This window comes from Ylistrum balloti, unplaced genomic scaffold, assembly GCF_031769215.1.
Source record: "Ylistrum balloti isolate Yb309-2 unplaced genomic scaffold, AGI_CSIRO_Ybal_v1 Utg371130, whole genome shotgun sequence".
NCBI lineage: Eukaryota > Metazoa > Mollusca > Bivalvia > Pectinida > Pectinidae > Ylistrum > Ylistrum balloti.
The window spans coordinates 392,283-536,461 of NW_026782620.1; the positions used below are offsets into that span (position 1 = coordinate 392,283).

General features: G+C 34.7%; 11 protein-coding genes across 11 annotated transcripts in view; 4 read left to right on the top strand and 7 right to left on the bottom strand.

Moving 5' to 3' along the window:
• Positions 1-8,102, bottom strand: part of LOC132560908 (protein dispatched homolog 1-like) — a 13,223-nt gene extending 5,121 nt beyond the window's left edge. The window contains exons 1-5 of the mRNA XM_060225612.1: positions 7,829-8,102; positions 2,566-4,190; positions 2,224-2,451; positions 1,124-1,249; positions 852-1,004 (exon numbers count right to left, since the gene is read on the bottom strand). Coding sequence (XP_060081595.1) covers positions 852-1,004; positions 1,124-1,249; positions 2,224-2,451; positions 2,566-4,190; positions 7,829-8,102 — 2,406 coding nt within the window. The remainder of the gene's footprint in view (positions 1-851; positions 1,005-1,123; positions 1,250-2,223; positions 2,452-2,565; positions 4,191-7,828) is intronic.
• Positions 8,103-10,799: 2,697 nt separating this feature from the next.
• On the bottom strand, positions 10,800-15,988 carry LOC132560915 (photoreceptor outer segment membrane glycoprotein 2-like). The gene is made up of 4 exons (XM_060225620.1): positions 15,426-15,988; positions 14,802-15,030; positions 14,016-14,166; positions 10,800-11,209 (listed from the first exon to the last, which is right to left on the bottom strand). Exons 1-4 carry the CDS (start codon positions 15,986-15,988, stop codon positions 10,800-10,802), a joined length of 1,353 nt encoding a protein of 450 aa, XP_060081603.1.
• A 6,093-nt stretch (positions 15,989-22,081) lies between these two features.
• On the bottom strand, positions 22,082-27,923 carry LOC132560916 (GATA zinc finger domain-containing protein 14-like). The gene is made up of 2 exons (XM_060225621.1): positions 26,700-27,923; positions 22,082-22,432 (listed from the first exon to the last, which is right to left on the bottom strand). The coding sequence occupies exons 1-2, from the start codon at positions 27,921-27,923 to the stop codon at positions 22,082-22,084; spliced, it is 1,575 nt and encodes a 524-aa protein (XP_060081604.1).
• A 6,257-nt stretch (positions 27,924-34,180) lies between these two features.
• Positions 34,181-36,581, bottom strand: LOC132560900 (tubulin-specific chaperone C-like). The gene has a single exon (XM_060225604.1). The coding sequence runs from the start codon at positions 36,573-36,575 to the stop codon at positions 35,562-35,564; it is 1,014 nt and encodes a 337-aa protein (XP_060081587.1). The 5' UTR covers positions 36,576-36,581; the 3' UTR covers positions 34,181-35,561.
• A 6,535-nt stretch (positions 36,582-43,116) lies between these two features.
• On the bottom strand, positions 43,117-49,805 carry LOC132560918 (early endosome antigen 1-like; the record flags this gene model as incomplete). Its single annotated transcript, XM_060225622.1, has 11 exons — positions 43,117-43,328; positions 43,663-43,890; positions 44,318-44,395; positions 44,502-44,702; positions 45,879-46,079; positions 46,350-46,550; positions 46,649-46,849; positions 47,131-47,331; positions 47,542-47,730; positions 48,298-48,828; positions 49,436-49,805. Coding segments are annotated over 11 exons (2,613 nt in total), but the record flags the coding sequence as incomplete, so codon positions are not given.
• Positions 49,806-54,344: 4,539 nt separating this feature from the next.
• Positions 54,345-65,536, bottom strand: LOC132560919 (myosin-4-like). The gene is made up of 14 exons (XM_060225623.1): positions 65,483-65,536; positions 63,909-64,770; positions 63,099-63,236; positions 61,969-62,169; positions 61,164-61,364; positions 60,260-60,460; positions 59,351-59,488; positions 58,527-58,727; positions 58,216-58,260; positions 57,846-57,892; positions 56,781-56,993; positions 55,930-56,073; positions 55,540-55,729; positions 54,345-54,637 (listed from the first exon to the last, which is right to left on the bottom strand). Exons 1-14 carry the CDS (start codon positions 65,534-65,536, stop codon positions 54,345-54,347), a joined length of 2,928 nt encoding a protein of 975 aa, XP_060081606.1.
• Positions 65,537-72,867: 7,331 nt separating this feature from the next.
• On the top strand, positions 72,868-77,119 carry LOC132560920 (trichohyalin-like). The gene is made up of 8 exons (XM_060225624.1): positions 72,868-72,921; positions 73,316-74,015; positions 74,378-74,569; positions 74,831-75,070; positions 75,676-75,885; positions 76,070-76,144; positions 76,283-76,492; positions 76,908-77,119. Exons 1-8 carry the CDS (start codon positions 72,868-72,870, stop codon positions 77,117-77,119), a joined length of 1,893 nt encoding a protein of 630 aa, XP_060081607.1.
• Positions 77,120-84,464: 7,345 nt separating this feature from the next.
• On the top strand, positions 84,465-103,514 carry LOC132560921 (centromere-associated protein E-like). The gene is made up of 19 exons (XM_060225626.1): positions 84,465-84,533; positions 84,758-85,421; positions 85,684-85,809; positions 86,159-86,233; positions 86,733-86,960; positions 87,243-87,447; positions 93,748-93,832; positions 94,088-94,463; positions 95,150-95,377; positions 95,899-96,087; positions 96,256-96,360; positions 96,901-97,089; positions 97,258-97,362; positions 97,783-97,887; positions 98,424-98,612; positions 99,920-100,034; positions 101,450-101,541; positions 102,550-102,780; positions 103,303-103,514. Exons 1-19 carry the CDS (start codon positions 84,480-84,482, stop codon positions 103,512-103,514), a joined length of 3,573 nt encoding a protein of 1,190 aa, XP_060081609.1. The 5' UTR covers positions 84,465-84,479.
• A 1,411-nt stretch (positions 103,515-104,925) lies between these two features.
• Positions 104,926-111,830, bottom strand: LOC132560898 (interferon-induced protein 44-like). Its single transcript, XM_060225601.1, has 7 exons — positions 111,791-111,830; positions 108,884-109,426; positions 108,679-108,737; positions 108,314-108,526; positions 108,035-108,178; positions 107,475-107,664; positions 104,926-107,161 (listed from the first exon to the last, which is right to left on the bottom strand). The coding sequence occupies exons 2-7, from the start codon at positions 109,407-109,409 to the stop codon at positions 106,854-106,856; spliced, it is 1,440 nt and encodes a 479-aa protein (XP_060081584.1). The 5' UTR covers positions 109,410-109,426; positions 111,791-111,830; the 3' UTR covers positions 104,926-106,853.
• A 2,601-nt stretch (positions 111,831-114,431) lies between these two features.
• Positions 114,432-120,372, top strand: LOC132560922 (uncharacterized). Its single transcript, XM_060225627.1, has 9 exons — positions 114,432-114,494; positions 115,137-115,773; positions 116,138-116,326; positions 116,778-116,861; positions 117,696-117,884; positions 118,566-118,649; positions 118,841-118,915; positions 119,664-119,891; positions 120,152-120,372. Exons 1-9 carry the CDS (start codon positions 114,432-114,434, stop codon positions 120,370-120,372), a joined length of 1,770 nt encoding a protein of 589 aa, XP_060081610.1.
• Positions 120,373-125,877: 5,505 nt separating this feature from the next.
• Positions 125,878-142,815, top strand: LOC132560923 (myosin-J heavy chain-like). The gene is made up of 18 exons (XM_060225628.1): positions 125,878-125,928; positions 126,651-127,083; positions 127,972-128,076; positions 128,787-128,912; positions 130,421-130,570; positions 131,454-131,642; positions 132,589-132,756; positions 134,024-134,191; positions 135,459-135,626; positions 136,894-137,061; positions 138,309-138,476; positions 138,677-138,865; positions 139,972-140,151; positions 140,436-140,624; positions 141,081-141,269; positions 141,714-141,767; positions 142,185-142,412; positions 142,595-142,815. The coding sequence occupies exons 1-18, from the start codon at positions 125,878-125,880 to the stop codon at positions 142,813-142,815; spliced, it is 3,144 nt and encodes a 1,047-aa protein (XP_060081611.1).
• The last annotated feature ends 1,364 nt before the right edge of the window (positions 142,816-144,179 follow it).

Genomic DNA, 144,179 nt, shown 5'->3' on the forward strand with positions numbered 1-144,179 from the left:
AAGAAACCCTGTTCATGAATTCCAATCATATTACACATTGCTGTAAATCTGCGAAAAGGACTTCCGTTTTAGTGATTCTCGTCCGAAATCCAGATCAACTTTAACCGATTTTTCAGTAACGGTGTTTTAACGTTTACCCCATTATTGCTCTATTTGTGAGTAAGTTACAGATGTGTTCCAAAGGATCATGACTGTATTTGATTCATCCCTCATAAACTGAAGAATCTGTTGATAACCTTTAACTATTGTGGATCTTAAAGTTCATTATCACAATAAATTATCATTACACAGTTAAATACAATGTAAAACATATTTGCAGTTGTAAAGTGCCGATAAAAAAACTGCAAAAGAATATTGAAAGAATCGGTATAAACTGCGCGGTACTCACTTATCCCCATGTGGTGTTTTGATACCAATGAAGCGAAAAACTGTAGGTGCTCTACACTTATCCACATGTGGTGGTATAAATCCACAGTGTAAACATGTGGTAGTAGTATAACCTAGTAAAGCGTAAACAGCGGATGCGCTTCACTTACCCTCATGTGGTGGCTAAATCCTTACGTTCACTTCATTTACCCCCATGTGATGGTTTATAACTTATTGAAGTGTAAACAGCAGGTGCGCTACAATTACCACCAAGTGGTGGCATAACACCTAGTTTAAACAGTAGATGCACTAAACTTACTCCCGTGTGGTTGTATTAAACCTAATGTAAACAGTAGGTGCATTTTACTTACCCCTATGTGGTGGTTTAAAATCTTGTAAAGTGTAAACAGTAGGTGCGCTACACTAACCCCCATATGGTGGTTTATAACCTAGTGATGTGTAAACAGTAGGTGTGCTACACTTACCCCCATGTGGTGATCAAAATCACTGGGCAATAAAACACTGGGGTAGTATATAGACGATTGCGCATCCATGAAGGTTGAAACATTGCCGGCATTAATTGGCAGGTTCATAGATAGTCCTGCTGGAAACACGCTTCCGTTCGCGTCGATTTTATTCTATTTAAACGAAAGATATAAGAATTATTCAACCAATATTTGTTAATAAAATGTCTGAAATTTGTTTCACATCATACCGGATATTTGTTTTATAAAAATAAAACTTCAGAGAAAGATACCTGTAAATAAGTTTCATACGGGGAGGTGAAGCAGGCTATTTCTAATTTGTCCGTTATAGCGTTTCTTTTAATCCTCAGCGAATCTGCTTCTTCAGCACTCATTGTCTCCAACCGATTGCAAAGGTTCTGTAAAATAATGGAATCATCTGTCATTTTATAGCGCTACTAATACAATTGTCATTTATATCCCCCGCATGCCAAATTTGTGTTGCTGCTTGTGAATGAGATTGTTATGTCGCATGTATTTCAGACACATCTCGTCTGACGTTATGTCCATCATAACAAACTTGACATAAACACCGCATATCGTTATGGTCCCTAACGAATGAACTACTGACCAAATAAAGTATCCGTACCATTGTATCAATACAGTAGTCTTAGTTACATCTTACATACAGTAACGCAGTTCCTGTTAAACTGATCGATGTAATCAAATCTACCACCCATGTCAAGCATTTGATTCCAGCCCAATATAACGCCTACACTTTCCTAGGTAATTCCGAAATTCCGTATATAAATGCATTCATTCACTGCTCATTCAGACATTCAACTTCATCATCCATGAACCAATGTTATTTCCGTACACAGATTATTCTAAATAATGTTACGGGTTCTGCGTCAATACTGGTCACACAGGTTGAAAGAACACGTGAGAAATGTCTTATGTAGATGCCTAGTGCAGATGTCTGATAGGGCAAGGCTGATAAAGGTTCTTGTTGAATTCACGATTTTCATGTGTCTGTTACTATGAAACGTTGAAGTTAACAAACCTGCCCGGATGTCCCCATTGTAAGAATGATATATTTGTCTTTTCCTGTTTTTATATGTACATTATTAACTATTATAGAATTCCCTGGTGAAGAGGTGCACCTTATTGACATACAATTTCATAACATTTTGCGTTGGAGTATGCGATACGTTATATTAATCATATGTACGAACTATTGAAGACATCTTGAGGTTAGTTTTCATCGATGCAGACAAATATGAAATACTACCAACATGTATACGTTTGACCTATGGGTTGGGATGTATTCTTAAAGCTTGACACAGTGTAGAAATATAGCCAAATTTAAGACGATTTCTTAACAAACATGTACCTTAAGTGCGATCTGTGCTTCGGGTGTATTGGGATCGAATGTATCATCCCATCTTGCCACACCACCACAGAAGGTGGCGGATTTGAAATTACACGAGCTAAAGTCCTTTCGCTGAATACCCCAGGTGAGGTATACGCTTGAGTACTCCTCCTCGAAACTCCTCTCGAAACTATAGTAATGCATGCGCGACGCACGGGCGTAGTTGTGAGTCGCCTTGTAGATCTGCAGCTGTGAAAACAAAAAAAAAATAATTGAGTATGACTACATTTTTGTATGGCACCAACATATCATTGTCTTGATAAAGTGATTGATTTTGCGAAATTTAGATCAAAGTTTGATTACCTGTTGTGAATCTGGTTCCAATTTTGAGGCACTCCACATAAAGAAACTTGAAGCACCAAGGAATAACAGTGGTACTATTATTCTCACAGCACGATGTGTTATAAAATCGTAGAATCCATTTCTAAGGAAGAGAACTATTTTGCTACGATCTTCAAAATTAGACTTTGTCCTTGGGGTCATGGCTGTATTTAGAATATCAGAACGCAAAGAATTTCCAGACTCTGGACGATTAGCAAAAGGTGTGGACGGTTTTTTTCTGATGTCAATATCAAATTTTGATAAATTCATAGATATTGTGTCGTCTTGTTTTTCACTACTGGTTTTTGATTTCTTCTTTTTGCATTTCTGTATACATGGCCCACACATTTTGTCCCAAAATGGTTTAACCTTTTGTGAATACAGCATAATCACTGTAGGAAAGTAGAGTAGGTCACACAGGTAATTCACAAACACTAGAATACCAGAAAATATCCCAAACGAGCAAACCGGAAGCAAAGGTGAAAGACCGCTCACAAGAAATGCGGTCATGGTTGTGAGTGAAGTGACAAAAGTCGTTTTCGCTGCTTTCCTGTAACAATCAGACAGCCGGTGTGCCTTACTTGGATATATCGTGTGACCAGTCAGTCTCCACGTGTCGTAGAAGATAAACACATCATCCGCACCGATACCCAAGATTATGAACATAGAAATGACATGGAAAAATCCAAAGTATTCATAACCCAGCACACATCTATATATAAGGTTCGTCAATAGGAAGCTGGTAAGTATACTAAATATTCCTAAAAATGTTATCCAAAACGATGCAGTCTGAAACCACATGAAGACCAAAATAAACAGAAAACTTCCCACAGCAAGAAGCATGTCATTGAGAGCCTGAATAACGACATCGTATTCAAACAACACCGTGCTGATGTAGTATAATGACATCTTACCAGACATCAAATTGTCGCGAATGTTTTCCATTTCAGGTTTCACAGACGACACCAAGAAGTTTTCCAGCTTGCCGCTATCATCAGAACCGCGAAGTGGCCATCCTAGTTTGTAGAAAAATCTGGTTTTTGAGGATCTCAATATACCATCACAAAGATCAAGCCCTTGTTCTATGAAGTACTTCACGTAATCCTTTGTAGCATTATGCTCGGTCGCCTCACACAAAACACCGTGGATGTTGCTAAACGTCGGGTCATAGAACGTGGCACTAGAGGAATTAAAAGTTCCATCAAACAATCGGAGAACAGACGAAGGCTTATGACACTCGGTACCACTGGCAACATAGCAGAAGAAAATCTGATAGTATTGGATGTTGAACATTCTCTCCTCGGCATCTCGGATAAGCTGCAGATTTTCGCGACTGAAGATATCATAGTTGGGTACTTCCAAGAAAACCTCGACAAGGTCACCGACAAAGCCATTGTAGTAGGCTGGTTGTATGGCTCCAGTGACAGGTCTCCATAGTTTCCCGGAGTAGGAGTCCTTGCCTCTCCATGCGTAATCTTGGGTGCGGGTGTTGTCTTCATTTAGAATTAACGGCATCGTTTTGAACTCAATTGGGAACAAGTTATAACCAGTACAAACAAGACATACGGTCGCTATTATGATGGTAAGATGGAAGGACGAAGCCAGAACTGAAAAATAGGAAAAAAGTTTTTGTCAAAAATGTCATGTTTCTCTAAGTTTTCTTCTCAGAATAACCTATTTGTTAGTGTTTCTAACTAAACGTCGTTCATCAGCTCTGAATACTTACCGAACGCTGTTATCGGATATCGGGTTATAAACCTGCAATATCCAAGAATAGAAAATCGCATGGACATCCTCCCGGTTACCCGTGCTTATAAAAATATGTCCTTCAAGTCTGCAAGTCAAGCCACGCCATAAAAGTTTCATTATAAACTAAGTTTTTTTTTGAAAAAGTTTGACCTTGTGACTGTGACCAGTGTTTGGTATTACGACCAAGAGTTTACTAAGAGTGTATCAGAGGTGTGTGGTAAATTCTCCACCTCTATGTATGTAGTTGTTGTAACAGAATGGATTGTCATTCAGAGGAGATTTTAAGTCAACAATTGCTGTCTCTCTAAGATCACAGTATGGTGTTATATACTAACAGGTGTATTTACTACCGTGACCCGTACTTGAACTCTTACGTATTAAACACCAATAAGATCATCCTAACAAGAGAGCATACATTTCGTTACATCACTTCTGACCTGTTACACTACATTTACTTATCCACTCGGAAACTTAAACTATTGGTAGTACATTATTTCGGGTCTGTCCCAGTGTTCATTACCTTTTAAACTATTTTTCCTGAAAAAATACTAAATGAACACTAAATAAATATAGGATATTTACTTCTAATAATTTAGATTTTTCTTAAATATTTTATTGTAGACTGAGAGTTATTCTCTCAGTTTGTTTCTCAAAGCCAGCTTACATAATGTCAGGATTAGGACAGGCCCCACTTGTATAAAACATCTCAACTTGAGATTTCCTCAAGTCGAGATTTTCCTCAGCTGATATCTCCTCAAAAACGGCTTGTATAAAATTTTCTCAAGGAACAGGAGGAAGGCATCGGCTAGGATGTCCTGAAATTCCTTGAGGAATTTTCATACAAAATATTTTCAAGGAGATATCATCTGCTAAAAACAGCAAGTGCCTTAAATATTTCCTTGCTAAAATGAGTTTTTACTTGCTATGACAGTAAATCTTCAAATAATGTTTTTCTTCTACTTTTTGTGATTGATCATGTGTATCAATTTTCTTCATCCAATAATATCAATATTAGAATGTATGTAATGTCGAAATTATACTAAGAACTGATTTGTCCCAATATTTTCATTGAAATAAATTTATTGACAACAATAATCAAGCAACTTTCTGTCAGTAAATTTGAGTTATGTACTTATACATGTAGTAAGTTCAAATTAAATGTCAATATTTCAAGAAATATTCTACGATGATATGACAGTCCTAGCGGGCATTGATGACGAATCAATAATCAATTGACAATTTCTGAAAACAAAAAATCTTATGTTTCAGCCTACAATACATGTAGACTTAAAATCTTTACATAATTATCTTTCCTTTTGAATTTACTTGGAATTTCATTAAATGTTAAATTTAGAACTGCTCAATAAAAACTGTTAGCACCTTACAAATATTTACTAATTACTAATTATAAATTTGGTTGCTCAGCAAAAGGAAAGTTTAACACCAAAGTTATATTTCACTTGCTACATCAAAGACTTTGGTCCACTGATTTATCTTGTAGATCATATATATATATATGTATTTATGTTAAGTATTATACTGGCATTTTACTCATGCATTACACATGTATATTTGGTTATCCTTTTTTCATGTTGTTAATTTCCTTAAAAATGGTATACATATATTGATGATTTATTATTTCATTCAAGTTCTCACTGATTTATTGTAGTAAAAAGTATAATGAACTTTATCTCATTATCTAGAAACCGACAGAAAAAAACATCGACAATGCTAGCGCTATATAAAAAGATCGGTATTTTTTTTACACTTCACTCGCATCTCCTAGAAGACCCCCCTCCCAACGACCCAAAAAGACATCGGCGAGACTCATGCCTACAAGTGCTACTTTATAATATGATAAACGACAAATGCATTTTTTCCACGAACAGCACGTCTTTATTTATATGTTATGGAATTATTACTCAACTCTTTCGTTCGAAAAACGCCGGAAAAAAATAGGTAGTTGTGCCAAAAAAAGTGGCGGCCGCCAGATAAAATAGTTTTCAGAAGTGGCACTCCAGGGCTTCCGTATATTTACGTACTGAAAGTGGTGTGTTTAATGTGTATGTCGCTGGCAATATTTAAACGAAATGTACTACAAAACAAAAGAAAGTGGTGTGTTTAATGTGTATGTGCTGTATGTCGCTGGTAGTGCATATAAATAATCAAATCAACCGACACTGGTTGCTAGAATTAGTTTGTTTAAGTGGTATATAGGGGAAAAGGATACTATCATGATGTCAGTAGGAACTCCAGATAGGAAGCATAAGCAAGTAAAATTTGTTTTTTCATTTTTTCGGTATCAGTGCACTCTTGTACACTTTTTGTAGATCAGATTTAAGTTTTATCTGGTCACACTGGATTATGTTCTGTTGCCTAAAAGACGGTACCTGTCTCTGCTGTTTGTCTGAATTGCATTTGAAACCCCCATGTTTCAGTGAATATTGCTTCATGTGGTAACTTTGACAATCTGTAAAAAATCACACGACTCATTTCCAAGATTCCCCCACCCCATTTCATCGTTGGTAACGTTAAGGTTTCAGTTGGCATCCACAGACATATGAATGTCATCGGAATAAGGGCATAATCAAATTACATTTATCATTTTCAATTGTCATCTTGTTATAAGGGAGCTAGCTTCAATTTGTTTAAATTACTTTCGATATCCCTACGTCGTTGATAATTCTGGCTGGTATTACACATCTGTTAATGCGTACACTATAACAATGCCTTGTAATGGTAAATGTTTCTATGTACACTGTAACATTACGAAATCTTCAGTCTTTTCTTAGATGGTTGTTTTGATTTGCTTCTGTTGTGACCTTGTGAACATCCCCGTTTTGCCCCTGCAAGTTGTCCCTGCCCCACCATCCCCAAGAAAACATCGACGTTTTCCGAAATATTTAGAAATTCAATTATTTACACAGTTACATGAACCATGTACATGATTTTTCTACCATGTTTCTGAAATACAGAGATGGCTGGTTGGTGTTATACTTCATGGCGCCAATCACAACCATTTCTTATGATGGCTGGTTGGTGTTATACGTGTACCAATATTTGTCCTAGCAAACCACTGTCATATTCTCTGCGATCGATTTAATCCCGTAAGTACAACTACACGATTTTTAACTTGTGTGTTCGTCGTAATCGGACTAGCATAATTTTCCTATTTAAAATAAACCACTGTGTTAAATCATAAAGAGCCGAAGTGGTGAATAATACATTATATATGTACATACATTTAGCTATTTTATCCTTCATACGTGTTCAAGGCGCTAATTACGTTATATATGAAATAACATATATATATAGTTTATGAAAATCTATTCAAAAGTCTCCTGAAAAAGATACTGAGAGTGTGTTATGGTATTAGATTATACAATATTCAGATAACTTCTGAAGGAAAAAGATAAAGGGGATATGTAAAGAGAGATGGGAAAACCAATAGATCACTTTAACAATATAAAGAAATCAGAAAGATAATATTACTTACAGAATGCACACCACGGGTAGTTGGCTATAAACTTGCAATAAAGAAGTGGTGGTTTGTTTGCGTCTTTCTTCTCATTTCCAGTCGGCGTGCACTTCTTCGGCGACACTCCATCTGCCTTATGCTCGTTGTATTCCAGTACTCCAACTTTGGGCGAAGATTTCTTCAGTTTTTTAATTTTCTCCTTTTTCTTTTTGGTTTGGTTGGCACCAATCAAAGACTTTTCGGTGAAACTTTGATTGGATTCTAAATAGAGAAAAAAATCAGGTGATTCCATCACTCCAATCTATCGACTTGTTCGGCAGGATTTAGAAAACAAGTTCAAATATCTTCATCGAATTACTTTGAGGTTCCGACTCATTGTTACCAGCCATCGTACATCACTCGCAACATGAATTTGTAAAATGGTCAGTGACCGTTACGTAATGAGTTGGTAAACGGTTTCATTATACGATGGGCTGTGACGGCACCGAGTGTGCCCATCCAATGTTCATTGCAAAATAATCCGATTGACACAAATGCAATATAATCTTTACAAGTAACAAAGTGTGAGTTAAAATCAATGCTTCATTGGTTAGGTATTACAATAATCCGTAATTAATCGGTTTAAACACACTATTGTTTACCTGTCACGGTACTGCACTCCTTCGGCGACACTCCATCTGCCTCACTCTCGTTGTATCCCTGTACTCCAACTTTGGAGGAAGATAATTTCAGCTTTTTGAGTTTCTTCTTTTTCTTTTTGGTTTGGTTGGCACCAATCAAAGACTTTTCGGTGAAACTTTGATTGGATTCTAAATAGATAAAACAAGAGTTCTTCGGATCTGTATGTGTCGCCTGCATAAAGTGTCATGGTCACCCAGAAATCGAGCTAGATGTCAAAACTAATCTGTACCCTTCCAACAAGAAGTCATATACAAAATTTCATTTCAATAACTCAAAGCATAACCAAAGAAAGTCCAGAAAACAATATTCCCAGAGATTTTTCTAAGTTCAAAGGGGCATTACTCTGCCAAGTAGGGTTACAGACAGCCGGAAATCGAACTTAATCTGTACCCTTCCAACAAGAAGCCATATACTGAATTTCATTTTGAAGTGTGAGTTAAAATTAATGCTTCATTGGTTATGTATAACAATAATCAGTAATCAATCGGTTTAAACACACTATTGTTTACCTGTCACGGTACTGCACTCCTTCGGCGACACTCCATCTGCCTTATGCTCGTTGTATCCCTGTACTCCAACTTTGGATGAAGATATCCTCAGCTTTTTGAGTTTCTTCTTTTTCTTTTTGGTTTGGTTGGCACCAATCAAAGACTTTTCGGTGAAACTTTGATTGGATTCTAAACAGATAAAAAAATCACTCCAATCTTTCGACTTGTTCGGCAGGATTTAGAAAACAAGTTCAAATATCTTCATCGAATTACTTTGAGGTTCCGACTCATTGTTACCAGCCATCGTACATCACTCGCAACATGAATTTGTAAAATGGTCAGTGACCGTTACGTAATGAGTTGGTAAACGGTTTCATTATACGATGGGCTGTGACGGCACCGAGTGTGCCCATCCAATGTTCATTGCAAAATAATCCGATTGACACAAATGTAATATAATCTTTACAAGTAACAAAGTGTGAGTTAAAATCAATGCTTTATTGGTTAGGTATAACAATAATAAGTAATTAATTGGTTTAAACACACTATTGTTTACCTGTCACGGTACTGAACTGATTGTGGATAGGTGTTCTCCATAGGGTAAAGCATAAGATGATACTTTTACGTTATAAAATTACATCAACAAATGTACTTATACAAAAAATAGGACTGTAACATTCTTAATGTTATATACATTCAGTATGAACAATTAAACATACTTGTGTATAGATACTGTTGATTATACATCATAAACATGTCTTTATCAGATAAAGATACTGTTGATTATACATCATAAACATGTCTTTATCATATAAAGATACTGTTGATTATACATCATAAACATGTCTTTATCAGATAAAGATACTGTTGATTATACATCATAAACATGTCTTTATCAGATAAAGATACTGTTGATTATACATCATAAACATGTCTTTATCAGATAAAGATACTGTTGATTATACATCATAAACATGACTTTATCAGATAAAGATACTGTTGATTATACATCATAAACATGTCTTTATCAGATAAAGATACTGTTGATTATACATCATAAACATGTCTTTATCAGATAGATACTGTTGATTATACATCATAAACATGTCTTTATCCGATAAAGATACTGTTGATTATACATCATAAACATGTCTTTATCTGATAAAGATACTGTTGATTATACATCATAAACATGTCTTTATCAGATAAAGATACTGTTGATTATACATCATAAACATGTCTTTATCAGATAAAGATACTGTTGATTATACATCATAAACATGTTTTTATCTGATAAAGATATATATAATACAAAATAAACATGTTTTTATCAGATAAAGATTATACATATACATTTTAAACATGCTTTTATCAGTCAGAATTACCCAAGTTATTTTGCTTATGTACAACTGAATTCTAAAAAAATAATTTCGTGGCCAGTTTAATGTTTAGCCGTGTAAACGGTATTTGAACAAAAACGGTATTTTGAGCATTCATTCTTCTGATGGGTTTTGCTTATCGCCGAATTGTAAATATAATACAATATTACGAATCCATTATTTTTTGTCAGAGTGTGTGAAGAAAGATTTTAAGGATATGCTTATTACCGGGAACAATGATAGAACTTCTTATAAAAGGACACTATTATTTCTATCTTTACATTTAAATTTATCAATCTATACAACAATAACATAACATCGTAATGATAAAGTGATCAAACTACAACTTGCAATGTGAATGATTCCTTTCCATGAACATCACTTTCCAGTCTGTGTTGGTATGATTATGGTATGATTATATTGTTGCGTTCCCATGTCCATCTACCTTTTGCGTACTCTCATTTTCTTTGGTGACTTTGGTTTCTTCAGTGATTTTGGTGACGTTTTTCTGGGTGATTTCTTAATTTTAGGTGAAGATTTCTTAGTCTTAGTCTTAGCTTCACGAGCAGTTTTCTTTCCCGGAGACTTTTTCGATTTTGGCGAACCTTTCCCTCTGTTCGGTGACGTTTTAGATTTGCTCTTATGTTTGTCTTTGGATTTTTCCTTCACTTTTTTGTCTTTCTTGTCCTTTTTACTCCTTGTTTTGTTCTTGTCCTTTGTTTCCTTTGACTTGTCTCCACCTGGCCTTCTCTCAAAATCACGGCCAGGAGCACTTTCTCCAATTCCAGGGTCTGTGTTATTCCAAGCAGAGTCCATTCCATATTCGGCGTCATCACGAGCACGCTTCTTTCCTGTTCAGTTTGTAAGAAAGATGACACTTTATAACAATTACAGTTACAGTACATTTTAATAAAAGTGATAAAGAAAATTAGTGTTTTTTTTTTGTTACTTCAAGTGAACTACGAAAGAATTAGCATACACATAAAACGCTAATTGGTCTTATTAAAGAGAAATAAAACACAGTATTCCCTTAGAATGGTATTTCAAACTTTTTCCTTAGGGGGGAGTTAAACATCGTATTTCCCTAGGGGAGTTAAACATCGTATTTCCCTAGGGGAGTTCAACATCGTATTTCCCTAGAGGAGTTAAACATCGTATTTCCCTGGGGGAGTTCAGCATCGTATTTCCCTAGAGGACTTTAACATCGTATTTCCCTAACATCGTATTTCCCCACGGGGAGTGAAACATCATATTTCCCTAGGGGAGTTAAACATCGTATTACCCAACGGTGTTACACATCGTGTTAAACATCGTATTTCCCTAGAGGACTTTAACATCGTAATTTCCTAGGGGAGTGAAACATCGTATTTCCCTAGGAGAGTTAAGCATCGTATTTCCCTAGGGGAGTTAAACATCGTATTACCCAACGGTGTTAAACATCGTATTTCCCTAGGGGAGTTAAACATCGTATTTCCCTAAAGGACTTTAACATTGTATTTTCCTAGGGGAGTTAGACATCGTATTTCCCTAGGGGAGTCAAACATCGTATTTCCCTAGGGGAGTCAAACATCGTATTACCCAACGGTGTTAAACATCGTATTTCCCTAGGAGAGTTAAGCATCGTATTTCCCTAGGGGAGTTAAACATCGTATTTCCCTAGGGGAGTTAAACATCGTATTTCCCTTACATCGTATTTCCCTAGGGGAATTAAACTTCGTATTTCCCCAGGGGGAGTTAAACATCGTATTTCCCTAAGGGAGTTAAAACATCGTATTTCCCTAGGGGAGTTCAACATCGTGTTGCCCAACGGTGTTAAACATCGTATTTCCCTAGGGGAGTTAAGCATCGTATTTTCCTAGGGGAGTTAAACATCGTATTTCCCTATGAGAGTCAAACATGAGAGTCAAACATCGTATTTCCCTAGGGGAGTTAAACATCGTATTTCCCTAGGGGAGTTAAACATCGTATTTCCCTAGGGGAGTTAAACATCGTATTTCCCTTACATCGTATTTCCCTAGGGGAGTTAAACATCGTATTTCCCTAACATCGTATTTCCCTAGGGTAGTTAAACATCGTATTTCTCCACGGGGAGTGAAACATCGTATTTCCCTAGGGGAGTTAAACATCGTATTTCCCTAAGGGAGTTAAAACATCGTATTTCCCTAGGAGAGTTAAGCATCGTAATTTCCTATGGGAGTGAAACATCATATTTCCCTAGGGGAGTTAAACATCGTATTACCCAACGGTGTTAAACATCGTATTTCCCTAGGAGAGTTAAGCATCGTATTTTCCTAGGGGAGTTAAACATCGTATTTCCCCAGGGGGAGTTAAACATCGTATTTCCCTAAGGGAGTTAAAACATCGTATTTCCCTAGGGGAGTTAAACATCGTGTTACCCAACGGTGTTAAACATCGTATTTCCCTAGGGGAGTTAAACATCGTATTTCCCTAGAGGACTTTAACATCGTATTTTCCTAGGGGAGTTAAACATCGTATTTCCCTAGGGGAGTCAAACATCGTATTTCCCTAGGGGAGTCAAACATCGTATTACCCAACGGTGTTAAACATCGTAATTCCCCACGGGGAGTTAAACATCGTATTACCCAACGGTGTTAAACATCGTATTTCCCTAGGAGAGTTAAGCATCGTATTTCCCTAGGGGAGTTAAACATCGTATTTCCCTTACATCGTATTTCCCTAGGGGGAGTTAAACATCGTATTTCCCTAAGGGAGTTAAAACATCGTATTTCCCTAGGGGAGTTCAACATCGTGTTGCCCAACGGTGTTCAACATCGTATTTCCCTAGGAGAGTTAAACTTCGTATTTCCCCAGGGGGAGTTAAACATCGTATTTCCCTAGGGGAGTTAAACATCGTATTTCCCTAGGGGAGTTAAACATCGTATTTCCCTAGAGGACTTTAACATCGTATTTTCCTAGGGGAGTTAAACATCGTATTTCCCTAGGGGAGTCAAACATCGTATTACCCAACGGTGTTAAACATCGTATTTCCCTAGGAGAGTTAAACATCGTATTTCCCTAGGGGAGTTAAACATCGTATTTCCCTAGAGGACTTTAACATCGTATTTTCCTAGGGGTGTTAAACATCGTATTTCCCTAGGGGAGTCAAACATCGTATTTCCCTAGGGGAGTTAAACATCGTATTTCCCTAGAGGACTTTAACATCGTATTTCCCTAGGAGAGTTAAGCATCGTATTTCCCTAGGGGAGTTAAACATCGTATTACCCAACGGTGTTAAACATCGTATTGCCCAAGGTAAGATAAACATCGTATTTCCATAAAGTGTTAAACATCGTAATTTCTTTAGGAAATGAAACAAACTGGAACGGACGTCTCATGCCTCTATGTATTCCGAAGGATTCTGACTTTCTAAACACGATTCCAAGTTTTGTCTTGGTTGCGGTCGATAGTCAGAAGTTCCTTCCTCTTACAAAACAAGAAACTTGAACTGTCAGTGATCCTCGTACAAATTTGCCATATTATGCATTATGGTAACCAGTAGTCATTCTCCGCTGGGAGATATGTTTTTACCAGTCTGAATATGAATCCATGGTACCTGAATAAAAGTACCTATATCATGATTAATATATATATCTAAAAGGTAATATGATAACGTGAGGGTAATTTTAACATACTTACGTTTCATGTATTTCATGGGGTCCCCGGCGGAACAGCAGTCACATGGGCAGCCCGGGAGGCAGTACCCCGTTCCGTCACCCTCGGGATCCTCCATATCACGTGCGTTAGTTAGTGAGGTCTGTAGATAACGCATCAATACCACCGTAACAAACTGCAAACGTTGATCAGGGCGACAGATTTAATTGTCATCAAGAACCATATCGGACAGATGAACGAAATATAGACATATATAACGCTACCTAAAACGGAATACTTTTCAAACATTTCACGCAGAATATTTCACAATACAAGTAGATATTAACTCCTGTAGGCAAAATAAGATATTTATATATGTATTTATGGTAATTTTTATCAGCATATGTCTTTTATGTTGTTAATTATTTCTGTTTTAAAAAGTAAATTTTAAAAAGGTTCCGGGAAATTATGGAATGTGAACACATATACTCTATTACGTTCTTAAGCAAAGAAAATAATTATAGAAACAAATATCTTATCGACAAGTGAGTAAGATTAATGAGAAAGTAAGTGAACTTTTTACGAAGTTATGAAAAATAATCAAGGTATGTCAATTAGTTCTATGAAACTGGCATGCCTTCTGCTGACATATGACCAAAGCATGAAATGAAAGCAGAAGATATATGTGAAATATGAAGTAGGATACAGGATTAAAACACCCAGTTAAAACATTTTTACAATTTTCTTCAAAAAATTTTCCAATTTAGATACATAAAATAGAGTTATACATTACAAATGTAAGAATGAGAAAACTAAGTCAAGGTTTCAAACCTGTACACCGAAAGCAGCTAACACGGACCACCCTGTTGGTACAAGGATTTTATTTTCAAAGAAGTCCATCAGAACATTGGAACATCCTGATTTGTACAAGGTTACGCTTCCGTAATGTACGTGCATTGATTTATCCTTGACGGCATGATGAACACATGGACGAGGGGACGAAACATCACAACAACTGTAGGGAACATCGTCCGAGTAGAATAAACCACCTTTCAGTTTCCTACAGACAAAACAACAATTGATCTAGTCGTTGAAGAAAATGCTTTTTTGTATCAAATTCTATAGACTATACTTGCATATAACATTCATAGACTGAATTACCTGCCTTAGTTACAACTTTTCTCCGCTAGACAGCGCTCGTGAAATAAAGCCTGAACACTAAATGCAACCTATGACGTTAAAATTTCAAGTTTTATTCGGACTGTCGACAGCGACTATGTCAAAATATAAATCGTGGATACAATCAGAACATTTCGGACAAATGGACTATCTACAGTTAATTATAAATATGTACGACAAAATAACATCTCACAGATCGTTATTGATGAAACACAGACCAATAATCTTTGTTATTTGCCAGTCATGGACGAATCATTAACTAACCAACAAATTTACCTGATAATGTCCGGATGTTTGGTGTTCAAGAATTCCTCGTTGACCCAGTTGATATCAAACCAGTCGCTGTAGCCATTACTGCCACAGCAGAAATATTCCTGCTGTAGTTGATCTAAAGTCACCTTCACGAACATGTCCGTTTTGTACCGTTTCATCACAGAGCTGAGGCCGCTTTGTAAGGATTCTTCGATGACTGAACGATGAGTGAAACACATCAGACCCCCAGCCAGCAGGAACCAGACGAGAATAAATGATAATAAAACGGCAAAAAAGAGAAAGTTCACACATCGCCCACTTATCTCAGAAGACGAACAATCATACACAATCTTAAACGTCATAGCATGAAAAATAACTACTTTGATTCCAACAGCAAGGAGAAAATGCGGCAGAACTCCTGTATCATATCCGTCCAGCAGCATCATTCTGGATTCAATGCTTATCTTCATGTATAATGCCATGCCGATTAGTGCTATTCCAAACAAAGCGATACAACAATTAAACACACCGATCGTTATCGCAAGCTTCTCTCTTGCTTTCGACGATACGTTACAAGCGATGCACATGTTTTCTATTAAAAGGATGAAAATATAAGGAAAATCTCACCATTGATACAAAATAGTCGATTTACCACACGGAAGTGACGTCATAGTAGAAATAATGACGTGATGTTCGAAAACATTTGGCGCGAAATAGGAGGTGCATCAACAATATATACATGGTATACTGTCTAACATCAGCTATCCAGTGACTGTGTTAAACTACTCAATTGATGGGCGCCATAAAATATAGCAGGCCATCGTGTTTGTTATTTGCTTTTAATATTCTTAAAAACAACATAATTTAGACATTTATGTTCCTTTCTGTGTTGATACATCACAATCAAAATATGTACAAAAAATGTACATGTTTTGATTGCGATGTATCAACAAATGACAATTGTATTATTTCACTCAATATTAAGTTTAATTATATATATATAATATATATATATATACAACAGCATGAATATGTACATATATACGTGGTACTAGCTTCGAAACATCATCTTTAAAATTCCCGACTTTGTATTAGAAAGCTTCTTTTTACAGTTAGTTCACACGTATTAGTCGTTTATTCTACAAGACTTCCCCCGAAAGAAAATTCTATTAAGATTGCTTACATTAAAATCGGTTCAGTACGTCCATTTAAATTCCAAAGCTGGTATTGTGCCTTTGATTCTGAGTAAAGAATGTCTCTCAAACGTGACTGATAAACTTACACCATGTTGTAATAAACATACTATGGTCACATTAAATGAAACTACGTTGACTTTCCCGTAGATTTGAATTCGGCTGACATCTTGGAAATAATAGGGTTCTAGATACAGAGTGTCACCAAAGTAGGATGGGATCCTCGACGAGCGTCAGGAAAGTTGCGCAGCCTTTGAAAGAGAACAATGAACCTGTGAGCAGTCAAAGACCTGTTCGGATCGAAGAGGTTGAGGAAAGGTCTTCACGTGACACTAATAATAGTGACAAGAAACGTATGATAGAGGATGATGTGAATTCAGCTAAGGACCAGTCTCGACATAGTATACTAGCAAAGGACGACACAAAATATACTCCACTAACAAAACACGATACGAAATACACACAAAATGATAGCCAGTATAGCAGACACTCTAAGGATGACACTGCACGTGTGGAAGGTGGACGAAGACACGAAGCAGGCAGAAGGTATAGTCATTATGACACGAGGAACACTATGTACAGAACCTCGAAAGATTACCAATTGTATGAGGAAGATGACCGAGACCTTATGTACGAAAAACGATACGGAAAATTTTCACATAAAACGGACGCATTAAGAAATATTGGTAATAACAGCCCGGATGTTGGAGAAGATAGTGACGATACTGATGAGTTAAGGAGGCTGATAGAGAAGAGACACCAAAACCTAAGGTATTCCACTCCTACAAGGCATCGGCAACCTCCAGTAGGAGCCCCAATGCATCGAACACGCCCCGAAAGGATAGTTGGTAGGGAACCACGCGGTTTAAACTTTCAATTTTGGGGAACGGATGGGGTTACATTTTAAAATCTCGATAACATTGGAGTCATTATTTTGACGTTGGCTTGTTCATATCATTGTGACGTAACAGGTGCAATAACGTCACTAGACTTTGTTTCCTAGTGACGGTAATTAGTAGCAGGCACAGTGGATGAGATTGTGTTGGATTAAATACACGTAAGTTTGTAAAACTTTGATCATTTCATATAAATAATTCTGGACTGTCGATCTTGAAATCTATACAGACGTACATAGTGGATACATGTAGAAATGAAACAATGACGACATTGGTGCGCTTCTACCGGCACATATAAGTTTAACTTGATCCATACCATTGTATAAGTGGTATCAACACAGGAACACACAAGTGACTGACTTGACTGTATAGAGAGTCATTTGAATATATTTGAATATAAACAGATCTATACTCCGGAGAATCAAAGGCAGAGTAAACATGTAAGACGAGACCACGGGAGACATACTATGTTTCTTCAGAACACGAAATGTTCTTTAGAAAACCTCTGCCAATATAGATACTGTCCGAAGGTATTTAAAACGAAATGTGTATTTAATAAAAAGGAGCGCCCCGTGTGTGTCGAGCTTACTATGATGAACTCTCGCAGTTCTGAAGCAAACAGTTGAGTATACATGTACACTTTTTGTACATAAAGCTTTGACATCGAATCATCGCCGCTACATGTAGGACGAAATATTGGTCGTATGTACATACCCGTGGATCTATAGTGCATTGATGTGATTGACAAAACCACCACGGTATGTATGATTGTATCCTTAGTGACTAGAGTCGCTGTTTGACACATACATTTTACAACCTTCATTGTGTATACATTTTCACGCTGAGGTTTTGTGTAGTAGTTTCATTAACTGTTTGAAAATATAAAAAATATCCTATTCACGTAGGCCGAATTTTTCACTTCGTGATCATAAACAATGATTCGATTTATTTTTGGAGATTTTTGTCAGTACTATATAAAAAATGGTAATACGCATCACAACCCTTCAGTATAAGTTTTGATTGTCGTAGTTTTAGTCTCCAATTATTATACATGTATTCTTAATATATACTTATTTTACGGGGTTTACGTCCACTATCACGACCATTTGGCTTTTCAGCGAACGGGGAAAGATAGGAAAATAAATAGAGAGGAAGTAGTATTGAGTGATGGAAGAGAGTAGGGTACAGAGATGAGGTAGAGAGGGGCCGTCTGTACTATCAGACCTGTCCTTATACCATAATTTGAAGACGTCCTCTTTGGCCTAATCAAAGCTCTCAAACTAACTAGACGTGTCGCAGTCAGAGGACCAGTTAGGAAGTAGATCCTACACTTTATAAATTTCGATATGTATGTAATATTTTGTATGATATTAAGTCCGTCAAAATTACTTAATAAATAGTCCCTACTGCTTATCTAACCATAATATGTGGGCCAGCGTTATCACGCCTGCTCTTTTTCAAAGAACCTTCCTCGTGCGAGTTGGACACACGGGCCACCATTTAAAGTCCAATCCGATGGTCTGTATGCTAGAAGTGAATTGTTAGTAAAGTACAGGTACTGATAATTTTTGGTGTCCATGTATAAGTCTTCTTTCTATTGCTGTCTGCCACTCTGTAAACTATTAGCTTTGTCCATACTTTCTGTAATTCCACACTGTTCCTGACTCACGTAAATTGTTCGCCTTTCGATGCTAGGTTAATGTTAGGAGGGGTTGGAAGTATTAACATGGTTACTTGGTAGTTAATGGAAATAAGCTTGTCAAGATGTTTATTGTTCACCAGGGGAGTGTCCCTACGCTTATCATTCATATAATGTGCAAGTCCTAACTTAATCTTATGGCGTTTGTTGTATGTGTTTTATGGGATATTATATATCTTATGAAGAGGTGACGAAACCGTTAAATGCACACAAAGTCACGTTTTGTTTGAGTGTTAAGTTTAGTTTTCTTGTAACTTTTGTTTTCAAGTTTGTATGGTGTGTATGATTTACGTGATAATACAGTTCTTCACTTAAGATCTTAAATAAATGCATATGGAAAAATGTTTGTTAAAATGCGCACAAAGCCATGTTTGGACCTGTGTGGGTTTTTGATTGCTAGTTTCCCGGTTAAAAGACTGCTTTAAACTCTACAGTACCCCATGTTAAGGGCATGGTGTCCCGCCTGATGCCGTATTGGTGGTGTACAAAATACGTATGTAGATGTGCAAGTATTATGTCTAACTCCGATAATCAGAAATGGAGTCCTACTGCATCCCTTACAGCGCCTTAGGTATGAGTCCGAGTCTCCATCCTGTTATCCTTACCCGTGTTTGTATGTGATGTGGAATTTAATTGATAATTAATTCATGTATACAGTTTCAGTAGCGAGCATTCCGCTCGGAACCCCTGGGGGTATAACAGTTGCGTCCCCAAAGACAAGACATTTTAAAAGATGACTCTGTTTTACTGTTTAAATCTTGTCCCGTTGACCCCAGAAGGTGAGGATAACAAATTCGACAATTTAGATGCCCCTTTATGTATAGATAATAGTGACCAAATTTGGTTTGAATCGACCAAGAAGCTACAAATGCGAAAAGTTAACGAAAGGCGATAGCAAATAGGTCACAATGATTGTTTCGATATGATAAAGGTACTAACTCGTGCATGTTACATGTCTCTGATCAGTTTAACCAAGAATTTTCAGCGTACAAAATGTATCCCTGCTATCTTTACAGACTGAATGCACGATCATTTAAACACTGGTCGTTAAAAATGATTTTGTATTTTACAGGTGGATGATGGTATAGATATACTTCAATGGGGAAGTAACTCATGGGAAATGAACAGACCAAGGAAAAGAGAAAGTCCAATAACGGTGGAGCGCGTGGTGGAGCGCGTGTTACCATAGTTTCTCCGTCAGCTTCAGAGAATCTGGACCCTAATGGTAACACTCGCATAAAATTCAAAACAGACAAGCGCCATCATGTTACCTTCACCCAAAGACCCCAAATGGTTGAGATAGGACAGCTGCCGAAAGACCTCGCACATAACGGCAGAATTAAGTTCCAGCGAAGTCAAACCAGATCCGTGGGAATCTCAGACACTGGAGAGGACAAAGTAGACTCGATGACATCAGTAAATACCGTGACGTCATCGGCGCCAGGTGCTCCTATTATTGAAACTTATCGAAAACCAGAAGATGATTTCCAATGGGAAGAAAGACCTACACAACAAAAAGCGCTCACGGAAGTCCAGGATATATGAAAACGGCTTTATGGAATCTCGAGACAACTACTAACTGTGAAGTTAGAAAAAGACCAAACGTCAACATTTCATAGCTATACCTCAATTCATTATTGTCTGAAGTAATATCATCTCCTGATGTACTTATGCGTATTTAATTAAATTTCTTAATTTTGAAAAGTTTTCTCAGTTTCCTATGGAGTATTACTATTTTTCTCTACAAGATGATATTGACACATTCGTTAACAGGTAAGAAACATGATACGATGACCAAGTTTAACGTATCTACCAGACATAGTCCCTTTGAGATTTGGGGTAGAGAACCTGCTTTAGTAACATTTAGTACTAATATTGACAACAGTTCTGTTGTATGTAGTTTCATAAACATTCGCTTTAACTTTCTATAATATTAGTTTAACAGAAAAAACGTGTAAAACGATCCAGATTTCCCGAAGATTGACAAACCAATGTTGAGTTTAAGTAAATATTTTATAATATCGCAGCAGTATTTAAATGTTTAACATTACAATGTTCGAGTTCCGAGCCAGTGTAAAGCTTCAAATGAACAAAATCATGTTCTATCAATAAGACCCCTGCGTCTTAATTGCTGCGCCAAACGTGCCATACACAATGCCTCCTGTCCCTGATATATTAAAACCCAGTCGGTCTTCAGATAAGACCTGTGATATTTAACTTAATATAATTGTGGAAATCATCAACGGATTCATCTAGTATATCTCATGTACCAGTAAAAGTCTATTTATATATCGACGAATCTCCAGGATGTACAAATTGAATATATAATTGTAACCAAGTTCTCTTTTGGTTTATCGCCCCGTCAACAACCAGGGTCATCATCTTGTTTGGTGTCCTGTATAGTAAACTTACACTACGTGTAGGGCGTGTTACCATGTCATCAAGAAACCCTTCAAAACAGAGATCTTTATATATAGCTCTTACGTCGTGTACACAGATAAAATATACAATGTACATATATAATTCACTGTAGTTTAAATCTCAGCATAGCATTATTCAACCCATATATAACCTTCACAGCGTACGATGAGTACCAGGTCCTAAACGTTATATCTATTGTAACTACATACCTGACAAATCAGTCTTATATTGTACCTTTATCATATTTACCAACGAATTAGAAATTGTCGGCTTAAGCGCATCGTAACACAAGGAAAACGTTTCGATAATTCATTAGCCTATAACGTACATGTATAGTATGTTATCACCACTATAATCTGAAGACATGTAGACAGGTGTGCTGTAGTTATCGCCACTATAATCTGAAGACATGTCGACAGGTGTGTTGCAGTTATCGCCACTATAATCCGAAGACATGACGACAGATGTGTTTCAGTTATCGCCACTATAATCCGAAGACATGTCGACAGGTGTGTTGCAGTTATCGCCACTAAAATCCGAAGACATGTCGACAGGTGTGCTGCAGTTATCGCCACTACAATCTGAAGACATGTCGACAGGTGTGCTTTTGCTGTCCACAATGTTATAATTTGTAGACATATTGACAAGCGAACTGTTGTTGTCCTCACTGTTTGGACAAGCTGACATGTTGACAGATAGGGGAAAGTAGTGGTTATGGTTGGTTAAGGAGTTGTTGAATTTCTTGTCAAGGTGATTTGGCGCCGTAGATCGAGAGTTCGAGGCGCGGTAGGACGCGAGTTCAATATTGTTTTCCATCGTCAGCTGTGTCACAAAAATACTAGTCAATCAACAGAATGCATAATATACAGTAATGTATGTTAATCCGAAGGTTTCACATTTGAATTTCGCAACCGGTGAGCTGTCTGTAAAATATCTTGTCCCAAATCATAAAATGTAACAATATGATAAACTGTAATGATTATGTATCTCACCTTAAACCACCAGAATATCAAAGAATGTCAATTAGGACCACGCCATACTGTATCTTCATTGACCTCATTCACAGCTATTTGAAAAAAAAACCAAACTTAATGTGTTCTTATTCTCTTACTTTTTTATTATTGATAGGCATGGACATACCTAGGTACTTGAAAAACCATGGCCTGATGTTTCCTGCGACGAATTCACTATTTTCTACTTAAACATACAGAGTCTTAGAAATAAGTTTGATTCACTTTGAAAACATTGCAGACGAATTTCATCTAGTATGTATTACGGAATCTCACCTAGACAGCAGTATCTCTGATGACGAAAAATCACTTTGTGGTTTTATAAGTAATACTTTCGGGAAAGATCGTGAACACGTACAGGATGGAGGTCTTGTTGTTTATATATCAAATCTAATTGCCTCTCAGCGTCGTTTTGACTTAGAACTTCCGTCTGGTGAGGCGGTTTGGATTGAAATTCTTTCAATACCTGATACTTTGTACAGTATTTAGACCTAACGATTGCGTGTAAATACATTTTGGAGGTATTTCGGACCAAGACACGAGTATTGTTGAAATCAAATTAAATATATTCTTACTAACAAATTTAAACACATGATCTGGTGTTAGAAAGATGCTGATTATGACGAATGTATAAGTTTATAACTATGAAACCAAATGAAAAACCGTCGCTTGAATCAGAACGGGGGCGTGAAATTATAATCTAAAATAGGTTGTAGCAAAAAAAAAAAAAAAAAAAAAAAACAAAAAAAGAACCCCCCCCCCCCCCCCCCCCCCCCCCCCCCCCCCCCCAAAAAAAAAAAAAAAAAAACCAAAAAAAAACACCAAAAAAAAAAAAAAAAAAAAAAAAAAAAAAAAACAAAAAAAAAAAAAATAAATAAAAAAAATGACTGATGGTTGTAACTTTAAAAGGCAACGAAATCATGTCAACAACATCAATTGTTATACCTTACTATTTAATCTCTTTACGTTTTTATAGTGAATAAAATCTGAAATTCCAGATATTTGCCCCAGAACAATAGTTACCGATCAACGTCTTGATGTTTGACTTCTTACGTCACAACTCATTTCTGTTCGGTATTTCCCGGTTTTTACTCAACAACTTCCGCCATTAAGCAATTGTGACTACCCTCTTTCTAGGAAACGTTGCTGACTTCAGCTTCCGGACCGATGGCTACATGTCGTCTGCCATGATAGACAGATTTGCTGAATATACCTCTGAAGGCACATGAGACAGTGCAAACACCAAAATTACATCCGTGTCTTTAATTATTTGTTTTCTTAGATATAAACGGAAGAAAGTGTATCAAAACAGTTGTAGACTGGATTTTCGGTCAACATGAGTTATGTTGAACCTTCAGACGCAACAGTTTAGTACTCTGGTTTAACACATGTTGATATCAAACTCACTCAACAAAGGTATAATGTAAGACAAAAACCATTTTTGCTGATGTGAACGGACTTTTTAAGCAACTATGCTTATACTAACTAAAAGGATTTCTGGAAACTCGTTCGCAGATAAATAAAATCTTAAGATGTATCCAACATTGTATCTCCATTAACAGATTCGTATACCATTGCTCTAGATTACGAACAGAAATCTAATATTTTTAATGATTATTTCGTGTCTATCTCTACTATAGATGACACGGGTGTACCTCTACCATGTATCGATATAAGATCCCAAAGTCGTATCGATAATATGTATCTCACTCAGTCAGACATTGTTGAGATTCATTTATCCCTAAATCTCGGGAAAGCAGTAGGGCCTGGTAAAGTAAGTCACCAACAGCTTATAAACTGCTCATTCTGTCTCAGCTCTGTTATTTCTCATGCTTACAATGTTATCTTGACCAGGGAATGTATCCGAAGTCTGGGAGAAAAAGGCTTTAGTAATGTCTATCTTCAAGAAAAGTGATAAAGAGTGTCTAAATTATTACAGACCAATAGCTCCATTAAGTATAGCAGGAAATTGTTTTGAGAAAGCAGTTACCAGATATTACCAAAATGATCTACTAGATAATTCCTTGTTATACCAATCTGGGTTTCAGCCAGGTCACTCTACAGTGCATCAGTTCATTAAAATTTATCACAATGTATGTTCATGTAACAATCCAGAAAATCGAAATTACTATTGTCCTATCTTTTTGATCCAGTTTGGCATGCAGGTCTAGAACACAAACTGAAAAGTTGTGGAATTCATTGAAATATCTTAAGATAACTTTCTAATTATGTACGGAATCGCCATCTAGAAGTTTTCATACACAAAGTTACTTCAAGTAGTAAAACAACTAATGCTGGTGTACCCCAAGGTACTGTCCTAGGTTATCTTCTTTTTCTCTTGTACATTAATAATGTAACGGATATAATTGACAGCCTCTCACATTTATTTGCTGACGATACTTTCCTAACAACCTATTCTCCTTCTACTCATAAAAATATTACTAACAGAGATCTTGAAAAAAATAACAATTTGGCCAAGAACAGGCTTGTCAAGTTTAATCCCAATAAAACTGAGGTTTTATTGACCTCAAATACCAATTATGAACTGGTGTTAATATAGTTTTTAATAATGCTGATATTGATTTTGGTGAATAACACAAACATTTTGGTATTTTCCTGGATGCAAACTGTAGATGGGCTTATCATGTTGATAACATTTGTAAAATTGTCAATTACATGAGTCTGCTGGACAAAGCTTTATCATGAAAAGAACGTTAAGCAATTAAGTGATGTTTTAATTAGTGTTTGTTAATCAGTGTCTTATTTAGTAAAGGCTGGTTTGAATCTGGTATATCTATAAGAGTTAAGTTGTATACTTCCGTGTCACACAACACAGGTTGATAGATCGGGACCCCGAGCAGGATACTGGTCAGAACGCATTTATATATAAAGTACCTGTTGCATTCCGATCTTTTTGATAAATTGTTAATCGGAAGATGATAAAAGAATGTAATTAAAATGGTATAAAGGTTTGGAATATGAATTCAGACGTGATGTACTTAAATATTGGTATTTGGATCAAAACGTCGACTAGTTTACAGAAAGTTACTATACTTTCTTAGATTGAGTATTTCTAAACCCGTGATTGATGTAGGTAATCAAAGTAGATGAAAACACTATTCAGTGATGTCGACAATAAAATATTTGAATATACACGTATATCAATTAACGTAATGATACATATTGTTTTCGTTATATTTCATCATTATCTATAAATAATTAAAAACACAACTTAAAAATATGTTAAAAACTTCCTATGTGAACCAACTGTAAGTCAGATAATGAGGCCGGTGTATTACCTTGTGGCGATCTCAGTATACCCGTTTCTCGAAGCATTGTAGGTGTTGGCGCATTTACGCCGGTCGCTGCCTATGTTGTTTGCGCTGATTTGTGAACCTGGTGTTGATCACCAGGTTTTTGTGCCTGTATTTTCCGGTCTTTGATAGATTTGCATGTTGTATCCCGATCTATTAAGGAGTTATTTCATTGCAGAGTAAAGGCAGATATATGGTAAATGAGAACATAATTTTAATTAGTGACACGAGTTTAGACTTATAGGGCCCCTGTAATAATCTGACATACAAGTAAATACATGTAAAATGCTTAAACCTCAAGCGCAAAAAGCAAATAAAGGAAAATAACATAACTCATGAATCTTTATGTACGCGGAAATTGATGGAATTGATTTTTTAAAGATGTATTTATGTCCCCATCTTCAGTCTCATGACACACGATAAATAAAACACTCGGATGAGAATTGTTTGGTTAAGAATCAAATTTATTTTCATGTTCATGTTGTCAGAGATTTTACACATTATTGAAATGAGAAATACTGTCACAGTTCTAACACTGGTAGAGGTAGTTACGTAATAACTCTACCAGGGATTTTCTAAAGTAGGCGTGTAAACGACAATTATTTCCAGAGAGAGAAAAATAATGGCAATGTCCGGTTACGTTATATAAACAATTCGTTGATCTATTTCCAAATTAACAAGTACTGTCATTGTCCCCACTGTTATATTCTGATTGTTCCAACTATGATAACCTGTAGACATGTTGACAGGTGTACTGTTGCTGACCCCACTGTTATAATCTGTAGACATGTTGACAGGTGTACTGTTGCTGACCCCACTGTTATAATCTGTAGACATGTTGACAGGTGTACTGTTGCTGTCTTTATTGTTATAACATGTAGACATGTTGACAGGTGTACTGTTGCTGACCACACTGTTATAATCTGTAGACATGTTGACAGGTGTACTGTTGTTGTCCCCACTTTTATAATATGTAGAAATGTTGACAGGAGTACTTTTGTCGTCCCCACTGTTATATTCTGTAGATATGTTGACATGGGTACTTTTGTTGTCCCTACTGTTATAATCGGTAGACATATTGACAGGTGTACTGTTTTTGTCACCACTGTTATAATATGTATATATGTTGACAGGTGTACTTTTGTTGTCCCTACTGTTATAATCGGTAGACATATTGACAGGTGTACTGTTTTTGTCACCACTGTTATAATCTGTAGACATGTTGATAGATGTACTGTTGCTGTCCCTACTGTTATAATCTGTAGATATGTTGACAGGTGTACTTTTGTTGTCCCCATTGTTATATTCTGTAAACATGTTGACAGGTGTACGGTTGCTATCCACACTGTTATAATCTGTAGACATGATGACAGGTGTACTTTTGTTGTCCCCATTGTTATATTCTCTAGACATGTTGACAGTTGTACTGTTGTTGTCACCACTGTTATATTCTGTAGACATGGTGGCAGTTGTACTGTTGTTGTCACCACTGTTATAATCTGTAGACATGTTGACAAATGTACTGTTGTTGTCACCACTGTTATATTCTGTATATATGTTGACAGGTGTACTGTTGGTGTCCCTACTGTTATATTCTGTAAACATGTTGACAGGTGTACGGTTGCTATCCACACTGTTATAATCTGTAGACATGATGGCAGGTGTACTTTTGTTGTCCAAATTGTTATATTCTGTAGACATGTTGACAGATGTACTGTTGTTGTCACCACTGTTATATTCTGTATATATGTTGACAGGTGTACTGTTGTTGTCCCCACTGTTATAATCTGTAGACATGTTGACAGGTGTACTGATGCTGTCCCCACTGTTATAATCTGTAGACATGTTGACAGATGTACGGTTGCTGTCCCCACTGTTATAATCTGTAGATATGTTGACAGGTGTACTTTTGTTGTCACTACTGTAATAATATGTAGACATGTTGACAGGTGTACTGTTTTTGTCACCACTGTTATAATCGGTAGACATGTTGACAGGTGTACTGTTGTTGTCCCCACTGTTGTACTGATGCAGTCCCCACTGTTATAATCTGTAGACATGTTGACAGGTGTACTGTTGTTGTCACCACTGTTATAATCTGTAGACATGTTGACAGGTGTACTGCTGCTGTCCCCACTGTTATAATATGTAGACATGTTGACAGGTGTACTGTTGCTGCCCCCACTGTTATAATCTGTAGACATGTTGACAGGTGTACTGTTTTTGTCACCACTGTTATAATCTGTAGACATGATGACAGGTGTACTGATACTATTTCCTGCATTATTATCTGTATTGTGAGTTATCGCTGTAATCCTTTATTACTCCTTAGCAGCCTCGTTTCTGTCATTGGTAGTAATCCAATGCAAACACAAAGAGATGCACCTAAACTGGTCGTCTATCAAACTTGAGCTGATATTTAACTAAAACTACTATAATTCAGAAGATTCAAAGAATTCCTTTTGGAAGATACAGTTCATAAAACCCAAGCAGATAGATGATGAGGTTGGTAAGCAAACCTGAGGCTTTGCAAATGAGAACAAACGTTTTATTAAAATAGTACCAATGTATTTGCAATACCGTCTTCAACTTTTATCTTAAAGTGTACCCTGAAAGGTCAGCTATGTTGACCTTGAAAAATAGTTCTGCACATAAAATACACTATGCCGAAAACGCGAATGCCGTGGAATGTTCCGTTACTGAGAAATTGCGACTTTTCTGAAAAACACACCTTTGGCTGAGAGGCATTGACCTCGTTTTCGGACACCCAAACCTGTGACGTCATAAGTTCAACGCTTTTGTTGATGCAGCTATATTGTCTTTACTGTGCTACATGTGATTGTGATCTATTTTGGGATTTTCCGTTGTAATTTCTTTGTTTATTTACGTGAAAGTACTTCACATCTTCGCAATATCTAAGGTAGTGAACGAGGGGTCGGTGAATAAGCGCTTAAATCCGCTAAAATTGCTTCCTATCGAGGAGGGAAGCGGTGTGTATGGATGTCCTAACACTAACACGGATGGGGTGTCGATGCGTGACGTCGATAAATAAAACTGATTGTTGATTAAATAAAAGTATATTTGTTAGGTTGATATTTTGTTATTAATTCTACAACTAAACATTTTAAATTGATAGACTAGCCTATGACTTAGGCGGTCATAGGAATATTATTCCTTCGTAATCGTGAATGCCTAATACTCGGAAAAGGCCTAGTCGTGAATGGGTCACGGGAATTTTCACCCCGAGAATTTTCATACTACTATTATATAGTATAGAAAAGAATTATTAGAATTTATAGAATAGGTTATGTGTGTATGTTGTTTGTATAAGGTGTATTTGGTTTTTAGATCTTCCAGCAGACGATGTTGTTTAGTTATTAATTTTGCGATCGTAAAAATAACAATAAGATCACCAATCTTGATTTGAAAACACAGTTCACAGTGTAGAGATGTCATCTAAACTCATAATCACACCTGTGCCAGGTTAGGTAATTAGCACCTCTGTGGCTGGAAAAAACAATTGACACCTGTGAGGCGACACGCCTGTCGGCTAACAACAGACGCGTACCAGTGCTAGGGTAAAAACCAGTCAAATAATTGTTTAAACTTCTAAAACATCAAATTTTTATTATTAACACAGCGGAGGGTGTTATAATTGGTTGTTGACACCCTATCTATATATATATCCACAGTGCTACGAAAATTCCCTGGAAAGAAAAAATTCCCCTCGGACGAAACTTCTTCGGTAAGAAAATTCCCGACACCTCGTGAATGTATGCATAGTCTTGCACAAACGCGATTTCCCGACGTCAGAAATTGTTGATCGAGACTTGAAGATAGTAAAATTAGTCCAAAACCACACCCAATTTTATTTTGTTTCTTTGAAACGACGATTCACTGTTCGACTACTTTCACGACTACTGGTGAGACCCAGTGAAGTACGTGCCAATCTATGTTGCCCAAGCGATCGTCACTTTTCGAAGGGTCATTTTCCTCCTCACTGGATACATCGTCTTGTAATTCCAGTTCAAATTGGTAGGGCTGGGTTCCGTCTTCAGACATATCATTCACACCATAATCAGACTCCTCAAAACTCATGCTCAAATCGCTCTCAGTTGCCACTCTAAGTCATGTTGACTGCCATTTTTGTTGAACTTATGACGTCACGAGTAGAAGAGCCTCGATTCCGCGGAAATGACGATTCGGCTGATTAGGTCTGGGCGGACAGGTGAAAATCGACAACTTTGAGTTTTATTAACTCGACACTGAGGCGACGGATTTTGACGGGGTTTTCATTATTATTATTTTTACGGCATTCGTAACATTATATCTAAATATAAAATTACTCTCAGGGTACACTTTAATCAGGCAAATGCCTCATTTTTGACCAACCATGAGCCTCCATTATATTTCTGTAGTGAAATTATTGGAAAACCATTTTTTGTCAAATTATAGGCTTTGATAGACTACACAATCCATCAAAGTTGGAAGATTAGCTATTTGATATTACACAAGTACATGTGTATAGTGACCAGATCACCAAGGCAATAAAAAAAGGAAAGGAAAATACAAGTTTATTTACAAATATGGTCCATAATTTCTCTGTTGAGTTGAACTAAAATTGATTCTTAAGCTAAGGACGAGTCTGGAAAGGATCCCTCTAATCATAGGACTTATTGGATTACCATGGTAAGCAAATGACGTTGGATGCCTTGGAAAATAGTACCATAGTAGTAATTTATACAGATAAATTTTCTGCATGTTCAGACAATATCCTAAAGTTCATAGACTTCGATTAGTCACACCATATTACAAAGTTTTATAGAAATTGATCACAAGACTGAAGAGTATGGGTCATTAAACAAAAACACATAAAGTGACAATGGTACAACTATATGCAAATCAACACATCTTCCTTTGCAGTACTTGTCCACACAAGAGCCTGACCTGACACAGACAGATTGGCAAACAGGTGTTGGAAAACTAATACCATTAAAATCACCAAATTTTGTTATGGGGGTGGGGTGCTTTTGTTGGGACAAAAAAAAAACCTGGAGCTGGAGAAAAGATTGAAGAAATGAAAAGACTGGGTTTGTGGAAACAATGAGACTGAGGTTGCAGTGTACTTAGACAGGTGTTGTAGAGACAGTCAGACTGGTGTTGTAGAGACAGTACGACTGGTGTTATAGAGACAACAAGACTGGTGTTATAGAGACCGTACGACTGGTGTTGTAGAGACAATAAGACTGGTGTTGTAGAGACAATAAGACTGGTGTTATAGAGACAACAAGACTGGAGTTGTAGAGACAATACAACTGTTGTAGTTGAGACAGTAAGACTGGTGTTGTAGAGACAATAAGACTGGCGTTGTAGAGACAATAAGACTGGTGTTATAGAGACAACAAGACTGGAGTTGTAGAGACAGTACACTGGTGTTGTAGAGACAATAAGACTGGTGTTATAGAGACAACAAGACTGGAGTTGTAGAGACAGTACACTGGTGTTGTAGAGACAATAAGACCAGTGTTGTAGAGACAATACAATTGGTGTTGTAGAGACAATACAATTGGTGTAGTAGAGACAGTCAGACTGGTAATGTAGAGACAACAAGACTGGTGTTGTAGAGACAATAAGACTGGTGTTGTAGAGACAGTCAGACTGGTGTTGTAGAGACAATAAGACAGGTGTTGTAGAGACAATAAGACTGGTGTTGTAGAGGCAATAAGACTGGTGTTGTAGAGACAATAAGACTGGTGTTGTAGAGACAATAAGACTGGTGTTGTAGAGACAATAAGACTGGTGTTGTAGAGACAATAAGACTGGTGTTGTAGAGACAATAAGACTGGTGTTGCAGATACAATCATATTCTGGTGTTGTGGTTACAGTAGTACTTGTGTTGTGGTGACAGTAGTACTGGTGTTGTGGTGACAGTAGTACTTGTGTTGTGGTGACAGTAGTACTGGTGTTGTGGTGACAGTAGACTGGTTTTGTGGAGACAATGAGACTGGTGTTGTGGAATCCTTGATAGTCCAGTGATTGCCATCACTTTTGCTCTCTATACCTCTGGAACTCTGCAGTCTAGTGTTGGAGAGACAATAAGAGACTGGTAGATGCAATAATAGGGCAGATGTAGAAATAATATTGGGGTTTAATATAGAGACAACAAGAAGTACAAGAATTCCTCGGAACTGTATGTGTCGCCTGCATAAAGTGTCACAGTCACCCAGAAATTGAACTGGATGTGCAACGATCAACCATGAAGTTGTAATACCAAATTTCATTTCTATAACTTGGAGCATAAAGGGAAAACTGTGCAAAGCAATATTCCTGAGAAATTTTCCAAGTTCAAAGGGGCGAACCTTATGTGTAATGTTTGACCATGAAGCCATTTGTCATATTTCATTTCAAAAACTCAAAGCATAATCAAGCAAAAGTATGAAAAACAATATTCTAAAAGAGTTTTCTAAGAGGCATAACTCTGCAAAGAAGGGTCACAGACAGCCAAGAATCAAAACCAATCTGTACCCTTCCAACAAGAAGCCATATAGCAAATGTCATTTCTATAACTCAAAGCATAACCAAAGAAAGTCAAGAAAACAATATTCCCAGAGAATTTTCTAAGTTCAAAGTGGCATAACTCAGCCAAGAAGGGTCACAGACAGCCGGGAATCAAACTTAATCTGTACCCTTGCAACAAGGAGCCATATACCAAATGTCATTTTGATAACTCAAAGCATAAGCCAATAAAGTCCAGAAAACAATATTCAAAGGAAATTTTCTAAGTTGGAAGGGGCATAACTCTGCCAAAAAGGGTTGCAGACAGCCGGGAATCAAACTTAATCTGAACCCTTGCAACTAAAAGCTGTATGCCAAATTTCATTTTGATAACTCAAAGCATTATCGTAAAAAGTCTGGAAAACTTTTGTATGGACGACAACGATGACGGACAAAGTGATCCCTAAGTGTGCGCCAGCTCTGCAGGCAACACAATAAAACTGGTGTAATACATTTCAAATCATTCACAAAGTTCATATCAAATATGAACGGAAGTGAATATCAAAAAGTTCTTGCCTTTTCTGCACAATGCCTTATTTGCCAGATGGGACATACTTTTGCTTAAAAAATCTCAAAATTCTTTAATGCAAACTCATTCCAACTATTTTGATATGAAATGTTTGTAAGAAGTTTCATTTAAATCAGTCTATAAATAAAGGGAAGAGAGCACTAACAATGAAAAGTAAACAGACAGACAGCACAGGATACCCCAAAATATGACTTGTCATCGACAGGCATATGCAAATGTCTGAAACTTTCTACCCAAAAATAGAATTCATACATATGTACACTGGTTGTTGATTCCATTCTCCAGCTCCCCCACCCCCACCCCCCAGATTCCAGCAAATATGGCTAAAATTTATATACAATACATGTAATAAAATTGGAAACACTTTTCGATTTTGTTATTTTTCTGTATATGTACCAGATACTGCAAATTTAACATTCTAATATATATATATATCAAAATAATAAAAAAAAATCAAATTTTCCCCCAACAATTCGATATCACAGCATTAATGCAAAAACCTGAAAATTCTGCCTGAAAAGGAGTCAACAACATGTTCAAATAGCTATAACCAGTTTTCCATAAGATATACAAAAGAAATATATCACGAACAGAATTCAACAGGCACGTCTTAATAAAAAAGAAGTCCATTCCTAGATTTATACTGAATCATTCCACTATCTTTTTCTTTAAATGGCTATTAACAATTATCAATATTTCATCATTTCTTTTTGCAAATGGATGGCTTTCAAAAATTACCAATATATAAATATTGATATGATATCAATTCAAACAGAAAATACATAATAACCATGCAGGGTTTTCCACAAGAGCCGGTCGCCAGCCAATTTGACCGGCTACTTTGATCATTTGGCCGCCTACACCAATCCAGTTCCGTAATAATGTTCAATACACGACTACACGTACACGGCAGGCCAGTCTCTTACTTTCACTACACAGCCTACTACTAACAAAATTATGGAAAACCCTGACCATGTCTAGTACATAGTGACACAAACACATATATCCCTCACAAGATAATGTTTATTTTTGTTTAAATGACATTTCCATATTTCAATCTTGTACAAAAGTAAATTTGCAATGGATTCTACCTTTGTTCTTTATGAAAATGAATGTATATTTTCATAATTATGATGTACATATATGTTTTACATGTAATAAATATTAAAATCACAGCTCAATCAGTTATTTATATGATATAAAGCACTTTTCTCAACATATCATTCCAATTAGGTATATATAATGACATGTTATATATCAAAATGGACAGAGGTTAAACAACACTATATATATAATTCTTTAAATTTGAATTAACTCTGTATTTAATCCATTTTTCCTGGATAATTTTTCTTAAATGGTATCCATATCCATTGGCTGACACAGATCTAAATTCCTTGAGCACTTGAACATGTGTATTACATTTAACTCCTCATTCATGCCACTAGTACAGAAAACAGTATAATAAAAGTTCCAAATATAGCTTAACACTGATCCATCTATAATTTGACATTTTTTTTTTACTATCTACACAGCTAGAGGATATGTGCACTTTATTAAACACCATAAAAAGTTAACTACATTTAATTAAAATTTAAACTTTAGGGGGTCTACCAATACATAACAATAAACAGCCTTTTAATTCTATACCCAGCCAATAATAACTGATGACATCTTACAAGGTTAAAATATGTACATATTTTTTTCTGCATACAAATTGTGTTTTTCCCACTGATGTCCAGTATAGAGACATTAAATGTGGAAACTCTTCCCTCTACATTTTTTTTAGCACAACCCTTTTGTGTTACTGTAATTAAATAGTGCACAGAGCAGTTATCAGGTCAAATTTAGCACAACAGCTAGATGTCAATTTGTCAGGCAGTTCAACTTTGGAGATATAGAGAAACAAAAAAGAGAGAGCAATTTCAACAAATTTCATTTACACTTTCTAAGTGGCCATCCATTATCATTGGTAAATATGCCAATTATTAATCATTAAATGTATCAAACAGGTTGACAAACAGCTACAAAGTCCTCAGACTGGTTTTAAAACCTTTAAACTCATTAATTTTACCTTTCATGTAACGTTAAACCAACCTTTGAACAGGGGCCATAGTTAGAGCTATCCGATTTTTGTATTATATATCGGATAAAAATCTGATCTGAATCACTCTTAGTTATGTTATATCATTATGTAAAATCTAACAAAGATAAAAAAGTCTGAAAAAGATTATATAACCTTCAAACACAAATTATGACATACATGTAACTGAGCATATGATGTCTTTGATTTGAAGCTATTCTGCAAATACAAAATATCCACTGATTGGAAGATATATTTTATGCAAGACATATCTGAAAAGGTGTTAATGTACTTTAATCAACTAAAACACCAATCTATTTTTAATACCTTTTCTGTCTGCACATACCACGAGATAAATTCAGAATGTGAAACATATGTATTCTGAACATGCCCCATGTCAATACTTATGCTAAACAACACCATTTATTTTCTATGAAAAAATTAATGTTTTCTTTTTAATGTCTCATTCCTCCAAGAATTTCTTTCTTTTTTCCTCTTCCATGATAGCCCAGTTCGGGGAGCGCACATCACTGGCCAGCCAGTTGAAGTCATCCACATCATTCCAGTTATTACGGCTTTTATCAAGTCCTGATCTGTCAAAATGGTCATTTTGACCAGGGTAACTCAGACTGTACGGTGCAAAGTCCAGATTTTTACAGTCCTCAATAATGGCCCTACTTGTAACATGCAGGTATATACTGGAATTTTTGGTAGAGTGTGTTCTTAGCTGCTGACATGCTAGAACAAACACACATTCTTCACAGTCACTGATGAAGACTGAACTTGAAACTGGTCCACATAAAACAGTGCAATTTTTCAGATTTTTCATATGCACTGTAGATGGTGCCCCAAGTAACTTCAGCGTGCAGTCGTTGAGGTTGGTCACAGCTACATCTTTACCAGTAATGTCGTTGCTCTCTTTAACAAGAGTTGCCCCCTGGAATCCAACTATCTTGCATCCAGCAAGATCAATGCCTAGATTGTCGGTCTTTTCTATAATTTTATGGGCACCATTTGTCATAACGTGTGCGTCCTTGTCAACTTTCTTTCTAGAACTAAACGCGAACTTCTTCTTAGGTAACATTTGCTCCCTCTTTTCCTGGATTTGTGCTTGCATCTTGCTGAGCGTTTCTTGGGCCAACCGTAAATCGTAGGAAGGCAGAAACATAACAGAATCGGCAACAAATTTCTGTAGCTTCTGATACGATTGGGCAACGAAATCAAAACGCTCGCGCAATATGATTTTATCAGAACAATTCCCGTTACATGTTGCTAAGGCTCTTTCCACCGATTCTCTCTGAATGTTGAAATTATCGGAGAAGTACCTGGTGCTTTCCTTGGCATTAGATGAGTTATCCTTCTCTTCCTTTCGTTTTTGGATATCTTCTTGTCGTTCTAGCTCCCTTTTCTGAAGACGGTCAGTGACAATTGCCTTCTTATCTACCGAATTATCATGATGAAACCCGTTAACTTCCATCGTCGATTCTGGAATTAACTCTCTTATCGTAGCTGGTTTCTGTTATGTCGCTTAGAGCTGTAGAAAAATATTTTTTGCGCGGGCGTATTCTCAAACAATTCGATATACTGTCGTATGATATTGGATCTGATAATACAATAAATCATTCAGTTTACTGTATCGGCAACTTAAATGATGATATGCTTCAACAAGTTATCCGTAATATATTTTTAGAGATAGAAACGGCCTGTGACTCATGGAAGGGAAGCAACTCCTGTTGTCGGTATATGAGCAAACACTATTAATAGACAGACTAGAACAGTCTGTAGGTATATGTATCTGACTCACCTAAAAACAGATGAAAAAAATGTATAAAAATAAATTTGAATAGAAAATCAAATACTTAAATGTTCAAATATAATATTTAAATTAAATTGCATGCTTTATTAAATTAATATACGGTATTTTGTCGGGAAAGATGATACTGATAATCATAAAATTCATTCAAATGTGACGGATTGGGAAGCATTTCTGATCTAGGTTTTCTTTGTACATCGACAGCTCTGACGTCATTATCCTTGTTTGTTACACGTTCCCCACAAACCCCCTGTATATACTGTTGTTTTAATGTGTTGTCACGTGGGAAGTGGAGGGTAGGTCAGAAGTAGGGGGGTTTGAGGGCTAAGCGGATAGTTGGTTTGGGTGGAAAGTTGGTTAGAAGTCGGAGAGAGGGCTTAGCTGAGAGACGGAAAGATGTAAATATATTGGACGGATAAGCTGAGGATTGAATGGTTAGAACTGAGAGATTGTTCATCGGGACGTTTTACGGACTTTGAAAGTGAAAGTTTGATTAAATTGTTGTTTACATTTCTGGAGATGCATGTTGTCAATATGTGTCGATGGGAGACACATTAACCCCATAATTCAATAAACGTCTTATTTTTTTTATATTGGTTGGAAGTTGTAAGTGTCATTTACAATGTGTTTCTTGCATTATTTGCACAAGTAATATGCTGTAAATATCATGAAATACTCGGCTGTGTCATCGTACTGACATAGTAGTGACCCTGGGAGATCAGCATGGGTTTAAACAGGTCACCTATGGCTTTGCCGACTGATAGATGCTCCTCCCACCAGTCACACATGACTTTGTCAATGCACAGAAACGCCCTCCCTGATGTCCCTCCTTCTTGTCATCTTTGGCCTTGTCAACGCAGAGATGCCCCTTCCCTCGAGTCACCTATGACTCTGTCGACTTTGATGCCCCTCCCTCTGGTCACCTTTGGTTTATCGATGCACAACTGCTCCTTCTTCGAATCACTTACGTCTTTTTCAACGGAAAATGCCCCTTTCTCTTTTCACATCCGTCCACCTAATCACCTCTTGTGCCCGTCCATCTAGTCACCTATGGATTTGTCGACTCAGATGCCCGTCCATCTAATCACTTCTGGTTTTGTCGATCCAGATACCTGTCCATCTAGTCACCTTCGGGCTTTGTCGAGTCAGATGACCCTCCCTCTAAGTACCTCTGGCTTTGTCGACTCAAATGACCCTCCCTCTAGGTACCTATGGCTTTGTCGACTCAGATGCCCCTCTCTCTAGGTACCTATGGCTTTGTCGACTCAGATGACCCTCCCTCTAGGTACCTATGGCTTTGTCGACTCAGATGACCCTCCCTCTAGGTACCTATGGCTTTGTCGACTCAGATGACCCTCCCTCTAAGTACCTCTGGCTTTGTCGACTCAGATACCCATCCATCTAGTCACCTTCGGGCTTTGTCGACTCAGATGACCCTCCCTCTAGGTACCTCTGGCTTTGTCGACTCAGATGACCCTCCCTCTAGGTACCTCTGGCTTTGTCGACTCAGATGCCCCTCCCTCTAGGTACCTATGGCTTTGTCGACTCAGATGACCCTCCCTCTAAGTACCTCTGGCTTTGTCGACTCAGATGCCCCTCCCTCTAGGTACCTCTGGCTTTGTCGACTCAGATGTCCCTCCCTCTAGGTACCTATGGCTTTGTCGACTCAGATGACCCTCCCTCTAGGTACCTCTGGCTTTGTCGACTCAGATGACCCTCCCTCTAAGTACCTCTGGCTTTGTCTAGGTACCTCTGGCTTTGTCAGATACCCATCCATCTAGTCTCCCTCTAGGTACCTCTGGCTTTGTCGACTCAGATGACCCTCCCTCTAGGTACCTCTGGCTTTGTCGACTCAGATGACCCTCCCTCTAGGTACCTCTGGCTTTGTCGACTCAGATGCCCCTCCCTCTAGGTACTTATGGCTTTGTCGACTCAGATGTCTCTCCCTCTAAGTACCTCTGGCTTTGTCGACTCAGATACCCCTCCCTCTAGGTACCTCTGGCTTTGTCGACTCAGATGTCCCTCCCTCTAGGTACCTATGGCTTTGTCGACTCAGATGACCCTCCCTCTAAATACCTCTGGCTTTGTCGACTCAGATGACCCTCCCTCTAAGTACCTCTGGCTTTGTCGACTCAGATGCCCCTCCCTCTAGGTACCTATGGCTTTGTCGACTCAGATGCCCCTCCCTCTAGGTACCTCTGGCTTTGTCGACTCAGATGACCCTCCCTCTAGGTACCTCTGGCTTTGTCGACTCAGATGACCCTCCCTCTAGGTACCTCTGGCTTTGTCGACTCAGATGCTCCTACCTCTAGGTACCTCTAGATACATGCTATATGCAATCACTAGAACTTAATATTAAGGAGATTCCTTTGAACTTCTGAATCCTGTTTACGCCTTATTAAATTAGTGATATAAACATTTATACCACCAAATGTAATAAATAATGAAATACGGCACAAAACACAGTGTCACCAGTTTATGATGAAATGGCATCACTTACTTGTAAATATCCACTAAATCTATTTGCAATATTAGCACTAACACTTTTTTCTTATCAAACATGTGGGTCTGTCGAACATTCATTACTAGAATTAGTTCCTGCACAGAATTCGTGTCAATTTTCAAAGTATCTCCTAAAGAATGAGGGACTGCAGATCAAACTTGAGTAAATAAAATTGTATCTGAGTCAAACTCTTACGGATATGCATAAATGACAAATGGTCAAAAACAAATAAATAAACGTTTTGTTATCTTTATTTGCACTTTTTCCTCTATAAAATATAGATAAGATATATAAATAAAAGATTTTATAAGATAGAAGAACATAAGATTTCATATTTTTGAAACAGTTTTAGCCAATCCCGCTTATAAATATTGATAATGACTGTCTCCAATGATACTTATCAGAAAAAAAGAACACATATTGTTGTTCCCGTTTGAAACAAACATTAAGGAGGTTTGTTTTACCGATTCAATTGCAATCCATTAATTTATACTACACAGACAAAGATTGATGTAGTTACTTATTCCTGACTTACACTCGATAACTTTGCTCCTTATAGTACCACAAACTCAAACTCGATAACTATGTTTCTTTATAGCGACACTGATTCAAACTCGATTCACACTATTTCTTCATAGCTACACTGATTCAATTCACACTAGTTCTTTATAATGACACTGATTCAATCTCGATTCACACTATTTCTTCACAGCGACAGACTCAATATCATTTCACACTATTAATATTTCTTTTTAGCGACACTGATCAATTTCTGTTGTCTCTGTTTCTTTATATTACACTGTCCTTTATTTAACCAGCGGACGTCATTCTATCTATCTGTCACACATATTGCATCTATATTGACAAATTGTTTTTTTATTGTATGTTTACTTAACTGGAAAAGCTTTTTGAAATTCATAATCAGCTTAATGATTAACGTAAAGCTATAATACGTGTTATCTGAGGCGACGTGCAGAGCGTTAAAGTAACGTCGGTCAGAATGGCGCTAAAATGACGTCACGCTATTGTCATTTGATGCCGACTGTATCTATACACCTGTGAATACGATCCAGATGAACACCGAGTTAATGGGAGGACATCGTGCAAAAAAAAACTTAATAGCCACTGACTAACATCCGAGGACACTATTTCTTTACAGCGCCGCTGATTCAAACTAGATAACGTTATTTTATTTCATATCGGCACTGATTCAAATTCGAGTCACACTGTTTCTATAAAGCGCCTCTTTGTCTGCTTCTTTATAATATTGCTTCATAGTGCTACCGAATCAAGCTCAAAACCCACATTCATAAATGGCCTCTCTTTAAATTCCACACTAGGTTTTAACTTTCTGGCATCATAGGACAAACGACAGTATTTACTATGGTTTAAAAGCAGTTGATGCTAAACGTCTAATTATAGCCGTCATACATTTGTATGGATAGGGAAAGCAGGGTAAATACATGCATTATTCAAAATCGGAGGATACTTAAGTGAGATGATGTTTATCGGTACAGAGAGAGAATACCTGAAAAAAAAACGTCTAAAAAGCAGTATTTGGTAAAAATGGCTACCAGGAACTTGATAAATATCCTTCTGAATTCCCGTAAGTTGTCTTTCATGTATAATTATACAATCATAATGGACAGAGGGAATGACATTTACACATAGCACGGTGTATAGTGGGATAATAAACACCGTTCATTTATATATCACAAAATAATGCCCTGATGCACACCTGGCATATTTACAAACATTAAACACGCCACAAGCACAACTACATGGAATTACCATACGGAAGGAGGATCAAGATTTCTGTCACTGCATAAATTCTACATTAAACAATAGAACATATAGTTTGTAATTATAAAAAATATCTGTAATATACAGAGACTATGTTCATTGGTATAGGGAATGACATTTGTACTCATTTTAATGGTACTAAATGATGACGATAAAGTTTCATAATTACATTACTTTGTCCTGGCAAGTTTGTACTTTAAACCTTAAACAATGAACAAACAATTATCAGAAAATGCGGAATGTTCTAAGTTGTAAAAGATAAACGTTCAGCTGAAAGTTGTATTTATGTTTTGACACCCGAGCACCCCTGTGAAGACGTATTTCTACATACTTCTATATGTACGTTGCCATGAATCATTTTTTGAGAATATAAATTAAATTTTGATGTGATAAAAAAAACGTCTTAGTGTGATATTTTATGTTAAATACGATACCTCGCATGCTTATATATGATGATATGATAGTATCTTAGTCTTTAACAAGATACCTCGGGTAATATGGGAAATATGACACATGATTTCATTGAGAACAAGATTACCATTATTCCATGTATAAATCACAGTTACTCCTTTATCGATATCTCTAACGATTTATAATCGATCACAAGACGACGTAAGCATATTTTACATTCCATGTCAGGTGTAACTAAACCCAACAAAATATTTGTGATTCTCAATATATCTAAATATTCATGACATTCCTGAACAAAAAATGTTGATCATGTATTGGTCCCAATCAAATTGGATTAAACTGTGTATTGGTTGACTTCTTGAAAACATTTTATAGTATATTGTGTTATAAAATATTGGTTCAAACTAAGTAAATCTTGTGTAAGATCTCTATAGTAAACGAAAACATTAAGTCCTATGTAAGGCGCCACGGAATATTGTCTATACGACCAGCAGGCCGTATTATTACAAGAGAATCTTTATAGCCGATTGTATTTTCTCTCTCTGTCAGTCAGAGGTGGTTGATTCTAACTGTCAAAGTTATCACATACAACTGTTTGATCTGTTTTTCTTTAGTATTCAGATGGCACTGTGCTATGCTCTGAAGACATTGCTGACTTCCAAAATATGTAAATATGTTAGACTATTGAGAAGTGCCTATAAAGTGTTGGACTGTGAATGTAGATAAGACAAAGAACAGTGTAGTTAGTAACTGATCCTTACCAAATGTTTTACACGGAACAATATTATTGCACATAACGGAAACGCTTATTATCTTCTTAATTGTAAGGTCAAAATGATTATCCTGCATGGCAACACCATTTTTTTTTATCAAGAATTAAGAAATAGTTTTTTTTTTTTTTTTTTTCAAAGTGTATATCATATAAACAAATTATGCTGTGAAACCGTTTGGTACCCAATTCTAGTCATTGTTTTTAACAACCAAATAGTATTTCTATGCAAAGGTTGATCTATTATAATCTTACATGTTGTTGCATTCTGAATAAAATGAAATTGAAATTTATCACATTTTGTAAACAGAAAAGTAACTGAATGAATTAGAAAAAGTATTATATCTGAAATATCCTTCAAGCTATTTTCTAAAAGCATATAAAATATTTGCCTCTCAGAATTATGATTTTTACAATTAAAAACATACATGAACTGTACTGTTCATTTGCATTACAATAGATAATAAAACAACCAATAATAAAATTGTATAGCGTTAATATACAACCTTGGATTACAAAAGAAGCTTTGCGGGTTCGATATTTCCCCGAAACTAAGTGCACCTGAGAGTACATTGAGCTTAACGGAAAGATTACAAATTCTAACTGATTACATTACCAGCTTCCTTGCCCCAGATTTTTTAACAATAAATATAGTAACTTTCATTACTCGGTACTTTCTTTTTGCACTAGATCAACAGCTTGCATACATGTTCTGTAGCTTAGTACTTTTTCAGAATGGTTGCGAGCTTTTCCATAGCTGTGTCATTAAGTTTACACTCATAAAGTCCACTGTCGCTGCTGAACGCCATGTCAAGGATCCCGCCCAATTGCCGTAACTCACTTCCAGTCACGCGGAGACTGGTGGGAGTTAGCGAAGAGAGGTTATCTTTGCTGGTATGGTGCAGTACCAAGACGATCACGTCTTTGTTTGCTAAAATATACAGACAATATATATTTTCTCTGTATTATCAGTTTATGTAATTCATATTTATGTTTACCTCCTATATGAGCACTCTTAAAGCATGACGAGGCTCAGACAAAACGTATCGAATGTGTGGTTCTGTACCTTCGGTAAGAAGATATTTACACCTAGTTGTCTTGAACCCGATTGAAATACATTTAAGATTGCTGTAAACAGATCTCTACTTATAATATGATTTATATATTATATATGGTTTAAAACACGTGATTACATTTCCTGGAATCCACTTAATGATATTTGGATACACATTCGTTTAAAAAAACTAGTCACAGTTGTGTTTTACCTGTGATTCCCTTCAGTGCATCTTGGATATTAGTTCCAACCCTAGACATGTTGAGACACAGGACCACCACGGGTCCATACGGGGTACCTGCTGACGACTGGTAGGGTTGTATCGTTAAGTCCATACATGTTTTGTCCACTTTACCATCCAGACTCTTAGTTACTTCCCTGGTAACCATATCTACCATTGTTTTTCCCATTCCACTCCGCTCACTTCGTAGACTCAACACTGCAACATATCATACAAGGCTTTCTGTGGTATGTGTGGACCGATAAATAGATCAGATCACATAATTCATATTGGATATTATAAGAGAACATAGAATTAATTTGTATATTCTCAACTAAAAACAATATCCCGAACATTTTCTAGAGCGCTCGACACTTCATATTTTCCATGAAGAAAAAAAGTGTCGATACGAACTTAACCAACAATGAGTTCGTGTCGCTGCGCCATGTTAGCTTTCGCATTAGGGAATCTTGGATGCTATAACCTATCCATTTGCAATGTATATGTTACTTACAAGTGTGTATCTGGTAATGAGGATAGTTGTTGAAGAGAAACGAATTCGAGTTGATTGTTATAAGAAAACATTGTATTCCATAGACTTTTCATGTACATAGGCGTAGAGATACATAGTTGAAGATAAACATACCGATAGATTTCCTCTTCGCTCGTTCTGCTGCTTCTCTCATTTCTCGCTGGATGGTCTTCAGCTCATCGTCTTTTGCATCTGGTGAATAAACATGCCTTATTGAAATATTTCATACGGTGTACGCCAAGAACTATGTTACGTAGTGTTCGTTATATTTATAAATTAACAAGTTGTGTATCCTTACCAAATTTTTCCTGTATTGTTTCCTTTTCTTCTTTCAGCGCATCAATGTTTGATGTCAGTGTCGAATTCATGGCTCGAAGGTCATTTAGCTTGGCGCTCATATCACTATAGAGTTCTTGCTTCGCCTCACGTAATGTGGCAGCCTCTTTTTCAAGTGTCTCTTTCTCAACATTCAACACAAGGAGAGTGGCTTGAAGTGAACCTGTATATAGATACATGTCAGTATTAAATAATACATGTACGTGTTTTAATACATTGATGCGACCCATGCTCAATTAGTGTCCAGAAATTTCAATATTAAATCTTCAAACTGAAATTTACACCTTGTCAGAACTATCCTGGTCACACACTTAATTAACAGGTAAACCAGTCGCTACACTATCATAGTGTTTAACCATCATCAAAGACTGGTATGTTTCGGCCAGGGTTGAAATCTCCAGAAAGGTCAAAATCGAGACAGTGACGAGATAGATATTTGTAACAAGAAATAAATTTAGAAAAGAGAGTAAATATAAAGTTTCCAAGTTTAGTCAACTTTTATGATCATGCAATGGGAACAGGAAGTACAATTGATACACCCTACCAGCAGTGCAGTCACAAGTGCATATGGTGTGAAAATTACAGGAAACAGAAATCAATATCATGATTATCTGGACTGTATGTTTTATATTATATCTAATTTACTTTGACGCGTGTAGACTATTAACTGAACACGATAGGACAGTCGTTTTCCTTATGTCATAATGACGGACGTATATTTAAGTATGAAACACTACAATGCTTTGGCAAATCCGAACATATATATACATACAATTGTGTTACATACAGTGATCTGGTCAAGTTATACAACGTTGGTAGATGTATTCTAATCTATATGTACGGTACATGCAGTTTAATTAAATCTTACAAGACCATTACCAAAACACGTCATATTTAGTATGAGCTAAACAAGACGAGGAAATGCCATGTCCCTATGTTCTTACACTGAAGAATGTAGCTACTTAAAGTAACCTCGTGTACCTATGTACTGAAGTGTTTTGGTTTTGTTATTTTTGTTTATAACGAGTTTACTGTATCGCTTGATCAGACACATTCTACCATAAGTCTGATCGTACTCGAAAACGATAGAAGAAGCACAGACCTACTAGGCATGCTCTGTGCTCTAACGCCAGGTAGTTAGAAGGGAGTAATGCATGAAAATGATATTAATATAAATTTCTTGTTTTGACATATTTTATAATTTTAGTATTAATTCCTAATTCATTTACGATTAAGTAATACAGTTTTGTTTTTGATGTAAATTACATTTAGTATGTTCTATATAGAGTTATAATTATGTGCATCATTAACGTTTTGCTAGTTTTAATGCTAAACTGACCAATTTGTTTTTCCAGTGTTTGACGCTCTTTTTGTAATTCAGTAATTGTAGTGGACATTTTGCCTTTTTCTTCTGTGAGATTTTCGATCTGGCCTCTGCTGTGTTTTTCCATGTCTTCCTTTTCTCGTTGCAGACTTGTAGTCTGTGCTAATAACATGTCGGTATGTATTTCAGCATCTTGGAGTGCTGTACTTGTTTTGCCTGTAAAAGACGGATAGTGATGATACTTTATCCAAATCCTGGACGTATTAACGTTATATTTCGTAAAGAATCGTATTGGTCACATATCGAATAGGAGTATGTCAAAGTATCTAGATGTCATAAGTCATGTGTTATTGCCATGGTAATTATTTTGTCCTCGTCTTCGTTGCTTACAGAAAAAATGAAATAAACGCTGCACTGAGAGAGAATAGGTTAAAGTGGCTACATGGACATACTTTTACAATATGGTGGATTTTCAAATGAGCTTACTCAATTTCTCCTGCAATGTTTCCTTTTCCTTTTTCAGTACATCCATCTTCGAGACAAGATCAACATTTGCAGCTCTAAAGTCGTCCAGATTGGCTTGCATATCCTTCATAATTTTCTGTTTTTCATTTTGAAGAGCGCGGATTTCTTCCTCAAGTGACTCTTTCGTCCTAGTCAGTGTTTGTTGGGTTGCCCGCGCTGAACCTGTACATAAATATGCATGAAATAAGTCTTGGCGAAGTCGTCATTCAATCAGACGGATTTGACACAATTCAAGCAATTGGCTACTGTTTTTTACTTACCCATTTGTCTTTCTAGCTCGACGACATTCTGTTTTAAATTTTCAACAGTTGACGATATAGCAGTATTATCTTCCTTGAGTACCACAATCTGTTCCTCCAGGTCTGTACGAGTATTCAGATACTCCTGTCGTTCTGTTTCCAGGTCCTGTGTCAGTTGGTCTTTGTTTAACTGTACTGTCTTTAATTTGTTTTCATTGTCACCTGGTGATTATGGTTGACAGAAAAACAGATTCATCGGTTGTTAAATTATTTTAAATTGCGGTATTAATGTACGTATAGGTACACGTATCAATCAATTAAATTATTTTCGTTAAAACTATTCATTAAGATACTTTCAAAACAAAATTATCATTTTCTTAGAACGACACGTGTATTGTCTTTACTTCTACTTCTGACTTAAAATAAAAACTATACTTTATATTTCTATACAGATTCATATTCTATTGTTATCCACACTATAATAGCTCTAATGCTAAACTTACCCATTTGTTTTTCTAGTGTTTGGAGCTCTTTTCGTAATTCCGTAATTGTAAACGACATTTTTCTGGTTTCTTCCGTGAGTTTTTCAATCTGACCTCTCCTGATGTTTGCAATGTCTTCTTTTTCACTTTCCAGATTTGTCGTCTGTATTGATAACTTGTCTATGAGAGTTTCAGCATCTTGAATTGCTTTGCTCCTTTCGTCTGTAAAACATCGAGGTTTATAAGCCTGTACGTAATCAGAGGTCACGTGTCAATTTATTTCAGATGCTGTTCAGTATCAGATATCACCATTACCGGTAGACTATGAAGTAAATTTGGTCTCATAATAAGAGCAACACGATAGTTTCTTCCAAATTCTACACTAGAATTTCTCATCCCCTCCTCAGTTCCAAGTTTTTGATTGAAACTTACCAAGTTGTTGTGTTAACTGTTCCTTGTCTTCCAGCAGTGTCCCTATGGATGATGTTTTGCTGTTGTTGTCCTGTTGAAGTTTTAGGAGTTGACTATTGATATCCTCGTGCATCTGCTGATGACGTTCCAAATCCTTCATCATCTTTTCTTTCTCATAAACGAGTTCGCAGATCCTTTTCTCCTTATCATCTAAAAAACACCATTGTTATATATAAAATATCAATGTCATTATAGCATACCGGGTTTAGGTTATCCCTACTCAGAAGAGCGGAACCTTCATACAGAACCCGACATTTAGGTATGATGCATTTTATTGGTTTTAACACAATATCTATCAGTACAGATATCGGAGATAGAAACAAGGGTAATACGGAAGTGACCTGAACAGGTCAGCCAAGACGACACGGGCGTCTCACAAAGGTTAAACGAATGATTTAAGGTAAGCTTTGTTGACACTTTTTCTAACGATTATTTGTCTCTGAATTTATAGACAATAATGGTATTTTATCATTTTACATTCCCTATGGACATTGTGACACATTTATCGAAGGAAGGCAGTTTAGACTCGTGCCCTGTCCGGGCCTCGAACTCACGATCTACATTACCAAATCGCCTAGCAAACAAATTCCATACTGCCTAAACGTTACACCATCACGACATCTCCCCATATAATCAGTTATGATTAAACGGTTGCTATTCAATTTCAAATTACATAATTAAAACAGTGTATACAATTTCTAGCTATGTATTAATTACCTAGTTCTGACTGAAGTGCTTCCTCACGATTCTCGAGCGCTTTTATTTTTGAAGAAGCATTTTCAAGTTCTACGTTAAACAGCTCTTGTTGATGATTAAGGTTTGTTTGTGTGAGCTTGATCTCCTCTTGGAGTATTGGCAACTCTCCTTGGCCTGTGAAATGCATTTTGTCCTGTGATCTTGTGTCCTGTGGTACAGATCTTCTAAGTTTTTCGTGATCCCTTTGTTTGTCCTCTTGAAGTGTTTCCAAATCATGTTGTAGTTTCTGGACGTTGGCCTCATGAACTGTTCTTTCTTTAATGAGATTCTCCATTTCCTCTCGACTTTCTGTAAGCTGTCTCCGCAGTTTCTCATTATCTTGCTGTGTCGCTTGCCGAAGGTTAACCTCTTTATTCAATTTCTCACTGTCCAGTTGTCTTCCCTGTTGTAGTACAATAATTTTCTCTTTAAGTGTATCTATGCTACGTTGGGTTTCCTTTAACTTCTCAAGCTCTTTCTCTTGCGTTGACTGCTGTTGTTCGTCGTAGATTCCTAGTGTAAAGTAAGCACACATTTAAACTGATGTCCAACATATTTCCAAATAAATAGAATAAAAACAGCTTCACCCGAATTATTCAAACGTTTCGACTTCGAAATATCCCATGGAACACATTGGAGTTAAAACAAATACTAATATGATCGAGAATGCTTGCTGAATATAGCGAATAAATATATCATTAAAAATTCAGATGGAGATTAAGCTAGAATGCCTATGCTTTTCTTAAAGTAGTAACGATGTCCTACATCTTTACCCAACAACTCTGAAACTCAAACTTGTTGTATGATGCTTTGTAAGTGCAAGACTCTAATCGTAATCCCCGTCAGGAATGAAGCCGCCAGAGTGCTGAAAATCGTTGGTGTTACGTCTGTGTACTTACGTTCGGACGGATAAAATGGCATATTTTGGTGTTACGTCTTTATGCGTACCTATGGATAGACGCACTAAAAAGTGAGTGAATACTACCTAAATTGTGAAAATGCTAATTAACCTGTCAATGAGTTATAGGAATACTTTACTTCAAACACTTATGATAATTTTTAAGAAACTGATTCAATCACTTCGACGATATATTTCCTTCCGTAAGATATACATATTTACCACTTTGTTGTAAACCGCTCTTTGGCCTAGTTTCTTCTTCCAAAGTCCAGTTTTTAGTAAGGCTTTTCTGTTGATATTCCGTTTCTGGATCATGTTTGATGCTGTTTTCAATATCCCTAAGCTTCTTTTGTGTTGTTTTTAAATCCCATTCCAGATCTTCTATATTCTTCTCCCTTGTTTGTATGATTGAATGTAAACGCGTTACTTCATTCTTCCAGTAATCTTCCCCTGAACTGCTGGTAGAGTCTCTACTAATTGATTTAGGCTGACTCGTTATTGGCGCCAGTTGTTCGATTTCAAATATCCATGAATCCGGGAACATAGTTTTGTGATCACGAAATATATCCAAAAGAATCTGATAGTTCTCTTGTCCTACGTGATCTATATATTCCTGGAAGACCTCCTTTACAGCCTATAACGAAGATAAAATCAAACTGCTGTCAATGTTACTTTAATAAGATCGCGTTTGTTAATGATGTATATTGCAAATTCAGGATGCATTTCGTTTGATTTTTTCGAGTTACTTAGATTTCCTTAAAAATACTTTTAGGATGATATGAAATACGCTTTATAAGTGGATATATACAGATCAAAACATGGGTAACATGCATGTTCTTGTTTGTAAAGTGACATTACGCCTACTATTACAGTTAAGATCAGAATAAAAAATCCGAGGATCTTATCAGTAATGAAAGTACAGATATTTTAAAATTACCTAACTTCTAATACATATGGTAAGTAGGGTCAGTACACAGTAAATCTTCTACAGAAAGAAGACAGATCTAAATCTATCATATCATGTATCAACAGCAACAACAACAACAACAACCAACAAAAAAAAAAAAAAAAAACAATCTGTATGTTAGTATTTTAACCTACCTTTAGTTTCTGTTTCTTTTTTGATGAACACGAATTACCCATTCTGACCGAGTATTGTCGATCAGGAAACCACTAACCTGACAGTTGAAACGTTTTTTTAAACAGTATTCATGTTGTAATAATAATCCAAGGAAGTTATCTGACTGATAGACTGTTATCTTGTCCTAATAAGTCTTAATGGTGGCGAAAAGATTAACTTGTATCAAAACGTTCGATCATAAACAGTCGAGATACTGCAGAATGTAGAAAACGAAAGTAGGAAAATCCTTCTTTCGGTTTGCTGTAAGGAATCCATTATTATACTTTCGGTTCTGTTTATATGCGTTGTTCTTAAATCTACTTTCGGTTCTGCTTAAATCGTTACGCTACATCTACTGTATACACATAGGGATGATGAAAAGCCCGTCTAACTGTAAAGCCAACACTGCTTTGTATCTAAATTACTGTATTTCTGTTTTAATATTTTGTAGCTATTTATCATAGTTTGGAGTCTCTGTAGTATGTTTCATACTCTCGACATGGTCAAAGCTTCTGTTAGATCATCAGGATTAGGGTACACATGGCTATAAATCGTACAAAAAGTATTAGATATTAACAGCCGCAATCTCAGTCGTATGTAGGTTATCAGGTTTGTTTGCCGTTTTCTGCTTACATATCAATTTTACCCATTTACATTAAATTCCGTTGCAGTATGATTGAGCCGTGGCTATATTATGTCACACGGTATGACAAGCACAAGGATATTTATAACTTCTACCAGATGCTTATGATTTATGAGAACATATTCATTGATTCAATATACATTAAACAATAATCTCTTGTTATAAAACTGCTAGGGGTGATATCACGCCATTTCAATGACTTTATAAAAATTTTAGGTTAAGAATATGTTATCATGATATGACATTTTCACTTGTTTTGTGAGGAATAAATGTTAAACGGAATGTAAGCTTAAGGTGAATATTTATTAAAATCCTTTGTGTATATGACCCCAGACATTAAATTTAGCATGATTTAGCGTGGCTTTTATTTTGTTCTCCTTTATACCCCAGATACTTATGTTTATAGATATTCATTAATTCAATATACATTAAACAATAATCTATAAATATCTCAGTGATATCAACCATGATACCTGTATAAAAACTGTTGTAGGTTAAGATAGTACCATAATCTATGTTTACACCTGGTATTTGTGAATGTTGTTTTCTCGGAATGCATGATTTAGATAATTAAGAATCGTGTTTCAATCTTTTTTAATCTTGTTAAAACACGCAGTGTTTTAATAATGTGTCATGTTTGTTAGCGTTGTCATATTTTCAATTTTAAATACATCTTCTACTTAGTGTAGCCCCTATATTCAAGTATGAATTAATGATAAATATTTACTTCCAAGTGTAGCCCTTTTAACCGATTTTCAATTAATGACAAAATACAAACTATTAGGTGTAATCCCTATATTCGAGTATGCAGTCATGAAAAATATATACTACCGTATGTAGCCGTTGTATCTGAGTATCAATTCACGGAAAACATATACTTTGTGTAACTCCTATACCTGATTATCAATTCACGGAAAACATATACTTTGTGTAACTCCTATACCTGAGTATCAATTCACGGAAAACATATACTTTGTGTAACTCCTTTATCTGATTATCAATTCACGGAAAACATATACTTTGTGTAACTCCTATACCTGAGTATCAATTCACGGAAAACATATACTTTGTGTAACTCCTGATTATCAGTTAATGGAATTTGTGAGTGCCATCTAAAAGCAGGAGATCAGCTTTGTGCACCCCATCGCCATTAAGTTTTACTTTGAACATATCTGTTTGTTGGTGGCATTGCTAAATGGAGGATATTAGGAGTATAAGTATATTTAAGAAATAATAATAACACCCCCCCCCCCCCAAAAAAAAAAAAAAACCCACCTGAACTCTTGAAATCTGCATTCCTAAGATGCCCTAAGTTTTCAGCAACTATATTCCATTTCTTAAGCAATTGTATATTTGGTTAGAAAACCTACCTTTAATGGTTCCACAACAGGGTTACCTTCATTTCGTTTCGAGAGTGGACAGAGAAGCGCTCTCAAGGTACTTGTCATACCTGATCTGATGTATCCACACCGACCCCAAGTAAAACACCAGGTTAGTATACTTTACTAAGCAGATCTATGTTATATATTCAGTACTATAATAGCGATAACACGTCATTTCAGTCCATTTTAGTAGTTATGGTAATTCAAGTTTTCCAAAGATAAAACAGATTGAAATGTAGAGAACACAGGATCCTTAACATATCTACTTTCGTTTTAAAGGTGAAATTCCTTCTATCGGTTCACTATGGTGTGTATTATTTAGTGTTTTGTTGAGAAACAAAGAATACATACTTGCAATACACACACTCGTGTACATACCTATATATACGCATGACTACCCATGCTTCACTGTGCTGTCACGAATACAATTTACGTAAATCAGGACGATGTTTTCCAAGCCCACACATTGCCTTCTCGTTGCACTCGTGATTAGATAACAAGTTAATACAACATTTATACTATGCTATCGTAACTCATTTTATCTTATATTGACTAAATTATGTACAGACATGGCCATGGTTCAAAATCATCTTAATATAAATGTGACGCTGTCCAATGATCCCATTAAAGTACGAGGGAATACAGCAGCTGTACTTCGCTATTTTCCATGAACGTCTCTGTTGAACTGTATGTAGAGAGTAGGATACTGCAACGGACTCCACATTATCACTGGGGCTATCGACTACCACAAAACCAGTGCGAAATAATATCGCAAATATTTATTGAATATGTTCATCGTGTGTTTATATATATATACCAGAATTGGAAATCAATGACACAGGATAGATTCTTCGACATCAGCCGCCTATCTCATTTTTTCAACAACGAAACTAATATGCACATCTTTCCACAATGTTTTAGTATTATGATTCTGTCGATATGTTGGTCTAACAAGAACAAAAAATCATTTCAAAGTTATATTTCAAGTGATTTTTTATTCATAAACTTATTTTCTCATTTAATATTTTCTTTATTATAGATATGATATTTGTGGCATGAAAATATTACGTCCTACGATAACTATTGTGTCATAATGTTACAATCCTGAAAAAACTATTTGGATAACTATTGTGACATTACAATGTCACTTCCATGAATAACTATTGTTACATTACAATATCACTTCCGTGGATAACTATTTGACATTACAATGTCACTTCATTCGATAACTATTGTTACATTGCAATGTCACTTCCATGAATAACTATTGTGACATTACAATGTAACTTTAATGGATAACTATTGTGACATTACAATGTCACTTCCATGAATAACTATTGTTACATTACAATATCACTTCCGTGGATAACTATTTGACATTACAATGTCACTTCATTCGATAACTATTGTTACATTGCAATGTCACTTCCATGAATAACTATTGTGACATTACAATGTAACTTTAATGGATAACTATTGTGACATTACAATGTAACTTTAATGGATAACTATTGTGACATTACAATGTAACTTTAATGGATAACTATTGTTACAATCATTACAATGTCACTTCCTCGGAAAACAATTGTGACATGGTAATATTTTGTCCATGGATAACTTTTGTGAAATAATGTGACGTCCTTAGACAAGAGAAAACAAGATATCAACATACCAACATAATCATATGTTTTCATTAGCAGTATAAATAGTAGTGAACAATAATTAGATAGAGCCAAACAATAAAGGATTTGAAGGTTAAACCAATAACCACACAAAAACATATAGTTGTATTAAAGCATAAGTAGCCTAGCATCAAATATACTACTCTACACTGTTTCAGACCAACTAACACATCATGTTTTGTAAAGTGATCGATTCTTGTTAAATATTGTTACTTTTGGAGATGGAGATGTAAGAAACACTTATTAATGCAGAACGCCACAATCTTGATACGTAATTGGAGGTTTCCGTTTTCGTAGAATCACCCTATGCATGCTTCTCCTTGAGTTGATCGAGATGGTTGACACGGAGAAAAGAGTCGGCAGCTCTCAACATCTGGCGGATGTTATATAAGGCAAGAATGCTGATGTCATCCACGATAGACGTTTCCATAAAATAATTCTTCATTGGCAGCACTGTCATGGGAGGTACTCCGAGAAAACCAGCAGCATCTATACACCTTTGTCTGATAACGGGACTCCGGTATACCTGTGACGTACTATGTCTTGTCAATTCACAAACTGTGTCCACTTTGCTCAGTATAACCAGTTGAGGAATTCCTGCCATCAGTCAAGAACACAAATATTAGAAAAGAGACTGAACGAATACAAATGCAAAAAGAAAACCCACATAAATTCAAAGATAAAGTTCACTAAACAGAGGAACGATATGAAGAAAAGCAGGATTGACATGGACACCCTTGAACGTATAAAATGTTTTCGAAGCGTATGTGTCAATGATTCAAAACACCTATCATATAAACCTTGGTCAAACTAGGTATGTAATGTCTCAAGTGCGAAGCAGGTTTATAAAACACATGACATTAAAGAGAATTCAACAAATCTTTCCTCTTGTTGCACAAAGACATTTACTATTCCTAATAAGAACATGATGATACCTACAGATCCCATGTAGTCTTTATCAACCTACATCTCCTGAAACACGGAATTTTTAGACCATGTCCCATTTTTAACGTAAAATGGAAGTGAAATATATTAGTTTTTGGTTAGTGGTTTTGTACACCTCCCCCATTTGGAGTTTGTCATTTATTTCGAACAATTTTGATTTTTCCCCTTTCGCCTCTCAGATTGAAAAGCGTTATATTCACATATATATATACACACACGATACACAAAGTTTTTATCTTTTTAAATTATATATATATATTTAACTCAGATTTGAGAGTAGTATGGTATTAATTAACACATTTTAAAAGGGTTCCCAGGTCAATCCTTTGAATTGATATAAGATCAACCATTTTGTTATCTATACCTGCACGAAGGACACAATATCTTAAAACATTTGTTCTTGATGTAGCCACATTTAACATAAATGTCTGTCCGACTGCCTTATATTGTTACAATGTTTGTTGACGGCATTCTGTAAATTTACATATTTTCTTCATTTTACCTGATGAATTATACCAACTTTAATCTCAACCTCAAACAAACAGGTTATTCACCTTTCTTGTCAACAATATCTTGAATAGCCTTGATCGTCTCCTTAACAGGGTCCGTCATGAATGGTATACCAAGTTCTTGGGAGTATGAAGTGGCATCCAGCACATATACCACACAGTGGATTTCGTCCTCTAGTTTGGGATCGTGTTTGTATCCATACATTTGGGGTTTCATTGGGAACGAGGTATTGAACTGTCAGTAGATATCATACACAGTTACACATAGCAGCTTAAAAATTTAAAAAAAGTTAGTATGTTGAAGAAAGCAACTGATGATGCATTTTGAAAAAATAACTTTTGTCCAAAGCCGAATTGAGGATATTTTAAATAGTTATCGCAATATTTTGATTTGTTACATAACTGATTCAAAGGCAAGTATTGGTATGGTCTTACCCTGTAACTGTTAGGAATGTGTCCCTCTAAAATAGAACTGATATCTTTGCTGATGCTAGCTCTGTCCTCCAGACCTCTACAGTCACACAACCGGAACTTCATGGTGCGTTTGTTGTCTGTTGCTGACATTGCATACTCTTGATACTGTTGGATATTCCGTTATAGCAATTATCAGGACAATAACTCTACTCCTACTAAATGATATCATCTTTCATTACAATGTTGAGAATTGTTATCAAATGAACAAGATATGAACTAGGCATGGATGTTGTTGAGCAGGAAAACGACAATTACATTCCACTGCCATAGAGAATCAGCAGCTGTAATTATCAACTTCGTATTAACATTATGTTAAGAATATTGCTTTCCCTAAATTGATGCTGTTTAACATCTCATGAGATCTCCGATGCAGTGTTGTCAGTGTAACTTTCTTTGCTTACTTTATTGCCTAATTAACTGCCTGGATCACTTTGAGTCAGGGCCTCATTGTAATAGCAGGTGACTACCTCACTGAACATCATATGGCAGACATGTCGAATGTCCTCCATAGCAAATATTGCCTTGTTCAAACAGGCCACCTCGAAAGTTCAGGCTGCTTCATTTCCTAGCTCTCTGAGAAACACAACCTGCCACGAGTAGGCAGCGTCGAACTATGCAAATGGGACCATATCCCATTATATTTATTCGAATATGGGACAGAAAGTTGGTACCGAAGTTTCCATTGGATTTGTAATCGCTGGTCCACATATACGACAGTGAGTACTGGTTATTATGCCACCACAAGTTTTCATATATTGTTTATAATATCATGCTTTACTCTGTAATACTTACGGCTAAAATAAAGAACTTACCGCGGATGTTAAGCTCCTAGTTCTACTTCCGGCGCCAGCAGTCAATGTTACATAACCACGGAAAGCAGATTCTACTGAGTTGATAAAGCTCGACTTCCCGGCGCCAATGGGTCCAATGAAGAGGATATTAACTTGTTGTAGGGCTTCCTCGGACACACCCATGTTCCTCAGTGGCCAATAGTGTTCAATCTCATCCTTCAAGTTCTTTAGGTACTGCAACACACAAACTGAATCATGCATGTCTGTCATACTACAACATTATTATTTCTTCATTATTCATGTTGCTATATTTGAGCGACCGTGAAATCGGCAATATCCAATCTTCATCTCTTTGTGTACATGTGAAATTCAAGAAGATGCAATTAACTCTCACATAATCACGTTGTCTATACAATACTAATCAAGGTTAATTTGATCTTATCCTTTGATATTATCGTATACTGGAAATAGTTACAGGTTTCCATGACATTGTCGAATGTTTTTAGAGAATCGATTATTGATATTGATTATGTTGTTGTAGTGTTAAGGTGAATGTTGTTAGTGTTTCTGAGTGATGTATATCAGTGTTAGTGTAATCGACTGGTGTATGGCAATTGTAGTATGGCTAAGTCGTTTATGACAGTGTTGTGTCAATGAGTGTTATGTGGACAGACAAGTGTAAGTGGTATATGACAGCGGAAGTATAACTGAGTGGTATGTAACAGTGGTAGTGTAACTGAGTGATGTTAAAATGTGGAAATGTTAAAATAGTGAATTGTATGTGGTATTGGAAGTGTAGATGAGATTTATGATACAGTATTAGTGTCGCTGAGTGATGTTTGGATCGGTAAGTGTAGTTGAGTGTTATGTGTTAGGATAGCGGAGTGATGTTTGACAATAATAATGTAGATAAGTGATTTGTGAAAGGGCTTATGTGGCCGAGTGAGGTGAGGTGAGTGTTATGTGGGATGGTTAGTGTAACTGAGTGATGTGTTGGATGGTAGACACAATAAGTGTGCATTGCCACTCGATCAAAATTAAATTGATTTAAAAGAAATAATGATAGCTTAATTAACTTATACCAACCTGCTTATCGAATATAGGCTCGTTTCTCCAGTGTAGACCAATGGTATCTTGCAGGTTTATGAAAAGCAAGTTATATGTACATTTAAAATAATCCATCGGCAACTAACAAAAAAAAAAAAAAAAAAGGTCTCCAAACGTAAGAGAAAATTCGAAAATCTAAGTTTCGATAAGGAATGTTGTCAGGTGACATCTTTGTGATGACGACCGATAGTAAACTATGCATTATTAACGGAACTGCATTACTGTGCTTAAACATATATATAATAATAGCTGGACTTGAATATGTTTCCAGAGAGCGTAAGCATTTCACAGTAAGACAAGTGGCGAAGATAAAAAGTAAGAGTGTAGTAGGGTATAAATGTAATCTTACCGACAATCTGTCCATCTTCTGAATCAGACCTTTGGTAGTCTGCATCTGGTGCAAATGAGGTGTTATTAAAGTATCAGCAAGGGTAAGTAATTTTTGATACTCACGTAAATACAAATCGAATCTTCACATCGTTCACTCTTACTGAGTATAAAGGATCCAATTTTATGTCTATAGCAACATGTACTGGTTGAATTTCAGTGAGAATATTATGACATTTATCTGTTTTAATCTGCTTGTATTTTGTTGTTGTGTCGATGGTACTAAATACGGGCTATCAAACCTGATTGTGTTATACTAGTTAAGCTACTTACCGAGTTGCCTTTCCAGCATAGCAACATTTCGTTTTAAATTTCCGACTTCGGATGACATAGCAATCTTATCTCCCTTAAGAGACACAATCTGTTTCTCCAGTGAAGCACGGGTAATTTTATACTCCTGCCGTATTGTTTCTAGTTCATTAGCCAACTTTTCTTTGTCTGTCTGTATAGTGTTCAGGTTCCTTTTGCCGATATCTGAGGGTATATATCTTATCACAATTACCGTCATACAAATACATCTCGGTAAGCATACCGGTGTAAACTGTAAAACACATGATAGAACATTTCTATAGAAACGATCACATCATGCACAATAAGTTAAGAGCACCGTTTGTGGGTCTTACCTGATTTAACAAGTGATACTGCCGGCTATAATCAAGAACTGTGGATACCCAGCTTATTCAATGATACTGCTGGCTAATAAAGCCTTGATATCATTTAGTCAGTGATGTTGTTGGCTACAATAAGCAGCGTTAGATACACGCTTTTAAGTATTACTAACATTTAGTCTGTGATATTGCTGGCTGTAATAAGCGGCTTTGGAGCACGCTTGTAAGTGTAACTGCCATTTGGTCAGTGATATAACTGGCTTGGATTAGATGAAAGACTTACAAATCTTATCACCAAAAATTAGTGAAATTGTTGATTACAACAGTATTTTCATGGAAATAAGACTTCTTATCTGTCACCATTTTCATTATTACATACAACTTTCTAGATAATTTACAACACTATTATAACCTTTTAACGTAGGTGTCTTTTGTACAATATCGACTTGCCTTTCTTTTTTTTACGAGTAAAATAATTATACACCTCACCTAGTTGTGTTTCAAGCCCACCAATATGTTCCTTCAAGTCTGTACTAGTTTTGGAATATTCCTGTCGCACTGTTTCCAGGTTCTGTGTCAATTGTTCTTTGATTAAATGTAATGCCTGCTGATTGCCTTCACTCTCGCCTATTGAATAGTATCGAAGTTGTCGTATGTAATGAGTTATTATGAATGGTACGAAAATAGTTATATTGTGAACTCAAAACAACTTTGACATGTTAAAACATTACACAAGTTGACAACGATTTTTAAGATTGATATTTGTCCTTGAAAATAAATGTTCACTCCAATATGTTAGTAAAAGTAGCAGATTCTGAAATATGGCAAATTTATCCTTGAGCAAATGTTTATTCATAGACTGAACCACTGTCTTGGAGGATCATTCATTTGATAGTAACTACGGGTTGTGACCAACCAAGGAATGTCTGGACTCGTTTTTTCTATTTCCAACAAATGTTAATATGCTGTTTAATGATAAGTCATAATCGAAATAATAACCCCTGAGCATATTTTTTTCTGAATATATTTGAACTGAAAATCATTCATAATCATTCATTATGATGAAACCATTTATGGAGTTAGCTGTAAATATTGTCACCCACCATTTAATGAGTACTGCTTGTAATGTGCAGCTATAAGTACCGGCTTTTAAGGTTGCAATCGTTCGATTGGATATCACACATTGCGATCGGTATCCACTTAGCAATAGGTTCCTCCTGTGTGAAACCATATTTATACACCATACCAACATAACCGTGATCTAACCTAATGTAAAAAATATCATTTTAGAGAACCCTTTACATCCTTGAAAATAAAAAAAAAAAAAAATAGAAAATAAACAGTATTCCCTGGAATGCATTCTCCTTTCAATCACATTGTTTTGTTGATACACCTTACCTAGTTGTCTTTTCAGTTCAGAAACAGTTTGTTGTAATGTTTCAATTGTGGACGACAAAGCAGTCTTATCTCTCTCTCGAGACACATTCTGTTGCTCCAGGTTTGTATGTATTTTGTGATACTCCTGTCTTACTGTTTCCAGGTCCTGTGTCAGTTGGGTTTTGTTTATCTCCATACTCTTCACTTTTTCTTCACTGCGAGCTATTAAACAACATATATTGTACCTAGTGTCTTGTCACTTTGTAGGATAACAGAACATAAGTGATTATAATACATAGTCATAAACAACGCGTTCTAGTGACCCGTTGTTAATACTGTCAAGTTTACGTATTGTTGCTTTACGTTCAGCGTGCCAGGTTTGGATGGTGAAGGACAGTCAGACTGGAGAAAAACATCCTCACCGACTTTCAGCCAGTACAGGCCAACGTAGGCCTCGAACCCACGATTTAGAGGTGGAGGGCTAGTGAAAAAGGCGGGCAGACTCTCCTAAACAACTTTACCATCGAGGTCCCTGGTAAAATTTTAAACTTGTTAAGCAAGTATTAATGCTTTATTTGGTTACAAGTACAATAATTGTTTCATTTCGAATATTTCCTAAATGTCTTTGTTATAGATATAGTCAAATATTTGCAATGATGTGTGCTGCTATTGAGCGAAGTTTTCTATAAATGTCATTCTGTATGAAGTGAGGACTGTCAGTGGGTCATTCTGAAGAATGAGCGTAAGATAGAAAGAAATTAAAACAGATCAAGATTCGCTGTTATTCAAATGTGAGAAAAGATGGTTTATGATCTTTTATAAATTATTGAAACATAGATTTAAGATACTATTCACATAGTCTTTTTTCATTCTTTATAATGTAAACAATATATTGATATTATGTAATGTATTAAAAACAGCTCACCGAGTTGTTCTTTCAGAAAAGAATTCATTGTTTGGAAATGTTTGATTTTAGACGACATCATAGAGTTATCTCCCTTGAGTGACGCAATCTCCTCCTTCAGGTCTGTGCGAGTTTTTTGATACTCCTGTCGTACTGATCCAATGTCCTGCGTCAGTCGGTTTTTGTTCAAATCCACAGTCTTAAGCTCCTCTTCAGTATCACCTATTGATTATTTTAAACATGATGGTATTTAGTTAAAGTTTTGTTCTCCGCGGATATACGTAATAGCTAGAAAGTTGTTTTCCAATCATAAATCTTGAAATAAAATTAACATTCTCGTGGAAAATACCATCTGATCAGGAAATTCATCATAATTTCAGCAGGATCATATTTGTGATCGTGGGATGTAGACAGGAAAGTCTGATTTCATAAAAACGTTTGCATGTATTATCTAGATAATGCCAATGTTTTTAACAATGTACCCATATTTAATTTACCATCATTGTATCTTTCCTCCTAAATAGAAACGTGGAACTTTGAGTATGACAATATTGAATAAAGGTAGTATTTGAGAATGTATAAACAGTGCGTACTGCTGGTGCCATTGTCCTACTGTGAAGACATTACATGTTCGTGTGCTTATTCTGCTTTATTACCGGACAAATTGGTTTCAAACAAAATGGACAAAAGACATTCGATATGTGAGAGAATGGAAGACTGTCCCTATTAATTCTTTGTGGCTTGAGGTGAAATTTGGGTTATTTTCATTCATTCTTTTTCCTTTGAATCATACATCGTATATAAAATATGTCACTAAAAACCTCACCTAGTTTTCTTTTCAAAATAGAAGCATTTTGTTGTAATTTTTCGACTTTAGACGACAAAGCAGAGTTATCCCTCTTGAGTGAACCTATCTGTTCCTCCAGGTCAGAACAGGTTTCATGATACTCCTGCTGTGATGTTTCCAGGTCCAGCGACAGTTGATCTCTGCTTAACTTCATAGTCTTAAGTTCATCTTCACGTGCACCTGACGACCACGGAGAAAAATCGGAATTATTGCATCAGAAATTCATATACAGCCATAGGTCATTTGATCTAATCGAGCATTTAACACTCTATTTCATCGACTCTATATTCCTTAGTTATTTGTGTTTCGACTTTGTGATACTAAATAATCTTGAGTATTTGCTTGATGTCTTGTAGCTTTCTAAATCCGCATTAACGATACGTAATATCACTTTAAGTTCCGTAGCAATAAGCAGCTCGTACATCTAATTTAACATTGCACGAAAAATATTTCCCAACGAGATTATAACAGCGACTATAAGCAGCCCTAGTCCTCATCAATCTGCATCTCTAGAACCCATGTCATGTAAGTTTGTGTCAGTTGTCGACTTCTTTAACGGAAATCGTGAAACTGTCAATAATAAGGTCTACCTAGAAGTTGTAATTTGAACCAAATGGAATTCATCTGAAGTCCTGCTAATCAACCATAATTATAGAGAGCTGTTAAATTTCATTTACGGCTTAAAACGAGGTAAGTAGCTGATGTAGAACTCATTTTCAGTTCATTCTGATGGTTGTATCCGATTGATAAAATAAATAAATATCAATAAATCAATTTTATGAAAAGTTAATATCGTCAAGTTAGTCCGTTGAAGAATGAATTATCACAATAGTAATTCTTATGAGATTCTGATCTTAGACATCACGTACTCAGATGGCAAATATCTGGGCACGTAATTTATTAACAAATTCATGCTAAAGTAAATTCAATTATACGAATTTACACAAGAGAACCTCTACTCGAAAGACAAATGAAAAACTTACCATTTCTTAAAATCATGAATTCTATTTACTTTATCGAACCAAAGTTCATTTTAAAGTTCATCAAACGTTTCGTGATACTAATATTTCTCTAGTTATATTTCCTTGGAGGAAAGGTAATATTTTTACCAATTTCCTGTCTCAGTGCGTCATTTTCTTGCTGCATTTCCTTAAGTTTGGAAGAAATCTGAGCCATTTCCATCTCTCGAAACGTTGCCTGTTCCTCTGTGCCATGCAGAATGGATTGGTCCAGCTTATCTTTTGTGCCTATCAAGTGTTAATAAGTTTAAATCAATGCTTTGGATAAGATTTCAGGATATCTTTACACAAGGGACTACATTTGTATTAGCATTCCTATCATCAACATAAAGAATTGTTTTCTTAACACACACAAAAGCATACACACACATACACCATCACCTCCCCCACACATACACCCTCACCTCCCCCTACATACATCATACATCCACACCTCCCATACCAACCCCCACCCCAACACAAAATTTGTATTCTCACAGTAGTGTAGAAAAATGTACAATGAACTTTATTCTTGTACTAACATGTAAAGCGATTAACATCAAAACCTAATAATCTGCTTTCCACCTATACTATATATATATATTGTTACTTTATCATGGTTTTGTGCACATAGTGAGGGCCTGCTTCTGTTAATATAATTTGTCAATACTCAATTACCAATCGATTGTGACGTTCTACAATGTTTTGTATACCTACAATGAAACGAATGTGATAAAATAGTAAAGGAAGTGCATCACTCTTCCATACATCTTAAAATTTGTTTTGGCAGATTATTACATCGCTACAGAACTTCTCTTGTGGATTTCCACAATAAACCCATATAATCACTAATGCGGTATTGCCAAATACATACTTTATTGGTAATTGTTTGTGAGATTTCCCAAAAAAGACATCTTTTACATCGATTACGTTTTTTCCTTGGATCTCTTTTAACATGTTTTTCTACCTTACGCTGAACATACTTATGGTTGCTACTCTGTAATTTATCAGTTTCCTCAAAAGTTTTCGACAACAAACAGTTTCCCTTTCTATCGCATTCTGTTATTCCAGACATTGTATTTTTAAATGATTCTGAAACATTTTGCTTATTTTCTCTCTTTCTGACATCAGAAGTCTGTACTTGTGCACTTTCTTCTGCTGTGCTCTCGGAAGTCTGTGTCTGGACATTTTCTTTCCCCCTTTCTTCGAGTGTCAGGGTTTGCACACTTTTTGGTTTGAGACGGTAACAGTTCTCTGTTTGTATACTTCGCGAACACATAATTTTAACAAACATCTCATTCCGGAGACAATCAGTCCTGCTCTCAATTAGAGAATTATAAGAACTTGCTGACTGTTGTTCATGTCTCAAACGTTCTTCTGTGATACCTGTTGACTGAAGTTGGCTGCTTTTCTCTTCCATAATTTTTTTCGGGTGCTTTAAATGATCATCTTCAGGTAAATCTAATGTTGAAGGGACTAGCGCCATTTCTTGAAGTTGGATCCTCGAAGTTTGTTCCTCATTCTGTAATCGCCCTTTCTCGTCATCTCGATTGTTCTTCTGCTGCTGATGTCCTGTAGGAGACCTTTTACTCCCGTGTCTCTCATTATCTTTATTAACTTTATACCAATGCTCTACGTTTGAAACATATCGCACCCTCGGAGAAGAGGCCTTTGCCGTCCTCCTTTTCCATGAATCAGAAATGATTTCGTGGTGTTTTAAAAGATCGATTAAGGAAGAAAACACCTCTGGTTGTACAATATTGGAAATAGTGACGAGGATGTCCTGTAAAGAAAAGTGTTTTATCTGATTATGATTTCAGAAAACATATGATCGCTTTAATGACACAACGCCATCACGAAACGATTATATCAAAGTGGTGTAAAACAGAATAAACATCTAGACAAAAGCAGGAAGGTAATCGGGAGGGTGATATAGACAATGGCCATATACAAATGTCTATATCCCATAGGAATGTACCAGCTAGACGTCACTCACAGAAAATCTAACAGAAATTGGAATGAAATCTAGAAACACCACTGTCTTAACCTATCATAAATCTCCAAAATTAACAGAGTCGACACCTCATCTATTTCACTTAAAATGTTTTGTAAATATCATAAAATGACAATGATCCTAGAGAAATATGTCCAATCAACGGTTAAAGTAAGTTCAACTACTGAATATTTTGCAAATATAAACGTGACAAAAAGTTTCAAGCTTGGTATATCATAAAACTTTTTAAAACGAGAACATTCATTTCAGCATAAAAATTATATATTTTCATTGTATCTGCCTCCGCCTACATATACAAAACACATCAAAAGTTAAAATGTTTCGTTTCGTCATATTCGATAATTCAAATGTCATTGAAATCGATTAGACAGGTGTTAGATTTAAATGTTTTTATACAGTTACCAACCGGTTATCTTGTAGTTATTTCATAATATGGGTAATGACGCTTTGGGAAAAGTCTTTATTGAGATTATTGACCTACCGTAAGTTCGCTCTCTGGGGGTTCACGAACTCGTCCAGAGGAACAGGTCCCCATAACACCGTATCAGTTACTGTAACGCCTGGTATGATGGCAGTAGTTAAGTGTTTTGTTAGCTATTATTCGATATGGATATCATTTAGATTATTGTGATAGCTCACGTTCTTACAATGTAACACCTGATATTTCCTCCTTTCGGTTTAGACCGGATTTCCACTTTCTGTTTGGGTATACATGTGCATATCTGCCAAATGACCCGACCTGTCTGCAATAATACTAAACAACCGCGCGTTAAAACAGAGAGAGCTATCTATATATAGGGATTTTACCTGTTGATGAAATCTACCTATTTACATTTATGCAGATAAGGTGGACTCCATACCCTCGCCGTACAAAGTGATTATGCAGAGACAGTTTGAAATGGATATGGCATGTGTATCAAGCGTGTCAATAATGATTAAAGTTGGTAACTACACTAGGTATAGAAGCCATTATATAATTATTCATTCTAGTAAGTTGTTTGTATTTTTTGTTTTCTTAATTAGTATGATCATATGTAGATAATGAAATATTGACTCTGCATATCTCTGTTTTTGTGGCTTCTGCACCATCATCCGTTCATCGCCCGTGTCATGTTTCACAAGGTCGAGAAAGATAGACAGGACACGTTTTGAAACTATTTCACAAATGATGCTGGCGTAATGGAAAGTTTGCATAACAACTTGTACTCTGTTACTGTTTTTAAGTATGTGAGAATCAAAAATGGGTCTTTTCCGTGGACAAGACTATCTCGATCCTCGGCAAGCCTCGTGCTGACCAGACCTCTTTCGTTCTTACACATGCCCAGTTATCTGATTACAAAAGCAGTATACATAACAGGTCTTTGATAGAATGCTTTTCACCCATCTTAAACACTGAATAAAGAAATAAAGACATGCCAGTTGGCTCCATTTGAAGAGAAATACTAGCCATATGTAAAGTTATCTATTTAATGTACAGAGGTGATCACATGTATTGTTATCCATTATTGTAAAACCTGACCATATAACTTTACAATGTTTCCTAATAATCAAATAACTGAACAACATACAATGCTTTTCACCCATCTTAAACACTGAATAAAGAAATAAAGACATGCCAGTTGGCTCCATTTGAAGAGTACTAGCCGACGGTGATCACATGTATTGTTATCAATTATTGTAAAACCTGGTAGATGATCTAGCCAGTGTTGACACGCGTGACTGGGTTTTGTAATATAACAATCACAATAAACCACATAGTTTGTTCATAGATATATGGATGTATGTGATAATTTGATACATTTGTACCTACAACATATATAATATAAATCTGGAAGCTGGTCAAATGCTTTTCCCAAAAGTGGTTTCATATGCACGTATATAATTTTGAACTGACAGAACTCAACTAGTTGGATTCTCATCAAAAGAAATATATACATATAACAAAGGTAATGGTAGCCTTAAGTTTTCATTCTCATATAAACTTTATTTTATCTGTTAGCATGACTTTTCTATTGTAAAAGCAATTTCACAAAAGTTTTTCTCTTAGAAATAAAATAGATATGATTTAGTATGGACTTGTTTTATAGTTTCATTAGTTTCTTATCAATATAGTACATAGACAAATGCCTTAAGACTTGTTTGAAGCTAGTTGCGATTACATTGCCAATGTTTCCTTTTACAAACATGCACGTATGCATTAGTTATTTTTTTGTATGTAACAATTTCAGTATCAAGTTTTTAATCATGCGCACATACATAAGGTAATTGTACGTTCAGTTAAACTCGGTTTCGTATTTGCCCGCTCTAAGTTTGTCCAGACGGCTCCATGAAATAGTTTTTCATTTGCAGCACATTCAGTGGAGGAAAACCAAGGCAGTCAGCAGCATCTATACACCCTCTGTCTGATGACAGGACTATAGTACTGAATGCAACGTCTTGCTGATTCACTTACTCAATCCACTTTGTTCAGCAAATCAGCTGAGGAATACCTTCGAAAAACACATTTATATAAAGTACAGTGTAAACTTTGGATTCTTTTATGATTGTGTGTCTTTTCATTTTTAACTTTAATTAGCGAATACGTTACGATCAGGAGCATTGATAACAGTTCTAATATTTATGAATTAGTTGAGCGACAGACGGATAAATCAGAGGTCCAGGATACAATCGTTACTTGAGATAATGATACTTTATGGTCTTTTTCTACAGATTGTGTATCTTTCTGGCCTTTTCCATGATATTCATGATCTGGTTATGGACACTGTCTGTCATGAAGGGCTTATGGATGTCGGCCCTCTCGCTGTGTTTGTCAGCATCCATAACGTACACAGTGTATCTTGTCATCCAGTTTCGGCTGATGTTTGTATTCATGCATGTTAGATTTCAATGCAGAAGACGAGTTGATATAAAAATACCAAAATGGTGGAAAGAATTTAAGAACGTCACGCAATAATCTATACGTTTCCAATTTCTGAATGCATGTAGTGATTGAAACAAAAGACACATTCGTATGTACCATACCACCTAATTGTTCGACAGGTGTTCTTCTAAAATCGAGTCTTTGTCCTGTGAGATATCTACATCGTCTAGAAGTCCTCTACAATCGCACAGTTGGAACTTTACAAGCCGTTTGTTGTCTGAAGACGTAATAGGGTACCTCCGGAACTGTAAATAGAATAGATAATATCAAACTATCCATACACAAACTACAAGATTCATTCCTTTTTCTAGTATCTTATGCATGTTTTCTCTTTATGCCTGCCACATTCTGCTCCCGCTTCCAGCTGTCATTGTCACGTGACCACGGGAACTAGATTTTACCGAGTTTAGAAAGCTAGACTTCCCGACACCATTGGGTCCAACAAAAAAGATGTTTGCATATTGCAGTGCGTCCTCGACCACGCCCATGTCTCTCAGTGGCCAGTAGTGTTTAATCCAATCCTGCATGCTCTGTAGATACTGTCAACACAAGACAAGATGACACTTAGCTCTAGGTGTGTCGTCAGCCTAGGGAACGACGCATTGTTTTTAATACTTTTTCAAAGAAATGACGAAAAACAGTTGCGTCATATCCGTCATTCTTGGTACTGTACAGCTTGGTAAATGACTGTGGGCCATCGCCGGTCAGGTTCAAAAGAGTATGTTTATCTGTATCTGATAAATTCGTCATGATGCACTTACGCAGAAAAAATGAATTATGTATACAAAGTAATCACCTTTTGAGATTAAAATTAAAATTAATTAAAATATTGATTAGATAGATATGTTTTAATTCATTGGACTTTGATTTCTGGCTAGTGACGTGCACATGTACGTCAGTTAAACTTAGTTACATAAGTGGGTCAATAAATACACAATGCAGGCATCATAGCACTTTACGCGAACCGCCTGTTATTCCAATAGTCTTCAGGTAAACTACAGTTGTGGTATCGCATTATGTTACATGATGTACAATGTGCGCACGATGTATGCACGATTGGGAAATTGGACGAAATATGCTATCGCACATTGTGCGGTTCTATCGTGGTTTATATAAATTTAGAAATTACTTATAAATAAGTGTGCAATACGGTTTATTTATTTCTAAATATATAAGAATACAAGTAAGTATTTTCCGTAATTAAGCCATTAATATATAGGTTGGACAATTGTAGATGTATCAGATAAACACTAAATAGTTATATGCACTCATAATTTGCAGTGATTTGTTTACGATATCAAGGTTTTTTTTCTTTTATTGGCCAGATGTGTACTATGATCTATATGATATATCAAAGAGCCACACGTGACCAGCCTGAATGTGCGGACACACCGCCTTAGTTAGATCAAGGTTAGATTACGGGTGCCAGGTATATAATATAGCTAGTGACACAGTATTAAAACATCTAGATATAATACAACATATTAATATCAAAAACACCAACAGCAATAGTTTACTACATCGAAACAACATTAACACTTAGGTCGAGAAAACCTTAATATCACAGCCAAAATCATGGGGATTGTTAAACAAAGCAATACAAAATAGTGAAATACCTGTTACCAGCCGGTACGGATCCAGACCTGTCTTATATACACCCCTATACAGGTTAATTTTGTCGCTCGACCACTCGCCACTTTCTGAGGTGTGAAACTATATGTGATAAGACTAATTAATGCAGGTCCGTCCAGTGTTATTTAGAAAACTGTCGAATTAGAAATGACTTTTATAATTACCGCTCTGTTTTAAAGTTCATGCGATCGCTATTTAGCAATAACTAATAATGATAATGATGAATTTCCCTTTATTTTTCAATCCGTAATGTTAGATTTAAAAATGCGCCTGCATTTGTATTATTTTCAACAATTTTCGATTAAATCATGCCTAAAATTGCCCCACCTTCGGTATATTACACAAACTTCAAAAATGAAAGTAGGAAAATCCTATCTATCTTTAAGATTTCGCAATTTTCTTTGTTGAACCTTTTTATAGTCATTATAAACATTCCATCCTTTTATGGGAAACGAAAGTGAAAATCCGCTGTTGTAACACTTTACAAAAATGTATATGAGGTGGATTTTCTAACAAATACACTGATATCGTAGATAAAACACTTTAAAACGTCTTTGTCAATTATTACATGATATACAATACGATATGGTTTATTACAGTGTCATATATCACATTTAAATGTAAATACACGGTGTGTAAACTTTGTAACTTGGGTCAATGTTCGTAGAGCGTCATTATCAAGCGACGTGATTATGATAAAAACTAATCTTCATGGCAATCCAACATAAGATATTTATCTGAAAGATTCTATGCCTTTTTTTAAAAAACAATTTTCAAGTTTCTAGAATCAAGGTTTTTTTTCTTTATTTCTTTCTTTTTGGCCAGATGTGTACTATGATCTATATGATATAATTTTCAAAAATGATGATATTGTGTGAAATACACAAATTAATATTTAATCTTTCAGCTTTCAATTGATCACAATTTAAGGCAATACAAGTTGTGTACAAAGTAACATATACTTCTAGGTATATTTGTATATGTCTGTTTTACGACAGTCCTATTAACAAATTATATTTAGATGGTTTCTCTAGATGAGATAATGAGAATCATAAAAAATCCATTAAGTATGCAGAACATACCGTTGATAAAGTACAATACTTGTATAGCAGTGGTCTCCCCTCATAAGCGTTCACCTGGTGGCGTCACCTTTCAGCTAAACACACAACGACGATATCCTCTCTTCCCACGTAAACCAGGATATGCTGATCCAGTAAGTTAAGTATGCTATCTATAGCAGCAATGAAATAACGTACAGCTTGGATATAGTCACTTCTTTGTTTAATTACGCGTGACCTGTAAAAATCACACACGTACGTTGAAATAACTTAATTTAAGAAATATGCCAGTCTTTGTCATTAGATGTATTTACGGAATAACCTAATATGAACACCAATCAAATCACATTTTTTAATTGTTTATATGCATAGACCAAAGCAACACAGCGATAAACACATGGTATATAAAAAGAAACTATGATACGTGTTATTTCTTAATCTATAATCTATTGTATTAATCAATTTGCATGCAAGTCAGACGTACATGTTCTCGAACAATCTCCAGATATGTTTTTGCTTATTTCGATAAAGTAAGATGACACGTTCAGTATTTTTTTAAAATCATAACAAAAGCAATATTCCTGACTTATCAATGAGACGTTCTGGTCTTAATGTCTTACTGGGAAGCCATATTTTATTGAACAACAGTTGTGACACCACGACAGCGAAATGTGACACTCGGTTACTTGCCATTCAGTACGGGTTTAAACTTCAGTCTACTGTTGTCGTCTCTGTTATTAGTAACACTGTACGCCTTGGTACTGCTTTATGGTGCCATGCTCGAACGCACGCATTTATGATATATTGATTAGGGAACATTTGATAGAAAGATAGACTTTTTTTGTGCTGACAGGTCAAGGACGTTCTTGTCATTTTGTAATTCAATGATTCGTAGAATACTATACATAATTTAATAGTGTGTAGAGTTCATAGTATTGGTAAATGACTTGTATGAAAAGGATAGATGAATAATTCTGATACCACAAGAAAGTTACCTGTATTAATTAAATATTAATCTATATTTTGTACATATTATATCTAAACTCTAGATTTTAAGTCCAAACCTGAAGCCAGTGGCTACGTGTAAGTTTTGTTGTTGTGTACTGTACCAGAATGAACTTGTCGATGTTTGACACAGGGTTTCTGTAAACATGTAACCGATGTTGTATATATTCGTACAATATACATATGGCAGTTGCATGCGACATTTTAGAAAAGATATTGCGATAATAGATGCAACATGATTTTTACTTATTTGTAAACTTTTATTTCACGTATTTTTTAAGGTTAGTTCAATACTAACGTATACTGCGATATGTATCAGACCACATAGTCTACCAATGATAAAGCTGTTTTAGTCATCAGGTAACGTTAACGTATTATAGGCAATACTGCATTGGAAATAACATAATTCTGCACATATAAGTATCTCATAAATTATATTTATTTCATGTTCTAACATACAATTATAACAATATATATCCCTAATTAAAAGGTCGAACGTCAAACATGACAACTTTGAAAATTAAAGCTGATGATCCCCAAATAGAATCTTTTGTTAAGGCCAACTAGTCAAAGATCACACACATATTCCGGTTAAACGATTAAATGTATCATTTTCTGGCGGTTGAGGTTGTTAGTATAACTGAGACCTTTAAAATTAAGTTGATATTTACAACAGAGTTATCAACCTCATTAGAATTTGGTAGTCATACATAAGTTGAAATATAAAGCACTACACTTAGGAACTTTTGATAAGTGTACAAAAGACTCCATTACCCAACCGATAAAGTCTGGTAGATAATAATTTAAAAAATGGTAGTGAAAAAGTAATTTACGCACATACTTCAATGCTTGTTTGTATTCACTTGTAAAGTTTAAAGAGTCAGTGTCAGTAAAATGAAAAAAAAACTTCTTTTAACAAGACGGCTCTTTTAGTCTTCTACAGACTTGTTTGCTAGGGTCAACAAGTTAGGGGTTTAATGTTTTCGGAAAAGTATCATATGATCGTTTCATGAAAATTATTTTTGAACAGTTGTATATCGAATTGATAATGTATATTTTCTATGATAACCATAAACCACAACTATAAAGTTCAAACTTGTCATTTAAGATTCAAAATTGATTCTTTTTGTCCCAAAATTATCATATAATTGTATTATTATAGAATCCCATTTTGATTTTAAAGATTTATATAACATGTCCGGACTATTTCAGTACATAATCCAGAAGGCAAATTGTCTTGGAATCGGGAAAATGGATTTGTCTTGGTCGTCGGAACACAAAGCCGATGCTACCACCGTGTTACAGGTAATACAAACTTGTATACAAAAACTTTCTTCTTATAATCAATCGTTTTAATCATAGAATTTAAACAATTATTTAGATAACAGAAATGAACATGAGTGAAGTTCTATAACAAAAATATATTTGTTTTGATTGTTATGAAAAAACGGCTATATGTCAAAGGGTTGATGTCAATTAGGGCCGGTTTAAAGATACTTTAAGATCATTTGCATATATGCTTAACAAAATATCAGATTTTGTGTATGCTTTTAAAAACAATAATATAGCATAAACGTGGCCTGTGCGATTGACCTTAAATTATTTCCTGAAATTTGAAACTTATCCCTGAATAGATAAAGAAAGATCCAAATTGGCGCAATCCTCCTTTAACTATATAATTGTTTGTTTTATTCTACAGAACTTACAAAATGAAGTAAAGAAGAATATCAACGATTTGTCTACAAATGTACATCAACTTGACAGTGTCACTGCTGCATTAAATGAAGGCAAAACAACGTTTGAACAGATATTGTGTGATTCCTGCAAGACGGCTATAGATTCTAAATACAAAGAATTGCATTCAGGACAAGACGAATCTATCAAAAAGAAGAAATATTTGAAGTTACCACCAGAACGTCAGCGGATAGTGAATGAAATCACTAAAGTTTTCATGCAATTAGAACGCTCTCAAAATGCTAGCCAAGCCGATGAGGAGTACTGCACCCCGGAAGAATATCAAGCACAACAAAAGTTGGAATTGGAAAACACGCATAAAAAGGCATTACAGGAGAAACAAGCCGAAGTGCTTGATTTAAAGAAACAGATAAAGAAACTAACGACCGAAAGAGAGGAAAATATGAAAAAAATTAAATCATTGTCAAGCAAACTTTCATCAGCTGGAAAGTTCGAAAGCGAATTACGTAGATATGAAAATGAAACCAAACGACTACGAAACGATCTAGAATCAAGCGAGCGTCGCAACGAACAGCTGAGAAAAGACATTGATAGACACGAGGATGAAACTAGGAAACAACGTCAGTTATTAAATGAAGAGAGATCAAGAAGAGACACGACAGATTTAACAGACGGCAGTATAAGGCGTTTTCATGAAGATCCGTGTATGTGTCAACTCTATTCAATGCTGTCATCTATCTATACAAAAACCATAGTTATGTGAATTTCTTTTTGAGCCTTTAATAACAATTTGGTATCAATAAGCACATCAGAGTAATGTAAAAAATATATGTTTGTGATACCTTTACTCGAATTTTGTCATTGAGGAAAAATGTGTTACACTTTCCAGTTTTACTGTCTGACTTGCTGAATCAAAATTACTGATTTGAAATAATAGAAAGAGCTATATTGGAAAAATGAAATGTTATTCAATTTTGATCATATTAATCAATAATTAATGAAAAAACAGTAATTCATGTGTAATATAATGATAATATATTACTTATGCATATCTAACTTGACACAGACACAGCAAGTACCGAGGTACATGGGTCCGAAATTGAGAACGATGGTAACACTAGATCCCGGAAACAAATACAGATGACAGATCAGCAAACTGGACAGAACAAGACGGGACTAATACGTAGATCCAGTAGTGACATGGTATCGTCCAATCCAGGCCTTGAAAAGGAAACAGATTCAGGGAACATGGCAGGGAGTGTTGGTGAGATCTATTATTGTAATCATATCCGTATTATGAATAGCACGACAACAAAGAATCAGTTATATGTTCAGTGAAGTTATGTGACGAGAAGAAATTTTAAAGTATTATATCATTTGAGATATTCATATAAATTTGGACTTTAATTTAGTGGTATAGTTGTAGGTTGCATACCGTTATCGTGTTGTTTTCATTAAAATGAAGTTTTCTAGAATAATCATATATCGTAATAAATGCATTAATGTTTTTGATTTAAAGACCCAAATTCTGAAGAAACATTAGAAAGGTTTAAAAAGATAGAAAAAGGCGCTACCATTGTACAGAAGGAAAATGATGGGTATAGGAGAGATATAGCACAACTACATAGAGAGAGGAAATCACTTCAGGACAAGACAGATAATCTACAGAGGACCAACGAGGAGATGGCATCAGTCATGAGAGATCTACAACGGGACAACGAGAAACTGATACGAGAAATGGGTAAGATAGCAGGGCAAGGTGAGAATAATGCAAGAAATGGTAAGATAACGGGACTACGAGAGAGTGATTCGAGAATCGGGTTAGATAATCACACAAAGAGGAAGGTGATGAGGTAAATGGATAAAATAATGGGAAACGAGAAAGTACGAAAATTTAACTCTGGATCTGGTCAGAAAATGAAACAATGCGAATCTAATGAAAGAAAAAGTAAGATAACGGGACAATAAGAGAGTGAAGCAGGGTGGATACGATAAAAGAAAAGCGAAAAAGTGGTGCGATACAGTAAAGGATAACGAGAGGGTGATACGAGAAAGAGATAAGATAACGGGACGACCAAAGATTGATATAGGATGAATATGATAATCGAAAATCTAGAGAGTGATGTTGGAAATGGGTATGATAGTGGGGCAACAGAAAGTGATGAGAGAAATATGGCAACTGTAAGATTGAATGAAAATGAAACACAACACAAAACTACGAAAGATAACGAAACAGTGGTGAACTCATTAATTCAACAGATTAACTCTAGGAAACAATTGATGTTTGCTGACAGAGTACGCATTTCATCATTGTCGACGGGAAATATATCGTTGATACAATGTTTATTAATCTTCCGTCATAAGACAACTATAATTCGGATCTCGTCAAAGCACGTAAAGGAGAGAGATACGACAGTGACCAAAATGATGGCTACGAAAGAGAGATAGCACGGCTAAAAAGGGAGAGAAGAACACTCCGAGAAGAGATCGACTCTCTGCGGAGGAAACATCAGGATACGTCATCCGCCATGAGGGACCTACAACGAGATCATGATGGGCTGACAGAAGAATTTGGTAAGTGACGGTTATGCTCCGTGTGTTACATACATGACATCATAATGCAGCAGTAGAACTATAATGTTTTACGCTTTAGCAGAAAAGGTTCGTTTTTCTGCAAAAATGTATTAGAGAAATTATCACAGACCATCAACTAAATCTATTTCATATCAAACACTGAATTTTTACATCATTGTTGAAGGCATTAAAGAACAAGAAACTCACGAGATGAAAAAAGCCTTGGAAGAAGGTCAAAATCCGGAACGAAGATCATTAGGTATTTATCATCATATACTTATTGTTGTCTGAATGTCTTAACATAATTGAACAATAAAACTGACTTAAACAATACACGTAGTGTTTATAACGTATTTCTATTTAACAATATGAACATTTACTTTAATGTTGCCAACAGTTATGAGATTGCGACGCGGAAATCGTACAGGAATAGACAGAACTACGGGGGATATGTTTTTGAAGGATCTAACGAGGAACCTTAAAGAAAGATTAGATTCAGACAATATCGACTTTTCCATTAGTAATACGCCATCAAGCGCACGCAATGGACCTGTGTTTGTGCTGTGTTTAAATACAGACGTTCAGGTCGCCCAAGGAGGGATCAAAGGTAATCTCCATGCAGAGAAGGAATATGCTAATTAGAAAAATGTGTATCTATTGATGTACAGAAAGAGCATTCCCATATATATATACATTGAAATTCATGTGCCAATGACATGTATCTATTGCAGATTACACAGTCGGCATACATATGTCATAGATATGTAATATAATATAAACTTTATTTATTTTACAACAATTGCGAAACAAGTTATGTCAACTTATACTAATCACTCATAGATATGTAGAAATGTGTTCGATGTTGTAATCACTAAAAGGTGAAAGTAAACTCTTTTGTTTTATACCAACGCAAATAAATTGCAAATCAACAACGCACTACAATCATATGATATCATTGCTACTTAATCGCAGTATTGCCAAGAAAAATTATCAACTATTTTGCAATGAAATCCTTTTTGCAGGTAATAAAGACACGTACATCCTTGCACTTCATCACATCGACGAGGAAAATCTGTCGCTTCTTACACCAACGGGTGACAATATACCCGGAAATGATATAGAGAAGCTTGGTGGTATTCTGGATATGGCATTCAGCTGTGACAATATACTTTACGAGTGTGACCTCAATAACAGCGCTGCTGAGAAAATAATTACCATCCTGAAACAATACTGAATTGCTTACAAGCATACGACATCCTAAATAACGGTCTGTCAACAACCACAAAACATATCCGCGATATCTTTATTACCTATTAAATATGAAATGTCTTAGACAGCCCCAAGGTATGAGTGAAATAACTTCCACATAGGGAAGTCTCGTACACATTTACTCAATTGCAATAAAAACGTATATTTACAAGGATTTACACAAGTGGCGCTACACATTTAGCTGGTTACGACACCCAGTTCAGAGCAATCAGCTGTAGCTCCTATCTTATGAGATTTCATGTCTATGAATTCTGTGTTTGACGGGTTATCGTTAATATCGACTTTGTAAGAGAGAACGTAAATTCTTCTTTATCTACGGTTATCTTAAATGCTCATGGTCGTGATTCTCTATTTTTTGGTGCTTGTCAATGCTTACATGTATGTTTGGATGTCACCGAACTTTGACGATCATTTGTATTTTGGAATTCAGTTGACCCTTGGTTATGTAACGGATATGAGTTTAATGATTTTTACCTTATGTTCGTTTATGTTGCTGTTCGTTTATGCTTGAGGAGTGTGAGGTTTTAAATATGCTAGGGTCACTCTGCTGTGATGTTATGAATAACAACATTCTTCTATGATCTGATATGAATGTTGCTTTCCTTTGTGTGTTGGTCTGATGAATGATCATGTTAGCTTTCCACTGTGCTATGTTCTATGTTTTAGAAATATTCTTGGTAACATCTAACTATCCTATGTTTTGGTTTAAGGAATGTGCTTTTTAATGTTTATCTGTTAAATGACATGTTCATCTCTGCTTCATCATATGATTTGATCTTGCCATTCTTGTGAATCTGTACTATAAATTTCAATATTAACACTGCTTATGTTACAGCCATCTATGTAACACTCTAATGCCTGGAATATTCCTGTAAACGTCATTTATTCTATATTTTGAGGTTAGAAATGTTTATGTTAACCTCATTTAGTCTATATTCCGATTTAAGAAATGTTTATGTTAACGTCACCTTTGCTATGTTCTGATATAAGAAATGTTTATGTTAACGTCATTTATTCTATGTTCTAATGTAAGAAATGTTTATGTTAACGTCGCCTTGCTATGATCTGATGTAAGAAATGTTTATGTTAACGTCGCCTTGCTATGTTCTAATGTAAGAAATGTTTATGTTAACGTCGCCTTGCTACGTTCTGATGTAAGAAATGTTTATGTTAACGTCATTTATTCTATGTTATGTTAACGTCGCCTTGCTATGTTCTGATGTAAGAAATGTTTATGTTAACGTCATTTATTCTATTTTATGATGTAAGAAATGTTTTTATCAAATAGAAGACTAAATAAATAACCAAAACAGTTGATACAGATTATGTTCATATTTAGAGGGATGTAATATTTTATATAGATGACGAATATAGGCCAATGACTTCAACTGAATCAGCATAAGAATGGAGGAAACTGCGTACAGAAAATTCCTCCAAAAATAGCTGATGTTAGCTAGTAAGTGAGGCATTAATATTAAATTCAGGAAATAATAAGCAATCTGTTGTCAGAGTGAAAAAAACTGAGCCACTGCAAGGAGTGTAGTTGAAGTCTTGACAGATAGGTTCCTGATGTCCAGGTCACTGCAAGTCTTTACAGATAGGTTCCTGATGTCCAGGTCACTGCAAAGACACAAACAAAAAAGCACAGCAGAATTTGAAATGAAAACGGGAGGGGTGGGAGGGATATTTTTACACTAAAACGCCCACTGATCTCTTTGCTGCCTAAGCTTGACCTTGCAAAATGGCGAATGCACGGCTATGACGTAATGAACATCAAGGGAGTTAACTCTACAGATACAAGGGACATAACTCTAACGACTTTAACTTAAGTTGGAATAGCTGACCGTAAAGAGTGTGTGGTCTTCATATGATAAATTAAATTATTATAATGAAATAATTTTTAATGTTAACGTCTTTTAATCTATGTTCTGATGTAAGAAATGTTTATGTTAACGTCATTTATTCTATGTTCTGATGTAAGAAATGTGTATATTAACGTCGCCTTTGCTATGCTCTGATATAAGAAATGTTTATGTTAACGTCATTTATTCTATGTTATGATGTAAGAAATGTTTATGTTAACGTCGCCTTGCTATGTTCTGATGTAAGAAATGTTTATGTTAACGTCATTTATACTATGTTATGATGTAAGAAATGTTTATGTTAACGTCATTTATTCTATGTTATGAAGTAAGAAATGTTTATGTTAACGTCTTTTTTTCTATGTTCTGATGTAAGAAATGCTTATGTTAACGTCTTTTTTCTATGTTCTGATGTAAGAAATGTTTATGTTAACGTCATTTATTCTATGTTCTGTTGTAAAAAATGTTTATGTTAACGTCGCCTTGCTATGTTCTGATGTAAGAAATGTTTATGTTAACGTCATTTATTCTATGTTATGATGTAAGAAATGTTTATGTTAACGTCATTTATTCTATGTTATGATGTAAGAAATGTTTATGTTAACGTCATTTATTCTATGTTCTGATGTAAGAAATGTTTATGTTAACGTCATTTATTCTATGTTATGATGTAAGAAATGTTTATGTTAACGTCTTTTTTTCTTTTTTTCTATGTTCTGATGTAAGAAATGTTTATGTTAACGTCATTTATTTATTCTGATGTAAGAAATGTTTATGTTGTTATGTTCTGATGTAAGAAATGTTTATGTTAACGTCATTTATTCTATGTTATGATGTAAGAAATGTTTATGTTAACGTCATTTATTCTATGTTATGATGTAAGAAATGTTTATGTTTCATTTATTCTATGTTATGATGTAAGAAATGTTTATGTTAACGTCTTTTTTTCTATGTTCTGATGTAAGAAATGCTTATGTTAACGTCTTTTTTTCTATGTTCTGATGTAAGAAATGTTTATGTTAACGTCATTTATTCTATGTTCTGATGTAAGAAATGTTTATGTTAACGTCATTTATTCTATGTTCTGATGTAAGAAATGTTTATGTTAACGTCATTTATTCTATGTTATGATGTAAGAAATGTTTATGTTAACGTCATTTATTCTATGTTATGATGTAAGAAATGTTTATGTTAACGTCATTTATTCTATGTTATGATGTAAGAAATGTTTATGTTAACGTCATTTATTCTATGTTATGATGTAAGAAATGTTTATGTTAACGTCTTTTTTTCTATGTTCTGATGTAAGAAATGTTTATGTTAACGTCTTTTTTTCTATGTTCTGATGTAAGAAATGTTTATGTTAACGTCTTTTTTTCTATGTTCTGATGTAAGAAATGTTTATGTTAACGTCATTTATTCTATGTTCTGATGTAAAAAATGTTTATGTTAACGTCACCTTGCTATGTTCTGATGTAAGAAATGTTTATGTTAACGTCGCCTTTGCATAAGGCTGTACTTATCATCTCTAGATTGAGGATGTACTTTTGTTTCAATATCTACATCACTTTACTTTGCAGTGCATCACCTTAATATTTCGTCTTTATTTTTGAAGCTTTCGTTTGATTGTGTGTATTAAAAACAATGCCAGCTGTGAATTTCATGTAATTCCGGAAACATGACATGTGATGTTACAAACACATTTATAGATATTGAAAACAAGTATTATTGATGTATGTTATTGTAGGTAGTTAGATAAACTGATCGGTGTAATAGTATTATCAGAAGATGAGAGTGTTGTTTGGATTGTAAGGTCTCACTGAAACATTACCAATACATTAAGTACATTCCGAATGATTCACATGTAGAGGTATCAAATAGTGTTTCCAGAAATAACAAATATCCATAAGTGTGTCTAATATTTAATTATTTTTCACGCGTTCGCAGCAATCATGAAAGATAGACACACGAGTGAAATATATTTGTCATTACTTGAGACAATAAAATGTCCAATGTATTACATTTCCACCACCAAACTTTAGCCTGTATAAGGCAAAAATAAAAGCAAGAAGCTGACTATGCTTTTTGTGGACACTTTTCACCAAGTACAACTTTGTTTATATTTTGCCCTAGTTTAATTGGATTTGATATTATTTTATGATTACGTTCACTTGTTGATATTTTTGTTATTTCGCAGTAAGCGACAAACGGCATTTCATCAACGTGATATTTCTATATGTTTCACTGGCAAAAGTTTAAATAAGTACGTTGTTTGTTATTTCGCAGTAAGCGACAAACGGCATTTCATCAACGTGATATTTCTATATGTTTCACTGGCAAAAGTTTAAATAAGTACGTTGTTTGTTATTTCGCAGTAAGCGACAAACGGCATTTCATCAACGTGATATTTCTATATGTTTCATGGCAAAAGTTTACGTTGTTTGTTATTTCGCAGTAAGCGACAAACGGCATTTCATCAACGTGATAATATGTTTTGGCAAAAGTTTAAATAAGTACGTTGTTTGTTATTTCGCAGTAAGCGACAAACGGCATTTCATCAACGTGATATTTCTATATGTTTCACTGGCAAAAGTTTAAATAAGTACGTTGTCTACAATTGATATATATATATATATAACATAAATGTTTTCATTTATCTTTTAAATAATATCCGTCCTTATTGATGTATCCGCGTGACCGAAATAAATGTTTTTGAGAGGTTTGATATATTGTTTGTTATCAGGGTCTGTCCGAAACATCTTAGGTTAGAACACGAAGAATATCAAAAAGGAAAGTGAGATCTTAATAAAACAGCATTTCTATTATAAAAGAGTATGAATATGGACAAATGTAGAAGCTAAAAAATCACACAACTCCACACATGGTACATAGTATTTGATATCGAGTCTACGTTTTTATTACAATATCAATTCTGTATTTACAGTCTGAATTCACCGAAGATTTTATCACCTAACAAACGTACCCTTTATTTACAACACAAATTATTTGTTAAATCATTTTTAGAACTTTCTGTTTATATAAGCAACAGTCAAACTGAAAAAGCTTGATCAACTAAAGCAAGCAATGAAGAATTAAGATTCGGTTTATTACACGGCATTACTAGTGTGGTACAAAGCTGGGATTGTGACAGCATTGACAAGCCCATGAGAGTGAGATGCAGTGGTAACGCACTCGCCTTTTCCCTCCACGTCAGGGGTTCGACTCCCCAAACAGGCACCAGCCCAACAAAGTGTTTTTTCCTCACATAGAGATTAAGAATTCATTAGAGAGCAACATACCCGCAATCTCTAATTGCTCTAAACCGGCGATGAAACTATGGACTACTATTTGTTGACTACTGTAGATGCTAAAAGTAAAATCTATAACAAAAACGAACGCAACTGTTCCGATCAAAAAAAGAAAATACGTATTGAAGATGTTCGTTTGGCACTGTTGCTCCAGGTAGCACAGGAACGAGGCTTCGACCCTTGTACAAAAATGTAAATCATTTGTAACGAATCCAATTGATCCAGGCCAACACGAGTGAACAAAGTCGATATCATTTGTTTCCCAATTATTGTAAGATAAATGCTATTGGATTTTTCCACACATGTCCAAAGAGAAGTGAGATTATGATGTATTATACTTTTCATGGAATATAATGAAAAGAGAAGCCCCATATACACATATAATGTTGCACTATTACAATTGTAAATATCACTATGGATTTCCCAATGTGTCTATTTTTAGCGTCAGGTTAGACCAATATATCTATTTTTAGCGCCTGGCAAGTTGCCTGCTTAATCACGAGAACACGTCAGTCTTCACGGAAAAGAAAACGAAAGTAGGGTTTTCCGTGGGCATGAACGATATTTAGTCACAGAGGACGTGTTTCAAGACGTCAGGTATGTTTAATGAGTTTAATTTTATAAATGATCTGCAATTTAATTATGCTTGAAAGTATCAGCATCGGTAAAGCTTTCCTCCTCATATCATGCACAAACGGGTGAGCGTTGACGTACGTAACTAGTCCTGTTTGGTAGCCTTCGACACACATAAAATTTGAACATCGGCGTCTATCGTTATATATGTACGTATCTCATTCCAAATTATCTCCGAATATCAACAAACCGAAAATAATTCATGGAGGAATATCCGGTTTCTGAGCAGAAACGAAAATAAAACGGTCTACGATAGCGGAAACGAGGGAAGATCTGCCCTGCCATTCCCAGAGGTAACTTTTGAATTATTTAGCTAATCTCTAACTTGATAAAAATTCCATATTAAGCTGTGTGAATGTTTGGGCAGGTCTGAAGTAAAATAGATTCTATATAGTTTCATATTTATGAATAAATAATAAACAAGCGGAAAACGAAAGCAAACAAAAATAGTCAGTCTATACATAATAAATATATCTGGTATCTGCTTTATGACGGGCAATCTAATCCCAATTTACTTTCATTTGACATTGAATATTGCTATGAGAGTCTTATTTGCTAATATTCATTTGAGGTATACTAGTGACACTGCTTTATAATTGAAAATCAACGCTAGTGCATACTTTAATAAACAGTATGTTAAGATTTCGAGCTAGCATAAACTCCATTAATACAGTTTTTACATGGTACATGAAGTATGTTTTTGGCAGCCAAATGCACAACGATTTCTTAATTTTAAAACAGCAATATACATGAGTTTTCGGAATTTCACAAAACCATTCATGTGATTTCCGTTCTGAATCACCTATGAATGTTTGCACTTTTTTGGTGCGTAAAATATTTGATCTATCTTTAAAAATCCTCACGTTTTGACCTTGATCTTCTTACGAAATATAGAAAACAACCCGCATCGTTTATCACGCACTGCTACATTATGTTTTAATAGATGTAAAAAATCATGTACATACAATATAACTATTAAGCTAGGTACATTAACTAGAGTTACACATTACCGGGTTAGTATGAAGGTTTCTAGGTGCAAGGTACATCCATAATTCGTTATCATTGAGATAACCTGTTATTAATCGGTTATAAAGCATTTCATGATAGCTCTATATAATTTTTAAAAGAATGATAGCGAAGTGGAAAGGACGATTTTTGTTTACTTAAAACAAAGTGAAATAGGTTATATGATTTTAATCAACATAGTATTGCAATTTTTCAAACTCCATATTTCTTAATATAGGTTTTCAGAGAAAATAAAAAAAAAAAATACTCATTGCTGCCTAGAGTTTATGTTGCTGAAGACAATTTCTAGTTATCATTTAGATGATTTAGATCGATCCAAAATATTTTACAGTTTTGCTATATAATAATAAGCTGTATATATCCATAATTCAGGTATTTGTAATTGTAAGGAGAAGGAGAGATAACACAAGAAAAACAAATGCTCTATGATATATGGTCATGAAATGTATCAAGCGTAGCCATTGTTGATTGTCTTTCAGTGTGTGCAATATACATGATGGATTTGTCGTGGTCACGCAGTGAGAAGGCAGATGCGCCAGCATTAGTGCGGGTAAGGCGAATTGAGTTATGACTTATTTCGAAACAATGTTATAAGATTTATAATAATAAGTTTTTTTTACCGATAGGATTTATCATTTCCTAGTAAATCTTTTACCTGTGAATCATCAGTCACAAACTACAGATAAAAGGAACTATAAGATACCCATTCATTGTACATCTTTTTCACGCATATTAGACATTGATATATATTAAAACAAAATGCTTTGTTTTCAGAATCTACAAAGTGAGCTTAATAAATATATCAGGTTGATGAAAGCAGATGTCGGTAAACTCGAAAATGTAAATTTTGCGATAAACGAAGGCACCAGAACGCTTCGAGGTATTTTATGCAAACAATGTTGGAAAGCCGTGAATTCAAAGCACAGTGAGCTACATTCCAATTCCGAATCATCAAACAAGAGAAAGAAAGTAAAAAAGTTGTCACCGGAACACCAGCAGCTTGTTGATGATTTAACTGACAAGTTCTTTAAGCTAGAACGTCATCAAGAGGAAGTCAGTGACGACGAGGATTATTGTACACTACAGGAATACCATGCCCAACAAATGTTGGAACTTGAAAAAAATTATTATAAGGAGTTGAAAGATCTACAGAACGAAATGATTGAAATGCAAGATGGATATGAAAAGAAGATACAGGATAAAGACAACAGAATTCAGAATTTACAGAAACAGCTTGAAAGCGAGATGCGTGGATATAAAAACGAACGCGTTCACCTTGAGTCCGATCTAAATACATCGAAGCGCACCATTGATAGTTTGAAGAGAGATTTAAAAAGGATGCAGGAACAACCAGGAAGCAATAATTCATCCTCATTTTTTCAAAGATCTTTTTCAAACAATAAAGATGCTGAAATCAAAAGATTAAAAGAAGATTTGTGTACGTACGTTTTTAGATGTATCAATATCGTATTGTTTCCATTGTATCTATCTATTAAAGCAGAAGATTAAAATTTAGTGCGATTTAGAAGAGTATTAGATATTCAAGTAACATTGACTTCGTAAAGTTATTTCCGCAACTGTTTTATGAGTTCCTTATTTCGTAGATTTCAGTGAGACAACTTTTATCCAATTCCATTTTTAGACAACATGATCGATACTGCTTTTGTTCTAAATGATTGTATTATTGTCTTACATTTCAGGTTCAAAGGAAACAGCAAATAAACAGCTTCAGTCCCGAATCGATGAATTGTTACGAAAAGAAGGAAATTTAAAAGAGAGGACGGATGATCAGGAAAAAGAATTATGTTCTTTAAAAGAATCACTGAGTGAGTAAACACTGTCTTGTTCGCTCGGTCCTGATGAGTCGAATATATATCTTGGTACATCTTTTAGCCATACAGCTCTTGTATGTCTTTCTTAAAGTTTATTAAAATTGTGTTGGAAATATATGTCTGCTCATACCCTGCAAAATGATGTTTTTTGTCGAGGTAATATACGTATTTATCTATCTATTTTTAAATCATTCTTTCGTCGACAATTAATTTCATGGGTAATCACAGCTCAATAAATGCACTTTGACTTATTGTAATATTTCATAGACATATGAATTTATGGATGTTGATGATTTTACAGACGGTTATTAATTATATAATCCTTAACGTATATATGATTAAGGTTTGAAAGACGCTGAGCTGCAATCGACGAAGTCGAAACTCAAAGAACTGGAGAAAGCAAAGAAAAAAGAATTAGGTACATATTTGATTTAGCATTATTGTTGATCTGTCTTCCTTTGAAATATTCATAACTTCTTTGCTCATTTGTTATTAGAAACCGTCTTGCCTTTTACAAATACTTCATATTAGTTTCTTTCAGTATTATTAAGTGCGTTCCTCTATTCAAAACACCATATATCTTTGGCACATTTTCATCTACCACATAAGCTTCACTAGCATGTATTCCAGTAAGACTTCTTATTTTTCAGCTCTTGATTTTCTGGTGCCTCTTCTTTTTTTAATACAACCGAAAATTGGCACCGTTCAAAATATGCACGTGTTTCTGACATAAATCTAAGATTAAAATATGAAAAAATAGGGAATTTATTGGGGCTAGTGTACCTACCTTTCTAGAATTTGATATTTCTGTTTCGATAACAACAATTATATCAATTGTATTAAAATCTGTCGTTCGTTTGTGTGTCTTTTTAAAAAGCTTCTTTGGTATTCAGCATTTCACCATACCTTTATTTCAGTAATGGGATTGTGTAAAGAACGAAGCGGAATAGGAAAAACTATGGTAGACATGGTAACAAGGGAGTTGAAGAGAAGCGTCGGCGGACTGCTTGATAGAGACAATATTGATCTCTCTATAAAACCGTGCAAAGGACCTACCGATAACCCTAACGGACCGCTTTTCGTTTTGTGTCTTCACATGTCCAGAATAGGTACAAACATACAAGATGCTATGGAGGGAATTCAGGGTACGTTTGTTACTACCATAGAACAGTAATTCAACGTTTTATTTAACGTATTGTTCTGGATTGTTAGTGCTGTACTTTGATTTATTTCTTCTTCTAAGTGCAGTTCATCTGTCTTTCAAAATCACATTGTTAAGGCGGCAATAAATAATACGTTTCATGAATAGTAGCGGATATCTGGGTATCCTCATATGTAATTGCTCAATTGCGAATTTAACGTCCCTGTCAAGACATGCATCTGTTTCGTATTTATCTGCAAATTGTCATTACTTTTGTATTCCACAGCTGCCAAAGGTGTTTTTGTCCTTGTGCTACATCACACAAGTAAAGACAATCTCTCTTCATTGACTCCAACAAGTCTCCGAGTAAGCGGAAGTGAGTACCGACAAATGGGCGGGATTATTGACATGGCGTTCAGTAGTGACGGTGGATTGTATGAGTGTGAGCTCAATGACAACGCTGTTGAAAAGATCGCGTCCATTATGAAGAAGTACTAGACGCGAAGGAACATTAACTGTTTGATGAATATTTATGTTATAATCTGTCATGTACAGCATTTAGACAGGTATAGGTCAATCGAAAATTGGAACCATAGCCAGTAATTTGATGACCATCAGATAAAATATCAACATAAAAGCAAAACTTAGTCGACCTACAAACTTAAAATTTATCCACTTTACGATATTAGAATGACAGATTCATTTTCATATGACTGTATAGATTTACAAATAATTCATAATCATCTTCCAACACAAAAATATATAGTGTATATATGATAAGTAGCGGAGGGTATTTGCGTTTTAAAGTTTTCAAAATTCCTTTGAGTAGAAAAAACGGAAGTGGTGTTCGTATAATCATAGCTACATCCATATAACATCATCGACACCTTTAAAGCTCATGTAATATGAACAAACAATATGCCCAATCAGAAAAAGCATTAACGTTATTTTCCTGATACAGTTATCGAGCCATGCGCTAAAGGGATATTCCACCAATGTTGCAAAGATGTTTTGTTGCACCTTTCGATTATTCAGTTATTGTAAGCGTTAAAATATCCTTCATGTAGTCACGTCGAAACGGCAGAAATGGTGGAAACACCCTTGACTAGTTATAAATTAGAATGTGCAAATATAGCGGTTTGTCATGTGATCATTTTAGAAGCGAGGCTGCAAAAACAAAACTGTAATGTCGGATGATTAGTTGTCCAACAATATAAGCGCTGCATCTTTGTTCCTTTTGCACTTGCTGTTTTCTTCCATTAACTGCAGCCATCTCTCGTACTGTTCCCCAATTATGGTGGGTAGGTTTTGTCTCACCCATTCCGACTTTGTCCTCATTTTCTCTGACGATAAAAAAAGAAAGTTTTCTTTAGTCATAAACGTGTCTCCGTGGTAGTCACCATTTTCGTGTATAAGTGTATTACGCAGCCGCAAACCTGTTGCGATGTCATCAGGGCAGCGTGAACATTTATAAACAGATCTAAAAGGAATCTGCGCAAATAAATAGCGAAAGTTGATAGTATTGGTGAAGTCGAGTCGTGTGATTTCCATATAAGTAGAATATAAGTAGATGGTTTTTGTAAAATTTTCTCAAAGCATTTTATGAAATCCTACCTTGGTCGGAATATCCCTTTAGATATTAAGACAAAGAAGACATTTTGATGGAAATAATATTTATCTTGGCTTTATTTTCAAGTTTCCAGTTATTTATTCGAGTTGATTCAGCAGATGTCTTTTTGACATTATTACCTGTATGGATAATTGTCCAATTGCAATTATATTGCCATCATTGTATTGTATTGTTATCACTTACCAAACTGCATTATCTTGATTTGATCGCTGTTTTTAGCAAAAATAGCCGATTGCATTGTAATTTTTATAAAATGCCCCTTGCTTGTCATTGTTTAAAGTTTCTTGGCAATACAAAAGGAACAATTAGTGAGGTTATACCCGACAGAGTTATCTTCAAGAACTAGTAAAACATATCTATTAACTTTTGTAGAGTGAGGTTTAAGTGATAACGTTTCATTTGACCGATTGAACATTTTCACTAGTGTCAACATATCGTGTTGAAATTTCAGGTACAGAATGGCAAAAACGCTATATATGTTTTGGTTTTGTACAATATGCGATGTACGCTTGAAGTGCACTCAGTGGGGAAGAAGAAACTTGGTCGATTAAGGCAATCGCATTATGGACGAGCCATATGAGAGCAATCCGATCGGAATTGATCCCAGAATATGTGTGAAATGTAATTTCCTTTTCTTAAAGCATAACCATGTATTATTGTGTTCTGCCTAATGAAGCCAGATTTTCATATATCAGATTCATGTACTAGGTATACAATCAAAAGTATATACACGTTTGTTTAGCTTCAGTGTCCTCTTATCGGTATGATTGTAAACGTTTCATCAACTTGTCTTTAAACACGAAGGCCACAAACATCATGGATAATCCTACAGGAATCTTCATTTTTTAATATTTTTCCATTAATGCTGACGCAATGTAACCACATAAATGAGCACTGCATGAAATATTCATTGCTTTGGTCACAATGCCTTCGTTGGAAATTTTAAAGCTTCAGAAATCCAGACAGCCTATATTAAAATGGTGTTTAAAGTAAAATCGTTGTTCTTGTTAGGAGATCAGATATTAGTTATCAATGTACGATTGCCGACGAGTTATTTCTATTATTAGAATATCGCGCACCAGATTAAAAAAGACTTTCGTTAATATGTGACTGGATTTGGAGAGTAAAATACATGTTACTGAAAAAGAGATCCTTATAAAGAAAGAATATCCCATCGCAGTGAGACGAAAAAGATGAAGTGATCAATGCCAAACTAAACTAAAATATGATAGAATATATTGCACTTCTATTTCATTTTAACAATTTAGACACAGCAGCAGCAACTAGTAGGAGTTTGATATTTGCCCCCAAGTTTGTTTCAATGGAGTTGTCCGAAAGAAACCGCCTAAATTGTCTTTATTTCAGTATCTCAGTATACTGTATGTACTTAAGAAGGACGTGTTGCATACCGTCCAAAGTTCAATTTGATTTTTTTTACTCTACATGTGACGCGTCTTTAATGTAAACTGCAGACAGGCACTTGTGTGTCTTTCATTGAAAACTAAACGGATTTATGCTGTCTGTTAATAATTTTTCTCTTTTCAAAAAAAATGCTGAGGGATTAAATGAGCTGACGTAGATGATCACATGACTTCACATGTGAGTGTATAAAAATCCTTATATTAATTAAAAATCCTTTCCAAATATGAGAGGGGATATGTGAGCGATCAAAATTAGCAGTACTTGTAATGACGTAAAAATCGACCCGAAACTCGGTCCGACATCAATACCACTTTTTATTGATAATGAATAAAATCTTTTAAATCGAAGAAACTAACGACGACAACGGCGACTAATACTTATAGTATATCATGTATAGTACACTTTTCGACTGATAGGAACTACTTGACCAATCTGCTATAAGTATTTGTCTTAATTCACTTCTGATAGATAATTAGTTCCGAACTTGATACATGTTCAGTGAAATGCAGTTAATTCTAAGTCTTTCAATTTTGCGATAAAGGGTGACAAGACAAACCCTGACAATGTTTTCTAATAGGTATGTGGTGTTAGACATTCTCTCTAACGTCATTGTGTTGGCGATTCATTCATGTACTCTAACGCGTTATAGATTATGAATATTTTCACAGTAGCTATGGACCACTTAAAAATAATTATAATAATTCAATACATTGTTGTAATGAATCATTTCCCGCAGGTGACAAGTACATTATGAGAATAGTTTTTCGTATGACAAAACCGGTTGATAAAAGGTGTTTTAGGTTCCAATGCCTACACAAATGAATCATATGTGTACTGAGAGCTAATTTGTAGTGATGGAGATCAAATGTGTAGGATTTTTTGGCAACACTAATGCAATAAGGCAAATAACGATGTAGGCGACGGCGAAAAAGTGATTGTGAATGTCGAGATATGTAACGTGTGTATATTGAAAGACTTCGTTCTAACGCGTTTCAAGATACCTTACTTGACCTAAGGCTAGAAAAATGTTTCCCCTCTGTGGAATCCTAACAATAACGAAAAATAACATTCTTTAACTTCCAGATGACAATGTATTATTACGGCCCTTGTTCTGGTTATACTAAAATATTTTGTCTATACAACATAGATTATTTCATCTCTGTTATCATACTAGCAAAAAACAGTTTACTCTCCCATAAGTTTCTTTTACGTACAGACTCTCATGGAATGGAATGTTGCCTTTTGGAAATCTTCCGATCTATCATTGAGCAAAGGTGAAAATTGAGTTCCGAACGATGTTCCTTGTAAAGGCAGTAAAATGTTTTTTATTCGCAACCTTTTGTTTTCCATTTTGAATTATAATCTATCAAAATCATCAAGGTGATAACATTATAGGTTATAGGCGTTACCTTCGCATTTATCTTTTATCAAAGGTGTCTTCAGCTGTTTGTTATACATTTCGCTCCATTAAAATGATTTACAATGGAAAAACATCATCGTCAGCTTATTTTCATCTTATTTGCAACACCTGGCTTGTATTTGAGTGTTATTATCGACTTATTTTATGATCAGACCTTTGATAAGCATGCTTGATTATTGTGATTAATAAAATATTGCTAGAAATGAAGCTTGAATTGTCTTGCATTAAGATTTGTAATAGAACTGAAAGCAAAAAACCATCTATTGTACACATAATCTTTGTAATTCACATTTCTTAGTAACATACATGTCGAATATTTGTTTAAAGTGATAAGCAACGGATTCAAATACACATATTATAAAGCAAACTACTGTATGGTACGTTTGTGAATGAATGTATTTACTTTTTTGATAGATGCCTTAAATATTTTTTAAATGTTTAAAAAACGAATGGATAATTGCTTAGTATCATTAATGAGAAACTAACGAATTTCACATGTGAATAATTGTTCAGTCGAGAACGAAAATGACTATTTATACAGTAGAAAAAAAATTGCTTATTCTCTGCAGGAATGAGGTAATAAAAAGTGATAATTTAAATAGTCAGCAGACAAAACTCAATAACTGATACAATGATACTGAAATTCGGTAAACTCTACTTAAGATACTTTAACATTTAATATGATATACAAGTGTTATGTATCAAACTTTCATAAACCAAAATCATGTTTAATTCTCAAAACAGGAAACAGGTCCACTCAGATATAAAATCAGATGCGCAACTATCTTTAAATGGAAGATTTCTTTTCATTTTAGAAAGACATGTTTTGTTCAATACATGTGAAATGCAATTACAATTTATTTGAATAAGTTTTAGTTTCTTGTTAATCTTCTTGCGCATGTTGACTTCTTATAAATGTCCCGTTACGGTACCTCGTAAGGAGACAAGAGGTCTTACGGAATGGATGACATGTGAGATTGCCCTTCTCGCGAGCTTCAAAATGTCTACCTGTTATAATGTTATTGAGATTGAAAATTGGTCGCCTTAGAATCTTTAGCTCGTGATTTGAGGATTTCGTATTCGATGAACCAGGTATTTTTACTTTTTTTCCCCTTCAACGATATAGGATTTGTTAAAGTATGTTATATCCTGACAGCCAATGTACATCTATATATGTGTCCTCTATTCAAAATAGATTGATGAGGATTTCAGAAATGACTTTCTCATTCTAGCAACTTTTAATGGGCACTTTTAATTTTCATGTAGACCTGGCACATACGGAACGAGGGGACGGAGAACACGCGAGATATCACAAAAATATCTTTATATATAGATTATTGATTCATCAGGTATCACACTACTTATACACATTTATGTACACAAAATTGAAGTAAAAATAATCTCTTTCACAAAAAGTCACGGCAGGCTCACAGCAAATCTATCATGGAAATGTAACATTTTGAACACATGGGTCTGAGAACATGTTAAAAGTGTAACTAAATATTTCTCGACGGGTTCATACTAAATTAATACCATTTTACCTATTGTTGACCTAGCCTCCTCGTATAAATAATTGCAAATTATGGGAGATAAATCTTAATTAAACTGTATTTCGTTTTGAGGTCTCTTTGTTCAACGTGAATGTTCACTGGTGTCAAGGTATTTTATTAGTTGATCTGTTGAAGAGTGTCCTATCGAAAAGTATCATAGTCACTATTGAAATAATAACTATATTATATTATATAACATAATCATAACTTTAATGAGTAAGAATCGAGGCGTTACAGTACCCAGGTTACCAACTCGCGCGCGCCGCGCGCGCGCGCGCGCGCGCGCGCGCGCGCGCGCGCGCGCGCGCGCGCGCGCGCGCGCGCGCGCGCGCGCGCGCGCGCGCGCGCGCGCGCGCGCGCGCGCGCGCGCGCGCGCGCGCGCGCGCGCGCGCGCGCGCGCGCGCGCGCGCGCGCGCGCGCGCGCGCGCGCGCGCGCGCGCGCGCGCGCGCGCGCATTATTGCATTCGCCTGTGCTCATTGTGATACTTTAAACGTTCGGTTTTCAAACATTCTTATGAGTATATTTGTAACAAAACGCTATTGTATACTTTAAAAGAAACAAAATTTGCTGAATATGTTCGGCGGCATCACTTCATTTAAAATACATCCTGTAAACCAAACATTCCATGCTCCAAATGGTGACAACTTGTATTGATTATTTTCTTACTTGGATTTGTATTGGATGCTTAGTATCCTAATCTTTAATCGCTGGGACGGAGTCTTATAGATTTATGCTTTCTGGGATAATTCACACAAATATCTGTTTTAGTCAAACAGGCGGTTTGGAAACAGATACAACGATGGCTGGTATAGGCTCTTCCAACGGTGACAAATTCGACGAGATAACGGTGAAGGTTTGTTTTAAAAAAGATATCCATTATTATATTGATGACTAGTTGATCTACAAATAATGTCATTGTTTTAAACTAAATGCTGTTGGTGATAAACAAAATGCAGAAATGATTTTACCCATATTACTTATGTACCCTCTTCTACTGCTGTCAGGTTTTATAACGTTTCAGCATTGCAAATACGATGAAAATAATTCGCATATGTTTGTGCAATTGCCAAGGTAAAATATGATTTTTTTTGTCTTAAAATTATTTTAGGCCATACGAAACGAAATGACCAAATATATACGACATCTTGAAGCAACCGTCGGAAAGCTGAAACGACTACCTAATCTCGAGGATAAGTACAATGAATTAAAAAACGAGATATGGCATATGGTGTGCAAACAATGCAGATCGAAAACGCTTTATTTATCAAGTGAAAAATTGAATAAGATTGGAACGGCAATATCACATCCGCTAAATGAAACAGATACAGACAGAGTTGATGAGCTCAACCATGAAATAAAGATATTAAGGGAGAGAATAAAGAAGAAAGACGAGAAAATTGAAGAAATGGAGGAAGAAAAGAAAGCCACTTACAAAACTTGCAAAAGGGATTACACTAAAGCCACAAAAAAGAAATACGACAACGGTAATTTTACTAGAGAGAATGTTTCCAACACCACCACCACCACCACCACCACCACCAAATATACAAACCACCACCACCACCACCTTCCACCATGTCTTTGAGTTTATCATATCTGTTTCATCCTATTGAGAATCAATGTTTTCGTTTAAGCTACAGTTTTCCCCATCTCGAATGTGGATTCTAAGGTCACCGTAGTCATAGAAAGTCATTATCCAATTAGCAGTTTCACCGATCAAATGTTTTACAAAATGAATTACAACGTTATTGAAATAGCTAAATTCGGTTTCTGACAAATAGCCAACCATTGATGTATGTTTTAAAACGAAGGGGAGCGAGAACATTCTTGTCTTACATACATTTTCATATATTTACATACATTAAGAAGTCTGTACAAAAGACACACAAGAAAACAGCGCATTTCAATACAAATTAAGAACAAGATATAGCATAGCCAAATAATGAGTTAAATTGCTTCATACATCTGTGAACTCCTCCAGGCTTCGGTAGTGATGCCAAAGGCCCACGTTTTTTTAATCTTAGGAGGTCACAAGGATCATTCAAAACTGATTGACAGAAATAACACAATTTAGATCGGTAGTGCACCTGCCCGATAATTAAACAAATTTCGTAATTTTCATATCTCTGATAATTTAAAACCAACTTCAACACTTATCTCTGATTTCTAGAGGAGACGCAGGATGAATTTCAAGTTCAAGAGGATAGGAAGGAAGCCCTCAACGAATTTAATGAGGAAAATGAGGAGCATAGCAGCAATATATCTGAAATGTCCCAACTTCAAACGGAGAAACAGGCATCACAGAACGAGAAAGACTCCCTCAACAGGACCAACGAGGAGATGGCATCCATAGAGGAAGGCCTACAGCGCGAAATTGACAATCTTACACGACAACTCGGTAAGACTTGTTTTTGTTGATTGTGGAACCGATATTGTTGACCAATGCTTTTTATCATACGTTTATATGATTGTAATGTCCGCAACAAAGGAGACAATATTCTTTTAATAATTGTCACTTTATATTCTAGTACTCGTTTTATAATTATAAAAATATCTCCTACGCAAAAGAGGAAATAATACAGTTTCATATGCTGGAAAAAGGGAAGAATCTGTCAGTATTGTATAAGCTCTCTAGAAAAGGCTAAAAATATAACAGTCTCGGGTTAAATTTCTCACCAGGAACAAAGAGGAGATTTCCTTCTCCATGGTGGGTCTACAGAGAAACATAGGTACAGTAATTAGCGAGTGTAATTACACACTTGTGTACTTCCCTTAGTGAGCTGTAATACAGGTTTGTTTTGAAAATTAATTTTACTGGTAGATTTGATCTTTAGTTAAGTGTTGATCTTAAAACATTCGGGAGATATAGGTTGTTCTTAACTGGTATATAACATTCACGCTTTTCTTACATGTCACAAGATGACACCAAGGCTGAGCTAAATACCATTAAAAAGAAAAACGAAGAATATGTTAGAGACATATCACAACTACAGACGGAGAGACAGACATTACAGGACCAGACAAACTCCCTCAGAACGACCAACGAGGAAAATTCATCCGTAATGCGGGATTTGCGGTTGGACATTGAAAGATTGACAACACAATTCGGTAATACTCATTTATTATGTATTGTTCTGGAGTGAGATGTGTAATGCTGTATGTTTTTAAGGTGAAAATGCATTTTATCCGTTTAAGTGATGAAGGTTTCAGAATTGTTCTTGAAAGAAAAAAGTTCTCCGGGTATATCACCTTTCTTAATTTGGTTTATGTCAAAAGATCAAGCACAGACTGAGCTGGCTAACGTTAAAAACGAAAATGAGGATAAGTTATCTACTATGGAGGGTCTACAGCTGGACCTAGTGAAGCTGACGAGAAAACTCGGTAAGGTTTTTCTTCATGGTCAAGTTGGTCTTTTATACCGATCAATATTTTTTGTTACTTATTTATAACATATTTTATGTGGCATGAGCCGAAGAGTTAATTAAGGAGACATCAAGCCGTGAATACTTTCTCTTGATATCCGTGGACTCGTTCCATGATGCGTAAAGGTATTTTTAATGCAACAGATGAAAATGATGCTGTTTCATGAGCTGTAAAATTAAAGAAAGAAATCTCAGTATTATAAGATCTGATGACGAGGATATTGATACAAAAGATCTTAAAATTTCCCCATCAGAACAAAAAGGAGATGTACTTTTCAATGGAGTCTCTACAGCGAAACTTTATCACAATACTTAGAGAATTAAATTACACAGTTGTATTCTTAACATAGTGAGTTGTAAGGTATATTTTTGTTTTAAAAATTACTTTAACTGGTAGATTTGATCCTTGGTTGGGTATTGGTCTTAAAACAGTTATTCGGGAGCTATTGGTTGTTATAGGTTGGTATATAACATTCTGGGTTTACTTACATGTCTCAAGATGAAACCCAGGCTGAACTAACTACTATTAAAAAGAAAAACGATGAATATGTTAGAGACATATCACAACTACAGACGGAGAAACAGACATTACAGGACCAGACAAACTCCCTCAGAACGACCAACGAGGAGAACTCATCCGTAATGCGGGATTTGCAGTTGGACATTGAAAGATTGACAACTCAATTCGGTAATACTCATTTATTATGTATTGTTCTGGAGTGAGATGTGTAATGCTGTATGTTTTTAAGGTGAAAATGCATTTTATCCGTTTAAGTGATGAAGGTTTCAGAATTGTTCTTGAAAGAAAAAAGTTCTCCGGGTATATCACCTTTCTTAATTTGGTTTATGTCAATAGATCAAGCACAGACTGAGCTGGCTAACGTTAAAAACGAAAATGAGGATAAGTTATCTACTATGGAGGGTCTACAGCTGGACCTAGTGAAGCTGACGAGAAAACTCGGTAAGGTTTTTCTTCATGGTCAAGTTGGTCTTTTATACCGATCAATACTTTTTGTTACTTATTTATAACATATTTTATGTGGCATGAGCGAAGAGAAGAGTTAATTAAGGAGACATCAAGCCGTTAGTACTTTCTCTTGATATGAAGACGAGGGTAATTATTTAAAAGGATCAGACCAACTTCCTCACCAGGACCAAACAGGGACGTCCTTCACCATGGAGAGTGAAACAGTCACAGTAATTAGAGAACTAAGTGATACAATTGTGTTCTTAACGTAGTGAGCTGTAATGTTCAAGCATGTTTTAAAATGTATATCTAATTTTTGGAATTGATAAAGGGTTTGGTATTGATCTTAAAACAGTTATTCGGGTGTCCTTCATCTCAGTATATGACCTTCATAATTATTTTACATGTCAAAAGATGAAAACGAGGCTGAACTATCTACCGTTATAAAGGATAGCGAGGAGAAGTCAACCACCATTGATGGTCTACACCGTGACATGGAGAGGTTAAGAGGAGAACTAGGTGAGATTTTTGTTAGAAATTTGAATGACTGGATTAACAAAGTCATCTTGACAAGTTGTACATTAAAGAAAGAAGGGTACTGTTTACTTATTATTACTGGCGGCAGCCGCTACCCTCCATTTATATATATTTTAAAGTTCTGATAACTTAAAGCGAGAAAATTAACAGCGAAAACAACCCAGTTCCAAAGTAAGAAAGTAAGAAATAGAGAAAATGAATACCTGCAGTGTCAGCGTCTTCAGCTTCACAGACAACACCCATCATATAAATCTTGGTCAATCCAAGTAAGTAATGTAACGATATCAAATTAGAAAAAATAGTATACAATACCAGAACAAACAAATAGGAATGCGTCGGAAAATGATTGCTGGACAGGTAAGGATTTGATTTTTGTGATGTAAATGTCTTTTGAGTTCTAGTTTTGATTACATCACTCAACCTACCTGATAAGAAAACTACAAAACTGAAGCTGTAGGTTGACATTTCGTCAATGTTAAGATTATTTGTAGATAACACTCGTTATCAATTGTTCATAGATGCAATGCAGACAACGCTAGCTGCCGTTCAAATGAAAAACATGGAATATGGAAGTGACATATCAGAACTAGAGACGGAGAAACAAACATTACAGGGTCAGATAAACTCCCTCAATAAGACTAAGGAGGAAATGTCATTTACTATGGATGGTCTTCATAAGGACATCGAAAGGTTGAAAGGGAACTTAGGTGAGGACTGTGTCGAACTTAATATGCATGTATAAGAATTTTTTTTCAAGTTTTTCTCCATAATCACATACAACTATACAATCTCACCTCACAATAATCCAAATTTGTATACACACATACATTTCAGTAGCATATTGCACTGTACAACTTACACCTAATGATATAAATTTGTATACACACACATTTTTAATAGTATACTGTAATATACAACTTACACACCATGGTATAAATCTGTATACACACATACTTTTGAATAGCATACTATCCAACTTACACCAATGATATACTTTGTATATGTACTATCCAACTTACACATAATGATATAAATTTGTATGTACATGTGTTTATGATATTACTTTGTATATACAGGTACTTTAGAGGTACACATATAAAGTATATTGTATCTTACATCTTACACATAATGATATAAATTTGATATATAATTATATATTGTACATGTGTTTAGATAGTATAGCGACACTGTATATTTTCATAAAAACATGTGTTCACATATATCTGTATGTCAAGTTGATCAGCACACAATTTAAAGTATAGTTGATATAACTTTTATTTTAATCAGCAGAAAAAAAACGTTCTTTTATCTTGACTTACTACAAACAGAAAAAAACTGAAAATTAACGTTTTTATTTTTTTAAATATCCATTTGTCTAATTTGTAGAAACAACGAAAATTGAACCCAACGAAAATAAATGAATCCACAGTAGTTGTATAATTTTTATTTTAATCAGCAGATTATCTTGTTTTTAAATATCCATGTATTTTTTCTTGTTTTTTATATGTATTTTCATATAACACCATATCTTCTATTTTATCATAATAGTTAATGTATTTTTCCCTTCAGAAATTGTAGGTACTGTATTTTTCAACTTACAATAGTAAATACAGTATCTCATGAGAATTAGTAATACATGTATAAGTTACTGATTGTCATTCCAATGTTGATATGTTATATATTGACTGGTGAAGGGGTCGCGGTGGCCTAGTTGTTAAGGCGCTTGGCCGTCTTTATCACTAGCCTTCCGGGTCGCGAGTTCATGATCTACGATTGGCACTCGCCAGGTACTTGTCGCATGTTATCGGGTGTTTCCCTGGAGAACTTAGGCTTTCCTCTACCACCCAATCTTGACAAGTCCTTAAATGACCCTCTCCGTTGATAGGACGTAAAGTAGCAATGAACAATGTGAAACGTTGACACCACTTCTCTCTGAAAGATTTGTTCCAGATATGATTCTTAGTTTGGTTAACAATGTATATATGAGTAACTAAACCATTTTATGTGCTTAAAGAGAAAACGATTGCTGTGCTTGCTAACGTCCAAAAAGAAAATGACAACTACGCTAGAGATTTAGTTCAGCTTCAAACAGAGAAACAGACTTTACAGGATCATGTGTTAATAACGATGTAAAGAATTTAGTGGATAAATTTCATGCGTCAAATTCAAGAAAAACTGTTCAACACAATCATAATCCAAACTCGAATTCAATGAAACGAGGAAACAGCACACTCCTGAAACAGAACAAGGATATTAAGACCATGTGTTTCGGAAGAAAACGCGTCTTCTGTTTCATCGACAACAACAGCCATATTAATCTTGGTCATCTCAAGTAACTTATTTCACGTTCTTGAAAACAACAATGAAACCAGCAGGGAAACTAATGATCATCAAACACGTCCAGCTTTATATGACACAGAAACAAAACTAAACGTGAAGTGAAACGACTTTGCAAAGTCCTTGTGATCTGTTTTGATAAGCTCTTCTACAAAATTCATATGAAAACAACACGGGTGCACATCTATTATGTCAACATATATAACATTCCGTATAAAGGAAAAGCAATTTGCACATGCAATAAAGGTATCCGATACAAAATGTGTTTTTTTATAGATGTTTATGTAAAAAAAAATTACATATATATGACAAGCTGTGTACACTACCTCGGTAAAAATAATAAAATAAACATCATTCATCGACTACAAAGGAAAAGCAATTTAAGAACAAGTTTGTAACAACGAAACCACCAGGTATACATGACATCAAATATACGTTTATATCATACATATTTTTGACTTGTATTTTAGAAATGTAATAACAGAAAATTGGATTATACAGCTTAATGGAAAATTGTAAAAAAAAAAAGAATTGAAATGTGTGGCTATTACCATGCAAAATTTATCAAATATTAGATGTTTATTTGTAGTTGAAAAAAAATGCAAAATATCTGCTATTACAACATTATTACAATGACAAGCTGTGTACACATTTATATACCTCAAGGTAAAAATAATAAAATAAACAGGTGTTCTTGAATATTGAGCAAGGCTTTTTATATTTTGTGTTTGATATGACAAAGTTATTAGGTGCCTCATCCGTGTTACTAAGTATACAATTGCTGCTGATGTCATCATGGTATATATGTATGTTTTCTGGTTAAAACAAGAAAAAAAATAAATACATATAAATTCTTCAAGAAATACATCTGAAATTTCAATGTGATATGATAAAGCGGTCAGTGAAAATATTATAGCAAATGTTTTATTATTGTCAACATCATGGGTGTACATATGCTTTTTACATGAGGCATCTGATAACAAGGTTACACCTTTATATAAAGAAATATTCAGATATATGTAAAGAGAATAATTTATGTTTGATTAGATCGATTTGTGATTCCTTGATATTTCTTTTATACTACATTTTCCGTTGTGTATTAATTAAATGATATGACGATGGCATATACCTTTTGTTGCCGCATATGTATATAGTTGTGAACCTTTTATGAATACTTCAACCGTACTTTAGATGCCTCACGTACTAGTATTTATGTTTCCAAAGCGAAAAAGGATGAAGAATTCCACAAAATCAAAATGGAGTTGGAAGAATGTCAGCGCGTTAAAAGGAAAGCAGTTGGTAAGTGGCCTTCTTGTATATTGTGCTATATCCACAGTAATATGTAAGTGCAGATATTTGAAAAGGAATCGTAATTCAGACACAAAATTGATAAATCAGTTGCGATATAGTCACCACACAAGGCTTTTTGATAAAAAGACAGCTAAGCATAATAGAATTATGCAACAGGCAGTGATCTATACAAATGCTTTCCTTGTAGTAATACTATAAATCAGGTGCACAACAGACATATAATACATAATACACACACCACCACCATCACCACCTCTCTCTTTCTCACCAAACACACACACACCACCAACACCACCACCATAACCACACACCCACCCACACACACACACACACAAACACACACCACCACCATCACCATAACCAGACTTCCTTCGTCACACACTTATTTATGAATATGGCTTGGCATGTGCGTTGTTTTTCGAAAAAAGTTATCAACCATAGGCGCTTAATTATGATTAATCATGTAACTAATAATTAATGAATATGTGCTGATAGTCGTGGTCATGTACAAGGAAGGAAAATCCTATGTCCTATTGGTCACTTGCAAATCGAAGGAGGGTCAGCAAAACAGACAGAAGTCTCAATACACCAGCACTCTAGAATTTTTTTCGATTTGCTAATTGTTAGGGTATGATATATCAATTGTAACTAAAATAAAATGTTCCTGATTATTCTTGAATCGAAGCTGTATTTCAAAACACTGGTTTAAATACGATCAAAGTGAATAGGTATTCATGTCAAAATAAGTGCAATAATATAAAATTTAATTGTTATATTCATAGCAATATATGAAATAAAATAAAAAATAAAGAGTCTCCTTTTTCTGATGGATACAAGTATGTTGCTATCCATAAAAGGAAAATGTTCAATAGGAAAATTATCACGCTGATGCATTTGGTTGAAAGTTCATGTTGGAAAAGGTCGGGATAAGTGGCAGCTGTAGAAGAGTCTTTCGTGTCCTCGATTTTGATATACGCCTTATCTATATCCATTTAGTGATGACATTATTGCGGAGCAGCCGCAGTGGTTTGGGCAAAACCATGGTAGACATGGTTATCAAGGAGTTGACAAGATACCTAGAGGGACGATTCGACTCAAACAGCACTGATATTTCTATTGTACTCTGTGAAACATCAACGAATGCATCGAAAGGACCTTTGTTCGTGCTATGCCTGAATATGTCGAGAGTCGGTACAAATATACAAGACGCCCTGGAAGGTACAAAAAGTAAGCCTTTGAAAATTACCTTCTCATTGTAACACGGAACACAGAGATTACAAGCTCAATTAAAAGTCATCTGTATATATAAGATGTATATCAAGGGTTAATGATATAACCAGCGCTGAAACCAAATAAATATCACAGATATATTGTTCATATTTTATATAGTCACTCTAGCAAATCATATGCTTACATCTTGACCTGAAAGCTTTAGTTTCGATGAGAAGAAAATATGTGCAACTACAATTGTAAAACGCATACATGTTCGTCGTTGGTTACTACACTACCTACATGACTTAAAATATATGTTTTATCAACATTTTGAAGTGACATATCTACATGTATTTCCTTGTTTATCAGAAAGAAAGGTATTACATTTTCCCCTTTATTTTATGTCTTCATATATGCATCTTGTAATTTGTTCTCGTAACCACGATTAGAATGTAGACATTGCAACAATATTATTGGTTTGAATTAGTTTGACTATGTAAATAGCAAACATGTTCACAATCAAAATTACCTTTGCAGGTCATAGAGACGTATATGTCCTCGTACTTCATCATACCAACAAGGACAATTTGTCTGAGATGACACCAACGAGTCTGCGTGTGACCGGAAGTGAATTACGTCAATTAGGTGGGATCATTGACATGGCGTTCACCAGTGAAAACGGGTTGTACGAATGCGGGCTCAATAATACTGCTGTCGACAAAATAGTAACTGCTCTGAAGAGATATTGAAAGTTTAACAAAAAGATGTTTTTTATTTACTTGGTGGGCGATAGCTTCATCTAGAAACAACGCAACACAAATGTAAATAGAAACATATATGACGATTGTTTTCGCTACATCAAATACGATGTTTGTCGATCGTTTTAATCTTTGAATAAAAAAAACAAAGTGCAATATGCCTATCAGAATATGGGAAATACAATAACATTTAAGCTATACCGATTTCCCTGCAAATATGCATTGAGATTATGAGGTGTATGTGATTTCTCTAGAGGTCGTAAGTGAAAAATATATTCTTTTGGACATTGAGGGCACTAACCAAGGCAAACATTATATTTCAAGAATTTGGAGATCATTTAACTCATACGATTGAATGCAGAGATCGAGAAAGTAAATATTCCCACAAGTATGCAAGTACACAAACTTAGGTTGTTAAAACGGTAAATTGATTTTAAAAGTATTGTTTTGCTCTGCATGTGACAATACATTCCTACAAGTGGTATTGAAATGTATTTTCGTATTAAAAGTTACCATACTGTCCACGCAGAGAGCATTATAGCTGTTAATGTCCGGTTGCCAAAACACGTCTATTTTAACCAATTACCTTGATAACCGCATATTTCCAGCTTCTTGATTGTGAGATCACAGAGTTGATAACGAGACACCGTCAATAAAAGTGCAAGTGATAGACAATGTGTTGTTATCAATCTCATTAAGCAACTCGATATATTCAGTCCGATATGAAAAGAACTTGTAAGTCAAGAGAGTGGCATCATTTTGGCACGGGTATGACAATACAGAGGATGTTTAAGGGAATACGACAGGTTTTTATAAACATTAAGGTGTCTTTTGTACAAGATTTCAGATAACTTATGGCATACACTGCTGGTGGACTGTTGGTCTCCTCGGTTTGCCGTAACCTGCACGCCAATGTTAATTTATTCGAATGGTGACACGGTTCAGAACATAGACATGTACCTAACGTTGCTCTCAACACTGATATGTAAACATTGCGAAATTTACTTAATCATAGGGCCAGTGTACCTCACCGTTTAGAATTTGATTTTTCTTTCGATCATATCGGCTAGGCTTTGATATTCAGGTCTTTAGCGTCACTGACGGGTCCTAAAAGTACGAAACAGCTGTATGATGCCCTGTAACTCATTCTTTGGCTCTACAGTACCTAACTTTATATTTGTATTATATGCGTGTCTTTGTACTTTGATGCCGCCTTTATCTGTCATTTGTCTTTCGAGTCCTTCGTGTATCCGAGCTTTCAACACAAGAAATGAAGATTCTTTCGATGACGATGAGAAAGAAGCTTTATCATAACAAGAAAGAAGAATAACCATTTCAAGATTTTAGAATGAATGAATTTTGTCAGTCAGATATAACCACAATAATAACGACAAGGTGGTACTTTTGTAGAAATATGTTTATTTTTACAGTGAATGACATTATACAAAACTAGTAAATTTGATTAAATTTGATCTAATGAAAAAAATATCTATGTAACAATTTGATCGCATGTTGCAGAGCTTTCAAAATCATTCATCACCATTGACATTGACAGTAGGATTAACTAGATTCTCGCATTATTATTGTTAGCTCCGTACTTTATTCCATATATGTACCTGTAAGTGGTGTTTCCCACAATCATAGCAAGGAAATAATTTACTTTTTTGCATTATATGTATAGATTCCCTTATCAAACGCTGACACATTTAGCCGAACTGCAATCCAATCGTTGAAAGGTTAAGTATTTACATATCAAGCGCCGATGTCTACTTTGTTATTGCAACAAACAACTGGGTCTCTTTCGATATAGGAAATTCTGCAAGGCAAATTTATCTGTCAGTGCCCTGTCTTTGATCTGATCTTTAAGATCGTTATTATTGTTAATTGAACAAAGGATTATTTCAATTTCAAGATCATAATCTTAACCCTGTTTGATTGGCACAGAAAACCACTGTTAACAAAATAAGAACTATTTTAGAAGGTGATTGTGCAAATAAACTTTGAGAGAGGTCACGCGAATCCATCAAAAACAATACAACTATCCTAACAAATTTCTAGCATATTGTTAAGAAAAGGGGAGTGTGTGCTTCAAGGAATTGATGAAAGAAAACATCCAGGTTTCTCTGCCAATTTGATCCTATCGCCCATGGGCATATATGGAAAAAATGAAAATGTCATTCAATGTTAACAATTCTAACCAATCTTTATGTGGGTACTATAGCAAATTTACCTCCCCACCGAGGGAGAAATTAGACCCTGGGGAAATTCATAATTTGATTAAGATATTCTAGGATTACCACCCATGGTTTCAATGTGAAAAAAATCACTTTTGTATCACCTCTCTTTGATTAAATTGAACTTTCACTGAAGATCTTTTAGCAAAGGTGGGTTTACTCAAGTATCATTTAATTTGTAAATCGACAAACGTTTCTTTCCGCTGATGGCTGTATTTATATCCACTATCTGCAAAATCATTTAGTTACATGCGAAAAGGCAGATCACATATTTTAGATAATAATTGTTATAATGATAATACTGCTGAATGATGTCTTGAACTGCTGTGTGTCTGACTTGATTTGACAAAATCAGTTTAAAGAACGCTGAAAAGATCTATACAGTTGACAATGAATAATAGATCGCAAAGTTTGGGCTTTGTTTACATTGACTACTTTTCACAGTCCTGTCAATATATCTATGAAACCAACAGGTTATACAAGAACGATAAAGAGCAAAACTATGTAATTATGAAGGTTACAAAGGACTTTCCATCTTGCACATGAACAAATTGTTTTAATGAAACTGTTAAAAACTCTTTTGGAATAAGAAATAAGGATTTGTTTGATATCATCAATGAAATGTGGGTAACTTCTCTAAAGCAGATTGATTGTAGGGCCGTAATCTGCAGTTATGATAAAATGAAAGTATAGCAGACTCCTCTTGTAAAAACAGAAAGATGGCAATTGTAAATTTTGGACCCTGAAGTTTCATCTCGTAATTTTCATAACACCTCTGACGGAAATGCAAATGACGACGGATGTAATCTCTGCTTTTTTTTAAAAACAAAAATCATTCAGAGATGATAACATTTTATCATATTTTTTATGACGAAAAAGAAATTGCGTTAAATGACTTAAAAACGATATTGTTAACACTTTCCTTCGGAGGACTCCAAAGACTTCCTGCAATGGCCTATATTTCATGTAGTGAAAATAGTCATTGTAATAATGTTTTAATCCTCAGTCCCTCAAACGGTACCTGTCATATGATAGTCACAGTTATTAAGTGTAAATGTAGTTGACATGTAGTCGCTTCTTTTTTTCATGCATTTCTTTAATTGTAACTTGATTCATATTTATCCGACCGAAGTTCGTCCAGATGGTTGACGCGAAGGAAGGTATCGGCAGCTCGCAGCATCTGGCGAATGTTGTATAAGGCAAGTATGCTGATATCATCTGTAGTAGATGGCTCCATGTAGTAGTTCTTCATTGGCATCACCGTCATTGGTGGTAGGCCTAGACAATTGCCGGCGTCCTTGCACTTCATCAGGATTTTTTCACTCTTATAGACGTTAGCTGCGTTTTGTTTGGTCAATGTACAGGCGTTGTCCACTTTGTTAAGCAGAATCAGTTGTGGGATTCCTTCACAAATGGAAATGTGTTTGTAATGAAATAATTCACTGACAATAAATACAATACAACATTGTAATATATATATATGAAATAATCTTAACTCGTTACTCTCTCTTTGATTATATAAAAGACAGTCAAAGTCACAGTCGATGACGCATTTCAATACAGGTTTGAGTAGAGCGCCAAACAAGTAATTAAAATGCACCATACAGCTGTTTCGTCTTTCTTGACTATCTCTTAACCATATCGCTTAAACTATTATTACAGAAATGTTAATTTATTCATGTACTCATTAAGATGTCTAATGCTTTTTATATTATACCTTTTTGGTCAACCATGTCTTGAATATCCTTTATTTGGTCCCTAACATCAGCAGTTACAAAGGAAATGTCTAAGTCGGCAGAATATTTCTCTGCATCAAGAACGTACACCACACAATGAATCTTGTCCTTCAGCTTAGGATCTTTCCTGAAGCCATGAGTTGTACTCGTCAGCGGATTGGAAATATTGAACTGGCATAAAAAAAGTAAAACGAAATAAGCGGATACTGTCCTGTACTAGATAAAAGACTGATACAATAAATAGTAAATCAGCACAACAAATACCGCGTGGGCGCTAAATAAAAGGAAAGAAAACCTGACCCAGATAAAACTGGGTTGAAAAAAAGAATTAATTATGTGTTTTGATAGTTAGATAACCAATGTTATATTGATATATAATTTAGCCTATTTGGGGATGTTTCATGAAATTATATTTCTCAAATACTGTTTATTATAATTTCTTTTAATTGTGTTCATGCACTTCATTTGGTGAATTATCAAACCAAGTAATTAATTGAACATGCTGTTTACATAAAATCGATCACAACGAACCAATACCTACCGTATAATTGTCAGGCATATGCCCCTCCAGAATAGCTTCGATGTCCTTGGTGATGTTGTTGCCGTCATCCAGACCTCTACAATCACACAGCTGGAATCTTAAGTACTGCCTGTTATCGGACGCTGTGATAGGGTACTGACGGTACTGTTAACAAATATCGAAACATGTACTTATTCTATGACTTATCCAACTCAAAATGGGAATTCTTGAATGTTGTATCAAACATGATTCTTTATCAATAATGGAAAACAGCTTTTAACAAATCGGGTTTGTACTTACTGCTGAAGTCACACTTTTTGTTCGGCTTCCAGCACTGGCGGACATAGTTACATGACCACGGAACACAGATTCAACTGAGTTGAGAAAACTCGATTTGCCTGCACCGATAGGTCCGATAAAAAGAATGTTGACGTTTTGTAACGCATTTTCGTTCACACCCATATCCTTAAGAGGCCAGTAGCCTTCAACTTCATCCATCAAGTCGTTTAGATACTGCAAAGGAATGTTATATACGATCACAAATATAACAAATATTCATCTGTTAAAAAAAGACTTTTAGCATTGACATAGATTAGAATTATATTTTAAAAAATTTAACCGCCATGGTTATGATAGATTCGTCTGCGTTCAACAACCCTACTTACCTCCTTGTCAAACCTCGGTTCTGGTCTCCAGGGAATTTCCATCAGTTGTTCAGAAGCGTCTAGAAACAAATATAAGTAATTAAATCCGCTGTGGTGCATACTCATACTTTATCTCAAGCAATAATCTATTGGTATTCACCAGAAAATGTGATTGCAGTTGAAATATATCGTATAAGTATCACTTTTTATTAGTTGAACTTCTTACCTTTAACGCTATAAACCATTATGTCACTAACACTCGCGTCTCCTGTTATCTCATCAGCAAGGGACTTCGGCAAGCTTACATAACTAGTAGGTACCATGCTTGAGTTAAGGATAAACATCCCATCTGCTTCCGGCGAAATTTTCCCTCTGAATAACTGTAGATCCGGCCCGCTACCAAAAGCTGGTCCACTTTCTTCGTCTAACATTATAGCTGAAGGAGGCAGCTTTATTGAGAATTTGATGGCTTCAGTATTACCTTCCCTCCGTAGTAAACAGAGAAACGCGCTGGTGTCGTATACCATATGATTGGTGACTGACTGCCAGCTAGCCGTAGTAAATCCACCGTAAACATCACCAACCGAGTTGTAAACCAGCGTCAACGTCGCTCCTCTGTTGTCACAGTGTTTGTGGAAAGCAACTGCATCACATCCGTTTTCCTTGGCACTGTAGAGCTTTTCAAATGCCTTTGGACCGTCACCAATTAAATTCTGGAGTTTATATTTATCTTCCTTTGTCAGTTTTGCCATAGTTCTTGATAATGAATCTATTACAGAAAGTACAAACAAAACGAAATTAGTACTACCAATTAGGTATCTTTATATGTGGAAAAAATATTGCACAACTTTGGCATTGCACACGCTTGAAACGTTATCAAAGGAAAATGTACCCTTCATTTTATTTTCTTGTCAGGTTCCTTTGGTGAAGTTACAGATACTTTAACGAATTCCTTAAATTTAACACCTTTTCATGTTATAACTCATTTCAGGATGATTTTTCTAACATTATAAAAGATTGAAATTTACCAACAAAAGTTGTAATTTAAATGCATGTGAACTTTGGGTAAATAAATATTCATAGTTTCACAACGAATGGAGAAGAAATTGTGAAGGTAGGTTTTTGCACATAGGCAAAATGAAAGTAGGTTTACTTAAGGTGTGATATACTCGTTTATCAACCAAAACGAAAGTAGGAATGCTTCATTCATATTTCAATTATGAAACGAACGATGGCTGACCAAACGTAATTTGCAGTATTCGAATTAATAGCCATGTTACACTTTACTGTGTTTCAAATGTATCCCACTGTATGACTCCACGAAGGTAAAGAATTATCAATATAAGATAACAGACAATGTATATTTTTGTAACTAAGATATCTATGAACATTTATTCATCTAAATACACCTAAATGTTTTTGGCTTAAGCTGACAAACCTGCTGATACCAATTATCAACAATATAATTACATGTAATTTATAAGTTACTGTCAATCATGTTATGGCAGTGTAATATCGCAGTAGTTACTACCTATTTGTGTATATGTGTATGTTTTAAAATTTTATATTGTTCTCATACAGATGTATGTAACACGATATTAGGATATGTTTGTATGTTTTCTCTCCCTCTCTAGAATTGACGTTAGTACCTATTTTTTGTTAGGGACGTATTAAAGAGGAGCGTTAGGAAAAGTTCAGCTATTAAGCTTCTGTCATTGAATTCAATGATCGTCCCATATAGCCATATATAAGTGATTTCTTAACTGACCATGTCTTGTATATTGTGTATTGGGTTACTCTTGGTACACCGTACATACGAGGATAAGTACATAAAAGAGGAATTGTGTATCAACACATACCACCGACTTTTACATGTGTGTTTATTTTACACCCTAGAAGATAGCGTCGCTACACTACACAACTGATATATCAATATAAGGTGTACTAGCCTTATTTGCATTCCAGTCAAAACACCAATGCGGAGAGAATACTACACAAATATTGTCCATATAGATGGTCCATGTGATTAAAACTGATCAGTCTGTACGTAATACTTCTATAGTAACGAAATGATAATCACAATCCAATTTCACACGTGTAATGTCGCATTAACAATTTATTCCATTCGGTAGTGACGTTTTTGACAGATAAATTGTGCTTCTCTACACTACAGTTGATAAATAAATGTATAATAAAAATAAGCTCCTTTGATGTCGAGCTTTCTTTTACATTGAAGGCTGTCTCGACACGTTTCTTTGATGTCGTGCTAACTTTATCTGTTGATCTGTTATTGTTATGCGAAGGTCAATTAAGGTCACTATCGCTATACTTTGATTTTAAAATATCACAAAATATAACATATATTCGATCACTTTATGATATTGAGAATCCATTACCTAGATATTTTTTTATACGGAAGTAGTACGCATGTATGTCAAGTTATAAACAAACATTTAAATATGTAACGCCGTTGGTTATACAATGTACCTCTACAAATCGAAAGAAGAATGTCGGGTTTTCCGTTAACCAATATATGAAACGAAAGTAGACCCCAAAGTCCCCCAATTCTGACAATCAGTACAAATAACAATGAACAAATAAAGCAAAAATATTTAAATTTTTCAAAACTCAAACTTCAGTCATTGCTATTATAGTTTCGAAGATAATGTTGACAGGCGTCACATGACTATTAGGGAACGTCCAAACTGAAATGCCGTTGTATTATACAATTCACTTTTGTTAAAACAGAATAAAACTAGATATTAAATAAATGCAGCTGTCTAAATTAGCATAATTTCTTGAAAAGACAATTGTTTCACTCTGGTCACTTTAGTAATGGAACACTATTTAATGTAATGGCATTGATATGTCAATTAATGTGGAGAAATGCCTAAAGAATATCATGGAACCAAATATACACCAAGAATACGCTTCTTACTGTTTGGAAATGTATCAATTATAATTGCGCTGACGGTATCATTAATTAAGGGTATTTTTTAAAGCTTTTTTTTTGCAATTGATATCGTGCCTTTCAATTAAATTAATAGGATATGATTGTTATGAAATAAAATATCTTCATTTTTGTACTATTTTTACACAGGCAGACAACAACAGACAACAACAATGTACTTACATGTGCTCGAGACAAGGTTTGATTTGGTAATGACTGTCAGTTTAGGAGCTAATTCTTATTATATCTATTGGAAATCGAAAGAGGACTTCCCAATCTTGATATAAATAGATCCACGACACTTTAGAGTGTTTTATTCAGATTAAAATGAAAGTAGGTTTTCCCGGTGACTGTCATTAACACTATTTGAACTACATGTATTACCTAAACAGAAAGTAGACTTACCGCATTGATAATCCAATACGTGAAACATGTGCTCGAGACAAGGTTTGATTTGGTAATGACTGTCAGTTTAGGAGCTAATTCTTATTATATCTATTGGAAATCGAAAGAGGACTTCCCAATCTTGATATAAATAGATCCACGACACTTTAGAATGTTTTATTCAGATTAAAATGAAAGTAGGTTTTCCCGGTGACTGTCATTAACACTATTTGAACTACATGTATTACCTAAACAGAAAGTAGACTTACCGCATTGATAATCCAATACGTGAAACAAAACGAAAGTGGTTTTACCATGTGCGAAGTATTTGATTTATTGGGCCTGAAAATAACGTAAGATGTTTCAAATGTATCATTAGCCAGCGATGACAGTTCACTGCATGAAATAAACTTAAGTCAACGTGTTTACCGTTTTCGAACTGAAGTAGTTTTACACAAATCATACAAATGATTATTCAAATACGCTTCCATATTTAATATTACTATATGTTTGGTGAAAGAAAAAATAGAATGTCATGATTATTTCATCCATATTCGACCACTGAGAATATATAATCTAGCAACCTTTCAATAGTTATATTAACATTTCAGTTATTGTCTAAAATCAGCAGTATGTCTAGTGTATCAAGTAACAGAAAGTTTCCCCTGTTTGTTTTTGTTCTGAGCCTCTTGAAAATCATTATTATCTAAATGTTTTATGTAAAGCTGTATACAGAGCGTTGACACAACGAAGGTCAACATAGGTATTGGGAGACCATATGCAACATTTGAATATATTTAAATAACCTACCTGATCAAGATTATAAGGTTGGAAAAATACTTAATCGGAATTCTGATTCTTCATTTCAAACTAACTTGCACTGTATGTAAAGATCGTGTAACATATGATGAGCAAGAGATTAATAATTACTAGTTAAGGACTGATTCAGGGGCTAAACTAGATAGTAAATATGCCAACTAATAGATTGATGGCTTATCTATCACATAGCCATCAACCGTTTTGGATAATACTTCGTTTATGTGTTTAGATAAACGAATTAGATGTTCTGGAGATACTACTACGTTTCAAACAACATTCGCTTCACTACATCAACAAACGTGAAAAAGAAACAATAACAGATACGTCTGTGAATTGTGTGGTTCGTTGGTATATGAATTAATTGAACTGATAAAATGTGATGCATACTGTTATAGAAATGCCTTATGTAGCTGTCTAAGTCAATATTGTATCAAGATTATAGGCGTATACTGTAATATTCTAAGGTATTCTATTTCATGGTTGACTACCTTATTGTATTACCTGTGACACGACACGGAAATGACGTGTAGGCTTATAGAACAGCATTGAAACGAAAGTAGAAAAACCCTCTCAGAAAGCGAAAGACAATACAAATCAGGTAAGATACAGATTGTTTTGCTTCAATCACAACCTCTCTAAACGTAAAAGCCAGATTAGGATATATATCCATTTGTATATCATGACACATTTCAAGCATGGAAAATTGTGTTAGATTTAAATGAACTAGAGCAGATTTTATTTGTCTTAGAAGAGTGCTATAAGACGTCTGAGAGTGTAAGTGGTGAACAAATGAGAAAAATGTACAAAACACTCACAGCACCTTTAGAAAATGAATTTTCTGTTTGATATAACATTGACAGCGACATTTTAAACGTGTATGTATTTACATACCTATGCAATACTGTGATAGTGTCTCACATAACCGTACACATATGTATATTATACCACCAAAAAACCCAAACATACTATTTTCTTTCAATGTCACGTTCAGCAGTATCTAACTTTTAATATATATATGTACCTTGGTAAAACATACTATTAATAGAGTGAACATGTCGTTATTGTTAAGAATAATGACATCTTGTAAAGCAGGTCAATCTTGTTTTCCATTACGAGTGTTTGCTATGATCGCTATTATTATGAGTTTTCATAATGGATTCTTACTATAAACAAGTCAAATCTAGTAGATAACTAAGATACATATCTGTGTACGTACTAGGTTAAGAATGTCAAAGTAGGTAGGACTACAACAAATGAAATATATTTCGTTTTCCACAACAAACACTATGCTCTTAATGCAATTACCATGTCAAATGTCAAAGTAAGAAGGCTACATCATATTATTTTTATATTACTACTTTAGCGATCATTTAGAGACATTATATTTTATTAGAGTACATATCAACGAAATTCTTGATATATGTTTGATAGCTTAATGCAGTCGAAATAACTCTCATAACGCATTGTTTTGACCAATTATGATGAATCTAGACACTCTCTGTAGTTAGCATGCGCATTACACTTCCGTCGCTGATTTCATGTTTCATGATATTATTGCATGATTACCCTATTTGTGAACCCGTGGATTAGTCTCCAGCCATTCTAACAACAGCATTGCATCATGGGATTTGAACAGCTATTTTGGTCTCAGTATTACAAGACGGATGCATCGCTTTTGGTACAAGTATGTACTTTAAATAAATCTATAGCATTACTTATTTGCATTTTGTGGACATAATACGTATGCTGTATTTGTCGTTTAGAAGAAAAGATGGTAAGCTCAGCCTTTTTTATATTAGCTACGGTATCGAAACAAGTAATTATGTTTCATGCAAATAAGGAAATCAATTAAAATTGTCTGTTGATGATTGATATCCTGTTTGTCTAATGATCTTGCTGTAAATCTTAACATCAATTTAGATACGTTTAATAGCATTCATCCTGATACAACTTCGATAAACGTAATGATTTCAATTTCTCTATGGTGAATTTTTTCTATTTCCGGACAGCAACATCACTATATCCCACATCTATGGTGTTTACATGTCGCAGTTGATTCGGTTTTCAAAGATCTGTTCCTATTGTCATGATTGTAGTGCAAGAAGTCGTTGATAGACATTCGTAACAGAGTGTTTGAAAAGGTTGAAGGTTTATGAAAAATGGGGGAGTTATATGGTCATCATAATGAGCTCGTTGAGAAATATTATATTTCTTTTTGCGATATAAAGCTAGATGTGTTTGATGCTCGTTAGTTTGCATGTTGTTTTTGACCTCAAAGGTCATTGCGTTAATTACAATATATTCACAAAATAATGTTTCTTTACAGCAAATACAATTTGCATCACAAAAACATATTAAATGTGTTGAAGAGGAGATGAAGAAGTATAAAAAGGTGCAGGAGGCGATAAATAAGGGCGCCACAACACTGAAAAAAACTTTATGTCGTGATTGCAATAATAAGCTTCAACATGAAATGTCCTCGGCACAAAAATCAGCAACAACACAGAATTTTCAAAAGAAGTTGAAACGTCTCCCAGCAGAAACCCGACGTTGCCTTCAGGAATTAGAGCGTATTCTTATTCAGAAAGAAAAGTTGATAAATGGACGTGAAGAAGACGAACAATATTGTACAAGTGATGAATGGTGCGATCAAGAAGTAGCCGAACTGTCCGCACGCCACGATAAAGCGACGGAGGAATTCCAGAGGGACAAACAGAAGCTAAATAAAGAGATTTGTGAATATAAGACCGTAATTGAAGACTATAATGTAAGAATTAAAACAAAAGATCGCACCATTGAAAATAAAGAAGCTGACATAAAAGCTTTAAAAGACAGAATACAAAGACTGGAAGAAGACATTAAAATGCAAGACAAACGAATCCGTGATCAAACTGGACTTACTCTGTCTGAAAAGCCGTCACAGGAAGGAAAACGAGACACTGAAAAGAGATATGGAAGTACCGGTAATGTTCTTTAATCTTGTGGAGCTATTTATCATTATACCAAAATAGTAATTATGACTTTATAACTTTCATGATAAAAGTCTAGCATTGAGCTGCATCATTATAGCATTCATGGTTTTGAAAATGACAAAGCCTTTGTAGCCCATCACTATGTTGGTCCATACACTGCAATATATTTGTGACTTCAAAGCTTCTACAATTCATAGTGTCTGTTTAGTTAATGTAGTTTCTACATTGACCAACAATGTATTCTGCTATGGTACAGTATTAAGTCATAGACATGTAGGTAAATACGGCTTTGCACACTTTTAATAAAATCTTTTATTTTATTGACATTACCAACCCGAAGCAAATCTTGTCGTAGGTTTACAAAAAGAAGAATTGAATAGAATACGCGAGGAAATGGCAAAATTTCGCTCTGACTCTATGGTAGCAATACAAGAGAAAGTCGACATCGAAAAAATTTTACACCAAAAGGAAACTGAGCTCAAAAATGCACATTCCCAAATACTCCAAATGCGCGAGGAAAATGAAAGCCTGAAAAAGAGTTTTGGTAAGTAACATTTATAAACAAAAATTGTTTCCTAGTATCCTGCAGTGCGTACGATGTAGACATTAGTTGCTCTTAACTCTAAACATAGGTTAATATACATGGCCATTAATATTGTATCAAGGCATACAGAAATGTTTACTAATCGTGAGATTTTAAATGATTGCATATAAACACAGTGTATTGTCTTTGAGAATCGGAAGTGTATTTATACAGTTTAGATTATCATTCTAACAAGATAACGCAATTTTGCAAATTGAAAAGATCTCGAAAATACATCGCAATCAGATTGTAGTTCAAAGCATCTTGCATATAGTAAGGTTTTATAAAAAAAATCGCTCTTGAAAAAAAAAGCGATATAGAATAATTACTAAAATCAATATAATTGTAGCAATAATGCACCACCATAAGATATTGTTCAATGATATACAGAACATTGTTGTCCATTTGCCAGAGAAGAAGACAGTGGAACTACAGGGAAACGAACAACGACTTGAGAATAATCTTCAGGAATTAAAACAAACAAGAAACGATCTAGGTAACCTGAGTATAATTACTTGATCTCTCAATTTTTCACACGGGAACATTGAGCTGTATTAGACTATTGCACCAGAGTAAATCTAATCAGTTTTTGTCTGTCATGCTCATTTTAAGGTTTGAAAATTTGTATTTATGTCCTGAGTAGGGAATGTCTTCGAGGATTGGGACAAAATGTCTCAGTGTATCTCGTTCTCTTTAAAGATTTAAGTTATTAAATTGGATTATTTTGTTTAACATTTGGCATAAATCTAAATATAAACAAAAGGTTCACGGTTCAGGGCTTATGACTCTTTTTCCACAGGAATGATGCAAATGTCTAACAATGTCAACGATATGCTGACATATAAATATCCATCTAAGCTGATTTGTTTTATTCTGGGCATGAATAAAATAACGATACAACATCGTAGAAGTATATTTGCCTTTACTTCAACCTTTATCTGCAAGATGTCAACTCAGTTTCAAAATATCTTAATTATCAGGCCCCCCACTCCAAATAGGCACTTGCATGCAGCAGTTTATTTTTGTTTGTAGACCTGTTTATATTTTCACAGGATTGTTCATATTCATGTCGTTATTCGAATGCATTTAAACATAACATACAGTTTATGGCAAACCTTGGGTACTATCTTTCTCCAGCAGTGTCTAGCGCATGCAATCGCAATGATAAAAAACCGCAGGGTTTTGAGAGATACAGGTAAATGGGGACAGTATTTTGCTTTTATAAACGTCATCATGGTAACATTTGAAGGCCTATGTTTTCGCTATGGTGCCCATGTTAATTTCCTGAAGTAAACGTTTGGTTTCATTTAACCGATTTCTGTATCGACAGCCACACGAAAACAAGAATTCGGCAATTTGGAGACTGACAACCGTAAACTGTGTTCAGAAATACAGAGAATTTTACAGGAGAAAGGCAAATTCGAGAAAGCTTTACAAGAAAATAGTAATGAGCTTACCATTGAACGTTTGCAAGTTGACAAATTGAACAATGAAAACAAAAGCCTGGTTGAAGATCTAGGTAAGTGTAGCACAAAACGATATATGTGGAGTATGATTAGTAAATATGCGATGTCTTATAAATTAAACATACTATTTAATCGAATACTGGTACGTAAAACTACCTGAATATTATATTTGAACATGAACGCAAAGATAAACGCAATAAGCTAAAAAATACCATACATACTAGGGGTTTTAACTAATCATTGACAAAGTAGTCTTCATAAAATAAGATAACTGAGGCCATTTTCAATGTGTACATAAGTTAGTATCGTAATGGACTAGGTATTTAGTTAGCATACCTTAGTTTCGTAAATCTTGGAAGTAATCTGGTCTTAACTTAAATTTATATAGTGGTGTAATACATGTCTATATCAACGAATTTATTAATAGAAAAGAATATTTAATATCTGTTGTGAAATGGAATCGCTATTCTTTTTAAGTTTACTTCCATTATAACCTATCTATACATATATTTTTGGTTATTATTTAAACAAGAGGACGCAATTTTGCAAATCGAAAAAACTTCGCAGTTAGAGTTTAGCTCAAAACAACTTGCATATAGTACATTTTCATAAAAAAAAGAGTCGCTCCTGAAGAGGAGAGATAAAACATCATTACTAAAATCAATATACATGTAGCAATAATGTATCACCATGTTTTACGAGTAATAAATAACATATTGTTCAATGATATACAGAGATGAAGACTGTGGAACTACAGGGAAACGAACAACGGCTTGAGGATAATCTTCAGGAATTAAAACAAACAAGAAACGATCTAGGTAACCTGAGTATAATTACTTGATCTCTCATTTTTTTCACACGGGAACATTGAGCTGTATTAGGCTATTGATCCAGAGTAAATCTAACCAGTGTTCGACATTTTGTATTTATGTCATGAGCAGGAAATGTACAGTCCATATTCAAGGGCGCAGTCTCAATTGATTGATCTATATACATGCTTTGATTTCAGATGAGAAGATCAAAGAAGTACAGATATTACATGGGCAACTGGAGGAAAAGCGACATCCACAGAAAAAATCAATTGGTTTGTAGGATGCTTAACTGGTGATAGAAAATAATAAAATTCAGAAATCAAACTGTTAGTTCATTAAGGGTTGTGTAGACTAAACCTAACACAAAGGACTTTGGCTACTTAATTGATCCTTAATGTGTTTGAGGAACTATGTCCATTTGTAGAACAAATTCTGTAATTGTTAGTGTCTCTTTTATTGATTTCAAAATATTGAGAACTAAATATGAAATAAACTGCAATGAAATTATTCGCGATAAGAATTCACGGTAGGTGATAGTTAACGGTACGAATCTAGTCAAAAGTAATAAGGATTTGCTGAATAAAAATGTATTTCTAAAACTATCTGAGTTATCATGTACCTTAATATAACTTAATGAGTGACTTTCATCTCGTTTGACATCAATGTATGGGATATCTGGACACTATTTCCAGTAGATATTTGCGAGGTCATTAGTTTGTTAGAATACTTTCATTGCTCAAACATATTTTATCAACCAAAATTGACATTAAATATATATATAGGTATAGATATACGTAAAAGAGGGCATTATATTATAGGTAACTTATCCTGAAATATATTTCGGAGTCGAACAAAATGCTTGCGGGTGCTAAATTTAGTTACATTTATACATAATTATATATATATATATATATATACTTTGTTTGAAATTTATCCCTTGTACTTTTAACTTTATCTTGTAATAACTTTATTTGCTGAACTTGATATCTGTAACAGTTGGATATCGAAATTTACTTACAGTGCTGGGTCTGCATTGTGATCGTAGTGGATTAGGCAAGCCTTTCATTGACATGGTTACAAAAGAACTGACACGAGGTGTACAGGACAGGCTGGACCACACTAACATAAAGTTAGCGATCAACTTTTCCCAGACACCATCGGAAGTGACCAGTTGGTTGAAAATTGTCCTCTGTCTGAACATGTCAAGGATTGGTACCAATATTCTAGACACTTTGAAGGGGATGAAAGGTAGAATGCTAAACACCGCCCATATTGCCTACTCCTCGTCTAACTAAATGGAAATCATTTTCTTTTTGACTTCTATAGGTCGCCATTATATAGTTTTTTTATCAATACTTTAATACTCTTTAACTCAAAGTTCGTCCTGGTATTTTGGTATTGGGATATACATTTCCCCTTGTACTATAACATTCTAAATGTATAACGTATTTGGATTCAACAGATTGTTATGCGTACAGTTGGTGCAATAAATACTCTCTATTCTGCAGGTGATAGGGATGTTATAGTCCTCGTCCTTCATCACACAAACAAGGAGAATTTGTCATCACTTACTCCCACAAGTCATCGAGTAACTGGAAGCGAGTTACGGCAGCTGGGCGGAATCCTCGACATGGTGTTTTGCAGTGACAGTGGTTTATATGAGTGCGACGTCAACAGCAATGCTATTGACAAGATAGCGTCATTCTTAAGGAAATACATTATATTATGAACGATTGTGATTTTTTGAGGACACATTTTTCTTGGAATTTTTTGAACTCCTTGACAAATAGTTTAAGCAGAACTTCAAATATTCGTTTTATAACGCAGCAGAAATATAAGAAACATCATTTGTAACATTTGGGGAAACTCGTTTTTTGTCATGGAATCTTTAATTCATTAATTATCAACTGAAAACCAATCATTTTCCATATTGTAGATATGTTATTGTTTATGGTAAACCTCGTACATTATACAAATTTGTCCTTGAAAATAGAGCCTTATCACAGATCACGACAAGACCGGTATCCCGGATCACCAGATTTTGGTTTTGGATAACATACCTTATTATTTGATATTACGTCATACATCGACATGTACAGCAATTCTATGCCTGAGACTTGAGTTCAAGCTTGGTCGATTTCCATACCTTTGCAAGGGCATGAATTTTATATCTTCTACAGAAAAGGACAGGTATCAGGTATGAAACACAATACTTAAGGTTAAGACAGGCAGAAAATAATTCATTGAAATACCAAATCTGAATGCTACTACCGACATTATTTTCCAATGTATATGTTAACCACGATCTTTAACTGTCATCATCGGGTCAATAGATCAATATATGTCAAAGCCACTGTTACTATCAGTATAAAATCAGTTTCTGAGCGGTTTTCCTAGTACTATGCAGCTGATTACACTCGGACTTGAACTGTTGTTTCTTCATAAAAAGTGTTTTCTTGGATTTGTTTTCCATGTTAAGGAAATAAACGTCAATATTGTTATTTCTATAAATAGAACATGGAATAAACCGAAAAATATATATAATACACACATAGATATGGATGTGATTGGTGAATATTCTCGTGTAACATAATGATAAGTCTGCCACCAACGGGTCAAAGTAATCAGGTCAAAATTCAATAACAAAAAAGAAATAAATTACTGGCAAATATTTCATTTTGATATTATGAAATGACCAAAATGTAAATAAATATCACTACACCACGTGTCAAAGTATACAGGTCAAATTGCAAATATTTTGCTATGTAATTTTGAAGCGAAGTTGTCCAGAATGATATAAATAGTTTGCCTACAGGTAAAGTTAGAATATGGGATATATTATCTGTAGATATTCTATGCAGGTAAATATTTTGTAAATAAATAAATATTATACCAATTTAAAAAGAGGAGAGGCTAGATCAATTTCTTGATCAATAAATCAAAAGCCCACATTCTTTCAACCAAAGTCAAAAGTCAAGGTCATAGGGTAAAAGGTAAAGGTCAGATACTACATATATATGTTTACTAGTTGACACTTTATGACTATAAACGAGAATCAAGAATAATGAAACAAGTGTAGGATAACTCACATGATTAATAACTGGTAATTAATTATGTCTCATCATTATCTAAATGAATGAAAAATGATCTTAATTCAATTAAGAGCCGCAATGCAACAGGATGGTATACAGGACAATAAGAATGACGAAATTGAACCTCTCACGTCACACAACACACGATTTGTACCTAGTCACATAGTGTTAATATCAAAGTGATCACCGTGATAGGTCTAAACAAGTAAAACGTGTTTCTGGTTTCTTCATGAAAACGAAATAAGAACGTAGGTAGAGATGGTTTATATCCATGTGTCAGGTATGTGTAATTGTCGTACACGTCTGTAATGTAAGGTGTTTACCTAGTTGGAACGGTTCTTACCATCTCTCCGCAATTTTAGTTCTGTCTTGGCTGTTTATATAGTTTATAACAGAGCAATAGTTTAAATGGTTCATCGTTGGAAAGATAAAACGTTTTTCTAATGTCTTGCATATGTAACAAATATATTTTGTATTCGGCGAATGGAAGAAGTATATATGTAATGTGTTACTGAAGTGCCGGCTTAGAGTCTGACAAATTCGGGGCCCGTGTGTTAGTATTTAAGTTAGCAGCGTTGACACAGGTAGCACAAATATGAGGCAGGGGGAATAACTCTTACAGTTTCTCTCATTCAAAGAAGGTTTTTTAATACTCGAAGTACGATCGCTGATACATGACATTTCGTCTTTTCGTTTTATTGTCCGTGCAAACACGCTGGCTAAAAAAAGCAACCCGAAAATACGAATACCTCCCAAAGCAAAAAATCGTTAAAAAAACCCCCACAAAAGCGAAAAAACGAAAACAGAATGTAAGATGCAAGTCACCATATCAAAGTCACTGAAATAGTATACCATATATAAGAAAAGCCACTTAGTTATATTTATATACATTTAATCATAAGCAAGCATCATGATACGATGCATATAAGTAAGTCTAAACTGTTAAAAAAATGTGAATGGTCACACTGACAAATATTACCCGTAAGAGGTTGAACTGAAACAATAGTGTCGTCCACGCTTTATATTCTCGGTTCATGTTTGTAGTTTATCTGTAACGATTCTAACTCTAATTGCATGAACAGCTATATACACAAATTAATAATTTTTTGGCCTACATGAATATTTTGGTGTGTAGACAGCTAGGTAATCCCTCAGCCGTGAAGGGCAATTTAAACAGTTGCTCAGTAATTACCAATTCCGCTTTTGTCAAAACGGTATTTGAATATATTTTTGTGTGTGATGAAATTATGTTTATCTTTTTATCAAAATTGAAAAAAAATCCTTCGTCCAATTAATCCGGTTTAATTATGCTATTTTTCTCGAAGTGAACAGATCATACTTTTCAGAATGACGACATTGTGTCGTCTTATTTTTGTGGTGCTTAATTTCAGCTCATATAACCGGTAAATAAATACATATATCATAAACAGATTGAAGTCTTTTTGTGCTTTATGTCAATAAAATGTACACTATATGAGCATCGAGGAGTATTTAAGGAGAAATAGACGAATGGAATGTGTACAATATTAAAGGTACATGTAATAGCAAGTATTCCTGGGTATGGTTTGTTTCAGACTGCAATATTCTATTAATTCAAGACCTTCTTGTGTTCATACCTAGTCGTTGTTTAAAGTAAAAGTCACAAAGTAGATTAACAGGCTCAAGGAACATCCCAGCGACATAGGGCAACTTTCAAAATAGAGGCAAATATAAGATAAATGAAATATCTTCTTCAAAATATAATCGCTTATTTCCCATATTTCTAATAACACCAAAATGTTTGACCTTTCGTGAATGGAGACATTATCTCCCTTCCTGCTCGGGATGTGATCAGTTATATTAAATTTTGGCAGACCAGTTTCAGGAAATACGATATTCCTGACAGTCATACCACCCCGTATATCTGTCCAAAATCCCTAACAACTATATTTTTTTTTTTACATTTTGGAGTCTTTATCAATTAAATGTAAAATACTACTGAAAGTATCAAAGATATCAAAATCGGCAGAAGTTTTCACAATAACAATACTAGGCATCGATATATGGTCTCTCTCATTAACTATCCTCTGATAAAGCTGAATACATACTTGGAATATCCAATTTTTTATAACACAACAGTGCATTTTCAATTAATCAAATATTAAGGATTTACTCAGTTATCAGATTTATCCCTTTTAAAAATTCTTTACAAGTAAACAGGCGACGTTAACAGAAAAACCAAAGAATATTCATCAAAAGTAATAAAAAAAGGTCTGAAAAAAAGATAATGATATTATTATTGGATGTAACAAACAAGGACTTGACACCTTGTGGTAACGTTCTCGGTTGTACCCGAAGTATGCTTTAAACTGCTTGTATTTCATTATCACACATGGAATCGTCCGATTAGGTCAATCCACCAAAGGTTAGAGTTTTTGTAAGTGATAGACAAGCGGGTGTTAACGTTTCAATGTGTACTGCAGTTATATAGTGTGGTAAATGCCAAAAACCCGATAGCGTTTCAACTTTCATTTCACTAGCCACGCTGTATATAGCTCGACAAAGGTAATAATTCATGCTTGTCAAATTGTTATCGTAAAAATCCTTACTAGACCTCTTAAGCAAGTAGAGTTTATGTCTTAGACATGTCAAAATTCTTGTAATATTGAATGTTATTTTCGTGTTATCACTAAAACTTAAATGACTGCGCAATTGCTTTATGTAGTCATAAAGTTATTATTTTCAAACGACCTTGTCACGTAATCATACGATGTTTGGGAGAAAATTGAACTTTATTTCCGGTAACAAAGAGATTTTTCATACCAGCTATTTAAAGATTAACCGAAATAATACACGTAAATCAAAACGAAAACGAAAGTAGGTTTTTCTACTTTCTTTTTACAGTTAGACACATCGTACTACACATCATTGATAAATCATTGACTCTTCATACAGATGAGCGTATCGGACCGACCACCAGGTAATTACATCTTTATAGCAATAATAGTAATGTTGATAGCTCACAATACCGGAAATTGTAACAACGTGCAGAACACCTGTTTTAGCTGGTCAGTATATAGGCGGTAAAATTCACCATCCTAGTGTCAAAGTGAAAGTACACTAGGAAAACCGACACTGTCCAGCGATTAGAAAACCGACAGTGGCAAACAGATCGATATGGATATATTTATTACGTCCGAAAATATTAGAATATATCTAAAATCACACTGCCCTGTGTAACTAAATCACACAGCCCTGTATAGCTTCAGTTCTACCATTTTTTCATCATCAAATATTGTCTATTCGTCGAATGTGTTCGAATAACGTTACGTATTTAGTGTGTTAGTGCACCCATGTGGATTAATTTATAATGTGGGAGATCTGTATAAGATACCTATATCTTCTGTAAGACAGAGGTGGGATAATATACAATGCAGGACTAATGTGTTACTCTGCTATGAACACATGTATGGAATGTGAAGTAGTGATACATATTGGCATATTAAATAAAATAAATATATATAGCAATATTGATAACCAGATGTATATAGGTCATGACATAGTGAATGAAGACTGCCATATCTCTGGTCACTATACCCAAACGGAACAACTTCCATAATTAAATCTGTGTTGGAACGATTTGATTTGAAACTTGATTTTTAATGTATATCGATCATATGTTTTATAAGTTTGATCAACTTCATATTTATCACTTCAAATGTCAGGACGACGGTAGCTGTATTTCAAATGTAAATTGGTTATGTTAAATGATTGCGTAAACTTTATTAATATAAATGAAAATTTGCAACCCAAATCTAAACAAGAACCAGTTTTATACGTCAAATTCAGAAGGAAAAGGAAGATGCTTATCGGGCCTACCGATAATACCTCTCTGTCGAAGGGTGGAGTGTGCGTTAGTATTAATTTATGTAGATCTACAAAGATGTATGATGTAACAGCAAGAACAGTTTAATATGAGAAGTAGTAACATAGATTAAATTTTTTATCTATATCAAACACAAAAGTTTCAGCTTATGAGTAGTTCATTACATTTTTATGAAATGAACAAATCGAACAAACACTCTGTAGATTTGCTCATCTTTAAAGACGACATGTAGTATTGATGTTATTATTAATATTTTATATCAATTACTGATTCAGATATGGAAACCGTGGAAGAAACTCCAACGAAGAATATAGAGGAGCGGTGTCAAGTAAGTGTATTAATACACCGTATTAAACATTACATTTTAACATGGAGTTTTATGTGTTGCTACAAGGCATTTACACAGATTGTATAACATCTGAGCTGAAATACAGATTTTTGTGATATGTATACCTTCAAATTAAGATATAATGTTGACAAATGTGTGTACAGACTGCGGACTTAATAACCGAGTCTTAAGTAACAGTGACTCAACGTAACACGTCTGTTGTTACGTCTTATTTTGATTTTCCAACTACGCCTTCTAGACTGTCACACTAAAGTCTTCTCACATCGAATGTGAGCTCTAAACGGCAGTACACCTGTATAAAGTCTAGGCGAGTGATTTTTAAATAATTTAAGGAGTTTTATTAATTACATATTACCGTTTGGTGTTACATATATCGCATTTAAGCTTCTATCTATAAAATAACCTTTATTTCTTTTCAAATAAAAAAAAAAAAAAAGCAAAAGCTCTCATAATTTATAATCCAAATAAATCAGATTAGTTTCGACGAGGACTGTACATTTTCCTTTGCTGATACATTCATGTGACGTCATCAATTTTTATGACAACAAAATTGGGTTATTGCATGGCCGAATGGCTTGACACATCAGGCAAATAATGGTATAAAATATTCTAATCTTTTTCATTATTGAAGAATAGAGACCAGTTGTGTGGTTTTGTACAAAGTTGTAATACAATATATATACATGTTCAATCCATTTCAGGATTACAAACAGATGATACTCAAGAACCTCGCACAAATACAAAGAAGTAGCCATGACCTTGCAAATGGATACAGAGACTTCCACAAGATAAAACGTGACGTCTATAACGTTGAATGTAATGACTGCAGACGTAAATCATCCAAAATCTTGAATCTACCACTGAATTTATTTTCTGATGTAGGATGTCAGACAGATTATCAGTATACGGTATCACAGTTATCTGAGGGCAGTTTACAGTTTCTTAATCAAATGATGAACATCCTGGGGGAGAATGACAGAAACAAACATGCACAATCTCGGTGTGATGATTATGCAGTCCCGTCAGAGGATAATACACAAACCGTCGGGGAGAGTGAGACGGATGAAGGAAGAAACCTTGTTAGCCAGAATAAATCACTCCAAACGACAGAAATGGATTTCCAATCTGTCAGCAGTAAGGCAATATAATACTACACTAATTCAGATACATCAACCTACAAGAAAGAGTGTATATGATTACATAATGTTTATAAAATGGGACTCAAACGCAAATTTTATGTCATGTTTAAATAATCGTACTATCAGTACCAGTTCTTCGTAATTTTCTCAAATCCTTTTCTCATTCATTTTGAGGAATTTCGTTCAACAAAGGCGAACTTAAGCAATTTGTACATTGAACCGCCCCAGATAGGTTTTATCTTTGATCTCTGAAAATATTATTGGAGGCAGGTATTTCTTAACAGGAAGAGTTCAGAAGAAACTAAAACAAGGTCAAAAGAGAAGGCATGTTTGTAATTGGAAACTATACATTGTATATCGTTATACATAGGGAACTAACCAAACTTTTCATTAGCATTCCACAGTCCCTCGCGATTTCAAACTCACACATGTGAAAAGAAAAGATAAAACATCTCTTGCTACTCACACATATAAAAAGAAAAGAATGCAGCATCTCTCGCCATTTTATACGTACACATGCGTCATACACGGCCGTTTTAGCGATATTCGATACTGACACGATGAAAACGTTTTTTACTCTCAATATCTAAAAATATATCGGTGTGATGATTCAACACAAAAAGAAGGAAATGTGCTTATTTATTACCAGTTTTTTGTTTTGTTTTTGGTCACATGCAAATATCTTCATTGCAGACAATAAATATGTATCAATATCAGAAAGGAAAAGGGATTTAAATGTCAAGAAAACAAACAATTTTAAAAACTTATTCGAAGTGATACAAATGCACGATATGTGTTCTATTTATCTGTTGAAAAGAAATGCACAATATTTTGAAGACAGGATTTCCACCCTAATTTTGTCTTGTTGGATTATTCATTTTAGAGGAAAACCTCGAAGAACAAGAAAAAGGTCAGATCGAGAAAGCCACAGACGCCCATGATAGTGTGCGGACCACAAGTCCTCATTCATTCGAAGTAGTAACTCTCGGTGAGTAGATTTCTCTGTGTAACGCATTTGTTTATACAATTGCATCCATTCGTTCTGCATTTTTCGATGGTAGATGGTCACATTTAAGAATTACATGTACGATATCCTTTGTTTCAGCTGAGTAATAATTTTGGTTTTTTTTTTTTAATTTACTAAAACCCAGCGACTTAACGATTGAATGGAACATTTGTTAAATTAATCGTTCAAATTACATCATTAACCGCACAGATAGCTGATAACTATGGTTTACATACCAATGTAGTCCCCTGAAAAAAGCGCATTTTTACTGGCAGTTTACTGCCCTATTCAGCGACAACGTAAAATGTACAATTATGTGAAACGCTGAAAATTAGTACTTTAACGTACACATATAACTATCTTTACCTGATCCATGTATTGAAAATATTCCACAATAATATAGAGTATTTCGAGTATTGTATGTAAATTATCTCGCCCTATTCATAATAAGGTGATTGGTAAGGGGTTGACGTTCTCGATGCAGTGATCATTCTTTAGCACATGATTCCTGAACACATAGTTTCTATTCCGAGTATTGACAAATATCTCGCTACATAGGTAATAAGTGGAGTCCGGTTCATTTGGTAAAGTCTTATGATCCTTTTAACTCTTAGAGTTCAAGTAATCCATGAGTAATATTTAGTGCTCGACAATATTGATAATTATCAAATATTGCCATTTGCTTTGGTTAGACAAACATGACGAAGAGCAAGATTTTGATCTCACCAAGAAGGCCGAAATCGTATTTGAGCAGGGACTAGAGAAAACGTCAGAAAGCGAGGGACTGATATCAAACGAAACAGTACAAGGAAATATCGGTAAGTAGTTTTTGTCACTGACCCCCTAATTTCCTTATTATCACATTGCACAAGTTTAACTAGTTAAAATAATATACAATTATTGACCTGTTTTCATGTGAATGGGGGGATTTAGTAACCCGCGAAGGTGATATTTCTTGAAGTGACCGCCAGTTTCACCATCTTTTATAATGTTATTTAAAGATATTGATAAAACTTTGAAAGTGTTCATCATATATTCATCACATATATAATACGACCAACAAAAGTCATGAATAAATGAATGATAAAACTTACATTAATTTCTGTTCGTGGACAAAATCACTGGAGAGAGAATTAGTAGTATTTGTTTCTTTTTATTTCAACATTTTGCCGGGAAGAGGTAGATATAATCTGAACTAATTACTATGATTGGTTGTTTTCAAAGGACATCTTATTACCGAGTACGTCTATTTCTCTGTTCAGCTGTTATACTAAAAACATAATTGGTGATTTGAGACTACATCGAGGGTAAATCTGTTGATATGTTTATGTTATTAAAGTTGTGTGTATGCATTAAGTCAGAATTAACCACGAAGGTACACCATGGAAAATTTTAGTCATCTAGCCGATTCCGCTCAAGTAGACAAACTCAGTTTAACCAGTTTTGCGTGAAACGTGAGACTGATAAATTAGCAATTGTATAATTCAACAAGATGTTTGATCAGTATTATCAAATATTGATCGAAATAGGCGACTCATTAGATCTTCGGTCTCAGGTGACCTATTTTTGTTTACCTTTCAAATAATCTAAAATTTTTCAAAGATGCGCAAAAGGAATTTATATAATACCAATTGGTATTGATGTCCTACTGACCTGCAAGGTAAGGGGACCTTTATATTGGTCATTGCAGAATTATGTCGCGTAGGAATATGTGCAATCTGAAGGTTATTTATATTGATTAACATTGATGACCACTTTGTTCTTTGGTTTTTATTAACCAATGTCATGACATTTCGCATATCTATACATTGTTGGAAATGTGTAATTGGAATTCATGTAATGTTGATAAACATTGATACCTTTAATATGCTAATTAAAACATCCAAGTGCGAATTAACAATAGAATCATATTGGATCAATAATTTCTTGGTTCATTGAACTACGGAAATACGTGGTCGTTGGCCCTGGCTTTATTTTCATAAATGATTATAATAATAATGACAAAAAATCAATCTCATTTGATATTTTTTTTATTTCTAATTTTGACATTTATACCATTTAGAGTTTGCATTTTGCGAATGCAGTGTCGATAATAGAGTTTGCATTTTGCGAAATGCAGTGTCGATGTTGATGCTGTTCCATACCTGTGTCACTTAACCTAATGCATATGTAACCAAAACGTCACTATGATAATAATGAGTAATAGTAACCAATATTTGTATTTATTTGGGAAACTTTGAATTCGTTGAAGTAAGTGTTATTGGTTTGATCATATTCATATAAATTCCATGTATTTGAAGACTTGTAAACAATGTGGTTTGTTTAGAAACTCGTCACATGGAGCAAGATACTGGTCCATTCAAGACAGAGACAGCCCTTTCTGAACAGATCAAATTGCTCCAAACGGAAAGAAATGAATTGAAAATAAAACTTCAAATTGAACAAGAAAGAAACGAAACGTTACAAACAGCTCTTGGTAAGTAAATGGTGGCCACAGTAGACAAAAACAATCTTTTAGGTCGTAATAATTCATCCAGCAAAGCTCAAATCAGAATAAGAACCTACAAGAATCACTTAAAGCGGAGCAAAAAGCAAAAGAGGACTATGTTTTATCTTAATAAACTTTATTTGTTATAGTGAAAACTTGCACATAACTCAATTAAGCTGGTCAAAGGCTTCCTGAAAAGACCGTGTTAACTGTTTAAAGCCCTAGATTAAAAAAATAGTGTAGCACTAGCGTTATGACTCTTTTGTTCATTGATTTAGACGCAATCTTAGCTACAGACAGCGGCATTAAATAAATACCATCACTTTTGGAAAATCCAGTTGATACTTTACAGAAAGCATTAGGTGTCAAACATGTTCACTATATTTGCTTCCTCCCAAATACACGGACACGTCAAGTGGATCCAGCTAACATTGCTTCTAGTGGTCTGAGGGAAGTAGCTTGGAGACTTCATAAACTTATTGATCCGATTTATGAATATTTATTTTCAAATAGGTTCAAATAGTTTCTTTTCTGAAACAACGATGACCTTTAAGGCTTCAAAGTTATTTTGTTTAGAGTCTCGTCAGATATACCAGTGTCAAAAGAATCTTAATTCAAACTCAAAATATGCGAAATGAGAGCAAAATATGAAAAACAGGTTGATTCTGTGTGTTTCTTTCTCTTTTTGTCTTTTCCCCCGTTTTGCTTAGATGATATTTTTTTTTTTCATTTATCATCAAACCAAAAGGAAATGATTTACGATTTCAAAATTTCAATCGATGAAATGATACAGGACAAGCCAAAAATTCTCCAAAAAATGGTTCTATCCATTAAAGATATTCAAAGCAACATTTAATACTTACATTGACAGGAAGTCATGATAGTGAACATAAATCTGCGGAATCTCCAGAATGTCCACTCGACTCCGGTAAAGAGTGTATGCTAAGAGAGAAAAACTGCGACCGAGATGACGTGGAGGAGCTTAAAGCGAAGCTGACTAAGGCAACGGTTGAATTAGAGAACTTAGAGAGAGAAAAAACAAAGCTGAAAGAAGACCAAAGTAAACTTTCTTGAATTACATGTTTGACGAACAATGTACTGAATACAAAAAAAATACGAAAGTATTTTGCATTTATTTGAAATCAACAAATAGATATTTTACATTGTTGAGACGAATTCAATGACATTTCTTCTTGTGATTATAATCTCAAATGACGGCACTTCATATTTTCTGTTATGTTATGCTACTACCTGATAATTGTTTACAAAATATGCTACGTTTGCTTAAGTAACGCATGTATATTGCAAATTGAGGGTCGCATAATGAACATTGGGTTGAGTTCTGACAAACCGAATGTTAAGGTTAAAACGATACTTTCTGCTCAATAAGACTTATGACTACAGATTGAGGCTTTAAATATAATTGAAAAATTCCCTTTTACCCACAACAGGAAGGGAATCACAATCTTCATATGGAGGACTATAAACTGTCTGATCACAGCATCTGAAACAGATTAATATCAATCATTTTTTCATTATAAGCAACTTAATGTAAAAAAGTTTTGATCAATGTTGTAGGAATGATCCAAGGCAGTTGGAAATCAAATGATTAAAAATAAAGATAAACATGGTTATAGTACTAAGATTTTACAAATTATTACACTTGTCACGATAAAGAAAGAGTTTATAAAGACTATACAGTAGGCTAATACCACTTTATTCAGACAATTTACTGAAATTGCACACTGATAACTCTAAAACTGTTATCCGTTACAGTTTGAGCAAATATTTTATTTAAGTCGTCGTTCTTTTTTATATCAATTTATTTCAGCCTTGATTATTCTGCATTGCTATAACAAAAATGCTTCCTTTCTTCTGTTTGAATACACCAGAACCTACCATTCTTTAACCTTTACCAATGTTTACATGCAAATGGAATTAGCAATATGTTTACAGATGACTAAGAAGTAACTGCTTAGTAATTTGAAATACCGTTTTAATAACAGGTACACGTGATGAGGAGATGCAGACCTTGAAAGAAGCAAACAGAGAACTGGTTGCAAACATGAAAAGCATTCACCTAGACAAACATAATATTCTAAAGGAACTGGACAAAGTAAAAGCAGAAATGGCGCAGAAAGAATCAGAATTGAAAGAGTCATTAGAAGAGAAAAGTAATGTGTTGTACAACTAATTTTGCTTCATAGTACTTCTGGTGATATCATTGAATAATAAGCTAATATTCTCCATACTTGGTCGAATTTAGAACTTGTCATGAACTGTACAAAGGTGTGGGAAAATGTTGTTTTGGCATCTTAAGATAATTGTAGTATTGTAGTTTAGAAACAAACTAGTGAGAGGCAATACTAATTAGCACAATAAAATTATGGAAATAAATTTGAAATTATAAACATTCTAAAAAATATTTAAAAATATATAAAATAATTAAAGGTAACATTTCATAATTCACCACTCAAATACCTTGTCGGTCCTTACGAAAACAATATCTTTGATTGAAAGCCAGCATCTTGCTGGTTTTACCATCATATTTCGTGTTTGATCTACACAACAAAGTAACATTTAAGTATCATGTTACGACACATCATATCAAGTACAGATGGTAACATCAACTTGATGATCTTCAAGAATATTGATTAGACCGAGGGTGTAACAGATAAAACAGAATAAAACAAAAGTCCATACTATACATTCATCTTCACAATATCAGTTTTGTTGTTGAAGTATTTAAGGTGAAGGGGACAAAAAACCATAGCGGAAATGGAACATACGAAATCAGAATTGAAAGAGTCATCACAAGAGAAAATCAATTTTACTTTTGTCTATTTTTAGTGATGACGTTGAAGCAATGATCTAAATTTCTCATATTTAGTTGATTCCAGAACATGCAATTCACTGTACCTGTAATGTGTATTTAAATCAGACTATTCATATAAATCATTTTTTCATTATAAACAACTTAATGTAAAAAAGAGTTAGAGTCTGTTTTGATCAATGTTGTAGGAATGATCCAAAGCAGTTGGAAATCAAAAGATAAAAGATAAACATGGTTATAGTGCCAAGATGTTATGAATTATTACACTTGTCCCGATAAAGGAAGAGTTTATAAAGACGTATACAGTAGGCTAATACCACTTTATTCAGACAATTTATTGTAATTGCACACTGATAACTCTAAAACTGTCATCCATAGCAGTTTGAGCAAATATTTTATTAAAGTCGTCGTTCTTTTTTATATCAATTTATTTCAGCCTTTATTATTCTGCATTGCTATAAAAATGCTTCCTTTCTTCTGTTTGAATACACCAGAACCTACCATTCTTTAACCTTTAACAATGTTTACATGCAAATGGAATTAGCAATATGTTTACAGATGACTAAGAAGTAACTGCTTAGTAATTTGAAATACCGTTTTAATAACAGGTACACGTGATGAGGAGATGCAGACCTTGAAAGAAGCAAACAGAGAACTGGTTGCAAACATGAAAAGCATTCACCTAGACAAACATAATATTCTAAAGGAACTGGACAAAGTAAAAGCAGAAATGGCGCAGAAAGAATCAGAATTGAAAGAGTCATTAGAAGAGAAAAGTAATGTGTTGTACAACTAATTTTGCTTCATAGTACTTCTGGTGATATCATTGAATAATAAGCTAATATTCTCCATACTTGGTCGAATTTAGAACTTGTCATGAACTGTACAAAGGTGTGGGAAAATGTTGTTTTGGCATCTTAAGATAATTGTAGTATTGTAGTTTAGAAACAAACTAGTGAGAGGCAATACTAATTAGCACAATAAAATTATGGAAATAAATTTGAAATTATAAACATTCTAAAAAATATTTAAAAATATATAAAATAATTAAAGGTAACATTTCATAATTCACCACTCAAATACCTTGTCGGTCCTTACGAAAACAATATCTTTGATTGAAAGCCAGCATCTTGCTGGTTTTACCATCATATTTCGTGTTTGATCTACACAACAAAGTAACATTTAAGTATCATGTTACGACACATCATATCAAGTACAGATGGTAACATCAACTTGATGATCTTCAAGAATATTGATTAGACCGAGGGTGTAACAGATAAAACAGAATAAAACAAAAGTCCATACTATACATTCATCTTCACAATATCAGTTTTGTTGTTGAAGTATTTAAGGTGAAGGGGACAAAAAACCATTGAGGAAATGGAACATACGAAATCAGAATTGAAAGAGTCATCACAAGAGAAAATCAATTTTACTTTTGTCTATTTTTAGTGATGACGTTGAAGCAATGATCTAAATTTCTCATATTTAGTTGATTCCAGAACATGCAATTCACTGTACCTGTAATGTGTATTTAAATCAGACTATTCATATAAATCATTTTTTCATTATAAACAACTTAATGTAAAAAAGAGTTAGAGTCTGTTTTGATCAATGTTGTAGGAATGATCCAAAGCAGTTGGAAATCAAAAGATAAAAGATAAACATGGTTATAGTGCCAAGATGTTATGAATTATTACACTTGTCACGATAAAGAAAGAGTTTATAAAGACGTATACAGTAGGCTAACACCACTTTATTCAGACAATTTATTGTAATTGCACACTGATAACTCTAAAACTGTCATCCATAGCAGTTTGAGCAAATATTTTATTCAAGTCGTCGTTCTTTTTTATATCAATTTATTTCAGCCTTTATTATTCTGCATTGCTATAAAAATGCTTCCTTTCTTCTGTTTGAATACACCAGAACCTACCATTCTTTAACCTTTAACAATGTTTACATGCAAATGGAATTAGCAATATGTTTACAGATGACTAAGAAGTAACTGCTTAGTAATTTGAAATACCGTTTTAATAACAGGTACACGTGATGAGGAGATGCAGACCTTGAAAGAAGCAAACAGAGAACTGGTTGCAAACATGAAAAGCATTCACCTAGACAAACATAATATTCTAAAGGAACTGGACAAAGTAAAAGCAGAAATGGCGCAGAAAGAATCAGAATTGAAAGAGTCATTAGAAGAGAAAAGTAATGTGTTGTACAACTAATTTTGCTTCATAGTACTTCTGGTGATATCATTGAATAATAAGCTAATATTCTCCATACTTGGTCGAATTTAGAACTTGTCATGAACTGTACAAAGGTGTGGGAAAATGTTGTTTTGGCATCTTAAGATAATTGTAGTATTGTAGTTTAGAAACAAACTAGTGAGAGGCAATACTAATTAGCACAATAAAATTATGGAAATAAATTTGAAATTATAAACATTCTAAAAAATATTTAAAAATATATAAAATAATTAAAGGTAACATTTCATAATTCACCACTCAAATACCTTGTCGGTCCTTACGAAAACAATATCTTTGATTGAAAGCCAGCATCTTGCTGGTTTTACCATCATATTTCGTGTTTGATCTACACAACAAAGTAACATTTAAGTATCATGTTACGACACATCATATCAAGTACAGATGGTAACATCAACTTGATGATCTTCAAGAATATTGATTAGACCGACGGTGTAACAGATAAAACAGAATAAAACAAAAGTCCATACTATACATTCATCTTCACAATATCAGTTTTGTTGTTGAAGTATTTAAGGTGAAGGGGACAAAAAACCATAGCGGAAATGGAACATACGAAATCAGAATTGAAAGAGTCATCACAAGAGAAAATCAATTTTACTTTTGTCTATTTTTAGTGATGACGTTGAAGCAATGATCTAAATTTCTCATATTTAGTTGATTCCAGAACATGCAATTCACTGTACCTGTAATGTGTATTTAAATCAGACTATTCATATAAATCATTTTTTCATTATAAACAACTTAATGTAAAAAAGAGTTAGAGTCTGTTTTGATCAATGTTGTAGGAATGATCCAAAGCAGTTGGAAATCAAAAGATAAAAGATAAACATGGTTATAGTGCCAAGATGTTATGAATTATTACACTTGTCCCGATAAAGAAAGAGTTTATAAAGACGTATACAGTAGGCTAATACCACTTTATTCAGACAATTTATTGTAATTGCACACTGATAACTCTAAAACTGTCATCCATAGCAGTTTGAGCAAATATTTTATTCAAGTCGTCGTTCTTTTTTATATCAATTTATTTCAGCCTTTATTATTCTGCATTGCTATAAAAATGCTTCCTTTCTTCTGTTTGAATACACCAGAACCTACCATTCTTTAACCTTTAACAATGTTTACATGCAAATGGAATTAGCAATATGTTTACAGATGACTAAGAAGTAACTGCTTAGTAATTTGAAATACCGTTTTAATAACAGGTACACGTGATGAGGAGATGCAGACCTTGAAAGAAGCAAACAGAGAACTGGTTGCAAACATGAAAAGCATTCACCAAGACAAACATAATATTCTAAAGGAACTGGACAAAGTAAAAGCAGAAATGGCGCAGAAAGAATCAGAATTGAAAGAGTCATTAGAAGAGAAAAGTAATGTGTTGTACAACTAATTTTGCTTCATAGTACTTCTGGTGATATCATTGAATAATAAGCTAATATTCTCCATACTTGGTCGAATTTAGAACTTGTCATGAACTGTACAAAGGTGTGGGAAAATGTTGTTTTGGCATCTTAAGATAATTGTAGTATTGTAGTTTAGAAACAAACTAGTGAGAGGCAATACTAATTAGCACAATAAAATTATGGAAATAAATTTGTAATTATAAACATTCTAAAAAATATTTAAAGGTAACATTTCATAATTCACCACTCAAATACCTTGTCGGTCCTTACGAAAACAATATCTTAGATTGAAAGCCAGCATCTTGCTGGTTTTACCATCATATTTCGTGTTTGATCTACACAACAAAGTAACATTTAAGTATCATGTTACGACACATCATATCAAGTACAGATGGTAACATCAACTTGATGATCTTCAAGAATATTGATTAGACCGAGGGTGTAACAGATAAAACAGAATAAAACAAAAGTCCATACTATACATTCATCTTCACAATATCAGTTTTGTTGTTGAAGTATTTAAGATGAAGGGGACGAAAAACCTTAGAGGAAATGGAACATACGAAATCAGAATTGAAAGAGTCATCACAAGAGAAAATCAATTTTACTTTTGTCTATTTTTAGTGATGACGTTGAAGCAATGATCTAAATTCCTCATATTTAGTTGATTCCAGAACATGCCATTCACTGTACCTGTAATGTGTATTTAAATCAGACTGTTAATATCAATCATTTTTTCGTTATCAACAACTTAATGAAAAAAAGTTATAGTCTGTTTTGATCAATGTTGTAGGAATGATCCAAAGCAGTTGGAAATCAAAAGATAAAAGATAAACATGGTTATAGTGCTAAGATGTTATGAATTATTACACTTGTCACGATAAAGAAAGAGTTTATAAAGACGTATACAGTAGGATAACACCACTTTATTTAGACAATTTATTGTAATTGCACACTGATAACTCTAAAACTGTCATCCATAGCAGTTTGAGCAAATATTTTATTAAAGTCGTCGTTATTTTTTATATCAATTTATTTCAGCCTTTATCATTCTGCATTGCTATAAATAATATTTCCTTTCTTCTGTTTGAATACACCAGAACCTACCATTCTTTAACCTTTAACAATGTTTACATTCGAATAGAATTAGCAATATGTTCACAGATGACTCCGAAGTAACTGCTTAGTAATTTGAAATACCGTTTTAACAGCAGGTACACGTGATGAGGAGATCCGGACCTTGAGAGAAGCAAACAGTGAACTGGTTGCAAATATGAAAAGCGTTCACCAAGACAAACAGTATCTTCTAAAGAAACTGGACAAAGTAAAAGCAGAAATGGCGCAGAAAGAATCAGAATTGAAAGAGTCATTAGAAGAGAAAAGTAATGTGTTGTACAACTAATTTTGCTTTCATAGTACTTCTGGTGATATCATTGAATAATAAGCTAATATTCTCCAACAAGAGAGTTCTATCTCTGAAAATTTAAAAATTCTTGCAGGTCACCTTTATTAAGCTTTCAGGAATTATTTGAATCAATATTTTAATAATATAATAATGATAAAATGATATTTATATTGACAGTTAAGTGTGATGGCGAGCTACAGTCCTTGAAAGCAAAGGTTAGTGAAGCGGATTCTCATCTGAAGCGTAATGAGCAAGAAAAACATAATTATCTAAGTCAACTGGATAAAGTCAAAGCAGAGATGATGGAAAGCAAATCCGCAATGGAAAATATACGGGATGAAAATCGGAAAATGAAGGAGAACCAACGTAAGCTAAATTTATGCACTTTTGTATTATGTTGGAGCACAATTCCAAGAACCAGAACATCACATCAGTATAACATTATATAACATGTGTTATGCTTTGAACGTATAGAGATAGAATTTGACATCTATGTGTCCACACTGCACCACTCTTAGGAACTTTCTTATTAAACGGTAGATTTTCTGGATACTTTGTTTCTTTACAGAATACAGGAAATTTATAATCCATACTATCGAGGAATTCTTTATATCTGCCATACCTCCGCCAGCAGTCAACTTTATAACGATATCTCACCATATGAAAATTCCTAGCATGACGGCTTTTTAGAAACATCGCCACTTCCAAACCTTTAAATTCTCTAACTAGCATTTTGGAAATATCAACAATATAATTAAGTGATAAGTAAACCACCACATATACATTGTAGTTTGCTCCGTGTGCTTGGACATATATAAGTATTATTAATACAACTGCTTGACGCAGTTTTATTCAATATTGGCTCTATTGTATCTAATCATTCTTTATCAAAAGGTTCTACTCACTTGTGTTCCTTTTACACAATATATATCCTTTAATGACCAAATGTTTAATCATCAAATCATAACAATTCAAAATGTATCATTCAAAATTGGTGATCTGCCAAACAATATATCTGGTACTTATTATAGTCAAGAATAAATTTCACTTTTTATATAAAACACATAAATACCAACTTGTAGACATAATAATCATAATTGAAACAAGAATTAACAACTAGGGCTAGTACGAACAAAAGAAAGATTTCTGATTTCCTATTTTGGTAGGTATATACGATGAACGTGGTCAATAAATGTCTTGTTATGTAAAGACATGACGTCATCAATATGTTTGAAAGTGAAATTAAACGACTTTGCAATGTCTTTGTGACCTGTTTTTTTTATAAGTTCCTTAATAAAACCTGCCTCTTAACCTTAGATGACTACACGATCACCTTCATCAAAACATGGTTTGAGACATGTTTGCATTAATGTAAAAAAATCAAATGATTTTTGGATTTTAGTATCAGCGTATAGGTAAGATTACAATTAAACATATCTCCCCAGTAATATCAATATTGTTTGCTTTGGCAGAAAAAAATGAACAAATCATTCAAGCTGTACAAAGTGAAAAAGACAAACTGGATTCACAATGCAAGGATTTACAACTAGAAAATGTGAAAATGAAAGAAACCATGAATGTGAGGTTGGAAGAAAAAAATAATAAATTTGACAAAGTAACAAAAGAGAACATGCAATTGAAAGCCTATTGCTGTAAGTAGATCCAAACTTATGCTGATATACTGACTTATGATAATTATAGTTTATTCAGAAAAGATGTTTCTGCTTTATTCCTAGCCATAAGAGCCATCAAGAACCTTATTAGTATAGGTATTTTATTACTCACGATAAATATTGTTTAACAAGCGTGATGTGGAATTTTTTGCTTTGAAAGTTTGAGATAATTGTACAACTATGTACAGAAATGTTATTTACCATAAGCACTTTGAGATACTTTTCTGATAACAGAAACAAATCATAATTGTTGACCTTTACAGCAAAACATGACAAGGAGCTGTCTTTATTACGAGCAAGTAAGCGTGAAATGGACTCCCAACTGGAAAGCATTAAAAAAGAGAAAGAAATCATTCAAAATAAACTGGTTGACGTCACAGCAGCAATGACTAGAACAAAATCAGAATCGGATAAGGCACAGAGAGAAGTCCAAAAACTAACAAACATTTCAAGTATGTTCCTTTACAAATAAGCAAAATTAACAAAATGTTGTATGTTAGAATATGCTGAAAGTTTATTGTTACTGAAAGTTTTAAGAGGGCTGTAAATAGATACTTTACAACACAGATATGCATTTTACATCTAGGCATAAGTTGTGTTGTTGTAGCAACATATTTGCAAGTCGCATGGTACATTATATCTACACAGGACGACGTGTTACATATGTGATCTGATGTTTACGCGGCTTGAACAACATAGGATACAAGCATTATAACACCCATTGCTTTCACTCAACAGGCTAGAGAAGTGTGCAGATATCATGATGACACATATAACACATCTGAAGTTTGTATCGTTGATTTTATGAATATCACTTAACAATTTTTTATGATGAATCATTTACTCAAATGTCAGACCTGAGGTAAATCATTGTTAAAAGTAAACATCCATGTACTTTTTAATGACAGGTTTAACGAACGAAAGACTGCAAAATTTGAAACAAAGTCATTACAAATTGGATTTAGAGAAGGAAAATTTGCAGCAACAAAATGCTAAAATCGGACAAAGCCTCGATGAGGAAAAAGTGAAGCTGACTAATGTTAAAAAAGAACTAGAGAAAACACAAGAAGAGAACTGCAGATTGAAAGTCGATAGTGGTTAGTAAGATTTCAGTATACCACTGTTAATTAATGTTTGTCAATTAGTATCAGCTGGAGCACTATCAAATATGGATAATTTAAACATGATTACCATATTGTTTGGACTGAGATTTTGTTTCAGTGACTGTCCATCTGTACATGTATTAACATTTGTGTGCACATCTTCATTAATTTACGCAGATTAAATACCACCTACTTCATTAGTGTTTACAGTTTTACTACTTGACCCTTCGGATAAAACGAATAATGCTATGGCTCATTAGAGCTTCTTCTCAATATTCGAATCTTAATATCTACATGCATGTAGAGTGAAGATAAGATGGTTCATCCGTAATTCTGACTATGCTCCATATAAGCAATATTAATTAATTTTAAACAAAACCATGAATGTTTCAAACGTTAAGAATGTGTGCACATTTTGTATCCATACATTTTTTTCAGAAACAAAAAGTAAACAACTCGACGCATTGAGCAGCCCAAAGAAAAAACATGTTGGTATGTAGATGTTTAATATACCTTGGTGCTAGGTGTTTAAATACATGTAACAGTTTTATAAGTATTATATGTAAATTGATTTCTGCTGCGTTGACTGTTTTTTCATCTGATGTTACTTTGTAGAATGTGTATCTTTAACAACTCTATTGTTCGTTTTCGATTTCAAGTATGACCACCGTCCATCACTGACCAACATACATAATGATGCGTTATATGTCGTGACTGTGTTTGTTGTTTACAGGTACTTAGTAGCTATCTGATTGGCATGGTAGACTAGACTTGTGTTATGACCTGTTAATGTTCAAGTTACTACTAAAATTGGTAAAAATGACAATAGAAAAAAAACGCATTACACATGTATATGAAGTCCATATTCTTTAAATGTATTGCACCTCTTAACTGATTATGATTTTGTAGTGCTTGGCCTACGTAGCGAACGAAGTGGATTGGGCAAGTCTGTTGTTGACATGGTAACAAGAGAACTGACAAGGCGCCTACAAGAGAGACTGGACATGAGGAAACTTAATCTGGCAGTTTCGTTTTCCTCAAACCCATCCGAGGTTACTAACGGCTTACAAATAGTGCTTTGTTTGAACATGTCCAGGGTTGGTACCAATATCGCAGACACTCTGAAGGGGATGAAAGGTAAAAAGTAGTTTTGTTTGGGGTTCTCAACAGAAGTTGTTAACAAAAACAGACATTTATCTGATATATCCAGTTACTGATAATAATGAATTAAATAAGCAATTGTTTTTTCAATTAGTTCTGAAATATGAATGTATACTCTCATGATGCTAAACCAAACGTTAATTATTGTCGTTTAACAGCTGACAGAGACGTGTTTGTAATGGTTCTTCACCATACCAGCAAAGAAAACCTCTCATCTCTCACTCCCACAAGCCATCGTGTAACCGGAAGCGAAATAAGACAATTAGGTGGGATCTTTGATATGGCATTCAGTGGTGACGGCGGACTATACGAGTGTGATCTCAACAACTCTGCTGTCGAAAAAATTGCTTCTATTCTTAGAAAATGTTTGATATTATGAATATCAAGAAGGCTTATTAACAACCACTAAACAAGACAGAGTGTAGGACATTTGACTTTGATAATAAGGTTGTGTTAATGATCAAAGGTTGACCAGTCTTCAGTTTGTGTGATTAAAGCTTACCTAAACAGTTTGTTATAATTATATCAATACCATTGCCGAAACGCTACAATAAAAGTATCTATATATTTCGCATAATATTGATTAATGTTGTATATATATATAAATGAGATATATTAGAACCTGATTGAGTTGGAATGATTCTCCACAATCTCTCCTAACCTAATTTTCCCACCACTTCACTCATTTTTATAATGCATTAAGACTGTCACTCATTGATATCATTAAAGAACGAATGAAGATTTCAGTATCACACTAGAATGCTTTCTCAGAAGTATCATTACATATATAAACAAATGATAATTTCTTTCACAAAAATCCATTATTTTCAACACAGGGCTGTCTTTAAGTCGTTGTGATAATAAATAATTCCAGTGCAATCTTTTTAGAAACTTTTTGTTTAGATTAAGTTAGACATACCTTTTTTCTATTCAATAATATTTACATTATAGATTTAATGGTTCAAAAGCATTATGTCCAAATTATAATGTTGATTCTTTATATTGAGTTATCAAAAACATGTTAATAGTATATTTAGGAATATTTTCGTCAGGTTGGTAATGTTGGTAATAACATAGAATTTCTCAAAACACATCCAGCGGAAGATTGGTACTGATGTTGTTATGAGAACACCAGACTTCAAACTTCAGAAATGCTTATTGTTAGAAAGGTTAAATAAAAAACCCTTTCTAAACCATGCCCGAGGTACTAGTGGGTTGTTCAACAAGTGACTGTACAAGCGACTGCATCCTGGAATTTTTTCCTCTTATTTTACACTTGTCATCTATAGTTCACAGCTCTAAACAAACATTGTTAATATAGTTAGATATTTATATGTATATGTCGGAGCCTTTTCCATCAATTACAAGCAAAGACATGGATTCAGTGTTTGGAGTAAGCTTCACATCCATAACCATCATTGGTATTGATTTCTTGATATAATGATGTTAGAGGTAGGAAAATTGTAAACAACAGATGATTTATAGTAAAGTGATGTTAGAGGTAGAAAATTGTAAACAACAGATGATTTACGATGTTGAGACTTGAAGTTACTTGTAGTGTGCATCATACCTTTTTACCGCTGGTATATATTTTGTGTTGATCTAATTAAGGTTAAGTAAAATATGTTATAACACCTGATATGGTTGTGTTATATGACAAGAAACATCAATGCTGCTGTCGTTTACATCCAATTATGATAACATTGTACCCGTGTCCATTGCCCTCTATCTGATTCAATGTGT

Coding starts and splice junctions, on each gene's coding strand:
- LOC132560915 (XM_060225620.1), bottom strand. CDS start 15,988: ATGTGCATCGCTTGTAACGTATCGTCGAAAGCAAGAGAGAAGCTTGCG. Junction 15,031..15,425: donor AAACATCCGGACATTATCAG/GTAAATTTGTTG, acceptor TTTTGTCTGTAG/GAAACTGAAAGGTGGTTTAT. Junction 11,210..14,015: donor CCCCATGAAATACATGAAAC/GTAAGTATGTTA, acceptor CAAACTGAACAG/GAAAGAAGCGTGCTCGTGAT.
- LOC132560916 (XM_060225621.1), bottom strand. CDS start 27,923: ATGTCTACCGATTATAACAGTGGTGACAAAAACAGTACACCTGTCAAC. Junction 22,433..26,699: donor CTACAGATTATAACAGTGGG/GTCAGCAACAGT, acceptor TTTGTGACACAG/CTGACGATGGAAAACAATAT.
- LOC132560900 (XM_060225604.1), bottom strand. CDS start 36,575: ATGGAAGTTAACGGGTTTCATCATGATAATTCGGTAGATAAGAAGGCA.
- LOC132560919 (XM_060225623.1), bottom strand. CDS start 65,536: ATGGGGACCTGTTCCTCTGGACGAGTTCGTGAACCCCCAGAGAGCGAA. Junction 55,730..55,929: donor ACATTCCTAACAGTTACAGG/GTAAGACCATAC, acceptor ATCTACTGACAG/TTCAATACCTCGTTCCCAAT. Junction 54,638..55,539: donor AGATATTGTTGACAAGAAAG/GTGAATAACCTG, acceptor GACTGATGGCAG/GAATTCCTCAACTGGTTATA.
- LOC132560920 (XM_060225624.1), top strand. CDS start 72,868: ATGGATTTGTCTTGGTCGTCGGAACACAAAGCCGATGCTACCACCGTG. Junction 74,016..74,377: donor GCGTTTTCATGAAGATCCGT/GTATGTGTCAAC, acceptor AACTTGACACAG/ACACAGCAAGTACCGAGGTA. Junction 75,071..75,675: donor GGGTAAGATAGCAGGGCAAG/GTGAGAATAATG, acceptor TTCCGTCATAAG/ACAACTATAATTCGGATCTC.
- LOC132560921 (XM_060225626.1), top strand. CDS start 84,480: ATGGATTTGTCGTGGTCACGCAGTGAGAAGGCAGATGCGCCAGCATTA. Junction 97,363..97,782: donor GAAGCTGACGAGAAAACTCG/GTAAGGTTTTTC, acceptor ACATGTCAAAAG/ATGAAAACGAGGCTGAACTA. Junction 98,613..99,919: donor AAGGTTGAAAGGGAACTTAG/GTGAGGACTGTG, acceptor ATGTGCTTAAAG/AGAAAACGATTGCTGTGCTT.
- LOC132560898 (XM_060225601.1), bottom strand. CDS start 109,409: ATGGCAAAACTGACAAAGGAAGATAAATATAAACTCCAGAATTTAATT. Junction 108,179..108,313: donor CAAAAAGTGTGACTTCAGCA/GTAAGTACAAAC, acceptor ATTTGTTAACAG/TACCGTCAGTACCCTATCAC. Junction 107,162..107,474: donor AGACATGGTTGACCAAAAAG/GTATAATATAAA, acceptor CCATTTGTGAAG/GAATCCCACAACTGATTCTG.
- LOC132560922 (XM_060225627.1), top strand. CDS start 114,432: ATGGGATTTGAACAGCTATTTTGGTCTCAGTATTACAAGACGGATGCA. Junction 115,774..116,137: donor AAAGAGATATGGAAGTACCG/GTAATGTTCTTT, acceptor ATCTTGTCGTAG/GTTTACAAAAAGAAGAATTG. Junction 116,862..117,695: donor ACAAACAAGAAACGATCTAG/GTAACCTGAGTA, acceptor CTGTATCGACAG/CCACACGAAAACAAGAATTC.
- LOC132560923 (XM_060225628.1), top strand. CDS start 125,878: ATGGAAACCGTGGAAGAAACTCCAACGAAGAATATAGAGGAGCGGTGT. Junction 127,084..127,971: donor GGATTTCCAATCTGTCAGCA/GTAAGGCAATAT, acceptor TATTCATTTTAG/AGGAAAACCTCGAAGAACAA. Junction 132,757..134,023: donor AGAGTCATTAGAAGAGAAAA/GTAATGTGTTGT, acceptor TTTTAATAACAG/GTACACGTGATGAGGAGATG.